Below are 144,179 nucleotides of genomic sequence, written 5' to 3' on the forward strand. Positions count from 1 at the left end.
TGAAGACATTATTTTTTCCCTTTCCAAAGCTGGAATAATTACTTTTTTTAGTAAAGTATCACATTGAGACACCCCTAGTATCCACTGGAGCACCTGTGTGGGACACCCTAAAAAGTTTTTTTCTGGTGACCTACACTAGTGCTCCTGCGTCCACATGTGTAAAAAGCTGCTGAGTGCCCTCTCCTTACACTGAATTAAGTTTGCATTTCATTCTAGTTACAAATCCATCTAGACAACTATGTACTAAACTTATTTTAATACAAATAGGCATGACCAAATGTAGCTAACCTGCATCTGCAAAAAAATTATATTAGTGGGCGAATGAACAATGTTTACTACGAACGATTGCTGTGCCCATGAACCTGAAACTTGCCATTTTAAACTGTACAACAGTAAAGAAAAGCACATGGAGTAGCACAAAAGTAATAATAATAATAGGAACACACGACAAAATACTTACTTTTTTTGAGCACTCTCTTGATTCTTCTGTACTGATCCTGCTCGCTCAAGTTGAGGTCTGACCAGCGATTCCTCAGTTGATCCTTCGATCACCACACACCAAAATTCTTCAGCAGACTTCTCGCAACTTTAGTCATGATCTTGGCCTTTCTCACATTTGGGTTTGGGTAAGGTCCATGCTAGCCGTCATAGTCGGCCCTCTGGAAGATGTCCACCATCTCCACCATCTCTACAAAGGCCATATTTGAGGACTTAAATCTTCTCTGGGCTTGGGACGTTCCTGGATCTGGGATTTTGTCGTTGCTGCTGCTGTCTTCATGCACTTGTTCTTTCTCCGCCACGTGCTCTCCTACTGCCCCGAAAGAGAAGGGGTGGGGAATATACTAGATAGAAAGTCAGGGGCGGGTGGAGTTTCACGCATGCGCAGTGTATATAAAGCGTAACACGCATGTGTCTTACGTACGATCTGTGAGTGGAGGAAGTAGTAGCGGAAGCGATAACAAAGGTGCAATTTTAACTTGGGCCTAAACTGCTTATAGATTGATGCCTATATTGGGACAAGATTAGGAGAGCTTAGCCCAGGGCTCGACAAACCCCGGTCGCCAGGTCGCATTTGCGCCTAGATTTCGTGTCCTGGCGACTGGGGCAACGCTGCTGGGGTATCCTGTCTCCATTTGGACCCCGAACTCCGCCGCGCAATTCCATCGGGCCGCGCCGGCCAGTAATTGAGGCCGCGGCTTTGCGGCCTTCTAAAATCTTTCGATAGTCTGGCGCCATCTTGTGGTGGATGTAGAAATTACACCCTATTCCAATAATGCTAATTCCTAATGGAGTGAAGCTCCCCTGCCTGTTTTTTGCCCAACAGTGAGTGTGGTGTATATTATTTATTTATTTATTTATTTATTTTTTTTGTAAAAAGTAAAAAAAAAAAATATTTTAATTAAGGAAAAAAAAAATATTATTTGTAATCCTCCCTGCTTGACCCCTTTCACAAGGGCTGTCTGATCAGGTTCACCTGTCAGTTTTTCAGGCGGACCTGATCGAACCCTTAGCAGGGAAATGGCAGTAAATGAGCGGGAATATGTCGGAAATAATAGTCACATTCTTTTGTTAACCACTTCGTGCCCGCGCTATAGACGAAGGATGTCTACAGCGCGGACACCAATTGCCGGGAGGGCGTCCCTAGACATCCTCCTGTTTACTTCCCCTCTGCATGCCGCCATGGGCGAGCATCGGGGAAGTTCTGTGTTGGCCGTGTCCCTTGGATACAGCCAATCACAGATCATGCTAAATGACCAATCACAGCGGCCATTTAGCACTCGAGCGGTGTGTCCAATGAGAGGTGATCTCATATGTGGGGGGCTGGGGGCTATCTTCCCCTCACTCGTCTCCATGTCAGGCCAGGGACAGGTCCAGATCGCCGTCACGGACCTGGCTCCTAACTTTTTTAGCTGGCTCCTAGATTCCAAGCAAATTTGTCAACCCCTGGCTTAGCCTGACATTAGGGTTTGTCTTGTGTTGTGCCTTGCAGAGAAAATGGATGTATTGAATGATCAGAACTTTATCTCCATATTCATTGATATGTATAGGGAGCTGTCCTTTCTGTGGCAGATAAACCACTTCTTTTATAAGATAAAAGAAAGAGGCAGGAAGTGCTGGATCAATTGTTGGAATTTTTGAAGCCACAGATCCCCACGGCAACCATCAACTAATTGGTGGCATGAGGAGCACATATAATAGGGAGCGCAAGAAGGTCCAGGATTCCCAGAGGTCCGGAGCTGCAGCAGATGACATTTATGTACCCAGGCTGTGGTACTATGACAGACTGTATTTTCTGGCAGACCAGAGGGAATCCAAGCCAGCACTCTCCGGTCTTCCTTCAATGCTTCCTTCCACCCCAGCTGTGGCTTCCGACATCCAATCTGGGCCTTCCAGCCAGGAAGATGTGGATGAGCCCAGCTTGAGCCAGGTATAGCATTTGTTCAACATATTTCTTGGCAAACAATTAATGATGTTAACTATATTTTATTATTGATCACTAATTTCTGATTTAACAAAGTGTTTTACATATAGACAGTAGTGGCCACAAATGTTTGGGACAAGAATGAAAAATGCTGGGGTCAGAATGATAGTCTTTTCCATTTGTTAACATTCAATTTGCAATAGTCATGAGCTGAAAATTGTGTGTGATTGATGAACCAGAAACTAAAACTATGTCCCCTTTTCATACACAGGAAAGCCTCAGCCAGGAGGAGGCTGTGGAAAGTGGCAGCCAGGAGGTGACGGGGGTAAGTGGCAGCCTGACCAAATCCCAGGTTCCCCCCCCCAGCCTTCAAAAAAAGGCCCAGGAAGGGCCTAGGAAGGGGAGTAATTTGGAGGAGGCAGCACTTGAGCTATTTCAAAAGGCTACTGCGTCCCTCAGACCCGCCCAATATTTAAGAGGACTATGCCTGCATGGCAGCCTGCAAAATGCAGGAAATGGAGGAGTGCCAATGCCTCTTCTGTGAGGAAGTTATCTTACAAGCCCTAAAAAAGGGGTTGAGGGGCAAACTGACAAGCCAAAGCTGGGTTTGTGAGTTCAACTGTCGTCCTCCTCCTCCTCCTGCACCACCTCCTGCCACAACTCCAACACCAGAGCCACAGCCTGGAAGCAAGTGTGTAAGGAAGACAAGAGAGTGATGACCTGGTTTCGGTCTGGTCTGACAAAAGAAACAGGCTGTTGTAAGACCACAGCCTGGGGACATATGTCATCTGCTGCTGTTCCTGATCTCCTGGAGTCCTGGACCGGTGTGCTCACTATTATATGGACTCCTCATGCTACCAATTCTGGCTGTAAAATAGTTGATATGTGCCCTGGGGTACAAAGGCTTCGTCAATTTCACCAATTTATCCAGCGTTGCCTTCCTCTTTATTTGGTTATGACCCATAATAAATGGCTATTTGTTGTTCACAAATACTTGCCTATGCCTATGGAGATCTGACAAAAAAAATTAAAAATGTTCACAAGAAATAAGAAAGAAATCAGTTTGTCAGAACTCTGTGTGAATATCAGCAGTAAAACAACGTCATAATTCTAATATTATAAAGAAGAAGAGAATGCACTGCATTAAAAGATTAAAAATGTGCAGCGTGACGAATGTGCTATCTCCATTATGAACGCTAGTACCCTGACACCCTTAGTCAAAAATAGTAACTTAGTAACGATCAGCAGACAGGCAGACTCCTTAGACAAAAAGGTCAGTGAAGGCAAACAGCAGTACAGGAAAAAAGGTGAAATAAGTTGTTATTTTCCGCACTATGGTAAAACAGATGTGGCTGCTCCCTCCCCACAAAGCTTCAAGCTACCCCCAAAGCTTGGTAAGAAAGATATGAGGAAAGGGGAGGTAAAATGGCGCTGCCTAAATCTAATAAGTGTCTGTTAAAAAAGTTGGAAAAATAAATTACACTGTCTAATAACGTGTCCTATCTCTTCAAATCACACAAACATTATTATTGTTAAAGTGGTTGTAAACCCTTACAAACCACTTTGACCTACAGGTAAGCCTAGATTAAGGCTTACCTGTAGGTCCAAACAATATCTCCTAAACCTATATGGTTTAGGAGATATTTGCCCGAAAATGGGCACCGCTGTCTACGGCGCATGCGCCGTAGACAGCGGCGCGCAGGCGCACTAAACGCGGCAAGTCCAAGAATGGAGCTGCCTAATTTGTCGACTCCCGTGCGCATGCGCGGGAGTGACGTCATCGCGGCTTCGCCGAATGACAGCGGCGAAGCTGCGAGACGCGACTCCCGTGCGCATGCGCGGGAGTGACGTCATCGCGGCTTCGCCGCTGTCATTCGGCGGAGCTGCGAGACGCCACCAGCATGATGGATGCGGCGGACTACAGGGGACAGCGGCGACTTCGCTGGCTCCTGTGTCAGGTAAGTGACACATAATGAGCTACTATGCGATGCATAGTAGTCCATTATGCTTTACCTTTGCAGGGAAAAAAAGAGGAAGTAAACCCATCAGGGTTTACTTCCTCTTTAAATCGTATGAGTGCTCAATATAACATTTGCAATCCTGGATGGCTAATAAAAAGTTCCATACACCAAAAAAATACACACATAAAGTACTCAGTGTGCTTATTGTTCAAAAAGTGTCCATACAAAATATTTGCCCAAAAAACTGGATTATACTCCGTATAAAAATATATATACAGTATCTCACAAAAAGGGAGTACACCCCTCACATTTTTGTCAATATTTTATTATATCTTTTCATATGACAACAGTAGTGAGTGTACAGCTTGCATAACAGTGTAAATTTGCTGTCCCCTCAAAATAACTCAACACACAGCCATTAATGTCTAAACTGCTGGCAACAAAAGTGAGTACACCCCTAAGTGAAACTGTCCAAATTGGGCCAAATTAGCCATTTTCAGTGTCATGTGACTCGTTAGTGTTACAAGGTCTCAGGTGTGAATGGGCAGCAGGTGTGTTACATTTGGTATTATCGCTCTCACTCTCTCATACTGGTCACTGGAAGTTCAACATGGAACCTCATGACAAAGAACTCTCTGAGGATCTAAAAAAAGAGAAATGTTGCTCTACATAAAGATGGCCTAGGCTATGAGAAGATTGCCAAGACCCTGAAACTGAGCTGCAGCATGGAGACCAAGCGGTGTCTACGGTGGCTGTCTTTTTGTAAATATCTCCTAAACCGTACAGGTTTAGGAGATATTTCTTGGACCTACAGGTAAGCCTTAATCTAGGCTTACCTGTAGGTCAAAGTGGTTTGTAAGGGTTTACAACCACTTTAACAGGACAGGTTCCACGCAGAACAGGCCTCACCATGGTAAAATATTTACAAAAATGTGAGGGGTGTACTCACTTTTGTGAGATACTGTATATATGTTTTTATATGGAGTATAATCCAGTTTTTATAGAAAAATATTTTGTATGGACACTTTTTGCACAATAAGCACACTAGCAAATATGTGTATTTTTGGTTTATGGAACTTTTTCTTAGCCATCCAGATTTGCAAATGTTATATTGAGCACTCATACAAGTTAAAACTAATAATATTTGTGTGACTTGAAGTGATAGGACACGTTATTAGACAGTTTATTTTATTTTTCCAACTCTTCTAACACAACCACTTATTAGATTTAGGCAGTACAGGAAAATAGCCTTTAAAGTGATCGTAAAGCTTGTTTTTTTTGTTTTTTTTAATATCAAACTTGTCATACTTACCTCCACTGTGCAGTTCAGAGTGGCCTCAATCAACCTCTTCTGGGGTCCCCCTGTGGTGCTGTTAGCTCCTCACCCTGTATTGTATAACCCCCTAAGAGAAGCGCTTTCCTAGGGGGGGTTACTTGCGGGCTCACTCCCGAGTCTAGCATTTGCGTCCATAATGGCAGACTTGCCCCCCTCCCCCCCCCCCCCCCCTGCTGAACTAAACTTTACTCACAGCGTCATACAGAATACTTTTGGATAATTCTCTCTTGAAGCTCTCCAAGCCACCTCATCGATCCTGATCCGTGAAGAGTCACCTCTGGTGCTTCTGTAGAACTCCATCCCTCTCAGAATTGTTTCCGGGTATTGAGCAGGCTTTTCTCAGCAGAATCTGGATAAGCCAGAAGCTGTTTAGCACACATCCACCCAAACCACAGCCTGTTCAGGGAAGACCCCGATCACCTGACTCCTTCCAAATAAATACCTCCTCACAGCATTAATAGCAGCAAATCTGATTGGCTGAGAAAGGTATGCTTAACCTGAACTCACTGTAGCTTATCACTCTGTCAAAGGAAACAGCACCACCTACTGACAAAAAGGAAGACCACAGCTAAAACAGGATTAGGAAGAAAGCCATTTAACCACTAAACACTACAAATTAGCCAGGCTAGCTACCACCCAGCACAACTATATGTACCTGTAGCCCTGCTTTGGGACAAGGGTGCTACATCAGTTTGATATAGAATGAGGACATTCTGTGAGTGTAAAGTGTCATGAACCAATCACCTGAACATAAAAAAATGACCCAGAGCTGAAGACATCTGTAAAGGTAAGTCAAAAATAAAAAAACACAGAATGTCCTTGAGGAGCAAGTCCTCTGGGAGGGAGCCCAAAGTCCAGACTTGGGTTTTATATTTCCTCTTAAGTATATTGCTTAAATATTCTCTTTTTATCTATAAGTTAGTAGAATCTGGCTTTATTGACTGAAATAGCAGTTGATTATAAGGTAAGATAAATTTCATGTACTGTCCTCACAGCAAAGAATCAGGAAGCACTATCTGTCACACATAATTGCAACCGTTCCACCAAACTAAAATGCTTCTAAAGCATAAATTGTAGCTCTTCTTAGAATCCCCTTAGAACAATACATCCACAGAATTGTCAAAATAGCACTCCTTCCGAACTTATGAGGCACAATTTATTATCATAATAAAACTTGTATTGCTGCAGGAATACTACATGAATATGTTTAAATATTTTACAATTTCGATGATACTGTTCTATGTACATATACGACAGGAGGGCCAACATTTCAGTATAGGGAATGGATGCCAACCTGTGAATATTGCCCAAACGTAGATTTTGTTCAAGATTCTATAATATAATTTCTAACAAGTCAAATCCACTTTTAACTCCTTTACACCCACAATCTATTGATTAATGTTCCCCAGCACAATGCCCCATATCACAGATACATTAATAAGCATCTTCCCTGTCAGAGCAACTGGCACATACATTGTGTGGATGGTGGCTCCTAATCCAGGCTGTTACTGACACCAATGGAAATCTTCTCAAGTGCTTGAAATAATGTCCACAAGAGTACAGGAGGTGTTTCAAAACTCCAGAGAAAGTACCCAGAAATCCAATAGAGATAGAAGTTTGGTTAGATGCCCACCAGAACCCAGTGGCTCTCAAACAAATGAGAAGCCAAAAGTGCTTCAGGAATAAACCCACGATATGCTTTCAGAAACCATGAAATCAGGCCGAGACAGAAGTACAGGTAAATCACACTTGTTTAATAATAAATAAAAAGAACAAACATAGTCAAAACATAGCCAAAGTTCAGTAACCAGAACGGATAGTCAGCCAAGCCAGAAGTCAGGGATCAATGTAGTGGAACAGCAAGCAGGATCTGGAGCCAGAAGGGATGTCAGCAAAGCAAGTCTTAAACAGGATCGCAGGAGATAGTTTCTTTGATGTTGACCAAGGCGAAGGCAGAGATCCTCTGGACTGGACAGCTTAAGTAGGCAGGATTGACAGGCAGGATATCAACAGCTGAGTAACTGTGGAGAGATAGGAGCTGGCAATTAGCTGACAGCTGAGCGGTCAGCTCAGAGAAGGAAGGGCTGAGCCCAGCCCTGACATATGACTGGTGATAGGTAAGGCAATCCCACTAATGCCTCCGGCTTCACTCTCATATATCAGGAACATGTAAGCTATAAACACTCATAGTGCAGTATATTTGAATCCTGTTGCCATTCCAATTCACTATGTGCTCAGACAGGCTCTGCTCTGGTAGTGTCTAGTGGTGTCTGGAGTTCTGCACTGATCGGAGAAAGTCACCTGTGATAACATGTATACACAATGCATAATTTATCCCTGAAGAGCTTTTGGCTTCTCATTTGTTTGAGAGCCATTGGGTTCCGGTAAGCATCCACCCTCACTCCTATCTCTGTTGGTTTTCAGGATGCTTCTTCTGGAGTTTTTAGACACCTCCAGCAATCCTGTGGACATTATTTAAAGCACTCGATGTCACTGGATTGACTGAACTTTGGTCATCTGTTATTTTATATGTATATTTTTCATTCAACATACTGTTTCACTTTGTTTATATAATAGCTCTGCATATTGTATACTGATGTTTGATAAAGATTGTGCATCTTTAACCACTTGACCACTGGGCACTTAAACACCCTTAATAACCAGACCAATTTTCAGCTTTTGGTGCTCTCACATTTTGAATGGCAATTACTCAGTCATGCAACACTGTACTCATATGACATTTTTGTCCTTTTTTTCACACAAATAGAGCTTTCTTTTGGTGGTATTTAATAATCACCGCTGGGTTTTTTATTTTTTGTGCTATAAAAGAAAAAAGACAGAAAAATTCTGTAAAAAAATGATTTTTTTCTTTGTTTCTGTTATAAAATTTAGCAGATTAGTAATTTTTCTTCATAAATTTTGGCCAAAATTTATACCACTACATATTTTTGGTAAAAATAAGTACAAATTGGTGGATATTATTTGGTCTTTGTGAAAGTTATAGAGTCCACAAGCTATGGTGCCAATATCTGAAAATGTATCACACCTGAAGTACTGACGGCCTATTTCAATTCTTGAGACCCTAACATGCCAGAAAAGTACAAATACCCCCCAAATTACCCCTTTTTGGAAAGAAGACATTCCATGTTATTTAGTAAGAGGCATGATGAGTTTTTTGAAGTTGTCATTTTTTCCCACAATTCTTTGCAAAATCAAGATTTGTTTTCCTTTTTTTTTTTTTTTTTTCACAAAATTGTCATATTATCAGGTTATTTCTCACACACAGCATATGCATACCACAAATTACACCCCAAAACACATTCTGCTATTACTCCCGAGTACGGCGATACCACATGTGTGAGATTTTTACACAGCGTGGCCACATACAGAGGCCCAACATGCAGGGAGCGCCATCAGGCGTTCTGGAGCACCCAGGACAATTCTGACATTTCTCTTCTACATGTAAAAATCATCATTTATTTGCTAGAAAATTACATAGAACCCCAAAACATTATATATATTTTTTTAGCAAAGACCCTAGAGAATACAATGGTGGTTGTTGCTAATTTTTATCTCGCATGGTATTTGCGCAGCAATTTTTCGAACGCGTTTTTTGGGGGAAAAAACAGTTTTGTGCTTAAAAAAAAACAGTAAAGTTAGCCCAATTTTTGCATAATGTGAAAGATGAAGTTATGCTGAGTAAATAGATACCTAACATGTCACTCTTCAAAATTGCACATGCCCGTGGAATGGCGCCAAACATCGCTACTTAAAAATCCCCATAGGCGACGCTTTAAATTTTTTTACTGGTTACATGTTTTGAGTTACAGAGGAGGTCTAGGGCTAGAATTATTGCTCTCGCTCTAACGTTCACGGCGATACCTCACATGTGTGGTTTGAACACCGTTTTCAAATGTGGGCGGGACTTACGTATGTGTTCGCTTCTGCATGCAAGCACATGGGGACAGGGGCCCTTTAATTTTTTTTTTTATTGTTCATTTTATTTATTTATTTTAGTTTGACATTTTTTTCCCCAAAAATTAATTTTGATCACTTTTATTCCTATTACAAAGAATGTAAACATCCCTTGTAATAGGAATATGGGATGACAGGTCCTTTTTACAGTGAGATATGGGGTCAATAAGACCCCGCATCTCACCTCTAGGCTGGGAAGCCTGAAATAAAAATAAAAAAATAAAAAAAATAAAAAGATTCTATCTTTGATCGCATTGGCGAGTTGGTAGAAGCACCAGAGGGCGGGGCGTCTATGGCTGGGTATTGCAGGGTATCACGAGTATGGCTGGGTATCTCCGAGTATGGCTGGGTATTGCAGGGTATCTCCAAGTATGGCTGGGTATGGCAATTTATGGCAGGGTATTGCAGAGTATTTCTCTCAGAAGGTGAAAAGAAAAAACTAACAATCACAGTGCAAAAATCACCTTGTGGCGCTACAAAGAATAAACACTGTTAAATAGCAGTGTACTACAATGCCCAAAACTGCGCTGCGTGAAAATTATAAACGCATGTGCATAAATGCATTACAATAAACAATGAAGTAAAATGTGATTAAATGGCAATCAAAAAATCGCAATCAAAAAATCGCATAAAGGTGATAAAGTGAATATGTGACAAAACATAAATAAAACAAATAAACACAATATTTTTCTGCTACAAATAGTGCTCTTAATGGAAATGTGCAGTTCCAAAGTATAATTAATCTTAAAGTTCGATCTTCAATCAGACACAATTGTTGAAGAGTAAAAACTGTGATGGTAGCATTAATTGAAAAACTCCTTTTCCAGTGAAAGTTTTATAACAAAGTGTCCATAAACCGCAAAGCCTCCACCGCACCCTTGGTGTTCGTGCCCCCCTTGTTTAGAACACTCACCAGCAGTATTGCCCAGCACTCTCGTGTCGGGCAAAAATCGCTTATAATGTATACAGATGATAACTGTTTCTCCAGCCAATTCTTGTGAAAAACTTCGCAGCAGAGGGTAATCAATTAATATCTCAGAGTTACCTCAGTATTGCAGAGTATTGCAGAGTATTGGCAGGGTATTGCAGAGTATTGGCGGGTATTGCAGAGTATTGGCGGGTATTGGCTGGTATTGCAGAGTATTGGCAGGGTATTGCAGAGTATTGGCAGGGTATTGCAGAGTATTGGTGGGTATTGCAAAGTATTGGCTGGTATTGGCTGGTATTGCAGAGTATTGGCGGGTATTGGCGGGTATTGCAGAGTATTGGCGGGTATTGCAGAGTATTGGCGGGGTATTGGAGAGTATTGGCTGGTATTGCAGGGTATTGGCAGGGTATTGGAGAGTATTGGTGAGTATTGACAGGTTATTGGAGAGTATTGGCAGGGTATTGGAGAGTATTGGAAGGGTATTGGAGAGTATTGGCAGGGTATTGGAGAGTATTGGCAGGGTATTGCAGAGTATTGGCTGGTATTGCAGAGTATTGTCAAGGTATTGAGGGGTTAATTGTCGGTGAGCAGCGATGTGGGCACTGCAGATGCATCGGTACAGAGAGGGGAGGGAGTAACCGGCGTCATAACATGACGCCGGTTTGTTTACAAGTGATCGCTCCGTCATTTGAAGGAGCGATCACGTGGTAAATGGCCGCGATGAGCGGCTGTTTACCGTGATCCGTGATGCACCGGGTCCTATGGACCCGGCGGTCAGGGATGCTCTTGTGTGCGTGCCCCAAGGGGCGCGCGAGAGCAGAATTCTGGGAGGCCGTTAATTAACAGCCTCTCAGAGTTAAACAACCGCCCTGGAGCCATTAATCGGCTATGGGCCGGTTGTTAAGTGGTTAAACCTGTGCTAACAGCTTTTTCAGTTCTTTATTTTCATTTTATTGCTTTATAAGAAAAACTGTCTGAGCGCAGAATTGCACAAGTATATATAGACCAATGGAAACCCATCAGGAACCCATAGAGCGGTTCCTGATCATTTCATCATTATGATATACAATGGCATTAGCAATCACATGCAGGCTAAAGGATTCATTGATGAAATAAGCCTTTAGCCTGAAGATAGCACTGCAAATGGGATTGCAGTCTGAAGGTGGCAGTGCTTATCTGCTTAATACTGTAATTGTTAGATACAATTACAGAATGAAAAATAAATAAAAACCTTAAAACAAAAAAACTATTTAGGTTTTATGTTTTCTACATTTGTCAGCCAATAATAAAACAAACAGAGCATTTTTTTTTTATTTAATTTAAACAGTTTGCCAAAATAAAACCTTATTTGTCAAAATATAAATAGGTATGCAAATTTGTCAGTTATTCAACACATATTTAGTCAAGTTAGGGCCGGTTCACACAGCGAGCCGCGGCGAGGCGTCTCCGACTTCCTCGCCGCGACTTGCAGGGGGGGTCAGCGGCGACTTGCAGAGGACTTCTGCATAGAAGTCAATGCAAGTCGCCCCCGAAGTCGCCCCGAAGTAGTACAGGAACCTTTTTTCTGAGTCGGAGCGACTCGAGTCGCTCCTCTCAGAACGGTTCCATAGTACTGAATGGGGGCGACTTGCGGGAGCGAGGCGAGGCGAGCCGTGTCGCCTCGCCTCGCCTCGCAGTGTGAACCGGCCCTTACTGTAATTAATGCTGCAGATGCTATGAGCTGGACTGTGAATAGTTTCTAAATAATAAATATTTGTGAACACCATGCAAACTCAGCTCAGAGTCGAATGGCACAAGCAGTGTCACAAGGGCTTGTGTTTCTATAACTGATGAGCTGTCATTTCGCATACTACTCTAGTGTGACTGCATTAATACAATAAGCATGCCTGTGCAGAGGAGGGACATTCCCATTGTGGAACTTGACTTAAAAGATGAAGCCAATGGCTTTCTGTGGAAGATAAGTAAGAACATCCAGTTCCTAGCAGCTTTATTAAAAATGTCAACGATTAATATATAAAGTTCATTCTTATACATATTCATCATCAAGTTAAAGAGGTTATAAACCTCTAGTAACCCCCCACCCCCACCCAAAAAAAAAAAAAACTGTAAGACTGTAAAACTGTAAAAGGCATAATGAGCTAGTATGCATCACATGCTAGCTCATTATGAAATACTTACCTTAGATTAAAGCCGCCACAGCGGCGCCCGCACACCACTGGGAAGGCTGACATCTTCTCCAGTGTTTCTCCCGGGGTTCACAGGCTCCGGCGCTGCGATTGGCTGGGGCCGCGATGAACTTACTCCCGCGCCTTATGCACAGGTGCAAACACATGTGCACAGTCTTATGCCCCATACACACTGTTGGACATTCCGACCACAAAATCCGTTGGATTTTTTCTGACGGATTTTGGCCCAAACTTGTCTTGCATACACACGGCTGCACAAAGTTGTCAGAATTTCCAATCGTTCTGAACGAGGTGACGTCACAAACGTCGGGACTATAAACTGGCCAGAAGCCTATAGCTTTCGTCTCTTAGCCCTTGTACACACGGTCGGACATTCCGACAGAAAATGTCCGATCGGACCGCGTTGTCGGATAATCTGACCGTGTGTGGGCTGCATCTGACTTTTTCCGTCGGAATGTCCAACCAACAAAGTTTGTAGCGAATTCCGATCGGACAAAGTGCCACGCATGCTCAGATCAAATTACCAGGCCAAAGCTATTGGCTATTAGCCAGAACGTAGTCCCGTCGTAATGAACGAACATCATAACGTTCTGAAAAATCGGATTTTCCGACAACTTTGTCCAACCGTGTGTATGCAACACCAGTTTCGGACAAAATCCGTTGGAAAAAAATCAGGCGGATTTTGTGGTCGGAATGTCCGACCGTGTGTACAAGGGCTTAGTTTATTCTGAGCATGTGTGGCACTTTGTCCGTCGGAATTGTCTACACACGATTGGAAACTTATGCAATCAGATTTTGTTGTCAGAAAATCCAACAGAAAAAGTCAGATGGAGCCCACACGAGTCAGATTTTCCGCCAACATGATCCGATCGCACATTTTCCGTCGGAAAATCCGACCATGTGTATGGGGCATTAGGGGTTGGAGCTTGGTTAAAAAAAGTGGAGTTCCAGCTGTTTTTTTGTTTTTTTGGGGGTTTTTTTAAACACCCATGTGATGGTTGCACCTACACATATATAAATCGGTATGAGTAATAAATGTATGTTTTAGTAGTCTTTTTCTGTTAAAAAAAAACCGTATTTTGGCCTTCCGAGGAACAGCGGAATTGGCACATTGCCTGGCAATATAAAGGTACATACATTGCTGGAAAAAATAAGTGCCCAATGATAAATCGTACAGTAGTAATGAACACAGGGGCGAAAAGTTTAAAATGTGGGTGGAACTCCGCTTTAAGGTTGACTTTCAGAAGCTGGAAATATGCAGTTGCCTTCAATAACCATATGTGATGGATCATTGATTCTGTTCTTAAAAATAAAAAAAATTGAGGTTCGAAACACAGATCAGTTCATTGCCACACTAAAGTAACATGTGCAAATTAAACTTAGGAGAGCAAAATGTATTAACCACTTATCTACCAGGCACTTTCAACCCCTTCCTGCCCAAGCCATTTTTCAGCTTTCAGCACTGTCACACTTTGAATGACAATTGCGTGGTCATACAAGACTGTAACCATGTGAAATTTTTATCATTTTCTTAACACAAATAGAACTTTCTTTTGGTGATATTTAATCACTGCTGGGATTTTTATTTTTTTCCTAAAAAAAGACTGAAAATGTTGATGAAAAAAAAAAGTTTTTCTTAGTTTCTGTCAGTCAATTTTGTAAGAAATTTTTCTTCTTCACTGATGTGCACTGATGAGGCTGCACTGATGGGAACTAATAGGCTGCACTGATGAGGCGGCACTTATGGCAACTTATCAGGTGGCACTGATGAGGAGGCATTAATATTCTGCATATATGGGCACTGATAGGTGGCACTGATGAGCACTAATAGGTGGCACTGATGAGCGGTACTGGTGGGCATTGATATGTGGCACTGGTGGGCACTGATAGGTGGCACTGACAAGCCCTGATAGCTGGCACTGGTGGGCACTGATAGACAACATAAATAAGTGGCACTGATGGGTGGCACTAATGGGCACTGATGGGCATTGATGGGTGGCACTGATAGGCAGCACTAACTGGCATCATTAATGGGCACTTATGTCTGGTTGTAGTGGGCACTGATTGTTGGCACTGGTGGGCATTGATTGCTGGCACTGGTTGGCACTGGTTTCTGGCATTGATTAGCATGGGTTGCTGGCACTGGTGACGCTCTAATGTAATCAAGACACTGATCATCAGTTCCTGATTACATCTCTCACTGTCCCCTGCGAGCAAATGCCATTGATCGGCTCTCCTCACCACACACTCTGTTAGTTTGAGGCGAGGAGAGCCGATTACTGGCACCTCCTTGTTTGCATGTGACTGGCTGCGATTGGACACAGCCGATCCCGTGATTAAAGAGCCGTGTCAGCAGCTCTTTACAGAGAGCGGGGTCACGCTGTGTCCTAGCAACACGGTGCGACTGCGATCGCCGCGCTGCAGGCCTCCACGAGCGCTCAAGAGCAGCCATTCGGGAGTGCTGTCATATGATGTCCACCCAGAACGAGAGCCGCACTGTCCCACCGTCATTTGATGGTGGACGGCCAGCAAGTGGTTAAACATATTACCTAAACTTAGATATGTCCTCAAAATATTTGGCTACTAATACTACGTAATACTATATACTGCATACTTACATTGGGCCCGCTTGGCCCAATGAAAGTATGCGTATGTGATGCCAGATCGGCCTCTGTAGAAGCTGTGATGTGATCTTCCAGGTGCTGGTCTGCATGGCTGTCCTTCTGCATAGTACCACAGGAGGTCTCTCACTGGGCATACCCGCTATTTAGGGAATACCTTGCATTTTACTTAATGACTGGAAAGCATTCTATGATTGGATTAGGTGGAAAGGAAGGGCTGTGACATCACAACGTGGAACCAACACTTAGGGGGTTATTTACGAAAGGCAAAACCACTTTGCACTGCAAGTGCACTTGAAAGTGCACTGAAATTGCACTTGGAAGTGCAGTCGCTCTAAATATGAAATGAAGGGAAGCTCTGCTGATTTTAACATCCAATCATGTGCAAGCTAAAATGCGTTTTTTTTATTTTCCTTGCTTGTCCCCCTCGGATCTACAGCGACTTTACATTCAAGTGCACTTGCAGTGCAAAGTTGATTTTCCTTTAGTAAATAACCCCCATTGCATTCATTGAGAAGAACACAGGGTGTGCAGAATGAGTCCCCTCTTTAGTTACTGCACAGAGCATTCAATCTTGATATAAATAAGTGACTCATTTTGTTTGAAAGCCCTTAATGGAAATCACATTCACAGTTAGAATTTTAATTGTTCATATACGAGATGAGAAACATTTTACATCTGGCTCCTTCCAATTTTCTAGTCATTATAGTTGAAAATGATCATTGATTTGACCTCACTAACCTTTAGAAAATTGAGTAAATGATTCAAAACTTGTCTTCTAGATGGACAAGATTCTTTCCTTTTCTCTCTCACTTTTTCTTTTTCCTCCCTCCCCTCTTCCTTTTTTATTTTTAATTTTATCCTTCTTCTAATTCTCTTGCCAGCCACACTGCAGATTGCATAGTGCTATTGATACACCTGTTTGATGGATGAATCTCCTCACTTTAGGCATATCTATTATCTGGGGCATGGTTTTTACCGTCAGTTGCTCCCATCAGATTACTTTCTTTTCTTAGCGTTTTTTATGTCCATTGTTTTCTTTTTGTATGTTGACCATTGTACTTGCCCCCCAAAAGATTTATCCCCTTCATGACCTGGATATTATTTTCTTTTTGGCACTTCATTACTTTAACTGACAATTGTGTGGTTGTGCAACGCTGTACACAAGTGACATTTTTTGCATTTTTTTTTACGCAGAGCTTTCTTTTGGTGGTATTTGATCACCACTGGGTTTTTATTTTTTGGGCTATAAATGAAAAAAAATGAAAATTAAAAAAAAATATATATATTTTTTTTTTACTTTCTGTTCTAAAACATATCCAATAAAAAATGTAAAAATCTAATTTCTTCATAAATTTAGGCCAATATGTATTCTGCTACATATTTTTGGTAAAAAAAGAAAAGAAAAGTGTATATTGATTGGTTTAAGCAAATGTTATAGAATTATAGCGGACAATTTGACACTAACTGACACTTTGTGGGAACCAGTAACACTAATACAGTGATCAGTGCTAAAATAATGCACTGTCATTGTACTAATGACACTGGCTGGAAAGGGGTTAACATCAGGGGCAATCAAAGGGTTGAATGTGTGCCTAACAGTGCTTGGTGTGTTTACTGCAGAGACATGCAGTCAGGTGAGGCAGACCCTCACCTGCCATGAACGTTAAAAAATAAAAAAAATTGAGCTTCAAGGGTCGTAGCTCTGCGACCTGAGGTCACAGAGACCCTAAATTTGGGGGGGTAGGTAGCCTAAGTGACCACTGGGGCTCCTACGACCAATGGTTCTGGAGATACGGGGCTCCTTAAGCAGCCTGTCAATTCTTGTCAGAGGCACTGAGCTCAATGGACAGCTCGGAGTCTTGGACCAATGGTAAAGTACCATTAGCCCCAGCTGTCCAATAAAAAAGCTGCAGTGGAGGCACACCTCTCACTGCAGTGTCATAGAAGAGGACATATGTCTACAAGACACATGCTCCCTTCCAGCTCAGCCCTCTTAACTACAAGGAAAAAACATGGGTTTATGGGTATAAGATTTACCCACAATCCCCTGCTTTTCTCACACAGTTAAGAGGGAGAATGAGAATGTGCTGCTGTTGAAAAGGTCCTGTTATAATCAAGCTAAAGCATATATTTATATGCTATATCTTATAAATAAGACCCCCCCTGGTTCAGTTCACACCAAAACATCCGAACATGCAAAGAAATTCAGAAGAACACGCGAACACCGTTAAAGTCTATGGGACGCGAACATGAAAAATCAAAAGTGCTAATTTTAAAGGCTTATATGCATGGTATTGTCATAAAAAAGTGTTTGGGGATCTGGGTCCTGCCCCAGGGGACATGTATCAATGCAACTTTTTTTTTTTTTAAATTACCATTTTTTCGGGAGCAGTGATTTTTTTTAATGCTTAAAGTGAAACAATAAAAATGAAATATTCCTTTAAATATCATGCCTGGGGGGTGTCTATAGTATGCCTGTAAAGTGGCACAGTTTTCCCGTGTTTAGAACAGTACCACAGCAAAATTACATTTCTAAAGGAAAAATTGTCATTTAAACCTGATCACAGCTGAAATGTATTGTCGAGCTTGGCAATATAGATAAAACTCATTGAAAAAAAGGGCATGGGTCCCCCCCAGTCCATTACCAGGCCCTTTGGGTCTGGTATGAATAGTAAGGGGAACCCCGAACCAATTTTTTTTTTTTAAGTTGTGTGGGGGTACCACCAAAACCCATACCAGGCCCTTTAGGTGTGGTATGGAAATTAAGGGGAACCCTGCACTAAATTTAAAAAAAACACTTAGGGGTCCCCCCCAAATCCATACCAGACCTTCAGGTCTGGTATGGATTTTACGGGGAACCCTGCACTAAAATAAAAAAAAAATGTCGTAGGGGTTGTCACGAATCACACCCACCCATGGCAACTAGCTAACCGTGACGTGTGTTCTGTGACTGGGGTATATGAGGAACTAAGGGAATAAGGCGGAACTTATACTGAGCATGTAAGACTGGCTGTGCTACTTTCACAGCCCGCACTACCTTTGGCCACCACTAGAGGGAGACTCCACTCCAATCCAGCTAGCTGACCACACACAGGCAGATACAAATCTTACATACATTCTGGTGCACTCTAAGCCCCTGTACACACGGACGGATTGTGTCCGAAACTGTTGCATACACACGGTCGGACCAAGTTGTCAGAAAATCCGATCATTCAGAACTTGATGACGTTATTTCGTTAGGACGGGACTACGTTCAGGCTAGTAGCCAATAGCTTTGGTGTAGGAATTTGATCTGAGCATGCGTGGCACTTTGTCCGATCGGAATTCTCTACACATGATCAGAGTATGTCCGATCAGACCAGTTTGTCGGAAAATATTTCCAACAAGTTGGAAAATTGGGTCCGACGGATATTCTGACGGAATCAGTCCGATGCATACCACACACAGTCGGATTATCTGACAACACAGTCCGATAGGACACATTCCGACGGATTCTCCGACCGTGTGTACAAGGGCTAAGGGTTGGGGAGCAGTCTACCAATTACTACACACTTCTAGGGTTCCTCCAGCTATCCTGCAAGCTTAAACCCTGGTGTTAATCACTCTTCCCACTGTCCCCACACCCACACACCAGACACACAATAAACGATAGCCTGCCACCAGCCAACAGTTTGTCCGCAGGCTGGTCTGCTGAGCCACCACACACACAGATCTCTGTCTAGAAGATCTGTTAGCTTACAATCTGCATGCAATCTGCCAACACACAGTGCAATTGCATACTGATTGGTGCGTAACTTAGACCGAGTACAATAAAATACAACAGCCTCTCCAGAGTTATGAGTCCTAGCTTAGTTAACTAACTTACAGAAGTCACTTATTAATTTTATCATTTAATATCCCAAAAGTGGGCAGCGCATAAATGATATACAAGGAAAAAACTAGTTACCAAAAAGATACAAAAAATACAGAAAGACACACAAATTGGCAATTTGCTACGAAAATAAAAGGGGATAAACTTTACCGAAATCTATTCGTTAGTAGAAGCATACTGGAACATGTGGGAACTCACCAGTTTTGAACTGGCTTTGTGGTAGAATAATGTCCATATCTCAGGCTACTCAATTTATTGAAATATGGATGTGGGCTGGACTTTAGCCCTTGGCCAATCAACCCTGCGGGTGTTCCTGTCTCAACCCGCAGGGCGTTTTGTGTTCTGAAATTACCAGAGTCTAATTGGCCCAGAACGGCGCTGATTGCTGGGTTATGGATTGGATTTCCGATACCAGCGCAGTCCAATCACAACAGTACCAATTACTGCCTGCCTGCCGCAATCAGTCGCCATATAATGGTTTTGTGTGGTTCTCTAGGATTCCACACATGCTAAAAATACAGAGTTACGTGTACACGTAACCCATCACGTGTGCGATCAAAAGGAATTATTTCCGTCTCTCTGCCACTAATATTTTAGCTTTTATAAGAGATAAAATAGGTTCTTTAGATCTGTTGATATTACTCAAAGTTTGCAGACCGGCCGGGGCCTTGCGAATGCCCCCCTGCGGATCCGTGTAGCCAAAATGACTAGCAGTTTTCTTTGAAGCCTCAGGAAGGTGGCAATCTATGTTTACTATAATGGGAACTTTTATTGGCATCTAGGTGTCACTTTAATCCTAGAAAACTGTCTCTGTCCTTTTCAAATGCTAATGAAAGAACATATGTGCATGACTGACATAGAATACTATATTTTTAAAAACCCAGAATTAAACTACATCTACAGTTATACTACTTCTACAGATCACATGACATTTCGCTAAGGCAAAACTATCCTATGCTTACATTTTCGTTACAGGGGTCCCCCCAAAATCCATGCCAGACCCGTATCTGGCAGGCTGCAGGAAAAGAGGGGGATGAGAGAGTGCCCCCCCGAGTCGTACCAGGTCACATGCCCTCAACATGGGAGGGTGCTTTGGGGTCTGACCCCAAAGCACCTTGTCCCCATGTTGATGAGGAGTGCCTTATCCCGACAACCCTTGCCTGGTGGTTGTGGGGGTATGCAGGCGGGGGGCTTAACGGAATCTGGAAGCCCCCTTTAACAAGAGGACCCCCGGATCCCGGCCCCCCCATGTGAATTGATAACGGAGTACCATTTCACAAAAAAGTGTGAAAAATTGTAAAAAAGACAAGAGACAGCTTGGGACAAGTCCTTTATTAACCACTTGCCGACCAGTTCACGCCAATATACGTCGTCAGAAGAGCACACACAGGCATATTAATGTACCTGTACATTGTCGTTTAAGAAGCGGTTTGCGGGCACGCGCGTGCCCGCCGCGAACTCCGTGAGTGTGTTTGCGGGTTCTGCGGACTCAATGTCTGCGGGTATACCCGCAATCGTCTCACGGAGAGGAAGAACGGGGAAATGCTGGTCCGAGTGTGGGGGCAGAAATGTACTGCCGAGAGGCCGCCAAGGTCCGCCCCAGAGTCTCTCAGCAAGATGACGCTTGGCACAAGTCCCCCGAGGGGCGGGGTCACGCTCCGTGCCATCATGCCACCAACGTGCATTCGGCAACCATCCGTTTTTTATTGATATAGTGATCCTGTCCCATTTCAAGCAGGAGCTGGATGCTCCACACCTTAGAGTCCTTGCAGTGAAACAGTGGGTGCACACAACTTCGGATCCTCTTGAGCCCCCAATTAGATTGTGCAAGCTTTCCATGTATGGGATTGACTATCAATTCACTAACACTAATATTGTCCTATTTGCATTTCTTTGCATTGTAGAAAATCTGTACCCATCTGGCTTAAATAACCTCTGAAGAAGGACTTTTTGTCCGCAGCATGTAAGGTGTCTACGTCTGTATGGATCATCAATAGTCTGACCAGTCTCAGGACAATGATTTCTTCATACTTTTGTACAATTAGGTACCACATACCTTGTTTTTAATTCAATGACCTTGTTTATGTTGTTATACTCATAATAAAATTATATATTTTTATACTTATCCATTTGGTCTGTCTATAATAGACCCATAGAGGTCCCAACCATTTGGCACTAGGTTTCTGTTTGTTCTTACTTTCTGATGTGTGCAAAACTTTTCTAATGTTTAGTTATATATTGGAAATAAAAACATAGTGAGAAAAAACATTCTGTACCAGTAGAATGATTTATAAATCATCTCAATTATTTTCTGGCCTCAATTCACCAGAGAAATACTCTGGAGAGTTTTAGGCTGATTAAAAACGATATATCTACAAACTTTATAGTGATCTACTTTACAAAAATAGGTCAAACAATACCAAAATGAGAACAGATACTTACTAAAAAGTTCATATTTAGGAGGAAACAAAGATTGGCACAGGGAGAAAAATGAGCCAATTCCTTCATACATGCTTATTTAATGTTGTATGTGCCAAATAAATTATAGTATGACAATTTGTTAATGTAATGCATTATAGTGGTGCGCTCTTCATCCATACACATCCATTTCTCCTCTCCGTTCGTGATGTTCCTCTCTACAGTATTTACGCCATCGTGGTAATGCTGAAATGTTTACAACAAATTTTAACTTAGAATACTGGTGCAAGATTATTTTGGCACAAGGTATTGGGCAGTAATAGAAGCTCTCACATATCACTTTTCAAGTGATCACACAGTGTATATACCAGGGATATGCAATCAGCGGACCTCCAGCTGTCTCAAAACTACAAGTCCCATCATGTTTCTGCCTCTGGGTGTCGTGCTTGTGGCTGTCAGAGTCTTGCTATGCCTCATGGGACTTGTAGTTCTGCAACAGCTGGAGGTCCGCTAATTGCATATCCCTGGTATATACAGTATATGAGGCATAACTAGAACCTTCAAGGCCCCAGTGCAAGAAACCATAAAGTGCCCCCCTGACCCTCAGCTAGGACCACCTCATGGGGATAGGGCCCAGTAGTTTTTTATTTTGTTAATTTATTTTTTAATTATTTTTTACCATTTTATTTTATATATTTATTTATTTTACAATTTTATTTTGTAAATTTTTTTTTTGCATTTTTTAAGGAGCCTCGTTGGGGGCTTTGGCGAAATATCAGAGGCCTAATCAGAACTTTGATGTTGCACCTTAGGAGATTGAGGACACAGCCCTCAAATTCCATCTCTGCAGCCTCAGCTGTACAAAATGAATGGACAGAAATAACTCGGTACAGAGCTTCCTGTTAATTTACAAACTGAAGCATAGTAAAAAAACAATTTACTACGCCTCAGTTATGAATGAACAGAGTCAGTGACAGAACGAATCACAAACTTTATTCATTAAAACAAGGAATTAGAAATTGACCATCTCTTTCCGTGCTCTCCATTCTGAAAGTTCCCCCTCAAAATAACTCAACACACAGCCATTAATGTCTAAACCGCTGGCAACAAAAGTGAGTATACCCCTAAGTGAAAATGCCCAAATTGGGCCCAAAGTGTCAATGTTTTGCGTGGCCACCATTATTTTCCAGCACAGACTTAAAGTGGTTGTAAACCCTTGCAACCTACTTTGACCTACAGGTAAGCCTAGATTTAGGCTTACCTGTAGGTCCAAGAAAGACAGCGGCGCGCAGGCGCATTGAGCGTGCCGCGGTCAACGGTGATATGCCGTTATACAAGCTGTACACTCAATATTTTATATTGTAGCAAAGTGTCATTTCCTCAGTGCTATCACATGAAAATATCTAATAAAAATATTTACAAAAATGTGAGGGGTGTACTCACTTTTGTAAGATACTGTATATATGTTGCGGTTTGCAAGTGGTTTACCAAGATTATGTAGATCCGCTTGCCCTTTTTTTTTGATCTTTTGCTTTTAAAGGTAAAGGAGCGATTTGGGGTCTTTTTAACCTCAGATATTTCCATAAATAGGACTTGTCATCCTTATTTCAAGGGTTGTTTAGATTCCTTGTAATAGGAATAAAAGTGATCAAAAAAAAATAAAAACCCCGAAAGGGACAGTGTAAAAATAAGAATTAAAATAAATAAGAAAAAAAATGAAAGGCCCCCCATCCCTGCATGCTCGTGCGCAGCAGCGAACGCATACGTAAGTCACGCTGGCATATGTAAACGGTGTTCACACCACACATATGAGGTATCGCGACGAACGTTAGACCTCCTCTGTAACTCTAAGCAGGTAACCTGTAAAGACGTCTAAAGCGTCGCCTATGGAGATTTTTAAGTACTGTAGTTTGTCGCCATTCCACGAATGTGCACAATTTTAACCACTTCACGCGAAACTACGTACCTGTACGTCGTTTTGAGGGAGTAGGTGTACCTGGGTAAAGCCCGCGGCTGCAGACTTCACCATGGTACTGTTTTTAGAGCTGGTGGTTGGCTTTCTAATGATAACAACCGATGCAGCTAAGTAGCCGTTGAGCCGTTATCACAAGGAGTGGGAGAGGATGTCCACAGAGACCAGAGTGAGCAGCCGACACGTCCACTGGCTGGCTGGAGTCCCAAACAAAGCTGGAATCTGCTTAGATCGGGTGTCCGATGTAGTAACTCAGAAGCGATGTCACTTCCAGTTTACTAGCTGCCAATGGTGCTGATTTTAAACAATTTCTAGTATTCCAAAACATATGTTTTGTGGTTTTGAATACTTTTAAGTGCAAAGGAGGGATTGGGGGTCTTTTAGACCCCAGATCCCTCCATAAAGAGTACCTATCACTGCCTATTACTGTACTACTAAATCTGACAGCAATAAAAGTGGTCAGATTTATTTTATTTTTTTAAAGAGACAGTGTAAAAAATCTATATATATATATATATTGTAAGGGATCTTCCCGGGGTAGGGTGTGTTTGGACACAGTTCACAGCAGACTTGGAATTTGATAAAGCAGATCTTGGCGTTTATTCGTGGTACAAACAGTCCAGCAAACAAAATATACAGCAACACCGTGCTTTCTAAGTACAACAAAAATAAAAGTCCTAGCCCGGCTGGGCGCTTACTAACAGGTTCTGCTCACCTATCTGACACTTACAAACACAGCGTCTTTCGCCTGGACATCGCAGGGTGAGTTTTAGCTCCAGCAGTGGCTGTGCTTGCAGCTTCCTTCAACACACAGATTGTTCATTCCCTGGCTGAGAAGCAATCACCTGCAGACCCTACAGAGCCTTTAGCTTCCCAGGCTAATTAGGATCCAAGCTCACCTGATCCCAAACCCAGAACTGGATCGGGGGATGTGGAATGACAGGTCCCTCTACCAAACCTACCTGCCATTCCATATAAACCCAGGCCCGGCAAAATTAAATAACAACTCAGCAGCATATCGCTGCTGAGAAACTGATCCATCCTGGATTTACCATCTCACACTGTGTAGCAACCTAGGTGAGATGTACACCCCCTCGATCACTTCTCCAGTGACATGTCTACATATCCCCCCCCTCTTTTTCAGACTGGAGGGCTGAGCCTTTTGTCCCCACAGACAACTTACCCTTGACAATGCGTCAGCATTTGCCTGTAATTTCCCTGGCCTGTGTTCCACAGTGAAATTAAAGTTTTGTAGGGAGAGAAACCATCTAGTCACTCTTGCATTTCTCTCCTTGTTTAACTTCATCCATGTTAGGGGGGCATGGTCTGTCACCAACTTGAATTTCCTGCCTAGCAAGTAATACTTTAAAGATTCTAGGGCCCACTTCACTGCCAAACATTCTCGCTCCACAATGGCATAATTTTTCTCGGCCGGGGTTAGTTTTCTACTCAAGTACGTCACCGGATGCTCCTCACCATTCACTACTTGTGAGAGTACTGCACCTAAGCCTGTGCTAGAGGCATCTGTCTGAACCAGAAATTCTCGCCTGAAATCGGGGGTGACTAACACAGGTGGTTGGCACAAGGCAGACTTAAGGCTTTGGAAAGCCTCCTCGGCCTCTGGGGTCCACGTGACCATTGCTGTCTTTCCGCCCTTTGTCAAGTCAGTTAGCGGAGCAGCAACTGAGGCAAAGTTCGGCACAAATCTACGGTAATAACCCGTAATACCCAGGAAAGCTCTAACCTGTTTCCTTGTCAGGGGTCTAGGCCAATTCTGTATTGCCTCAATTTTATTTAGCTGTGGCCTAACCAATCCTCTTCCAACAATGTAGCCCAGATATTTGGCCTCTTCTAGGGCTAGAGCACACTTCTCGGCATTTATGGTCAACCCTGCATCACTTATGGCATCCAACACGGCCTGTACCTTACAGAGGTGACTTTCCCAATCAGGGCTAAAAATGACCACATCATCGAGGTAGGCGGCTGAGTAATCACGATGTGGTCGCAGAATCAAGTCCATCAACCTCTGGAAAGTTGCAGGCGCTCCATGTAACCCGAACGGCATCACTACATACTGGAATAGCCCATCAGGGGTGGAGAAAGCAGTTTTCTCTTTAGCCTCGTCAGAAAGTGGAATCTGCCAATAGCCCTTTGTGAGATCGAGGGTGGTTATGTACCTGGCGTTACCCAACTTCTCAATCAACTCATCTACCCTGGGCATAGGATACGCATCGAACTTGGAGATCTCATTCAACTTTCTGAAATCGTTACAGAACCTCCAAGTTCCATTGGGCTTTGGGATTAGCACAATTGGGCTGGACCATTCACTCTGTGACACCTCAATTACCCCCAGAGCAAGCATACGTTTTACCTCGGCAGATACGGCTTCCCTACGTGCCTCGGGTATCCTATAGGGCTTAAGGTTTACTCTGCTTCTAGGCTCAGTTTCAATGTGATGATGGATGAGGTGTGTACGCCCTGGGAGGTCAGAGAACTTGTTTTTGTTTTTCTGTAAAAATTCCTGAGCCTCCTGTTTCTGTGACACTGATAGAGTATCACCTACCTTGACTGGAGGGATTGGTTGTGACAAATTATTAACAGTATTTGTCGCCCCCAAGGATTCCCTGTCTTTCCAGGGCTTGATCAAGTTTATGTGATAAACTTGGAAAGGCTTCCTTCTACCTGGTTGGTGCACCTTGTAGTTCACCTCACTGATCTTTTCAACAATTTCATAAGGACCTTGCCACTTCGCCAAGAATTTACTCTCAACAGTGGGGACTAGTATAAGGACCCTATCGCCTGGGTTGAATGTCCTGATTCTTGCGGACCGGTTGTAAATTCTACTTTGGGCCTCTTGAGCTCTCTGGAGGTGTTCCCTTACCAGGGGCATTACAGTGGCTATACGGTCCTGCATTTGTGCTACATGCTCAATAACACTCTTGTATGGGGTGGACTCATTCTCCCATGTCTCTTTTGCAATGTCTAGTAGACCCCTAGGGTGATGACCATAGACCAACTCGAATGGTGAGAACCCTGTGGACGCTTGGGGCACCTCCCTAATAGCAAACATGAGGTAGGGTAATAAATGATCCCAGTCACGACCATCTTTTGCCACCACTTTCTTCAACATATGTTTCAAAGTTTTATTAAATCTCTCCACCAATCCGTCCGTCTGGGGGTGGTACACAGAGGTACGGATGTGTGAGATTTTAAATAGTCTGCATAATTCCTTCATTACTTTCGACATAAATGGCGTACCTTGGTCAGTTAGGATTTCTTTGGGGATCCCAGTCCTAGAGAACATATAAAACAACTCACGTGCAATTGTTTTAGATGCAGTGTTTCTTAAGGGTACAGCCTCAGGATAGCGGGTCGCATAATCCAGGACTACCAAAATATACTGGTGTCCTCTAGCTGACTTTACAATGGGACCCACTAAATCCATGGCAATACGCTCAAAAGGCACCTCTATAATAGGGAGCGAAACCAAAGGACTGCGAAAATGTGACACTGGGGCACTAACCTGACATGTGGGGCACGACTCACAGTATTTTTTAATGTCATCATATATGGCCGGCCAAAAAAACCTCTGGAGAACCCTCTCTCGCGTTTTGTCAGTCCCCAAGTGTCCCCCCAAGAACATGGTTATGTGCCATGTCAAGCACCTGACGCCGGTACGGCTTAGGTACCAGAAGCTGTTCCACAATCTCATCCTTAACCTTAGTAACCCTATAGAAAAGATCATTAGTCACCGAAAAATGTGGAAATCTTTTTTCAGCATCTGGTTCCTGAGGTACCCCATTCATTACAGCAACCTGCTCTCTCGCATTTTTGAGAGTGGGGTCCTGTAATTGTGCAGCCCCAAAATTATCTCTAGACACCTCTAAGTCTAGTATATTTTGCTCAGTGGGAGGAGCCTCCTCCTCCCCAGCCAGGACCTGTAAAGGAAAACAATCATTTTCATCCTGTATACTTTTATCATTCACAGTGGACAAGGCAACCCCCTTAGAGGTATCCTCACTCCTTTTGGGGATTTTTCTTTTTTCCCAGAGAGCCCAGAATAATGGAAAATCGCGCCCCAATATTACATTATGCATGAGGTTTTTAACCACACCCACTTCATATTGTACGGTGCCTTGTTCAGTCCCGACTTTAGCCAGCACTATAGGGTACATTTTTGTATCACCATGTATGCACACAACACTCATATGCTTTTTAGACTCTAAGTCCCCAGTCACCAGGCTAGCATGCACCAAGGTTACAAGGCTTCCTGAGTCCATTAACGCTTTAACAGGAAAGTCATTGATTGTAATATCGCAGATTTGCGGTTCAGTCTCTAGTCCAGGAACTGCAGCACAAGATGGTTCCGCAAATAGCGACTGACGCCGGCTAGCGTCACATTCCATGGGTTCAGAGGTAAGAGGGCAATGGGCCGACACGTGTCCCGCCTCATGGCATCTCCAACACTGGATAGGGCCTGGTCTCTTTGGCAAGGAGTCCTTTTCAGAGCCCCTTAGCCACCCGGGACCATCACCAGTCTTTTGTCCCTGAGACACCACTTGAGCCCTTTTCCCCCCCCATCAGCACCCCTCCACACTCCCCCAATAGATGGAAGTCTCTTACCAGCTGACGGCACAGATCTGGCACTCCGGGGAGGTGAAGATGCTGCAGGAACATCACGGAGGTAGTCCTCAGTCGCCTGGAACCTCTCCACGAGGTTGACAAGTTCGTTTGCATTCTTAGGATCACCTTGTCCCACCCAGCGTTGCAAGTCAGTAGGAAGGGCTCGGAGGTAGCGATCCATCACGACCTTCTCTAGGATTTGTGCAGGAGTAGAAGTGTCTGGCTCCAACCACTTTCTTGCCAAATGGATTAGGTCATACATCTGGGACCTCGCTGATTTGTCCAGACTGTAGCTCCAGTTGCGTACCCTCCGGGCACGGACTGCAGTAGTAACTCCTAGTCGGGCAAGCATCTCCTCTTTTAGCCGAGTATAGTCCTTAACCTCTTGCTCACTGAGGTCATAGTAGGCCTTTTGAGGTTCACCTGTTAAATAGGGCGCAATTACCTCTGCCCACTCAGCGGCTGGTAACTTCTCTCGCTCAGCCACGCGCTCAAATACTGTTAGATAGGCCTCAACATCGTCCTCAGCAGTCATCTTTTGCAGCGCTTTCTGCACAGTCCTTCTCCCAGAAAAAATCTCTGGAGCGGCTCCCATCACCACAGGCGCCTCTCGATTTGCTATCAGGTGCTCAATAAGTTGTTGTTGTGCAGCCATGGACTGTTCATGTCGTCTATTGGCCTCTATCTGAGCCTGCTGTTGTGCAGCGATCATCTGCTGTTGTTCAGCCATGGACTGTTCATGTCGTCTATTGGCCTCTGTCTGAGCCTGCTGTTGTTGCAAACTCACTTGCATAAACTGCTTCAGCATCTCCTCCATGTTGCTGGACTGTTTTTGGAGTGTAGTTGCAGCTTTCACCCAGGACATCAGCAGCTGTAGCCAAGTCTGTCCACACCGTTGCCCCTAGCAACCGCGTTGCCCGCTACCTCCACCAATTGTAAGGGATCTTCCCGGGGTAGGGTGTGTTTGGACACAGTTCACAGCAGACTTGGAATTTGATAAAGCAGATCTTGGCGTTTATTCGTGGTACAAACAGTCCAGCAAACAAAATATACAGCAACACCGTGCTTTCTAAGTACAACAAAAATAAAAGTCCTAGCCCGGCTGGGCGCTTACTAACAGGTTCTGCTCACCTATCTGACACTTACAAACACAGCGTCTTTCGCCTGGATATCGCAGGGTGAGTTTTAGCTCCAGCAGTGGCTGTGCTTGCAGCTTCCTTCAACACACAGATTGTTCATTCCCTGGCTGAGAAGCAATCACCTGCAGACCCTACAGAGCCTTTAGCTTCCCAGGCTAATTAGGATCCAAGCTCACCTGATCCCAAACCCAGAACTGGATCGGGGGATGTGGAATGACAGGTCCCTCTACCAAACCTACCTGCCATTCCATATAAACCCAGGCCCGGCAAAATTAAATAACAACTCAGCAGCATATCGCTGCTGAGAAACTGATCCATCCTGGATTTACCATCTCACACTGTGTAGCAACCTAGGTGAGATGTACACCCCCTCGATCACTTCTCCAGTGACATGTCTACAATATATATATATATATATATATATATATATATATAAGAAATAAAAAATGTTACCCAAGAAAGCGCATATGTAGGTCGCACTTGCATATTTAAACAGTGTTCAAATCACACATGTGAGGTATGGCCCTGATTGTTAGAGCGGGAGAAATAATTGTAGCAACAAACTTCCTCTGTAACTCTAAACTGGTAACCGTTAAGAATTTTTGAAAGCATTGTATCTATTTACTCTGTGTAACATCATCTTTCACAATATACAAAAAACTGGGCCAACTTTACTGTTTAGTTTTATTTAATTCAGTAAGTGTATTTTTTCCCAAAAAATTGCATTTAAAAAACTGCTGCACAAATACAGTGTGACATAAAATATTGCATTTTATTCTCCAGCCTTTGCTAAATATATATATATATATATATATATATATATATATATATATATATATATATATGTTTGGGGGTTCTAAGTAATTTTATAGCAAAAAATACAGATTTTAACTTGTAAACAACAAAGGTCAGAAATAGGCTTGGTCCAGAAGTGGTTCAAGTGTGATATGTTAGGTATCTATTTCCTCAACGTAACATCATCTTTCACATTTTCAAAATAAATTGGGGTAAATATTGTGTTTTTTTTTTTTATTTATTAACCACTTTCCACCTGGCCTATAGCAGAGTGACATCCGGGAAGTGGTCCGGTTATCCTGACTGGGCCGTCTTATGACATCCAGCAGGATAACAAGCCAGCACACGCCCGTGGGGGCATGCAGTTCAGGCGATCAGTGATGTGGTGGTGTGTCAGTCTGACACACCACATCTCCGATCTTGGTTAAGAGCCTCTGACTTAGGTTCTTTACGACATGATTAGCTGTGTCCAATCACAGCTGATCATAGTGTAAATAGGAAGGGCCATTTATTGGCTTTTTCTCCACTTGCACTGACTGAGTGAGTAGAGGAGAGCAGATGGGCTGCTCTCCTGACAGTGGGGGGGTTCTGCACTGATTATCAGTGCAGCCCCCCGAAGATGCCCACCCAGGACCACCAGGTATGTCAATCAATGTCCATTAGGGATGGCACTCAGTGCCCATCAGTGATGCCTGCCAGTGCCTCCTGATCAGTCCTGCCTAACAGTGCCATCTATCAGTGCCGCCTATCAGTTCCCACCGGTGCCACTTATCAGTGCCTCCTATGAGCACCCATCAGTGCTGCCTATCAGTGCCACCTATTAGTGCCCATCAGTGCTGCTTATCAGTGCTGCATATAAGTGCCTCATCATCAGTGCCACCTTATCAGTGCCAATCACCACTGCCCATCATTGCTGCATATAAGTGCCTCATCATCAGTGAGCTTCAACAGTGCCCATCAGTGAAGGGGAAATTGTATTATTTACAAAGTTTTGCAACAGAAACAAAGAAAAACTTTTTTTTTTCTTTCAAATTTTTCAATCTTTTTTTATTTGTAGTGCAAAAAATAAAAACCCCAGAGGTGATCAAATATCACCAGAAGAAAGTTCAATTTGTGGGGGGAAAATTATAACAATGTCATATGGGCAGTGTTGCATGGCCACGTAATTGTCATTCAAAGTGCAACAGCGCTGAAAGCTGAGCAGGAAGGGATTATAAGTGCCCAGTACTGAAGTGGTTAAAATATATTTTTTCCTCAAAAAAATTGTGTCTGCAAAACCGCCACACAAATACCGTGTAAAATAAAAAATTGCAACAATCGCCATTTTATTCTCCAGGGTCTCTACTAAAAAAAATGTATAATGTTTGGGGGTTATAAGTAATTTTCTAGCAAACAATATGGATTTAACTTGTAAACAAAAAGTGTCAGAAAAGCCTGGCCTTACACACAGCCCTTGCATTGTTCTGCCATATACCATGCAGCCAGAATTAGACCTGCCCGCCCGCATTATATGAATCCAACAGAAAATCTGTGATACACAAAAAATAAGGCGGGCGGGCGCAGCATACTAGCTCAATACAGTCTAGTGAAGTCCACTGGGGAAAGAGAGGCGGGCCAGTGACGCTTCGCCTACCTCGTTCCCAAAAACCAATCCGCTTCGTGGGCGGGGCCACACGAGTTCTCTGTTTTCATTGTCCCTTTCCTCTCTGCCTCAGACCGTCTCTTTCTATGACGTAAAGAACAGCGTGTACTTTCCTTGGGAATATACCCGGGCGGACTGTACCATACCCCGAGAAGAGTACAGAGAGCCGGCGGAGGTAAAGTCCCACATCTGTCATATACTTTAGCACAGTTACATTCACTGTATTAACTTTATGTTTACATTATCCTGCTGTGTAACGAGGTCGGAGAAGACTTTTCTTCTTGCCCCCCTCCTTTTCCTGATATAATGGTTCGGTCTGGCACTGTATCAGTGGTGTATGATGTAGTTATTGGCTGGGGAAGGAACCATAGCTGGGGGGAGAGGTGAGTGACAAGTTTTGTATCAGGCTGTGTGCCAGCGCTCTGCCGCTACCATGTCAGAAGGAGGGGGGCGCTGCGCGTGTTTGTGTTTACTTTGTTGTAGTTTAGTTGGATTGTATGTTGTGCCCCCCGGGCAGTGCTGTGTTGGTATGATCCAGTTGAGTGAGTGAGTGGGAGATGATGATGTAGTAGGGGATGTCCATGCTGGTGTAGTAAGGAGGAGAGAGAAGAAGGGGAGCAGGAGACGTTCTCTACAGCACACAGGTCTATTCTCTGCTGTAGGTGAGTGGGCATGTATGGGATCACTTACAGTACATGGATACAATGTATGTGATGTGGAGGAGGAAGAAGTACATGTTGTTCTATGAGGTCACTTACAATAAGTAGATGATGGTATCTCCATCAGATGAATGCAGTGTGTGTGATCTGCAGGCTGATGACGATGAAGTACATGTTGTTCTATGAGATCACTTACAGTATAAGATGAGATGGATACAATGTAGGATGAGGGCAGGTTGTAGTAAGAGATCACTTACAGTAATCAGATAACTATACTGTGACTTAAAGGAGCAGGTCGGCTTTTTAGGGAAATTGAAAAAGTCAACTAAAGCGGAACTTCACCTAATAAGGAAAGATTCGCTGACCCTCCTCCCCCCCCCCCCCTATTTATGGCAGGTTACCACTTCCGCTGGGACCACCTAGGCCAGGGGTCTCCAAACTTTCTAAGGAAAGAACCAGTTTACTGTCCTTCAGGCTTTAGGGGGGCCAGTATTAGACGGAGAAATAGTTGCCATTCTTGGGAGGAATCGTCCTCCATTGTTGGTGTCAGTGGAAGGAATCGTGCCCCATTGTTGGTGTCAGTGGAAGGAATCGTGCCCCATTGTTGGTGTCAGTGGAAGGAATTGTGCCCCATTGTTGGTGTCAGTGGAAGGAACCGTGCCCCATTGTTGGTGTCAGTGGAAGGAATCGTGCCCCTGTGTCGGTGTCAGTGGAAGGAATCGTGCCCCTGTGTCGGTGTCAGTGGAAGGAATCGTGCCCCTGTGTTGGTGTCAGTGGAAGGAATCGTGCCCCTTTGTTGGTGTCAGTGGAAGGAATCGTGCCCCTGTGTCGGTGTCAGTGAAAGGAATCGTGCCCCTGTGTTGGTGTCAGTGGAAGGAGTAGTGCCCCTGTGTCGGTGTCAGTGGAAGGAGTAGTGCCCCTGTGTCGGTGTCAGTGGAAGGAGTAGTGCCCCTGTGTCGGTGTCAGTGGAAGGAATCGTGCCCCTGTGTCGGTGTCAGTGGAAGGAATCGTGCCCCTGTGTCGGTGTCAGTGGAAGGAATCGTGCCCCTGTGTCGGTGTCAGTGGAAGGAATCGTGCCCCTGTGTCGGTGTCAGTGGAAGGAATCGTGCCCCTGTGTCGGTGTCAGTGGAAGGAATCGTGCCCCTGTGTCAGTGGAAGGAATCGTGCCCCTGTGTCGGTGTCAGTGGAAGGAATCGTGCCCCTGTGTCGGTGTCAGTGGAAGGAATCGTGCCCCTGTGTCGGTGTCAGTGGAAGGGATAGTGCCCCTGTGTCGGTGTCAGTGGAAGGGATAGTGCCCCTGTGTCGGTGCCAGTGGAAGGGATAGTGCCCCTGTGTCGGTGCCAGTGGAAGGGATAGTGCCCCTTTGTCGGTGCCAGTGGAAGGGATAGTGCCCCTGTGTCGGTGCCAGTGGAAGGGATAGTGCCCCTGTGTCGGTGCCAGTGGAAGGGATAGTGCCCCTGTGTCGGTGCCAGTGGAAGGGATAGTGCCCCTGTGTCGGTGCCAGTGGAAGGGATAGTGCCCCTGTGTCGGTGCCAGTGGAAGGGATAGTGCCCCTGTGTCGGTGCCAGTGGAAGGGATAGTGCCCCTGTGTCGGTGCCAGTGGAAGGGATAGTGCCCCTGTGTCGGTGCCAGTGGAAGGGATAGTGCCCCTGTGTCGGTGCCAGTGGAAGGGATAGTGCCCCTGTGTCGGTGCCAGTGGAAGGGATAGTGCCCCAGTGTCGGTGCCAGTGGAAGGGATAGTGCCCCAGTGTCGGTGCCAGTGGAAGGGATAGTGCCCCAGTGTCGGTGCCAGTGGAAGGGTTAGTTCCCAAAATGTTAGTAATGAAAATTGGCCTGGGCAGGAAGGGGGTGAAAATGCCCTGTATTGAAGTGGTTAAATATTAAAATATTTGATTATTATTTTTTGTTAATCATTGATTTTTATCCACGCTGATTACAATACAGAAGGAATAGGAGGGGCCTGTGTTGGATACTCACTCTGGGGCCGTGTGTTGGTGTACATCAACATCATGGCTGCTATGTGCAGCGAGGTCCAGAGGGGTGGCCGGGATATTTGGGGTTAGTTCAGATTTTTATTTTTTTGTGAAAAGGTGAATATACATTTTAACCACTTCAGCCCGGAAGATTTGGCTGCTCAGTGACCGGGCCATTCTTTGCGATACGGCACTGCGTCACTTTAACTGACAATTGCGTGGACGTGCGAAGTTGTACCCAAACAAAATTGACGTTCGTTTTTTCCCAACATATTAAGCTTTCTTTTAGTATTATTTGATCACCTCTATGGTTTTTATTTTTTGTGCTATAAACAAAAGATGAGCGACAATTTTAAAAAAAACAAACACTATCTTTTACTTTTTTTGCTATAATAACTATCTCACATTTTTCTTCAAAAAAACGTTTTTGTTTCCCCTCAGTTTAGGCTGATACGTTTTCTTCTACATATTTTTGGTAAACAAAATCGCAATAAGCATTTATTGATTGATTTGCGCAAAAGTTAGTGCCGACAAAATAGGGAATAGATTTATGGCTACATTTTTAAAAATGTACTTATTTTTTTTACTAGTAGTGGCTGTGATCTGTGATTTTTATCGGGACTGCGATAATGCAGCGGACAAATTAGACACTTTTGACACATTTTTGGGACCATTGACAATTATACAGCAATCGGTGCTATAAAAATGCACTGATTACTGTATAAATGTCACTGGCAGGGAAGGGGTTAACTTTGTTCCCTATGTGTGATCTAACTGTAAGGGGGAGGGGACTGTCTAGGGGAGATGGCAGATTGCTGTTCGTACTTTGTACAAACACACGATCAGCCTATTCTCCCCTGAAAGATTCGGGATCTGTGATCTTACACACACAGGTCCCTGTTCTCGCTTTCACGAGTGAACGCAGGTGCCCAGCGTTCACCGGGCACTGGCATCTGGCCACAATGGGAAGCGACGTAAGGTAATGTCGATTTGCCCAGCCGAGCCAACCTGCCGCAGTAAAGCCCCATACACACTATCAGATTTTCTGCTGAGTTTTTCCTTCAGATTTACCAAAACCATATAATATGAGGGCAAACCTTAGGCCGCGTACACACGGGCGGACTGTTTGTCCAACTTAGTCCGCTGAAACGTGTTTCAGCGGACAATCCGCTCGTGTGTGGGCTTCAGCTGACTTTTTCAGCGGACAGTCTGGCGGACTAAGTCTTTCGGAATTTCCGTAATTTTGTCCGTCCAAACTTGGTTTCAGCGGACAGTCCGCTCGTGTGTAGGCAAGTTGGACGGACTAAGTATGGCGCATGCTCAGAAAGGATTTACACGCCGAAGGTTGCATTGCAGTGTATTGGACGTCGTATTTCTAGTCCCGTCGTACGTGCTGTACACGTCATCGCGCAAGCTTTCAGCGGACTGTCTGTTCATCGTGTGTGGTCAAGTCCGTTCATTCAAAGGTTGGACGGACTGTCTGTCGGATTGTCTGACGAACTTAGTTGGGCAGACAATCCGCCCGTGTGTACGCGGCCTTAGGCATTTTAATGTGTATGCAGTCAGGCAGGCCCTTACACTAGATGGTTTTGGTAAACCTGAAGACAAAAATCAGCAGAAAATCTGATGGTGTGTATGGGGCTTAAAACTGTGGCGGCTGTTTGGCAAGTGGTTAAAGCAGAGCTCAACCCAAAAAGGAACACCGCTGTTTTGCAAACCCCCAGGGTACCTGGTTATGGCCGGTTCTGTTTCCTCTTCCGGCTCAGATCGACAAGGTGAACTGAGCCGAAAAGTTTGGCCCTCTCCTTTCTCTGCAGTCTTCAGACACATCGCAGGTCTCAGAAGACTACGGGCCATTCACAAAGCACAGTGCGACTCGCGCATGCGCAGTAAGAAGCTGGCTGTGGAGCTGCAAGGCTTCATTTCCTGTTTCCCTTATTACAGGCGCTGGTGCCTGCACCCGAAGCCGATAGAAGAATCAGATCAGGTGAGGAGATGTGCGATCGCTGGACAGGTAAGTACAGTACTACTCGTAGCGGCTGACTTTAAATCCAGCACCCTGGAGCGCCTCTTTAAACCCATCACACACTTTACTATTGATTGGAAGTTGTGACTGTTCAGTTGTTTTGGAGATTTAGTCATTTGTATCAATCGCACACTGATTGGATAACAAAACTGAAGCGTGTGGCCGCCATGATGGAAATCACCTCCAGCAGTCGTATTCTGTACACATAATAGGGAAAAGTGTAGTAGTTGGTGAATTTTTTTTCCCCCGCGATGAGTTCTCACCAAAGTACAAAGCCACTTATTGAGCTGCTAAAGAAAAGTCAATTGAAAAAAAAAATCTTTCTATTTAGAGGAATGGTTGGTTTTGATTTGTTCTTTGTCTTGTTTTTGTTGTTTGTATTTCTTTTATATATTTTGTTTGTTTCGCTTCCTTCAGAGGTCAGTTCTGAATGTTTTCACATGAAGATCAGCACACTTCTATTTGGATTACTTTAGAAATGTGTAAATCCTGGGTGAAAGTTGTGTGTTATTAGGGTAGTTTAGTTTATACCATTGAGGGATCTATTTATAAATAGTTTCACATAACTTTGACTCAAGATTCTCATACTTTTCTGTTTCATAACATTTTTGTCAAGGCTTTTTTTTGTTTTTATTTTTTTATTTTTGTAAATATTCACCAGGTCATGTCTATTTACAAAGAATAGAACAACTCAATACATTTCAGACAATGTGGTCCCAGAAGGACCCAACCTCAGGAGAGCATCCTTATGGGTTCACACTCTCTTCTAATTGGATTCCATTTAAAGCCCTGTAAACCCCGGGGGAGGGGGAGGGGGTAAAGTTGTGTGCAAAAACAATTATAAATAGACCCCTGTGTGTTCTTAGTGTCCTTAGAGTGGTTTAGTTAACTTCGGAGTTGGGGGTAAATGTTTTTACTCGAGATTAACCAAACCAAAGCAAAATTTGATTGAATTTCATTTGTCCTTAGAAAGTGATTTGTGTTTTTAGTGCAGTTTACAAAGATTCACACGTTAACCTACTTTTATTTTATTTTTTTTATGGATTGAGTTAGAAAAATATGTGAATCTTGGGTGAAAGTTGTGTTAATCTTATGTGACCATTTTTTTATTTTTTTTAAATAGACCCCAGTTGTGTGTTTTTATTTTTTATCAAATTGCATTTTTTTTTATTCTTTTCACCTGCTGGCTATGTTCTTTACCTTTTTTTAATTTTGTTTTATTTAAATTTTTTTTCAAAAACTTTGTTTTAACGTCCTAAGTTTTTTATTTATTTTTTTTTTTTTTTTATATTAAAACGTAAAAAGAGTTGATGAGCATGGGTTGGCACAGGAGCAGCTCCCGGGTAGTTGATAGGAGCATGTGTAACCCTCAGGAGCTATTTATAGCACGGTACTCTCTAGGTATGCAGTGTACATTTTGACCCCCTAACCCCACACATACACAAATATATACACACACACATATACACACTGATTCAAATACTTTTATTTTTTTTTCCCAAATCGCCAAATTTTCCGTGAAATTTCAGTAAATGGAAACCCTCAATTACGCTCCTCCCTAATGATGAGGTACGATATGTACTGCAGTGTCGAATAACTAAGATCACTAGCAATTAAAGCAACTTTTTCTGCTTTCAGTATGGCCCGATGATCTGTAGATCTTGTAGGAGGTTTGTCTTCTAATATGTACTGTACATAGCCAATAAAGTATCACCAAAGACTACTGCTTTACTGTAATGGCTACAATTATGAGACTGATGATACATGTTGTAGATCAGATTTGACTGTTATTTTACCTCTAAAACACATTTATTTTAGTATTACTAATATATGGTTTCGTTGTTTTTGTTGTGTACATTTGTACTCAGGCATTCATCATGTGTGCTGCCAGAGTTATTGTGATGCTAATAATGTATGCATTGACACAGTGGAGGGAGGCAAGAAACATGGCCTGAGGGCATTTAAACTGGCCTCTGTATGGGATCAAAGCTTTCTTCACAGGTTACTTTAAAAAGGAGCTTCACTCCAACCTTAGGTTTTTGTTTTGTTTTTCCCTCCCCCCTCCCACTTTTTTTTTTTTTTTTTTTTTTTTATGAATTATCCACAAATAAACAATATCACGTTCTCGGCAAATCCAGCGGTGTTCTGTAGGGGATCCTCTGCTTCACTTCTGTATATTTGGTCCTACACTGCCATCTTTTTTTCTGATGCCATCGGGAGTTGGCTGTGCCTTCTGGGTTCCTGCAGCTCGTCCCCTGGTGACATGCATGGGCCATGGTGCGTCATGAAGGGGCCAGCTGCAAGTACCAGGCAGCCCCCCTGATGTCACGGCTTATATATTGTAGGGTGCTTCAAAGCCTCCTGAGATGTGTGATGAGTATCCGAGTACGTCATTCTCACCTAGGCATGAGGCTGTGGGGTGTGGGAAGTGTTCCCCAGAAAAGGTAATTAAAAAATAAAAATAAAATGTAATATCCATTGTGAGAGGATAGAGGGGAGTAGAAGAAAAATGATGGAGAGTGAAGATCTGCTTTAAGGTAATAATTCAGTGGTCCTGGTCCTTCTACACTACATCCTAATTAAAAAAGTATTTCCAAACTCTTGTTTAAAATAATTTTTAGTTGTAAAAGAGTAGGCCTCGTTCATACTGTTGCCTTGCTGTCCCGCAACACTCAGTAGCACAGAACTTGCAAAGCCTTATGTTAAAATTGGCATCCCAGTACATTGTTGGGATAATGGGCCATGCATGTACCCTGCAGAACTTTGCCACACACAAAGGGACATTATTTTGGGTGTTAACCAAGCAATGCTTTCTACAAGTCTTCTTACTGTTGTCAGCATCTTGGCTTTCTGTGGGCAGTCCCCAAACCTGTTCATACTTGTACTCTCTCTGTAACTTTTGGTTTCTTTGTTACTCATTATCACACCCTGCACAGCTGAGCGAGGAGCGTCTGGTACTTTTTTTTTTTTTTTTGGTTAAACTTTGACTGGTGTTGACACTGTGGCATTAAAGCATACGTTTAGTGATTTTTTTATTTTAAATAAGCACCAGGGATGGTATTTTATGTCTGAGCGGAACATAAAGTATCTCAACAGCCAATCAGCAATCTTCTTATGGAAGGTGGTATCTGGTTGCCGTGGTTTACCACTCATCAGTTGTCTTTGCTTTGTTTTGGTAAAGTTTAAAGGCAGAAGGTTTTTTTATTTGACTACATTCAGATAAAATACCTTCTGTGTGTAGCATCCCCCCCCCCCCCCCAATCACACCCCCCTAATTGCCTTCCTTAGCCCCTTCTCTATCCAGCGATGTCCACAGTCCCCTTAGTCATCCAGGACACTCCTCCTGGTTGGCTGAGACAGAGCAGTGGCGCCATTGGCTTCCACAGCTGTCAATAGAAGTCAGCCAGTCAGGGGAGAGGGGGCGGGACCAGGTCCTGTTCCCGTGTCTGAAAGGACACCTGGAGCTCTGACCCAGCTTCGGTGCCCCCTGTAGCAAGCTGCTGGCTGAGGGAAACTCAAAGGAGAGAGGGACTAGGAGCAGTGCAGAGGGACCCAAGAAGAGGAGGATCCAGGCTGCTCTGTGCAAAACCAACTGCACAGAGGAGGTAATGTAAGTATAACATATATGGGTTGTTGTTTTTTTTTTTTTTTTAATAACATAAACATGTTATACTTGTATCTGCTCCTGTACAATGGTTTTGCACAGAGCAGCCCCAATCCTCTTCTGCGGTCGCTCTGGCACTTCTGGCTCCTCCTGCCTTTCCAAATGTCCCCATAGCAAACTGTTTGCTATGGAGGCACTTGTGTGAGCTTGATCCCAAGCTGCACTGTGTGAATCTGTTAACATACACGGTGCAGCTTGGCCCTGCCCCTTCACTCCCTCATCACTGGATTTTATTGATGGTGGGAGCAGCAGGAGCCAATAGCTCCCAGTGCTGTCACTAAGTCCAGTGAGGAGAGAGCGAGGGCAGGCTTGTGGCCGTACAGGCCGTGCATTTTTACCACATGTAGACACACAAATGCAGGTAAATGCATTTACATGCAATGGACTAAACGCAACTGACATAAATGCATCTAAACTTGTCTAAATGGAATCTGGAACCTGCGTGCCCTTCTGAAAAATGTACATATCCATATGAACGAGGCCTAAGTGTTAAAAGTTCAGTCTCTCAAAAGCAATTCAGTGGATTGCTTTTCAAAGGTCGGCTAAATAGCCACTGTCAGTCAGGCCTTCAAGAGCTCCTCGGGTGGGGGGGGGGGGGGGGGGGGGGGGGAAATGGATCAGCGACCATCCATGTGAGAAAGAACTTGGAGGCACTGCAGTCTGTTCATATGATTTGTAATAAAAACTTCTTTGCCATTCTGAAGCTTCCCTCCAACTACTTTGCATATTTTATTTATACTGCGATTCTGTACTTGCCAAATACTGTATGCTGCAGAAATCTTCCTCCCACTAAGTCTGGCTGCATCCATTTTAACTGGGAAGCTGGAGCTGCTGCCTATTCACTTCCTGGATTTCTCTTTGGTCCTCTTATGACTCATCTCCCCTCCTTTCCTGGCAAACTCACAAGAGTGAGAGCTGTACATGTCATAAGCCTAGACTTTTTACCACACAAGAAAGAGGAAGTGGGCTGTATAAGGTGTTTACTGGCGGAAAAAAAATGTTTTAATATCCAAAGTTAAAACAATAAGAGCAGAAGATTTAATAGATGGAAAGATGAAACTATGACTGAAGGTTCGCTTTAAAGAGTAAGTAAACCCTGATGGTTTTGTTTACCCGCAAAGGTAAAGCATAATGGGCTACTATGCATCGCATAGTAGTCCATTATGTGTCACTTACCTGACACAGGAGCCAGCGATTTCACCGCTATCCCCCTTCCAGGAAGTGTCCATCTTCCTTCCGGGTATCGTGGCTCCGGCGCTGTGATTGGCTGGAGCCACGGTGATGTCACTCCTGTGCGTGCGCTGCCACTAACTGCACGCTCAGTGCACCTGCGCGCCGTAGACAGCAGTGCTGTGTAGGTTTAGGAGATATTTCTTGCACCTACAGGTAAGCCTTAATCTAGGCTTACTTGTAGGAAAAAGTGGTCTGTAAGGGTTTACAACCACTTTAAATGGGGGGGGGGGGGGGGGGGGGGGTACCTGGTTGTTTGGGTAAGGAGGAGCATGCAACTTGCATCATGTAACCCATATGAACCAATCAGCACTGGTGTGTAGGGAGTTCATAGCCCCCTGTACTACCGTTTCCTTGGTAGCCAAAGCCGAGGTTCACTTGGTGTTGTAGCAGTGAAAATAATTCTGGAGAATTGCTTTGGTAATCTAAAGCTCCTAAATGGGCACCAATTCTGTTTGAACTTTCCTTTTTCTGCAGTTAAAAAAAAATGAGTTTCACCCTGCGGGCAAATGTGTAGGTTTAGGTTAGCCTATAATATGCTGTAAAAAACAAAAAAAAACTCCAGTTTCCGCAGATCCTGTGCAAACGCAACCAAGGAAAGACCAATTCTATTTTCCATTTTTCAGGATGTTTTTTGTTCTAAGTTTCCAGAGCTCCATTCTTCCCCTGTACCCCCCAGGGCTGCCGCAATCTCCCTTCTCTAACAATGGACGAGTGTGCCTCTTCCTGGTGTTTGGGACCCAAAAGATTGCAGAAAGTGTACTGAATGCTTTCCAGACATACAGAGATTTATTACAGTTTATAAAATAAAGTTTACTTTTTAAAACAAAATGGTAAAACCCTGAGAAACTGGACAATTCCTTCTAGGCCAGTTCTGTTTCAAGAGACAAGACAATAAAAGCCCCCACTTCACACCACACATTGAGGTAACACGCCATGGGGGTTATTTACTAAAGGAAAATCCACTTTGCACTGCAAGTGCACTTGGAAGTAAAGTCGCTGTAGATCCGAGAGGGACATGCAAGGAAAATAATAAAAACAGCATTTTAACTTGCACATGATTGGTTGATGAAATCAGCAGAGCTTCCCCTCATTTCAGATCTAACCCTTAGATTTAGAGCGACTGCACTTCCAAGAGCACTTGCAGTGCAAAGTGGATTTGCCTTTCGTAAATAACCCACCATGTGTACAGTATGTTGGTGTGTTGTGGTTATATTCATTTTGAATGGCATCCCAACACCCACCTTAACCACTTGATCTCCGGAAGATTTACCCCCATCCTGCCTTATTTTACCTGACAATTGCACAGTCATGCAGCACTGTACCCAATAAAAATTGTTGTCCTGTCCCCCCACAAATAGAGCTTTCTTTTGGTGGTTGTTGATCACCTCCTCCTTTTTTTTTTTTTTTTGTGTGCTATAAACAAAAAAAGACTGACTGTTTTGGGAAAAAAATTAACAATTTTTTACATTCTGCTATAAAACATCCAATAGTTAGGTTGAAAAAAAGACACAAGTCTGTCTAGTTCAACCATAAAAATAATTAAAATTTAATAAAATAAAACCATTTAAAAGAAATTTAATCTCTTCATAAATATAGGCCGATTATGTATTCTTCATTTTTTTGGTTAAAAAAAAAATCCCAATAAGCGTATATAGATTTGTTTACGTGAAAGCTATAGTGCCTACAAACTATGTGATATTTTTATTATTATTTTTTTATTTTATTTTTTACTAATCATGACATCGATGGGTGACTTTTATATCGGGGCTGCAATATTGTGCTGGACTATCGGACACTGACACTTTTGACGCTAATACTGTGATCAGTGCTAAAAAAAATGCACTGTCACTGTATTAATGACACTGGGTAGGAAAGAGTTAAACATCTAGTGCGATCAAAAGGTTATTTGTGTACCTAGCCTGTGTTTTTGTGTACACTGTGTGCTGCTGTTACTAGGGGAAGAGATGGATTCTAGTTTTTGGTTTTCAGAGACACTGGATCAATCTCTCCCCCCTGTCAGAACTGAGACATGCCATAGGAATATCTGAGATCTCTGTGTTTTTACTGACGATCGGCGGGTGCTGGAGGACATTGAGGTTAGCAGGACAGCTTCATGTGCCCCTTGCAGGATTGTATATGTGTGTGTGTGTGTGTGTGTGTGTGTGTGTGTGTGTGTGTGTGTGTGTGTGTGTGTGTGTGTATGTATGTATATATATATATAATTATTAAAAAATAAAAATGATCCTGCCCACAGCTGCCACCCTGTAGCAGTAAAAGTGGTATAGGGCAGTTGTCAGCAAGTGGTTATTGTGCCTGCACTGCAACACACACCAGAAGGCATGAAAATCTGCTTTTATGTTTTTTCATGTGCGAGGTGTGTTGCTGCAAATTTATTGAGTGGGGTGCCTAACACAGTGGGGTAGTTTCAGTAAAACTGGAGCAAAATCTGGTGCAGCTCATATATAGAAACCAATTTGGCTTCCAAGTTATATTGTCAAAGCTTAATTGAACAAGCTACCGTTAGAAGCTGGTTGCTATGCACAGCTGCACAATATTCAGAATGTTTCAGTAAATGTATTGGAACACACTTCAACACACACAAATGTGGAAACTGTGGGCCGGTATTGCAATGTTCTCTACAGAACAAGCGCAGTAGTCTAGAGTAAGATTCAGATAAAAAAATAAAAAAATATAACATTTCTTTGGAATAACCTTTTTCTGCCTGTCGCTCATATTTACCAGTAAATTGTCATATTTGTGCGCTCCTTAGTCATTCCACTTTCTACTGAATCAGACAAAATTGAAGCTGTGGATGGCCCTGTTGTACCCCCTTAGCTCAACAAAAGTTGATTTTTAAATTTGACCTTTTGTCGAAAAACTGTTAATCTGAAAATTGCCGAACACTTGCGTCCAATCGGATGCAGGCACTGATCAGGTATTCAGAAATGATGTATATAATGGCCAGCAGCACACCTTCCTCTATCAATGCCTAGAATCCCTACTGCCGGCCCCCCCTCCCCTGACTTCCCCATCAAGATCAATATTCCAACGATCAGTCCTTCCCATCAGGCCAGACTACTAGGTGTAATCCTGGACTCTGACCTGTCCTTTCAGCCTCATATCCAATCGCTGTTCAAATCTTGCAGACTGCGCCTCCGTAACATTTCCATAATACACCCCTTCTTAACAATCGAAACCACTAAGCAATGTTCACTCCCTTGTTATCTCTCGCCTTGATTATTATAACCCCTGCCCCCCCCCCCCCTCCTCATAGGCCTCCCTTTTTGCAGGTTATTCCCACTCCAGTCCATCATGAATGTAGGGCTGAAACAACTAATCGATTTATGAAATGAATCGATTTACTATTTTCATAATCGATTAATCGGCCAGTAATATAATGGGGTTTAAAAAAACTAAAATGAGCCCTTTATAGTACAAAAAGAGCAAATCGCTACTGTAAATACTAGGTGTGCAACGAATCGTCACTGATCCGTACGGGTCACCCCATTCGGATTGGCACATGCCGCGATCTACGGAGCACTCCGCGCTCTTGGCCTTAGGAAAGGCCACAGCTTCTGCCTAGTTCCAAAGTGGCGGCCATCTTGGTGCACCCATCGGCGTTTACAATGTGATCGCTCCGTCAAATGATGGAGCGATCACTTGTAAACAAACCGGCGTCATGATGATGCCGGTTCCTCTCTCCCCTCTGTGTACTGATCTGTACAGTGGAGGGTAGAGATCGGATGGCAGCAGCGCTGTGGGCTGCATCTGTAGAGCCCACAGCACTGCTATGTGACAAGTGCAGTCACAGCCATCCCTCAGTACTCTGCCAGTGCTCTGCCAGTGCTCTGCCAGTACTCTGTAGATACCCAGCCATACCCTGCAATACTTGGTAGATACCCAGCCATACCCTGCAATACTCGGTAGATACCCAGCCATACCCTGCAATACTCGGTAATACTCGGTCAATATTACAGTGGGGACTATATGGTGGTGGAATTTTCACAGGTTTTCACAAATTCAATTATTTGCTGATCCGAAACATGATCCAATCCGTGACTCTGATCCGAGGAATGATCCGATCTGTGAGTTTTTTGATCCGTTGCACCCCTAGTAAATACTACTTTCACAGTTCTACAGTAAAATAAAAATGAACCCCTTAAAGTAGTGGTGATCAGCTTTTTTTTTTTTTTTTTTTTTTTTTAACTATAAAGGGCTTATTTTAGTATTTTTAACCCCATTATGTTACTAAATGTCTTAGGCCTGGTTCACATCTATATGTTTATTGGTGCTTTTTGCAGAACTGCACTACAGTTCATTTATATGGTTTCCTATAGGATACGTTCATATCTGTGCTTTTTTTCATCCGCTGCGTATTTGAGAAGGGTCAGTGCTTCTTTGGTTCAATGTACTTCAATGGAGAAGCTGCAGAAAAGCATGTAATGCGTTTTTGAAGCAATTTGTGTTTTTTAATCTGCCCAAAAAAAATGCAAACTGCTTAGGTGTGTACCGAGCCTTGTGCTGGCCACACAGATCAATTTTCAGATGAGAATATTCAGATGAAAAATCTTTGTACATTCGCTGAATGAAAGAATTTTGTTTGAAATTTTCACTTGTTTTTAACATTCTGTTTTTAAAATTATTATGTCTGAAAATTCCTTTGACCAAGCAGTTTTCTACTTCCAAATTTTCCCGTCACTGTGATTGAAAATGAACGTCAATTTGATCCACTTTTTTTTTTTTAAAGGTTATTAATCGAAACAATCGATTATGAAAATAATCGTTAGTTGCAGCCCTACATGAATGTTGCTGCCGGACTCCTCTACCTTGCCAACCTTGCAGTGTCTACCACACCTCTCTGCCAATCCCTCCACTGGCTTCCCATTGACCAACGAATACAATTCAAAACACTAACATTGCTATACAAACCTACTTGCAACTCTCTGCTCTGAGTGACATCGCCAATCTTGTCTCCAAATATCCAAACTGTCCGCTCTGATCCTCCCAAAAGTGACACTTGCGCTTTAGCTCCCTTGTCTCTTATGGTCGTATTCAGGACTTTTCCAAAGCCTCTCCCATCCTCTGGAACTCTCTACCTCAGTCTGTCCTGCTATCTCCACTTTTAGGTGATCCCTGAAAACTCATCTCTTCAGGAAAGCTTATCCTGCCATCAGGTCATCCCCCACAGTTATTACTCCCTATTAGATTGTAAGCTCCCAGGAACAGGGCCCTCCCAATCCTCTTTGATTGAATTGTGTTGTTGCTGTATTTATTGTCTCCCTTTTTATGTTGTAAAGTGCTTTGCATTTAGAGCTATATAAATCCTGTGTTATAATAATAGATGATGGATTTCTTTCATTCAGCCCGACAACGTTTGGCCCGCGAGTATGCCACCTGGTCAAAGAAGGTGGAAGAAGTTGGCCAAAGGGCCGGCTATTGTCGGATTAGCATGCTGGAAAACCAGCAACCGAATGACTCCTGATCTGCGCTGTCAGCCAAAGGCGGAGAGCGCTGATCGGAGTGTTTGTGTGTGTGTGTGTGTGTGTAGGGGGGGGGGGGGGGGGGGAACGACACAACAGCTCAGCAGAGGAGATTGCTGTACTAATGTCAGATGGTTAGTACAGCGGCTCCAACTAGCGCTGTCTGTTTTTTGAGTTTTTTTGTAGAAAGAAAAAAAAACCAGTATGTATCAGGCTTTAGACATGCTGCTTGGTATGGATTTGGCCTGGTGGGAGACAGGAGTCCCATACATGAGTGGCTGGTATTTGTTGTGGGGGGTCCTGGCAGTAGTTTCTGGTGGTAGGAGCACGATGGACGCCACCTATGACACCGTATGCGTCTCCTATACTGAGCCAGGCTTTGTTGTTGTGCCCCCCTCCTCAGATGGGATTCCTTTTACGCATGCTGCCCATTTGTTGTAGCAGTGTGGTGTAACATATCACAGAAAATACTTCAGTATGTGCTAATTACTTTCATAATGAGGAATTTTAATTAGACGACTCCCAAACAGCGTTTGTCATCTGCTCTGTACACTGTTACATCACGAGTCTGAGTCAGTGGTAAACACGCACCGAATATTCAAAACACAACGATTAGTTCTGAGCTGTAAGTGTGTTTGTCATGCATGGAGCATTAATGGGAGAATCACAATGTTCTGTGCTGACTTGTGTGTCCACACAGCCCACAACACACTGGATCTCTCTGTGTTCAGCCATTAATAATGCCCATGACCCCCGGCCTTTGGGACACGGTTCATTGCTATGAAAGTGTTGGAGGCTGTTCAGTACTGCTAGCATTTTCCGCTTGATTATTTCTACAACAAGACGTTTGAACTCTGGGCTGGCTTGCAAATTATATACCATGGCTTTGATCGCAGGCCCTTTCTTTACATGAACATTGGAATATGTGCAGCTGTTGCCTTCAGTTATCACTTCAGTACAACTGTGTGCATTAAAAAAGCTCAGTAAATTCTAGTGACCTACAGTTTTAAACAAGATAATATATATATATATACACACACACACACACACACACACACACACACACACACACACACACACACACACACACACACACACACACACCCCTGGTACCATTCCAGACACTGCAGAGCCGCCCCAACACATACGTTTCCTCCATGTTTCACAGTAGGTACATTGTTCTTTTCTTCCGAAGATTATTTTTTTTCATTTGTAAATGTGGAGTTGATTTGACTTGCTAAAGAGCTTCTGTTTTGTCTACCTCCATTGTCTTCTTTTTAGGCTCCATGCACACTAGCATTTTTTTTAACCTTCTAGAAGCTAAATACAGTAATACCTCAGTTTGCGAGTAACGTGGTTTAAAGTGGTGTTCCACACACCAAAAAAAAGAAAAAAGAAATGCTTAAAAAAATAAATAAATAAAAAAAAAGTAACTCACCTCTAAATGTCTATTGCTAGGGGGTCCCTTGTAGTCTGCTTCCTTCAGTGCCTGGGCTCCTGACGTCACTTCTCCTCGGCACAGGAAGGGCTCAGCTCCGTCCCCTCCCTCCTGTCAGTCATCTGGGACACGTGACAGGTCCCAGATGACTGCACGTCCAATCACGGCGCATGGCGCCGCTCGCACATGCGCAGTGGGTGCCTGACTGTGAAGCCACAGCCAGGTGCCCACAGTTGCAGTGCCGGCGCCCCCGAGAGGAGGGGGGGGACGAGCGGGGCTTCGTTCCCCCCGCATCGCTGGACCCTGGGACAGGTAAGTGTCCAATTATTAAAAGTCAGCAGTTGCAGTATTTGTAGCTGCTGACTTTAATATATATATTTTTTTTTTTTTCAGGGAAACTCCTCCTTTAACTAGCATTTCGTAATACGAGCTATTATTTTTATTTTTTTTTAAATCCTGACTCGGTTTGCGAGTGTTGTCTTGCAACACGAGCAGGATTCATGCCTCTGTGGTATGGATTTGGCCAGAGGTGCGGGTTGCCGGTGATCCTTGGAAACACTCAGAAATAATCTGTTTCTGAGTCTCTCTGGTGCACCCCCCCCCCCCCACCTCTGGCCACATGCTGTACTGCATACAACAGAAGTCAATGCGGAACGAATTATCTTAGTTTCCATTGACTTCTATTGGGAAACTCGCTTTGATCTGAAAGTGCTTTGGATTACAAGCATTCTCCTGGAATGGATTATACACATTGCACTGCATTACATGCTTTCCCGCCCTTGATGGCCAGGGAAACTATCAACAGGGACCGAGAAGTGACGTCATACACATAGCTTCCGTGGGGCAACGAGGGGGAGGATAGTGAATGTGTCTGCTCTCCTCCCCTCCGTTTATTTGGTGGCATCTGCTAAGCCGGTCCCCCGGCCCGCAGATGGGCAAGCTGAGGCCAGTATACATAACTGGGGGGCGCACGCAGGGTTTGTGGAATAATTTGGATGGCAGAGCTGCCACCCGAATGCTTCCATCCAACAAGTAAGCTGCCTACCACCCGGAACTACATGTCCCGGGCATCAGGCGGTTGAAATTGTGTATCCCTGGACCTGGTGCCAACAGTGAATAGGCTGACAAAAGCCCAGGCACCAGGGCCCACGTTTTAGTCGCCATTGCGACCTGGCGCCTGGGATTTGTTGAGCTCTGGGCTACAGCCCTATGGACCTTAAAGGGGTTGTAAACCTTCGTGTTTTAGGTGAAAAAACACCTGTCAGTGACTGACCCCCCCCCCCCCCCCTTTTTTACTTACCTGAACCCTTGAACTTGACCCACGGGGATGTGCTGTCTCTCTGCCTGGGGTTCTTGGGTCTTGATTTGGTAGATAGCAGCACAGCCATTGGCTTCTGCTGCTGTCAATCAAATCCATTGACTCAAGCTCTGGGGGGCAGGGCCGAGTCCTGCAATCAGCCGCTATGGACACTGAATGCTGGACTCAGGAATGCGCCGCAAGGTAACCCCCTTGGGGAAGCGTTTCTCCGAGGGGGTTATCAGATCTGGGGTCCCCCGGCGGCTCCTCCCCACAAGAGTAGGTTCAGGGCCACTGCACAGTGGAGGTAAGTATGATCTGTTTTGTTTATTTTTATTTTTACCTTTTACAATCACTTTAAACTGCTTAACACACCAAGCTGCTTGAAGACGGTCTTGTAGCCTTTTGATATGCTGGTTTAATATTCTTTCTGGATGCTGAAGCAGCCTCCCAAATCCTGCAGCTATGGCCTGAATTCACGGCTGTTCTGACAGGTAACCTGCAACACTTTTGATTAGTGTTGGCACTTGCTACCTCTTTCCGCCCCCACAATGATGGGTTACCTCACTGGCCAATCAAAATGAACAGGATCCAGGAAGCGGCAGACCAGCTTTGATAATACCATAAATGTTGGAGCTTTTCCTGTCAGAATGGTTCAGTTTTCAGCTGATACAGCAAGGTTTGGAAGGCTGCTGACCGCGTGTTCTGCTAGTTTCCTTTTGATGGGGTAACTTCCCCAAGTTTTAGGTTAAGCCTCAACCACTAGGGCTGTGTTTTTGTTCACTTGCTGCTTCCTTGCGCTAGATCAGGGGTCTCCAAACTTTCTAAACCATTGGCCAGTTTACTGTCTTTCAGGCTTTAGTGGGGCTGGACTGGTCAGTGGGAGCGAACCAAGCCTCAGGCTTGATGGTCAGTGGGAATAGCAATGGTGCCCCATGGTTGGTGCCCATGTGGGAGGAATAGGTTTTTATTTTATTTTATTATATATTTTTTTGTTTGTGTGGATCATTAAAGAGTTTTGAACACCTTTTTACCGTTGCGTCTGGTTCTTCTGTTTGGTGTTTGCCTTTAGCATTTAGTATCTGTTACGATTTTGGCCATCGTCATAGCTATCAAAATCTTCTGCAGATCAGACTGCCGTATAAAGTGAAAGTGACTGGCAGTGCACTGCACCCATGTAGGAGTATCTTGGTATAGCCTGAGAATTTGATCTTTCTGAGTTCTGTCCTTCTACATCTGCTAGGATGTCTAAACTTATTCTGAAAACTAGACAAAAGTTTTATATGAATTGAACTTTGTTGTGTGCATAGTTGTTGGTTGTTGTTGGGGCCCAAACAAACAGCTGTGTTTGCCTAGACCTTCATCCTTTCCCCTCAGAAGCTCTCTGCTAATAAACGTTCTCTTTTATCTCAGGGGCACCATGGCTGAAGAGGAGCAGTTTGTGAACATTGACTTGAATGACGACAATGTGTGCAGTATCTGCAAGCTGGGCACGGACATCGAGACCCTGTCATTTTGCCACATCTGCTTTGAGCTGAATATCGAGGGTAAGATTGACTTGTCAGGTTACGTTTATATGATGGGCATGGATGAGCGATGCCCCAGTCCATAATTGCTATTTTTGTCCAATTTATAGGATATGATTAGACATATCTCAGTCTTTAAAGCAAAAATGGGTTATTAATTGTAAAGATTCCGGTCTTTCCTGGAACTTGTGTTACAGTGAATAATTGATCTTATACATGTAATATTCTGTATATGGAAGATTTAGGTAATGGATGACCATGCCAGCCAATCAAAATATTACAATTTCAAATTTGCTTCAGAAAAGATTAGGCTGGTATCCTATTGGTTACGGACTTTTCTCCTTTTTTATACTCTACCTTTTGCTCTTTACAATGACCGATTCCCAGTTTAGGGCTCATTTTTACTAGGGGCAAAGACTGCTGCTCTTCTGGAAAGCAATCCTTTTCAGAGGCGTTTGACAGACAGGGAGAGGGTGATATGTTGCCTCCTCACTGCCTGTGTTGCAACAACATGCATTGCACATGGTTGCAGGGCAGTTGCACTGTGGCCCAAATCACTAGAATGGATCGTGTTTGGTGGGTGGTAGTACCCATCAAACACGACAGGGGGTATAATTCTTGCCATGTGTGTATACTCCTACCTGCTGCCTTTGCAGCTAAAAGGGAGGAGTTGGAGGGGCAGTAAAACATGGCTAAACCTTGTTGTTTTACTGCGTCCTGCAACTGCTAGTGCAAACAAGCCCTTACTGCTACATTACTCTTAGGTGTCAGAACTTGGGGCTCTGCATTTGGATGCAGGGGTTTTAGCATGGAGTTTGAACTTAAATTTCCCTGTTAACTTTAGTACTTTACCTAATGGCCTGTCCCTAACATTTATTGTCCCACAAAAACACTTAACCCTTAATTGTTAACATGTTTTTAATGGTGCAACTCAACTGGCTGTCACTGACCTACCAAATGTTTGCAGTTTGTGCTTCACTGGTTGGATGCTCATCTTGGCACAAAAAAAAAATTAAAAAAAATAAATTAGGTTGAGGTTGATGGCTCCTGTGCATGTACCTTTTTATAGACAAATCAGCAATAGCATTGACACTTGTAACCCTTAATGCAGACTTTCACTCCTTTTTTTTATATGAAGAAAATTGCTCCTCTTTCATGAAATTGCATATATAAATTATTTTTTCTTAAAACGCCATATAATGTCTCCAACTGCCCAGAGCCTTCTAGGATACTTATGTCACTCACCCAAGGAGACTTTGGGGCAATCTGTAGTTCACTGCGCATATACTATGGTGTATGAGGGAGGCAGCTGCAATAACCCGGCAGAGACAGTCAGCTCCTGATGACATAAGCAGAAAAAAAAAAAGATGGCAGTGCAAGACTCCGCAGCAGATTACAGCAACATGACAAGACTGGGTTTGCTTGACACGTGCGTACCTGGTTGGGGGTGTAATTTTTCCCTAATGCTGAACAAACCCTGAAAGATAACTCAACAATTAGGGGTCTGGTTATACATTTTTTTTTTTTTTCTGATTCACACATAAGATAAAAAATAGTCCCCTAATCTGCCTCAACACTCGGGGGCAAGTCCAAGGAAGGACACCACCTTTCTCCCCGCAATTTAATTCAATTAGAAAGTATAGCATTTGTGAAAACTGAATGAATGCTTTTTATTTAAAGTGTTTTTTTTTTAAAGGCTGAAGGTTTATTATTTTTTTTTTTTTTTTTTTTTTTTTTACCCTTTATGCATTCTCCCTTATACTTTCCTGAGTCCACTCTAGATCCAGGGATGTGCATGAGAGCAATGGCTGTCCTGGTTCTCTCACCTCTTATTAGCTCAGAGACATCAACAGGAGCCATTGGCTCCCACTGCTGTCGATCACAGCCAGTGAAAAGGGAGTGGAGGAGGGGGGCCGAGCCACACTGTGTGTGTCAATGGACAAGGTGGGGTTTGGGAGCAAGCCCGCACAAGTGCCCCCATAGCAAGTGACTTGCTATGGTGGGCACTTGGCATCTTGCTATGGTGGGCACTTGGCGGGGGTGGGGTTTTTAGCAGAGATCCTAGGGAATAAAATGGCGGTCGTTATATTTTTTATGTCACACAGCATTTAATTTTTTTTTTTTTTTTTTTACGTTAGCCCAATTTTTTTGTTGAGTGTGAAAGATGATTTTACGCTGAGAAAATGGATACCAAACATGTCACACTTTAAAATTGCACACGCTCGTGGAATGGCGCCAAACTTTGGTACTTAAAAATATCCATAGGCTGCTCTTTAAAATTTTTTGCAGGTTACCAGTTTAGAGTTACAGAGCAAGTCTTCCACTAGAATTATAGGTCTCGCTCTACCATTCGCGGCAATAACTCACATGTGTGTTTTGAACACCATTTACATATGTGGGCACGATCTACATGTGTGTTCTCTTCTGCATGCTAGCACGAGAGGATGGGGGCACTATCAATTTATTTTATGTTTTTTATTTTTTTAACTTTTTTTTTTTTTTCTTTTTATCCCTATTACAAGCAATGTAAACATCCCTTCTAATAGAAAAAGGGCATAGCAGGTCATGTTTATGGAGAGATCCAGGGTCTAAAAGTCCCCACATCACTCCTCCTATGCTGGAAAGCCTGAGATAAAAACAAAAAACTATCTTGAGCTTCCCAGCTAAAAACAAAGCCGCAGTGTTTACATCTGCCAGCACCAGAAGTGACATTGTGATGTCACTTCTGGAGGTCATAGAAATGGTCGGAGACCATCTGGTCCATGTTCAGCTCTATGGTAAACCAGCGGCGGATTCATTCTCTAGTTCGCTGGGAGAAGCTGGAGGGGAGGAACGTCCATAGACGCCAAATGCAGGACTCAGGCTCCGTGTCTTTGGATTTGATTGACAGCAGCGGGAGACAATGGCTCCGCCGCTGTCAGTCTATCCGACCAAGAGCCGAGAACCCCAGGCAGAGAGAGAGCGTGTCCCCGTGGGACAAGTTTGAGGGTTTTGGTAAGCTGGGAGGCTGGTCACTGTTTATTTATTTATTTATTTATTTTTTTTTCTCTCACCTTTAAACTCCCTGGCGATATTGGTTCTGATTTTAGGTGGAGAAGTGGTACAATTATTTTGCATGAAAATTTAGCGTTTATATTGTAGGCCTGCAATTCTTAGGAATAACTCTCCTAAATCTGTTCAAACCAGAGTCTAGCAGACATCCCGGGTATGATAAAGTTTATAATAAATAATGATAATAAATAATAAAAATGTATTCAATAATGTAATCAAATCCAAAAACACTGAAATTTGCTCATTTGCAGAATTGTCGCTGTCATTAGAGGTTTGATGACGAATTTCCCCACAAATCACTATCGCTCAATTCTGCAAGTGATTATAATTTATTATCGCTGTTTTCTAGTTGGTTTAAAATTACTTTTGACATAAAGGGACACTTTTTGGTTGCTATGGACAATCTCCAAATTCCAGGCAGAAAAAAGTATTTATAATATAAAAGTGCATGCAGGGCACTGCACAGACCACTAGGGACAAAGGGGGTGTGTAATTTTTTTTTTATACAGTACTGTAATCTGTAAGATTACAGTGCTGTGTGTGTTTTTACTTTTTTGAATTTGGCGCCGATCTCCGCTCCCGTGCACCGTAACGCCGCAGGGAATGGAGCTCGGCGGCACTCGGGCACTGTGTCAATCGAGCGGAGGACAGCTCGATCACACAGCGTGGAGGACATCGCTGGATCCAGGGGACAAGGTAAGTAAGTCTCCCTGTATCCAGCGATGCGATCCCGAGTCTGGCTCAGGGTTACCGCTTATGGTACTGAAATCCCAGCCCGAGCCAGACTCAGAATTACCGCTAGGGAGGTTAATGCATAGGATGCATTAAGGTGAAAAAACATGAACCTTTACAACCCCTTTAATAGCCATTCAAACTCCGTTGTGTCAACTTGTGTGCATGCTATCAGGCCAAAATCACCAGGGTATGTAAACTTTTGATCAGGGTCATTTGGGTAGCTTCTGTTGCCATAATGATTTAAAGCGTAAACACTAGTTGATTAATAATAAATGGCTTCAGCCAAACACCAACCATGAGTGAAAGAAAAGTTTTTGTGTTATCATTCATATTCTCTGAGAAATGGCCAAGAAATGATAAATTCTGCCAGGGTATGTAAACTTATGAGCACAACTGTAAGTTAGGATAATGATAAAAATGGATACCATAAAAACCTGACATATGATGACCCTTCCCTTTCTACCTCCCAAAAAAAAGTTTTAGGTTTAAAAACAGGCTTTGACTAGATTTCTAGTTTCCTACTTAGAAATTCAAAGTGCTGTCATTCCACAATATGGTGGATTTCTCAAAGCTGAGCTTGTATAAAATAATGAGTTGCCTGCAGTAACTGATTACACTCCTAGCTGTCAGATTTGTAGCGTAGGTTGGAAAATAAGGGCAAACATCCTGTGTAAACTTGCAGTGACAGGCGTATGACGTGCATGTCAGATAGATCTTTCCCATTGCTTGAACATCGATAAGCCATCACAGATCGGTGGGCAGATGAGGCCGGAGATGTCACATCAGGAAAAGGCCAGCCACTTCCAAGTCTTCTGCTGGCCACAGAACCTTCTGCCAAACTGCTAATTAGCAAGGATCCAAGATGGAAGACTTCCAGTTCTGATGAGAATTTTACAATCTATTGTCCTCTTGTCCTGCGTTCAACCCTGAAATTGTAGAGTGATGGTGAGGGTGCTGAGGTGTAGGTTGTGATTCTGTAAATAAAGGGGCTGCATAAAAAAGTTTTATTTCAAGTTGTTGCTAGCATATCCGCACTTGCACAGCCTTTTCTTTTTATTTAATTTCAGTGCCGGTTACGGTTTCACGAGACTTGGTGCAACTTGGCTGTAAGTATAACAAAGGCTCATTGCAGGGGATTGTGTTATTCTTTTTAGGCTTCTTTAAGTTTTGCTCCTTCCTTGCACTATAGGATTGTGTGACTGCTTGGTGACCGGACCTGGAACAAAAAATGAAGCCTGTCTGCAGCATTATGCTTCTTTTGTGTTGTTAGGATCTCATATAGCCATTATACGCCATGCAGTTTGATTATTCTGTAATATCCTCTCCCCGTCCTTTCATCTACAAACCTCTGTTATCACATCAGCCTTTATTTAAAGTAACATTTAAAGGCTCCTTTTTTTATTTCTTCCTTTAACCACTTAAGCCCCGGACCAATTTGCAGCCAAAGGACCAGGCCCCTTTTTGCTATTCGGCACTGCGTCACTTTAACTGAAAATTGCGCGGTCATGCGACGTGGCTCCCAAACAAAATTGGCGTCTTTTTTTTTGCCACAAATAGAGCTTTCTTTTGGTGGCATTTGATCACCTCTACGGCTTTTATTTTTTGCGCTATAAACAAAAATAGAGCGTCAATTTTGAAAAAAATTCAATATTTTTTACTTTTTGCTATAATAAATATCCCCAAAAAATATATAAAAAAAGATTTTTTTTTTCCTCAGTTTAGGCCAATACGTATTCTACATATTTTTGGTAAAAAAAAATCACAATTATCGATTGGTTTGCGCAAAAGTTATAGCATTTACAAAATAGGGGATAGTTTTATGGCATTTTTTTTTTTTTTTTACTAATGGCGGCGATTTGCAATTTTTATCGTGACTGTGACCTTATGGTGGACACATCAGACATTTTTGGCACATTTTTGGGACCGTTGTCATTTATATAGCAATCAGTGCTATTTAAATGCACTGATTCCTGTGTAAAGGACACTGGCAGTGAAGGAATTAACCACTAGGGGGCAGTGTATGTGTTATGTATGACGTTATGAGTTTTTTTAATTGTAGAGGCCGTGGCCTGGCATGTTACGTCGCTGATCATCTTTCCCTATAAAAGGGAAGAGACGATCGGTGACGGCCACAGTAGGAAGCACGGGAGAGGTTTGATTGCACAGACCTCTCCTCATTCTTCAGCTCTGTGACCTGATCGCGGGACACCACCGGCGATCGGGTCCCGCGGCCAAAGTCACGGAGCTCAGGACCGGGTCGGGTCGCTCCCGAACCACGGCTGGGCACTTAAAGAGCAACAAAGCGGTACGTGATTGTGCCCAGCCGTGCCATTCTGCTGACGTATATATGTGCAGGAGGCGGTCCTTAAGTGGTTAAAATAAACATATTATACTTTCCTGCTCTGTGCAATGGTTTTGCACAGAGCAGCCCTAATCCCCCTCTTCTTCTGGGGTACCCCACTGGCGCTCCTGGCTCCCTTTCTTTGGTGACATGCCCCCATAGCAAGCAGCTTCCTATGGGAGCACTCGTGTAGGATCGCTTCCAAGCCATAAATTGACGCAGGGTAGCTCGACCCCGTCCCCCGCTCCCTTGTGACAAAATTAGTTTGACAGCAGCAGGAGCCAGTGGCTACGGCCACTATCAACCTACAATGAGGATGGACAAAGCTGGGAGAGCCACTGCCCTCATGCACATTGGTGGATCTGAATTGGACTTGGGTATGTAAGGCGGGTGAGGGGGGACACATGTAGCGCAGAATGTTTTTTACCTTAATGCATAGAATGCATTAAGGTAAAAAAAAAACTTAGTGGTTCTAAAGTCAGAAGTCATTCTATGCATCAAGATAAAAAGCCTTCTGTGTGCAGCAGCCGCCCCCCCCAGCACCCCCTAATACTCACCTAAGGTCCCTCTAGCTCCAGTGATGTTGTTGGAATGTCCCGGCCATCCGGGACTCACCTCCTCATTGGCTGAAACAGTGGTGCAGTGCCATTAGCTCCCGCTCCTGTCAGCCAATGAGAATAGAAAGGGGGCGGGCCAAGCTTCATCTCCGTGTCTGAATGGACACAGGAAAAAAGGAATAGCCTCGGGACTATAAACGAGGTGGGAGAGATTTGGCACACGTTCACAGAAAATTGTAATAAAATCTATTTATTAATAACAAAATGCTGTATAACCAAGTGGGAACAGCAATAATTGTGCATTGCCCGGCATAGTGGCCAAGTCAACAGCATAGGTAAAAACAAATGTCAATTCATTACAGTTGATATTCATCCATTAAACAGTAACAATGTTCGTTGTAAATTGCTAAACCAGTGAATATATACACATCATACAGAGTGGAGAAATTTGACATACATGCGTAGCAACAATGCGTAAACAATGATAAACCCAACAGAAATAATGGGGGCAAAAAGTGGTGTCCATTCATAGGGAGTTCTGGCTCATCACGAGTGGTGGGCACCCAACAGGAGGGAGGGGCCAGGAGAGGATCCGAGATGCTCTATGCAAATCCACTGCACAGAGCAGGTAAGGTTAACATGTTTGTAAAGTCAAATTTTTTTTAAAATTAAAAATAACAAACAGTTTAATGCGTTATATGTATTAAGATAAAAAAAATCTTTATGCAGCAGCCCCCCTCATACTTACCTGAGCCCCATCTTGATCCAGCAATGCTGCACGAGCGTCTCTCTGCAGAGGGACCATCTCCTGATGCTTCAGCTCTCCGTAAAAGAAAGAAACACCAAGCATGCATTGCAATAATTTTTAAGGATTTTTTTTTTTTTTTCGTGGCTGCTATAATGTAAGGGAAAACGAAATCGGATTGCTGTGGGTAGCTTTATTTCCCACATTAGTCTAGCTCTAGTCTAGGCACCTTATTCAGTAAAGGCCGCTTGTGTCTGATTTGTTTACAGAAGGCGGCTGGAAGTTTTCCGTCTTCTATTTTCACCGCGGTCTCTGTGGAATTTTTCTGTCTCGGTCCAACATCCTGTTTTCCGAACCTTCTAACAAGAACGCGCTACATATGTATTGTACTTGCCATACTGCCAATGTCCCTGCTGACACTGATTATACATTATCCCTGCAGCTTGTCTCAGTTTATTTTCACTACAAAGCCAGATAACTTTGTTTATATTGATTTTATATAGTGCTGGTTCAAGTGTTTATTGCCAAAACTGCAGTGCTGACATGGTTGAGGAATGCTTGTTTGCATTATATAGATTTTAATGTGTTGCGCTTAAAGAGAACCTGTCAAGTTTTAGCTTGCCTAAGAGTGCCCAATGTCTGGTGCAGCACCATCTCCCTTCATGCAGTTTTTAAAACAGAACATTATCCATTGCATTTTGATAATGAATGTTCTTTAACAAAAGATCATACATTGAATATTAATTATGCTGCCAAACTAGTGTGTGCGCTGTAAATTGTCTCCAGCATTGCTCGTTTCCGGTTGCTCGAGGCTGCCATTTTGTTGAAGCCCAGAGCAGTCCTTTCCTTATTGGAAATTCCCCCCATCTCCTTAGTCTTAAAAAATCTTCAATTAAAACGTGTACATTTCCAGCCCTGATTGTATGTCTCGGCAAAGTTAGAGACAAAGGCTGACAGAAGCTGTATGCCTAGTGCACACTATGAGAATATCAGACGAATGATCCTCTGTGGTGTGTTTTTTATTTTTTACATGCTAGACTCCTATCAAAAACAAGAAGTTTACTTAAAGTGGTTGAAACCCCCCCCCCCCCCAAAAAAAACCCTGCAAGACAAAGACATAATGAGCTAGCATGCATAGCATACTAGCTCATTATGAAATACCTTAGATCAAAGCCCCTGCAGCGGTCCCGACATACTGCTCTGCCCGGTGACATGTCTCCCGGAGTTATTCCCGGGTATTGCCGGCTCCGGCGCTGTGATTGGCCAGAGCCATGATGGCGTCATTCCTGCACGGGAGCCTCCGATAACTGCACATTAACTGAAGCAACAGCACGAACGTGCCGCTCGCCATGCTTCAGGCACAGTCTCGCTTCGTTCGGCTACTTTTTATTCTAACTCTATGTCCACTTGGATGGTGGGGCTTGAACCTGGACTCAGTGCGCAGGCGCCGTTCATCTTCGGAGACTTTTGGCATCTCCTTGTCTTCCATACTGCGCAAGCACAGTACAGGGCGGACACTATCCGACGGGGGACAGTATTCGACACAACACCAGCAAAGCACTTTTAATCCCTTTTCAGCCACTAGCGGGGGCCGAAAAAAGTGCAGCTAAAACGAAGGTATAGCGGTGCTTTACCGCTGACGCCCCAGCGCCTCAGTGGGAAAGTGCCCTAAGTGACAAAAATTCTTGTAAGACAGAATACAACTGGTGTGATATGTAATGCGTTGTATTTGTAATGCATTTCATTTTCAAACATGCGTGGTCTTGGTCATATTTTTTCCTACAAATACTATATGACACGATAATTGTTCATTCTTTTATAAGAAGAATTTTCATGCTTGTTTCCTTGGATATTTGTGCATTAACTGTTGTGATTGGCTCTCAAACTGTGAACTAAAGAAGCTCCGAATGCGTTTTTCATCCAATATTCTCATTGTGTGTACCAGGCATTACAGTGCAAGAAAGGAGAGAATATCAGGGAGAAGAGACAACGTGCTGTCCTTGTATGTTTAACTCTTTTGTGTCTCCCTGGCAACAGGGTTTGTCCTGTCGCCTCTCCTGCTTTTCTTTTTCCCTCTTCCTAATCCTCAACACAGTCTGTGTCATTCCTCTTGCTTTCTTCCCCCTTCAGCAACAGTAAATCTTTAGGCTGTGAGCTGATCGGCCTCCATCTAGTGTCTGATTTTAGGCCGAGAGAGAGCAACTGAGCATGTGCAGTGCAGGATGAGGCAATGCATTACTGGGTTCTTATTCTTCTCCCTTCCTCCCTCCCTTCCTTCCTTCCTTCCTTCCTTCCTTCCTTCCTTCCTTCCTTCCTTCCTTCCTTCCTTCCTTCCTTCCTTCCTTCCTTCCTTCCTTCCTTCCTTCCTTCCTTTTCTCCTTCCTTTTCTCCTTCTTCTGAAAAAGGGAACAGGATGACGTGATCAGGACTACATTTTCTGTGATATGTCACTTTGAGACTTTGGTTGCATTCTGAATGTGGTTTGCACATTCTATGGGGCCAAATCGCATTATTTGCTGCAAAGTAGCACAGGACCCTTTCCAAAATCGCATCACAGCTGCACTGCATTGGTGCGAACAGTTACCATTGGAAGCGGTGTTATTTCCATTCGTGTTGCAATTCATTAGCCAAGTCTCATCTGAAATCGTGTCTGCGTGAACCAGGCCTGGGAGGTTGCCTGATTGGCCCTATGAAATCACTCTTTGACTGAGCCAGCAAGATGTTGCTCCCATCAGAGACTTGGCAGTGTTTGGACCAACACGTCTCTGTATTTGGTTATAGAGGGAGCATTTTTTTTTTTTTTCAATCTGTCTCTAAAGGCAGAATAGCCAGTGTGACCTCAGCCCTGTGCTTCTGGCCAAGCAAAGGTATAAAAAATACTTTTGTTCCGTTCCTAATAATATAGTATATGATATATTGTTTTACTTTAGTTTGTTTAGACAGCGATATCCATCTTAATGTTGTGTTGTCGCCCACCAGTGGTAAGTAGGATTGTAGTGGGAGCGTCTACTCTGTCCTCCTAAGGGAGGGTGAGATTACCAGAAGGACCAGTGGGAGATCTGGGGGGACATACTTTTGTTTAAGGTTTTCTTCAATAATCTTATCAGGGCTTATCCAAGTTTGATAATCAGTGTGGGAATGGGTCAAGCTAGCCTTTCTCTAAATGTTGTCTTTTCTTTTTTTTCTCAAGGATATGAAGATGCTGTAAATTCCAGGGGATATTTACACTAAGATAGCACATTCCCCTTCTAAGCTTAAAGTGTCGTCCTGAGCAGCTTTTGGATCCAGAGTGATAATAAAACATTACTTATTTTTTTTATTAAAGCGGAGCTCCAACCAAAAGGGGAGGCTTTAAGGCCCACCCCCACCCCCCAAGCTGCTGACTTTTAAAAACACAAAAATCGCCTGGAGCTCCGCTTTAAGTAGCATGATTCTGTTTGCAGCTGATTCTCGAAAAAAGTATTTTTTCCCCTGCTCCTTCTATCACTCAACTGGCGATGAAAGGTGTTTTGACGCATAGGAGAAATGCAAAGCTTGCATTTGCGGGCGATGGATGTTTCAGCACTTCCGAATGTATTCCATATCAGGAAGGTGCCGAGGATGGTGGCTACTAGGGATGAGCTCAGACGTGTTCGCATGGTCCACCTACTGAGCCCGCCAGGAAGTAGGCACAGCTCTCTGCTAATCACAGGCAATGAGATATTGCCCTATCTCTGCAGCTATGCGTCAGGGCAATGTCTCACTGCCTGTGATTAGCGCAGCACTGTGCCGACTTCCTGGCGGGTTCTGCACGTGGACCATGCGAACACGCCTGAGCTCATCCTTAGTGGCTATATATCGCATACAGTGGGACCATGTAAAGTGGCGGTCTCCAAACTTTTGAAGAATCACTTGATTGATTTGGTAACCGGATGCAAGTCACAATGAACTTTTCTTTACTATGCTTCAGTTATGTATGAGCACAGCGAGTGTATTCACTGTGTTAATATAGAAAAGGAAGGGGTCTGTAAATTGCATTGACTGCAGGAGGGTACAACACAGGGGGGTGCCTGGTCAGTAGGGCGACTTGGTACCACTGAGTGATTAGAGTGTGCCCATTCACACCCCATGCGCATGCCTATGAGAGTTTACTTGGCTTCGTGTTTGGGATCATTGTCTTGCTGAAATGTGCACCCTCGTTTCATCTTCACCATCCTGGTAGAAGGCAGCAGGTTTTTATCAGGAATGTCTTGGGAAATTTTTCCATTCATCCTTCCTTCAATGATGAGACATCTGGCAGTACTTCTGCTAGAAAACAGCCCCACGTCATGATGTTCCCACCTCCAAACTTCACTGTTGGTATGGGGGTGTTTTTGGGGTGATGTGCAGTGCCATTTGACCTCCAAACATGATGTGAATTATGACATCCAAAGAGTTCAATTGTGGTCTCATCTGACCAGATTATATTCTCCCAGTATTTCACAGACTTGTCTAAATGTTGTGCAGCCAACTTTAAATGAGTTTCAACATGGTTTTTTCTTCAGCGATGGAGTCTTGCTTGGTGAGCGTACATACAGGCCATGGCGGTTGAGTGCATTACTTATTGAACTAAGTGCTAGGAGTACTACTTATCCCCTTGACATCAGGAACAGCCCAATTAAAGTAAATTGGGTGCAATTTCTGCTATTACCGGGGCCAATGCGTGTCCAGCGTTTTGCCGCGCGTAGTTCTCTTAGGCTGTCCTTGTTTGCAGATCTCTTCCCCGTGTTTCCGTTCCATTTGAGCGCGGAGCGAGCTATTCTATTTTGTGCACTGTAATGTGTAGAATGGGAACTTGTAATGTGGAATGCTCACTGTCCTCTGCAGCGTGATCTCCAAAATCTGCCTAATCAAGCTATATAATGTGAAATTAACAGCGCAGGGTACATTACACAGAACAGACCTAATGAGCTGGGAGAAGCTCACCCTGTGGAAATGGAAGCGCCATTATCTGTGGAATATATAGTGCCGTTGTTTTTCTATTTCGGAGATAACATTTAGCATAGGACATTAACCGCTCTAATGTTTCCACACTCAGGGCTTCTGTTTCACTTGGCAAATGTTTGTTTTGTTGTGAGGTTTTTTTTATTTTTATTTTTTGCCAATGTTTTTCAGCATCACCCAGGAGATATCCTCTTTCTAATACAAGAATGCAGGCTTTGCTCTAGGACAGAAAATACTTTATATCTTAAAGGAAACAAACAATGGCAGCTGCATTCTGGCAATCTGCTTTTGCAGAGTGACCGTGGTGGACTAATCAATATGACGTTTATAGGCCTGCACGCTCTAGGACTCCGACATCTTGTAGTTTGCACCGGCTTTGATTCTTTCCTGGAGGCCAAATCAAGTTCCAGAAGGGAAAATAATGAAATATTCTGTTACGGGGGTCTGCATTAAAGAGGACCTGTCTCTCACTCTGTAGGTCAGAGAGCCTACCTGCTGATTGAAGAAGTGTGAAAAGTCTGTTCATTTGGGATGAAATCTACTCTATTTCAAACTCGGGGGGGTAAATGAATTGCCTTTTTTTTTTTTTTTGGCCTTAGGACTTATGTCAATAGGGGTATGCTTTCAGGAGCATTCTATTTGCATATGAAATGCTTCTGTTCTCAGAGTGCCGTCCAGAAGTGCTTTTGACCTCTTTTCTGACTTGCGTTTGATCACCTACTAAACTGCTTTTCCATTTACTTGCATGGGAAGAGAATCAGTTCTTACACAAACGAATACTGGTGTACAGTGCTAAGGATGAGCTCCGGCGTGTTCGCACACCCCATGTGCACAGCCCGCCAGGAAGTCGGCGATGCGCTAATCACAGGTAGTGAGACATTTCCAGATCTCTGCAGCCGCACATCGGGACAATGTCTCACTGCCTGTGAATAGTACAGCGCAGTGTCGACTTCCTGGCAGGCTCTGCATGTGGGCTGTGCGAACACACCGGAGCTCATCCTTAGCGCTATACACAGGCCACTTTAGTCCTGGTTCACACTGCTGCGACTTGTCATACGACTTGCAACACACAAAGTTGCATGACACGTCAAAACACATTTGTTTGAATAGCAGTCATTTTCATCAATGTGACTCAAGTCGCTGCATTATCAAGAGGTTTCTGCACTTTGATGCAACTTAAGAGTCCCATTGATGCTAATGTCATATAAAAGTCGCACTGAAAAGTTGCACTGGAATTCGCATAACAATTGGGTTGCAGCAATGTGAACCGAGCCTCATTGTTCACCACCTTCTTCTTTCTTCACTTCTGATACAAGGTTGGTCTTTAATTTCTTACAGGATCTGCTGGTAAAATGGCATTTGTGTTTTTTCTTTTGGCTACAGTATGAGGTTGTAGCACTGTGACGTTTCCCTGGTGACTTTCTTTGCTATATGTGCTGCTTGTGTAGGTATAAGGTTGGCGTAAGTGGTGTCAATGCCAAATTCCAGGAGGCAGAAGAAGAGAGAGTGGGGAAAATGAGTTTTGTAAGGGCTCTGACTTGACATTTGACTCTCTTGTAGTAACTTGTTTTACTTTCTTGGAAATAGTCTTGTTGTGCTTTAGGCTTTCACCTTGACGCAGTTGCCTGTGCTCAGACTTTGGCGCTGCGGGGAGCCATGTTCATCCACATTTGCAAGACCGTTTTTTTGGAATATAAAAAATTGTTTATAGAGCTGGTGATGGGCAATGGGTTAAGGTACACAAGGGCCCATCCTTATAGCTCGTCTTTTATTGTTGACTGCTTTCAACAAAATGGACCAGGCAGCATTTTTTGGTACAGTGCATGAAGTACATTTACCATCATCTCTTAGCCCCCCTGCAACGTCCCACAGATACCTGTTCTCCTGCCACTGAAGTGAAGCTTCTTGTGATCGGGTGGCAACAATGCTGCACTGTTCGTGAATGCAGAGCAGAGTTACCATTCATGTAGGCTGTACCCGCTCGCCCTACCATCTGATAAATAAATGTTTTTGGGGGGAGGGGGGGCGGCAGCGCTATCTGCATTGTCACTGCTGATTCAGGTCTGTAGCTTGTCAACGAGGAGCTGCCCACACCTAATTCTGCCCACTGCTTTCTGGATTGGCAGCACTGCTTCTGTTGAAAACCTTTCTACTGTGAGCTGCAGTGTCTGGGAGCGGGTGAGACACAAACCTCAGCAGATTTGGCTCAGTCAGGGGATGCAAAGGAAGCTTTTTGTTCATTACATAGTAACAGCATTTAGTACTGGTTTAAACCTGACTTTAGTTGTACCATAAAGTGATATTAAAGCATTGTTATTTTAAAATTGAAAATGACAAACATGTCGTCATACTTATCTGCTCTGTGCAATGGCACAGGACAGCCCCAATCCTCCGCTTCTGGGATCCCCCACTGGTGCTCCTGCCCCCCCCCCCCCCCCCCGCTCCCATGTCATAGGTTTTGATTGACAGCAGAGAGAGCCAATGGCTATCAATTTATCCAATGAGAAGGAAGATAGTGGAGGGAGCCACTGCACTTGTTCACTTCGCTGGATCAGATCGAGCTGCGCCACACAAAAGGCTTTTCACCTTAATGCATACAATGCATTAGGGTGAAAAACCTTAAGGCTTTAGAACCACTTTAAAAGGTGTAGTCGCCTTTCTGTAAGGATTCCTGTTACACTTTAATGAAGATTGCAGACAGTACAGGATTCATGCTTATCCACCCATTCATGATCTTATATGTACTGGGATTGTTGGATGCATGCTGAATCCTGAAATACTTGTTTTGTTTTAAAGTAAATCTATTTTGAAACCCGTATTTATAATGCAACTTGCCTATACAAGCACAGACATAATAAAGTTACAGTACACACCCTTACTTCCTATGTCAGTCTGCACTTCCAGCCAGCCCACGAATCCCTGCACTTACTATGGGGGTTCTTCAGTCTGCCCACTTAGTCACACCTCCTGTATCACACAGTGCAATAGGAACAATCGTATATAAAGTCTGGATGGCTGCACATTAACGATCTATATTATTGAAGATAAAAGGCCAAAATGGTGGTACAAACCCAGCAGGTGAAGAGGGTAAAAACCTTTCGCACTGTTACCAGCGCTTATTTATTACACGGTAATGAATAAGCACTGGTAATAGCGCAAAATGCATTTACTTTTTCCCCTTCTCTGTTTGTACCACTTGTCATTTTGGTCTTTTTATCGTCAATAAAGTGGATCGTTGGTGTGCGGCCATCAAGTCTTTCTTTACCCTGCACTGTGCAGACATGAGCTGGGCTTGCACCCGATGTGCAGAGGATGTGTATGGGGATGAGATTGGAGTGAACTTGCATGGAGCAGCGGTGCATTGATTATAGCAATCATAAATACCCTGAACCTGAAGTACAGCCTTTTTTCCTGTTTCACTGACGTTCAAGGCAGAACTATCACCATTTTTTTTTTAAATAAATCTACATGGTATCCATCCCACAGCGAACAAGTAAAAGAACTTCTGCTCGCATTTGGATTCATTACTGGATCTTTTTTTCTGTTTATGCTGGCTGTAGCTCCACCCAGGGCTTAACCCAATTTATGGGCATGCCCTCAAGGATTTATAGTACAGCACTAGCTGTGCTTCCTATAGTGGGGGGCCCCCCAAGGCAAGGGGGCAGACTTTTACATTGGGCTGTCTCTGCCTTTTAAGAACTAGAGCAAATCTGTAACCATCATATCACATTGACAGCTTCAAACTAAAAGGTTTTAAGTTCTAGATCAAACCCACTTTAAAGGTTTGATGTTTTACTGCATCATAAATGTTCTCTGGCAGTTTTTATGCTGACACTATTTTAGAAGCTGGACTGCACTGCTCACACAGATGCTCATTCCTCAGCTGAGCACTCACGCATGTCCCTGATGCTGGCTGAGCTCAGGAAGCACATTTACTGCAAAGGACATGGGACATATAAAGATATCTGTTCTGTTAAGTAGCACTTACTGCCTTTTTTTGCGCTGGATTGTAAAAAACTAAATCTAATTCAGTAGTGACATCACTTGGCTCTCCATTTAAAGTCAGCCTGTCCTGTAAAAGATAATGTACCCAGCTATCTCACCCTATGAGATTGTAAGCTCTTCTTAGCAGGGCCCTCTTATAATTCTCTTGCATTGTATTGTAACTGTATTGTCTCCATTTATATATTGTAAATCGCTGCGTAAACTATTGGCAATATAAAAATCCTGAATAATAATCACTTAGTTCAGGCACCACCATTGCAGCTATTTGTGGTGCCTGCCATTGGGGACTTTTGCTTTTCTCATAGCAAAAAGGATCATTTTTAATTTGTGTTTTTTTTTTTTTTTTCTTTCTTCTTTTTACTTTATTTTTTGTATGTGGCGCTTGATAGAGCTGCACAATTAATCGTCAAGAATCGCTAATGCAATTTTGTTTTTCTTATAGCAAAAAGGATAATTTTTTCATTTGTGTGTTTTTTTTGTTTTTTTTTTACTTTTTTTTTGTGGCGCCTGATAGAGCTGCACAATTAATCGTCAAGAATCATTAACGCGATTTGGACTAAAGTGTTTCACAATTCTTTCTATGCAAAGAATTCTCTGCTCCTCTGAAGCCACAGCCATCAAAAGAAAGGAAGAGAAAAACTGGGCAATCCGCCAAGAACCAAAACATTCTTTATCAGTTGAACTTGAGCATAAACATTGTAACAATTTGTCAATGGAATAGACTTTGTGTGTTAGGCTCAGTTCACACAGGGGCGGCACGACTTGCAGCGCCGCGACCTGCACACGATCAGCGGCCACTTGCAAAACGACTTCTGTATAGAAGTCAATGCAAGTCGCCTGAAGTCGCCCCAAAGTAGTACAGGAACCTTTTTTCTAAGTGGGAGGGACTTGAGTCGCTCCTATTAGAACGGTTCCATAGTACAGTACAGAACGGAGTGCGACTTGTCAGGCGGCGAAGTCGTCTGGACAAGTCGCCCCTGTGTGAACCGAGCCTAAGTGAAAACCACTTAAACACTAAACCTTTTTATGACATTTGCTGGTTTCAAGTTAGTTATATATATATAAAGTATTTTAGTATGGACAGCTAAAAGTGGGATCTTAGCAGTGTCCCTAGAGAATAAAAATGGTGGTTGTTGCAATATTTTATGTTACACTGTATTTGCACAGCGGTCTTTCAAATGCAATTTTTTTTTAATTACTTTAATGAATTTAAAAAACGAAAAAAACCTAACAGTAAAGTTAGCCCCTTCGTGAGAGAATTGTGATCTTTTTATTCTAAGCAAAAAAAAAAAATCATGATTCTCATTTTTGGCCAGAATCGTGCAGCTCTAGCGCCTGGTCATGGTTTGTCCTAAACAATTGTAGTTAAAACGAGTTCACGTACCTTGGCAAATGGAGCCTTTTCTATAGAAATGTTAGGGCACATTTCTGTTGCTAGTCTAGGCAATCGGCAAATGTTCTTATGGGCAGTTAAAGAGGAAGTAAACCCTTCCAAACAACTTGGACCTATAGGTAAGCCTAGATTAAGGCTTACCTGTAGGTCCAAGCAATATCTCCTAAACCTATATGGTTTAGGAGATATTTGCCCGAAAATGGGCACCGCTGTCTACGGCGCATGCGCCGTAGACAGCGGCGCGCATGCGCACTAAATGCGGCAAATCCAAGAATGGATTTGCCAAATTTGTCGACTCCCGTGCGCATGCGCGGGAGTGACGTCATCGCGGCTTCGCCGAGTGGCAGCGGCGGAGCTGCGAGACGCGACTCCCGTGCGCATGCGCGGGAGTGACGTCATCGCGGCTTCGCCGCTGTCATTGGTCGGAGCTGCGAGACGCCACCAGCAAGATGGACGCGGCGGACTACAGGGATCAGCGGCGACTTCGCTGGCTCCTGTGTCAGGTAAGTGACACATAATGAGCTACTATGCGATGCATAGTAGTCCATTATGCTTTACCTTTGCAGGGAAAAAAAGAGGAAGTAAACCCATCAGGGTTTACTTCCTCTTTAAAGAAATGTGGGCCATGAAGCAATGTACCTGTGTGAGAATCCTCTAGTGGAAGCTGCCTTTCTGTGACTTATCACTATTTTGCAGTTTGGGAATCACAGGCTGCTTGTATCGAAAGCTTCCAACTGTGGTATTTTGTTATGTGACATATTGTGTGATGTGTTCTCCATGTTGTGATGGTTTGTACCACTCAGATTGAAAGCACTTGTAAGGCTTTTCTGGGAGCCTTCAGCACCCTAAAGACTAACAATGACATACTCATAGGCATGTGCCAGGTGTGCCAAGGCACACCCTAATCACCCTGTGCAGCACAGATTCCTCCTACTGCCTAGGTTCCCACCTTCTTCCCCTCCAAGCACTGACGGCTTCCCTACTCTCCTCTCCCTCTTGCTGTTTCTACAGGATGAGTGGGGGAAGGGGCTGTTAAATATGTAACTTATCAGCCCCTTCCCTTTCATGGTGAGGGATCGGTAGTATGAGTTTGAGCTTTGGGATGCAAACCCTAATGCACACCTATGGACATACTGTTGTAGAAAAAAAAAATGAAATATATACATTGGATCCTAGCTCTGGCCACGCAAAAGCCCTGGTGGATTCACTATGTTTCACTGATGCCTGCTGAGAGAGTTGAGTGCCCAAATTCCTGCTAGAATACGTCCTTCCTTCACTGTCATATGAATGAATGGACGCACACAGGCGCAAAAAATCAAGCTTCTCTTCTTGGCCATACAGGCAGATGTGCAGACACATTTCAACAAAATATTTAGTAATTTTCCTAACATTTTATAATCCAGTTAGGTTATCATGGCTGTTCTGAAGGTGATGTTCTTCCTTGACCTTACTAAGTGTTTCACTAATTTGGTTTATTGTTCCTGTGTTTTAGTTTTCTGTGCCTTGCACTTGACTTCAGTGGCTCAGTTCTAAATTTATTATTGTTTTTAGAATTGAAAAATGATTGTATAGCCATCCTAGTTGAACGGCTGTGGGAACTGTGATTCGGGGCAGTGGAAGGCACCCAGTCTCCGCTGGATTAATGTCACTTGATGGAGCGGAAAGACTAAAGTCATGCTTAGCAGCTTACAACACAAAATGCACAAACATAATGGAGGTTAAGCGAGCAGGCGATTGCTGACCGGTTCCTTCTCAATAAAGTGACATTTGTTGGTATAAATGTCAGTCTTCATGCTTCAAAGCTCCCCTCTAAGACTTTTTTTTTTTTTTTTTTTTTTTTTTCCGTTTTTATTTTTTTGTGTGTTTGTTTTACTTTTACTTTTATTTTTAGCTCTCCTTAGTATATTATTAACCTGCTTGTTAAATGATCGCCTTGTAAAACAACCCATTTAGCTTAAAATAGGCATGAAATGCAAAGTGTTTGTGCTTGTGTGTGTGTGTGTGTGTGTGTGTGTGTTTGTTTTATTTTTTATTATATATATATATAGATAGATAGATAGATAGATAATAATCGCGTTAGAAATTGGACATGATGGTTGTATCTAAGTCAATCGATGGATGGTCAGTCCCTGCTAAACGGGCCAAGATTTGGATAATCTCTGGCTGGCTTAACTTTGTTACTCAAAATACATTGCAGCAGAAACCAAAAGGCAGCTAGGTCAGCAGTGGTGGCCTACATAATTTTTATTTCTCTCTCTGCTACATGCTTTAAGACATGTAGTAAATCTTATTTGTGCCTTCTAGAAAAGTTCAACATGTCCTGATAGTCGTTTAAGTCATGGCACATAATACTGGGATCTAGGACACCATTTTGACCTCTGAGGCCAGGCCTTTGAAAATGCGGGGTGTTATTTTAAAAAAAATTTTTCTCTTTTGTGTTGGATTCACCAATATTGTGCCACACCGCCTTTTTTTGCTTTTTATTAATTGTTCTAATATCCGTTTTCAGCCCATGTTATAGCCGAAAGATTGCTACAGTGGGGCTTCCAGTGCTAGGAGGGCATCAATAGACTTTCTCCCGTGATCGTGCTGCTCGCACACCCTGCTCTATGATCATCCGGTCCTTCGGACTCAGCGTAAAGTACCAATCACTGTGCCCCTTTACCACTTGATCAGCTGTCAGCCAATGACCGCTGATTGCGGAGGTAAACAGAAGCTGGTTATCAGCTTATTTTCTTCCCCCGCGTGAGGAAAAAGGAAGAAAGCCAGTAACCGGCTTCTGTTACAGGGACATTGGTCCCACACAGTGCCCATCTAGTGCCACTTATCGATGCCGACCAGTGCTGCCCATCAGGGTCACCTATCAGTGCTATCCTTGGTGCCTGCCAGTACCGCCTCATCAGTGCTGTCAGGGCAGCCTCATCTGCGCACATCGGTGAAGGAGGAGAAAAATTACCTGTTTGCAAAATTGTATAACAAAATATGAAAAATGTATTTTTTTTTTTTTTTGTTTCTTTATCAAGAAATTAAAAAACCCAGCGGTGATTAAATACTACCAAAAGAAAGCTCTATTTGTGTGGCAAAAATGATAAAAATTTTGTTTGGGTGCAGTGTAGCATGATAGCGCAATTGTCATTCAAAGTGCGGCAGCACTAAAAACTGAAAATTGACCTGGGCAGAAAGGGGGTATAAGTACCCAGTAAGCAAGTGGATATACTGCATTCCCATGTTGAAGAGGGAGGCCTGACCTGAATTGTGATACAGGGTGGTATGACTGTATTGGAGTTCTGTATTGTTCTGTATGTGTCATAGTTGGGAATCCGTTGTATGTGTGTTGGAGGGGATGAGGAGGAGGAAGGGGAGGGGGGGGGGGGCTGTTACCCAGCTGCCAACTGCTGAGCTACATTTGTCCGCTATCCACAGAAGGATAACTCGAGCCTCCAGCCTTGTATTTTAGCAATATGCTTTGAGCCGGAGATGCACATTCCATGCCTGGGGCTTGAATTTGAGCTCAGAAGAGACTCTGCCTTTTATTATCCTCTCTCTTTCCAATTTAGCACATAAGTCTGAATCCCAGCTGACCGATTTCAGCAGGAATATGCTAACTGCTTGTCTATTTACAGCAAGGCTGCACAGCTCTGTTCCTGGAGGACGACATTAGGAGCAATTCTAGGGCAGGCATGGTCATTTTGCTTAGTGAACTACAAATTCATATAATTCATTGTCTTTTTAACTGAATTAGATCTTCAAAAATTGTGAGTGTTCTAGCCTTTGAGATCTTACCCAATGGCTGCTCACGCTGTGTATTTGAGACTGGTACTATTTAAATGTTTTACAATAAAGCACATAGGCAAGATCAGATAACCTTGGAAAATCATCATATTGTAAAAATAGATCTATTTTGTTATAGAGAATGTGCAGAATTGCTAACCTCCTAGGGCCAGGTTCACACTGCTTCAGTGCGATTATGTGGCGCAACTTGGATGCTACCTTGACATGGTTTGATTGTTCTATGGCAGCCCTTCTCAAATTTTTCAACATTTTTGTTTTTCAACATAGAAGAACCCTTGAGATAACTTCCTGGTTTTCAGGGAACCCCTGCTAAAAATACTAGCTCTACAAATCATGACAGATTGTGATTATCATTGGGAAGAATTCTCCCCTTTGATATATTATAAAAATCCCTTACAATCACTTTAGAGATTAGGATGCTAAAGGCTCAGCATATCATACCTGGGCGCATACCGCCCTGAGCATGCTTATCAATAGGTGCACTGTTCAACTTCAACAGCTCCCGGTCCCTCATAGTCTTACAGGTTGCCTGCACGTCTGTGCCCTCCACTGGTAACTAAGCACCATAACTTGGTATACCAGGGCTGAACACCCAATGTCCATGGGGCCTAAAGCAAAGCCAGACAAATCCTGGTGAACAGGTCACCATGATGACAAATTGACAAAAGGCTCACATGGTCTATGGCTCCTCATTTTATCCATTTTTTTTTTTTCTTCGTTCTTTGCAAGATTGGGTGTACTTATAATCCCTTTCATTCTGCTCCCACTACCACAGGAACACTTCTCCATCCTTGCTCTGAGCCAAGCCCTGCATAGCCATTCTAGCGATAGAACCTCAGAGGTCAAAGCCTATTGCATGCTAGCAGGTTTTTTTTTTCACCCAGCGAAGAGCTGCTATACTAACAATTCGATGTTAGTACAACGATCTTTCCTGCTGAGCTATTGTGTTCTGCCCTGGCAAGAGCACACCAGTCAGGGTTTTCAGCCATTGGCTTAGCGCTCTGATCAGAGTGCCTATCAGCAGACCTTTTTCAGTCATGCCCTTTCAATAGAAGGCCAGCTTCTGTTGGACCAACTGCCATACACACCGGCCAAATGTTGGCTGGTTTCTTTTGAACCAGCCGATGCTGCCCGATTTAATTTATTATTATTTTTATTTGCCCGTGTGTAGGGCCCTTAACCAAGGCTATGGAATTGCCTTGTTGAACAGTAGGGTCAGGACATAGCTCTGAGATTGGATAGAAGTCGAGGTCCTTTTGCCCTCAGCTACTCAGAAAGCATTATGGAGCTCTGGCCTTGAAAACACCCAGATTTCAGTGGGGTTCCGAGTGGCAGGAGTATGCGATCTGAGAGGTTTTAGTAAGTTCTCCCCTGTGTTTGGTGATCAGCCATTATTGATGTGCCATATTTCTGCTTGTGTTGAGTGGTTTGAAAACCAATAATTGTAGAGTTCTAACTAGGGCTGCAACTAACGATTATTTTCAGAATCGACTAGTTGGCCGATTATTGTTTCAATTAATCGGTTAATAACCTTTAAAAAAAAAAAAGCTGGTCAAATTGTTGTTCATTTTCAACCACAGTGATGGGAAAATTTGGAAATAATATAAAACTTCTTAATCAAAGGACTTTTCAGACAGTGTATGTGGTTTTTGTTCAGATATTACATTTTTTTTAAAAACAAGTGAACATTTCAAACAAAATTCTTTCATTCAGCGAATGTACAAAGATTTTTCGTCAGAATATTCTCACCTGAAAATTGATCGGTGAGGTCAGCATAAAGCTCGGTATACACCTATGCAGTTTGCTTTTGATCTGTTTCTGCCATGCTTTTTGCTGTGCGTTTTTTGATTTTTGCGCACATAATTTTACTGAAATTTGCATTTTTGCTTTTTTTTTTTGGGCGGATTAAAAAACACAAATTGCTCCAAAAACGCATTACATGCTTTTCTGCAGCTTCTCCATTGAAGTATATTGAACCAATAAAGCACCATTTTGCGTTTAAAAGTCCCTGACCCCTTTCAGATGTGAACGTGTCCCATAGGAAACCATGTAAATGAACTGTAGTGCATTTCTGCAAAAAGCACCAATAAACACATAGATGTGAACCAGGTCTAAGACGTTTAGTAACATATTGGGGTTAAAAAAACTAAAACGAGCCCTTTATAGTAGAAAAAAAAAAGCAGATAATCCGACTGTAAGGGGTTCTTTTTTTTTTTTTTTTTACTGTAGAATTGTGAAAGTAATATTTACAGTAGCGATTTGCTCTTTTTTGTACTATAAAGGGCTCATTTTAGTTTTTTTAACCCTATAATGCTACTGGCCAATTTAATCGATTATGAAAATAGTAATCGATTAATTTCATTATCGATTAATTGTCGATTAATCGATTAGTTGTTTCAGCCCTAGTTCTAACCATAATACGTGGGCAGTAACACGTTCCTTTTTTAAAGTTGGAAAAAGTCTCATGCAGTATTAAGACTACAAGTGACCTAATTTTACATTACATTCCCTGTCGTCAAACGTTTCATGTCCACCAGCCCTGTCAAGAATTTCACATCCCTTTGTGAAATCAGCTAATAAGCGTGAAATTAAAACATTCTCAATCCTATCTCTGCTCCACAGTCCTACCTGCTTTCAGGACAAGCCGCCTGTTCACAGGGAAATTCTTTCAATGTTTTCAGTCTCTTTTTAAGCCCTGGGTACTAAGCTTTTCATTTGCAAACAGGCGATTCCAGTAAAAACCTCCAGTGCTGTTTGTATAAGTACTTTCAACCATAATTCTTTGGAAGAATAGTTTTCAGTGTTTGCCTTGAAGTGCGACCTTAAAAGAAAGTTCAGCGCACAGGACCCTTGTTCATAAACAATGTAAGATATTGGTATCCTCAATAGTCACCTCAATAAAGCCCCATGTGCTTGCAAAATGAAATAACTAGGCAAATATAACTTATCTAATGTATGAGAGAAGGGGCGAGGATCCAGATTCAAATCTGTATTTATTTTCTGGGTATTTTAAAGCACCATTACACCCGGATTCCTCTTGCTGTACTCCAGCATAGCAGTTTGATTTCCTGCTGCTTTGTCTTTATGGTAACTATTTAAAATCCAACAAGAAGACCTGGAACTTCCTTCTTTATGACAAGTAGGTGAAGGTGGGAACTAGGGCACAGATATTTTTCTTTTGGAGTAATGGGAAGATTTAGAGTTCCTTGGTATGTGAGAAGTTGCACATGCGGACGCTAAAGCCGGCCATAGAGGGTTCGAATCTTGGCCCGACCAAGATTCAAAGCATGTATGGGCAGGCTAAATGTACCCAAGATGATCAATTGATCAACTTGGGTACAACCAGCTTGTCCGATTTTCTATGAGATTATTTCTAGCAGCTATTCAGCTGTATTAGCAGTAATCGCTGTGTTCTCCCGGTGGGGGCAGCTTCTCCTGCCAGGAGAACACAATGGTTCCATGGGAGGGATTTCCCCATCAATACGGACTGTGTTGAGAGAACAGAGCAATATGGCCAGCTTAAAAATTGGTTGAGTCTTTCAACAACTCTTCTTTGTTGCCTACAGGACTCTAGAGCAACATTTAGCCTTAGTGAATCCTCGTGACCAATATGCCATGTTCTACCCACATATAGGTTGTAACATGGCCACATTTCCAAGTTGGAGAGAAGAGTCAAAAATGTTGGTTGTCACTGCTGAGAAATAGGAGATTTTCCATTAGGGATACTAGTTCCACTGACCACTCTAAATTAACTTCTTCTCCTTTCCGGTCATGCTTTATTAAAATATGTAAAGGCATGTTTATGGGGAGATGCACAGCAGCAAAAGCCTGGCAGAGGTTTGAACCTTTTTTGGCTGAAGCACTACAATAAAGAGTACCTGATAATACCTGAGAACAAAAATGTAATCTGTTTCAGCTTTCCAGTACTTGGGTTTGGCAGCAGTATTTTTTCTTCTTACCATACCTCTGCCCTAGGGTGACAATGCTGTACTGAATCTAAGGAGGAACAGCGTTGTCACCCTAGGACAAGGACAAGAGGAGAGTTGTGACTAAAGAAGAGAGCCTCAGCAAGTTCTCAGCTCACAAGGCTTTTGACAGTATCATCTGAATTGAGATATATCCCCTTCCCGCCCAGAGTGCCTTTACTAGAGTCTGTACCCCCAGGGGTGCAGGAAGGATTACCGATCATGAGACCTGTATGGCTTGGCTTTAACAAGGGTCACGTGATCCGGAGCTGGTCCCACTGGCTACTGATAGTGGGGACAAGAGCTGTCTTTGACAGCTCAGTCTCTGTGCTGGGAGTGCACTCTCAGCACAGAAACCTCATCCATCCAGTGATGTAGATTTGTGCCCTGTGGGAATGAATATACTTTAAAGATGTAGTAAACTCCCTATCTTAACTTGTACCTACAGGTAAGCTTAGAATCAGGCTTTCCTGTAGGCACAATGAATATTGTGCACGTTCAGGAGATGTACACATCTGCAATAGCTGATGATGTTACCCACGCAGTGAAGCTCTGCATTCAGGGCACCCAGTATGCTGTGGAAATCAGAGCGCCATGGCTGCAGCTCCCACTCGCAGGAATGATGTCATTGTGGCCCCGGCCATTCATATGGCCAGAGCCCACAAACCCGGGAGGAAGACCTGGTAAAGGTGGGTCCCTGGGAGCAGAGAAAGCGCACCGCTGGAGGTCCTGCAAGGCACCCAATTTTTTTTATTTTTTTCCCCCGGTTTGCTACTACTTTAAGAAGCGGGTTGATGATCCACCCCCTAGCTTGTACCAAAGGCTAAAATAATATCTTTTGGTGGATTCATCTTTTAATCATTGTCTGCACATCTAACAAGCTGTAATGTATCTGCCATGGCATTAGATTTGGGGCATTACATGTATGTTTATATAATGAAAACACATGGCTGATAGCATTTGCCGGTGATTTTTATCTGTTTTTTGATGTTTGAACAGTTGCTCTATTTTGAAAGCTCTTACTCATCAGTGATAACATATCCAGCATTCTGTTTGTTCTGACGGCTGTTTTTCCTTTTCATCATCGGACCTCTGTATGGAAAAGAAAATGATTTTGGTTATCACACAGCGATATATTTACATTGTTTTTTTGTTTTCCAGGGATCCCTAGATCTGATCTTCTGCACACCAAGTCTGTACGGGGGCACAAGGACTGTTTTGAGAAATATCATAAGATTGCAAACCAAGACTGTTCCCGTTCCAAACTCGCCAAAAGTCCCTATGAGGAGGTCAAGACCATCTTGAGCAAAAAGATTGGCTGGATTGTCCAGTACGCACAGAATAAAGATTTGTATGCAGATACAGAGTGTTCTAAACCGACCCAGCAAAAGCTTTATAAGTTCAGGCAGCTGAATGAGCGGTCCCTCCTTCCCCAGTATGATTCGCAGGTACCCCGCTACTCTGAGAAATGGCTGGACGCGGGCTCACGCAGCCTGTCTAGCTGTAGGCAGGGAGTACTGGAACAAAGCAACTCCCTTCAGAATCCTAGGACTGCTTTCTGCCATGGCCAGCTGTGGCCAAGTACCAGCCAATCACAATCAAGTGAGAACTCCGCCCTGGAATCTAGACCCGCTGCGCAACGAAGATATCAGCATTACAGCAAAGAACAATGTAAGTCTTTTATACTTCACCCTCAAACTTTTTACTAAAAACATATTACAGTACTTGACTGTACTGTTCAGTCTCGTGCGCATGCTCTCTCTTTTTGACTCCTGCTGCTTTAAATCACAGCCAGTGAAAGCAGGGGGGCGAGGCTGAGTCATGCTGTGTGTCAATGGAGACACACAGACGGCTTGGGAGCGAACCCCTACAAGTGCCCCCATGGCAAGCCGCTTGCTATGGGGGCACTCTGCAGAGAGGAGGAGCCAGAAGCACTGGCAGGGAACCCAAGAAGATGAGGCTCTGGGCTGCTCTGTGAAAAAACGTTGCACAAAGCAGCAAGTCTAACATGTTTAAAAAAAAAAATTCAAAGTATATTTACAATCCCCTTTAAAGCAGAGTTCCACCCACTTTTACAAGGTGGTCTTAAACGAAAGACCACCTCTCCTTTTTGGATATCTATTATTTTTTATCTTGCCTACCCTTTTAGAAAGAATTAAATTTACTTCCGTGCTAGCCTGGCTGTGGCGCGGTATGTTACGCCTTCTTCTAAGGCGAGCCCCCTCCTCCTCCTCACCCGCTGTCTTCTGGGACCTGTGTGTGTCAGGCTGGCCATTCACAAAGCGACTCACGCATGCGCAGTAGGAAACCGGTTGTCAAGACTCCACTGCAGGTTTCCCTTAGTAGGAAAGGCGGTGCCTGCACCCAAGCCGTTGGACAAATTGGCCTGGGGGGGGGGGGGGGGCGACATTGCGGGCTCCCTGGACAGGTAGGTGTCCTCATTAAGAGTCAGCAGCTACAGTACTTGTAGCTGCTGACTTTTTTTTTTTTTTTTAAATGTTTGTGGCTGGAACTCCGCTTTAAGCCTGTTCAACGAACATGGTGTGATTTCTGTAATCTGGGGTTAGCTAGCTGAACATTGTTATTTGGGTGTTTGCTCTTTGCCCTACTTTATTGAGAGAGCTCAGTAGTGTTTACAAAGAAGTCAGTTTAGTCTCCTCCCACTCTGCGTCTTGGCAAAGCGACTCCAAAGAACAGAGGTCAGTCTTGCTCTGCCTTGCAACCTTATTACTGCCTTAGGAATGGTGCATTCCTTTAAAATATTGTCCCTCTTGATTGACAGTAAGACAAATGTGCTGTGATTGCTTCTGTTTGTATAAGATTTTATTTAAAGTTACGTACACTATACACTACACTATAGATGTTTTGAATATGTTCTTTTTAATACATTTTTTTGTGAACCAAGAGCACTGTACAGAGTGTGCAACAATATATCTGTATATATCCTTTCTAATACCATTTTTAGAAATATGGTATTTCCGTTATCTTAATAAACTGTCTGCTGGTCACCTGGTGTAGATCCTGCTTACCACATTATATCGGACTTTTTAGGGCCCATTCACACTAGGAACAGTACATGAATCGCACAGTGCTGTGGGATTCACATGCATTTCTGTGCAGTGCGATTCCAGCCCATTCATTTTGAATGAGCTGAAATCGCGCTGCACCAAAAATAGTGCATGCACTACGTTTAGAAATGCACTGCAGCCAGATCACGCGATACCGTTGTATGCACTGCATTTGCAACCTGTGTTTTGGGGTGTCTTTTAACCACTTGTCGACCAGCCGCTGCAGAATGGCATTGCTGGGCAAAACTACGTTGTGTAACGCCACTTTTCCCTGTGGCCACTAGGGGCGTGCGCTGCTTGCCCCGCCCGGAGCCGATGTAAGGGCCCGGCGGTTGTGATCACCTGGTTACACACGGAGAATCTGTGTTTGTAAACAAACCGTTTTTCTGTTTCTCTGAGGGGAGGAGAGACAGATTGTCTGTTCATAAAGAGTATGAACCGCAATCTGTCATCTCCCCTACACAGTCCCACCCCCCCCCCCTTCAGTTAGAACATGGAGAGGGAACACATTTAACCCCTTGATCGCCCCCTAGTGGTTAACCCCTTCCCTGCCAGTGACATTTTTACATTAATCGGTGCATTTTTACAGCACTGATCACTGTAGAAATGCCAATGGTCCCAAAAATGTGTCAAGTGTCCAATGTGTCCGCCATAATGTCGCAGTCCCGATAAAAATCGCAGATCGCCGCCATTACTAGTAAAAAATAAAATAAATTAATACTAAAAATGCCATAAAACTATCCCCTAATTTATAGTCGCTATAACATTTGCGCAAACAAACCAATATACGCTTATTGCAATTTTTTTTACCAAAAATATGTAGAATAATACATATCGGCCTAAACTGAGGGAAAAATTGTTTTTAATATATTTTTGGGGCCATTTATTATAGCAAAAAGTAAAAAATATTGCTTTTTTTTTTCAAAATTTGCGCTCTTTTTTTGTTTAGTGCAAAAATGTAAAAACCACAGAGATGATCAAATACCACCAAAAGAAATCTCCATTTGTGGGGGGAAAAAAAGGACATACATTTTCTTTGGGTGCAACACCGCACGACCGCGCAATTGTCAGTTAAAGCGACGCAGTGCTGTATCGTACAAAGTGCTGTGGTCAGGAAAGGAGTAAAATCTTCCGGGGCTGGAGCGATTAACGTTATGCCGCGTACACACGGTCGGAGAATCCGTCGGAATGAGTCTTATCGGACCGTGTCGTCGGATAATCTGACTGTGTGTGGTATGCATCGGACTGATTCCGTCCGAATCTCCGTCGGACGCAATTTCCCAACGTGTTGGAAATATTTCCCGACCAACTGGGCCGGTCGGACGTAATCTGATCATGTGTAGAGAATTTTGATCGGACCAAGTGCCACGCATGCTCAGATCAAATTCCTACATCAAAGCTATTGGCTACTAGCCTGAATCTAGTCCCATCGTAACAAAATTACGTCATCACGTTCTGAATGATCGGATTTTTCAACAATTTAGTCGGACCGTGTGTATGCAACAGTTTCGGACAAGATCCGACAGAGAAAATCCGACGGATTTGGTTGTCGAAATCTCCGACCGTGTGTACAGGGGCTTAGACTTACACCTGCTGCAGATCACAAGGGCAGAGTAATAGGAATGCAGCGCTGGAAACTGGGTCTCCCACACCATGTTTTCTAGTATGAACGACGGGCTCCTAAAGCCCTGCTCCGGGAAAAGACCCCCCCACTAGTTTTAAGGAAGAATTTAAATTTTAGACAAAATAACTTTTTCATGCTTGGGCACAATTAACATTTCTAAATGGTGGCAAATTTTGACTTTTTCAGTGCAGGCTCACTTTAAATTTAAACAGGAGGAAAAGTTTGCGTTCATTAACATGAAGTTAACTTATTTTAACGAGTCTGCAGTTTTCCAGCACACCTCACGCGGTTTGCATTATGTGTCACCTGTCTGATTTGAGAGATGATCCTGCCCTCTAACAAAGTGATGCTGGCAGACGTTTGTCATTATGATCTATGGCATGGCCGTTGCTGCTTGATTGCACAGACCTGAGTTATTAGCGGAGCCTTTATGGGTCAATAGTGCTCTGACTCTCCCGCTGTGGAGATCAGTCCAGCTCTGTCTTGTGCTGTTACAGTCTCTTAGCAAAGAGGAAATTCAAACTAATAGCAAGTTCTAACTGGATTGCTGCCAACCAAAAGTTTGCCATTTTTTTTATATAGGAATGTTGTAAACAGGATGAATAGTGATAAAATGTAACCAGGTACTCAAAATAAATTACACATATCAAACCGGATATTCAAAAGATCAGAAACAAAAGTCCATATTGGTCTAAAAAACGTTAAATTTGTAAAGAATAAAAAAAGTCATTTTGCTTAAATGGGAGTAGTAAAGATTCAGTTCCACTACTACAGGCTGCTCAACTAAAAACATAGGACAGCAGGGGGCGCCAACTAAGTGTAGAAAATCAGTACTTTTATTTAAAATGGACAAATGGCAACTCATTTTAAAACCTAAAGAATCTCTCAGCTCGTGTGTTGCTGATCAACCTCGTGGGAAGAAATGACTGGGCAGAATGCTTGTGCAGCTGCCAGATGGATTACAGAATGTTGGGGAGATGAAGAGCCAGACCCAGAAGTCACAAAACCATGCTGGAGCACGCGCAGAGCAAAGTGACATTTTCATCTGGGAAGACCAACGGCAAAAGGAAGTGGTTATGAGTTCGAAGGATTAAAGCTCTTTTCTCTAGCGATGGCTTTGACGCTCCAAAATGCGTAACCACGCTCCTTTGCAGTTGGTCCTCTCAGCCATCGCCACTTCCCAGGCTTGCGCTCTGCATGCGTTCCAGGGCGTTTTTTTTTTTTGTTTGTTTTTTGACTATTGAGTCCTGCCCTGCAAGTTCTCCCCATGAGGCCAATCTACAACATGGGCGAATTCTATGAGATGAGCAATTGCAATCTATTACACTTAGTTTGTGCACCCCCTGTCCTTTTTCTATAGGAATGTTGTGTTTGTTTTGGGTGAACCTCAGTTGTGCTCACGTATATTTATTTTATTTTTTTTATTTTTTTTTTGGATACACCATTTAGAGAAATATGGGAATATGCTGACCTCCTTTTAATGATGTTAGTTGCCTGGCTATTATGCTGACCCCAGTGGCTCCAGTACCTTATAGGCACAGACCCAGAACACATACACAGCATGCAGAGAAAAGTCTTCTTCTGCATGCCATTTCCAGGTCAGAAGCCAACCAGGCAACTAGTGATCCTAAGAGGAGAGGTCAGCGGTGACAACAAAGGGCAGGCATTTAGTCTAGTAGGAATGCAGATGAAAGATAAAAACTTTGACCGACCATAGACAGTTCAACTCTTGACCAGTTCAGTAGGAACTGACCAAGATTCGAACCATGTGTGGGTAGGCTGAATGTACCAAGTTGATGGATCGATCAACTTTGTTACAACCAGTCTGCTGGATTGACTTGTATTTATTGCTGGCAGCTGCTATAGCCGCTAGCAATAATCAATGTCTTCTCCCGCCTGGGACCACCTTCCCCAGGCCATTGGTTGCAGGAAAGAAATTTGCACCATCTATAGCCTGCCTTAGCTTGTAGGCTGTGTCTTGAATTGGGTATTTCTCCAACAACTTTTGGAAGATACGCTATATTACCAAAAGTATTGGGACACTTTTACACCCACATGTGACCTTTAATGGCATCCCAGCCTTAGTCTGTAGGGTTCAATATTGAGTTGGCCCACCCTTTAAAGCTATAATAAACTTCAACTCTTCTCGGAAGGCTGTCCACAAGGTTAAGTGTGTTTATGGGAAATGTTTGACCATTCTTTTAGAAGCGCATTTGTGAGGTTAGACACTGATGTGGACAAGCAGGCCTGGCTCGCAGTCTCCGCTCTAATTCATCCCACAAGTGTTCTATTGGGTTGGAATCAGGACTCTGTGCAAGCCAGTCAAGTTCCTCCACTCCAAACCTCGCTCATCCATGTCTTTATGGACCTTGCTTTGTGCACTGGTGAGCAGTCATGTTGGAAGGAGCCAACCCCAAACTGTTCCCGCAAAGTTGGGAGCATAAAATTGTCTAAAATGGCTTGGTATACTGATACCTTAAGTGTTGCCTTCACTGGAACTAAGGGGCCAAACCCAACCCCTGAAAAACGACCCCACACCACAATCACCCATCCACCAAATGATTTGGACCAGTGCACAAAGCAAGGTCCATAAAGACATGGATGAGCGAGTTTGGGGTGGAGGAACTTGACTGGCCTACACAGAGTCCTGACCTCAACCCAATAGAACACCTTTGGGATGAATTGGAGGGGAGCCTGGAAGCAAGGCCTTCTTGTCCACATCAGTGCCTGACCTCACAAATGTGCTTCTGGAAGAATGGTCAATCCTTTCCATAGAAACACTCCTAAGCCTTGTGGACAGCCTTCCCAGAAGAGTCGAAGCTGTTATAGCTGCAAAGGATAGGCCAAATCAATATTTAACCCTACGGACTAATGCCCTGTACACACGGTCTGACTTTACGATAGAAAATGTGCGATCGGATCGTGTTGTCGGAAAATCCAATCGTGTGTGTGTGGGCTCTTTTCCGTCAGCATTTCCGACACACAAAGTTTGAGATCTGGATCTAAATTTTTCCGACAACAAATTCCGATCGTGTGTAGACAATTCCGACGGACAAAGTGGCACGCATGCTCAGAATAAATTAGATGAAGCTATTTGAAAGCTATTGGCTACTGGCCCGTTTATAGTCCCATCGTACGTGTTCTATGTCACCGCGTTCAGAACGATCGGATTTTCCGGCGACTGTGTGTTTGCTAAACAAGTTTGGGCCAAAATCCGTCTGAAAATATCCGATGGATTTTGTAGTCGGAAAGTCCAACCGTGTGTAGAGGGCATAAGACTGGGATATCATTAACATTTATGTGCTTTTAAAGGCAGGTGTCCCGATACTTTTGGTAATATAGTGTAATTTCCTGCTAAAATAAGATCTGGCCTCTAACTATAGCAAGTCCGACAAGCACTCCTCACGCCAGGAGGAAGGGGGTCCCACTGTTGTTGACATAGGGGTATAGGAGGCGAGAATCATTTCCTCTGTAATTTTATCATGGCATTCTTTCCTGCTCTGAATAATTCTAGGTTTGCTTTACCCATTATCTCTACATTACCCTCGGCACTGAGGGTCTATAGTTAATGAAAGCTCCTCAGGAACCGCACAATGGGAATAAAGCAATTACTGTACTATGGCATTGCCAAATGTGCTGTCAGCCAGGAGGGAATATTGCTGGAGATAATGGGAAACACCCAGCTAACATGCTGTATGATATGAAGAATCTGCCAAAGGCGATTTCTAATTGGCAAGCTGGGCTGCCCCCTGGATGCCAATTAGGAGACTGGTGAGGATAGGCCGGACATTTTCTTTATTTATATTTATTTTAATTATTGATCACAACTAGATTCATCATGCAAAGTGTCGGTAATAAGAGCTGTTCTTGTTTTACCATTGCAACCAATTGCGTTCACCATGTTGTATCCACTGCACTGCATTTATGGTTTTCTCTGGGCAGCGTTTGTCATGAGATCAACTGCCAACAAATTTCAATGCATTCCAAATTCACAAACCTGTGTTTTCCTTGTAAATAGTCTCATCCATTACATCAGTCAGTGGTCTCCAAACTGCAGCGCGGGGGCCAGATGCAAACTTTGCTTGCCTTTATCCGCCCTTGGGGCACCATTTCTCCCACTGACCCCAACAATGGGGCACTAGTCCTCCCACTGATGCCAAAGGTGGTGGCTTACTCCCATTGATGCCCAAAAAAATTCCACTTCTGCTGGCCATAGTTCGGCTCCCCTAAGGTCTTAAAGTGGGGTACCCCCTAAAAAAAAATGAAAGTCAGCAGCTACAAATACTGCAGCTGTTGACTTTTAATAATCGGACACTTACCTGTCCCAGGGTCCAGCGATGTGGGGGAACGAAGCCCCCCCTCGTTCCCCGCTCTGCTCGCAGTACCGTCATGCATACTGTGGGCACCCGGCTGTGTCTTCACAGCCGGGCACCCACTGCGCATGCGCGAGCAATGCAGGGCGCCATGATACGCCGTACAGTCACCTGGGACACGTGACAGGTCCCAGGTGAATGTGCGGTGCGAGAGGAAGTGATGTCACCAGCCCGGGCAAGGAAGAAGGCAGACTACGAGGGACCCCCTAGCAACAAGTATTTAGAGGTTAGTAAAAAAAATTTTTTTTTTTTTTTTTTTTTTTGCCAATTTTTTTTTTTTTTTAAGAATTTTAAGCAACTTCTTTTTATTTTTTGGTGGCACCACCACTTTAAAGACAATAAACTGACCATTTTGTTTTTTGGTGTTTTTTTTTTTTTTTTAAGAAAAAGTTTAGAAAGTTTGGAGACCCTTGCATTTCATATTGGACAATGACTTGTTCTGTGTTCATAGCTTTTCTTTACTGAAGACAAGTCTTATTGCTGACTCCATTATTCTTTGAGCCATGAAGGGTCAGTTTGTGTATCCAGTAGTGAGATTTCCCTTTTTATTTCATGCCCAAGTGATGGGGTAAGCATAAGAGTAAATAGGAATCTTCTTGGCAGGGACATAGGAACCCTGACAAGGTGGTTCCTCCCCCTTGTCAAATATAAATACGTGTCTGAAATCCATTTTTGATGTCTAGTTGATAAATAAATAAAGCTTTAATTTTGTGAGAAAGTCACCAGTACATTATCCACTTGCTGACCAGTCGCATACCAGGTACGGCATTGTACTTCAACTGGTTGTACTAGGATGATGCCTGCAGCCGGCATCACCTCGAGACTGTCATTTAGAACCAACAGTCCCACACCCACCTAACTGTCCCCGAGCCACCCCCATCAAATCATTCTTTGCAGCTATTACCTTTTGTACCACCACCCCCTCCCTTTAGAATGTAAGCTCTACGAGCAGGGCCCTCCTGTACCTTTTGTATTGTACTGTAATTGTGTTGTCCCCCCTTATACATTGTAAAGCGCTGCGTAAACTGTTGGCGTTATATAAATCGTGAATAATAATATTATTAGCAATCGTAGCAGCTAACTAGCCGCTCGATTGCTATTACAAGCAGCGGGAGGGTAAAGCACTGTGTAAACTGTTGGCGTTATATAAATCGTGAATAATAATAATATTAGCAATCGTAGCAGCTAACTAGCCGCTCGATTGCTATTACAAGCAGCGGGAGGGGACCGTTTGACACCACCTGTGATTTGCTCAGGCTCTCCCATTTCATCAGGAGACCCGAGTAACTAGCCGCGGCATCCACCGGCTAGTCAGACAGCTGAAAAAAGCCTTAATTGGCTTTGATCAGCTCTCTGCTATGATAACCCGGAAGCAATGACCTGACATCACTATTGGTTTACCTGGATGTAAACAATGACATTTTTTGAAAGCTCAAAAGCATTCAAAAACACAGATCTTGGTGTTTTGAATGTGTTTTTAAGGGTGGAGGAGGAATTTGGGGCCTTCAGACCCCTCCATAAAGAGTACCTGACACATGTCTATTGCTGTCACAATGATGTTTACATTCCTTTGACAGCAATAAAATTGACGAAGAAGAAAAAAATTAAACCAACAGTGTAAAAAGAGAAACAAAATGAATGAATTAATGAAGAAAGAAAATGCCCCTATGCTCAAAAGGTGAACGCACACATGTAAGGTATAATGATGAATGTCAGAGCATGGGCAGTAGTTCTAGAACCAGACCTCCTTTGTAAGTCTAAAGTAGTAACCTGTTAGGCCTCTTTCACACGGGGCGGATCAGTAATCCGCTCGCTCAGCGGGGATCGCTCCGTTGTCCCCGCTGAGCCGGCGGCGGACAGGGCGGTCTCCGCACACTGTGCAGGGACCGCCCTGTCAGCTCTCCGCTTTCCTCTATGGGGATCGGATGAGCACGGACCGTCTGCCCGTGTTCATCCGATCTGCTCTGCAGACGGACAGAAAAATAGGATTTTTCTCCGTCTGCAGAATCGGACAGTTGAGGAGGCGGACAATAGCGGGTGTCTGCGGATGCTCATCCGCAGACACCCGCTATCCCATAGGGATGAATGTATGCCCGTATTTCCTCCGCAAACGGATGGATGAAATACGGACATATCATCCGCATGTGTGAAAGGGGCCTAAAGGCTTTTTAAGCATCACCTATGGATAGTAAAATGTACGTTGTTTGTCACCAATGTGCGGGCATGCTCAATTTAGAAGCTTGACATGTTTGGTATCTGTTTACTCAGCATAAAATCTTTTTATGTTTTACAAAAAAATTGGGTTACATATATTATTTTTTTTTTTTTTAATTTGATTACTTTTTTTTTTTTGCATTAATATTTAAAAAGGTGTATTTTTCCCAAAAACTTGGTTTGAAAAACCACTGCATAAATACCACGTGACATAAGAAATTGCAAAACCCACCAATTTCCTCTCTAGGGCCTCAATTTAAAAAAAATATTAGTGGTAAGAGCCCAACTTTCCTTGCTCTTCCCTCACAGCAGTAAGAAGAGACTTGATGGACCAGCAGCATTCTCTGTAGTGGAAACGTAAAGCCATCCCCTGTGCAGAGATCTTGTTGCTGACAAATCTAAGAAGCCAGTCAATAATAAGACCCAAAAGGGGCCTGAAGCAGTTTAGAGGAAATCTCAAAATACTTTGTGGTCACCATTACTGAGCGCTCAACGTTTTTAAGGGCAGCCTTGTTTACTGTGATATTTTTTATTTTTTTTTACAAATAATTGACTATGTTCTTCTCCTCCCTTCTAGTGAGTTTGATGAGCGCAGAAGAACTGGGACGATTAAAGGAACATTTCCTCCGGCAAATTGAAGGTACGTCTGAAAATCAAATGACTGGGTCTCTGGAGATCGGGGGGCTTCGGCTTTGTATTCTCTAACTGTCTGTGTCTTGCCAGGTTATTGTGTGCTTCAGGCAGAGATCTGAACCTGACTGCAAACCACACATCTTTGTGTGCATCATTACCTGTAATCCTCTCTAATGTTAAAGCTGAATTCCAGGCAGATAGAAAAGATACAAATGAATGCAGCTCTCATTTTAAATGTATTTATTTTAGGTATTTAATAGCACCAACAATTGTACACAGCACTTTACATATAAAAGTTTTAGGCAGGTGTGCGTAAACATATGCTGTAAATTTAAGAATGCTTTCAGAAATAGTGTTTAATAGTTTATTTTATTAATTAACAAAATTTAAATAAATAGAAGAGAAATCCAAATCAAATCGATATTTGGCGTGACCACCCTCTGCCTTCAAAACTGCATCAATTCTCCTAGGTACACTTGCACATAGTTTTTGAAGGAACTTGGAAGGTAGGTTGTTCCAAACATCTTGGAGAACTCACCAGAGATCTTCTTCTGTAGATGTAGGCTGCCTGAAATCCTTCTCTCTTCTCATGTAATCTCGGACAGAATGGATGTTGAGATCACGGCTCAGTGGGGGCCATACCATCACTTCCAGGACTCCTCGTTCTTTGCACTGAAGATGGATCTTACAGCGGAGTTCCACCCTAAAGTGGAACTTCCGCTCATCGGAACCCTTTCCCCCCCCCCCTCCGGTGTCACATTTGCCACCTTTTTGGGGGGTGGGGTGGTGCAGATACCTGTCTAAGACAGGTATTTTGCAGCCACTTCCGGGCATAGACTCCCACGGGAGTCTATGCCTCTTCCTGTCCCAGCGCGCTGTCTGCTGGGACACACACAGGTGTACCCGAATGTAAACAATGACATTTTTGAAAGCTCAAAAGCATTCAAAAACACAGATCTTGGTGTTTTCCTGTCCCGGCGCGCTGTCTGCTGGGACCCACACTGGTCCCTGAGACAGCACGGACCATTCCGATTGCGCTGCGCGACTCGCGCGTGTGTAGTAGGGAACCGGGAAGTGAAGCCGCAGTGCTTCACTTCCTGATCCCCTTACCGAGAATGGCGGCAGCAGCTGAGAGCCGAGCAATCGATCGGCCTTGGCTGTCGACATCACTGGACTCCAGGAAAGGTAAGTGTCCATTTATTAAAAGTCAGCAGCTGTAGTATTTATAGCTGCTGGCTTTTAATCATTTTTTTTTCCGGCTGTATGTTTGGGGTGGTTCTCCTGTTAAATGCATGTGGGGCCAATCACACGCCTCCCTGATGGTATGATAAATATCTGCCTGTATTTCTTAGCATTGAGGACACCATTGATCCTGACCAAATCTCCAACTCTATTTTCAGAAATGCAGCCCCAAACTTACAAGGAACCTCCACCATGCTTCACTGTTGCCTGCAAACGCTCCTCATTATTGTACCGTTTTTCAGCCCTTCCGTGAAAAAACTGCCTTGTGCTAAAGCCAAATATTTCACATTTTGATTTGTTGGGCCAGAGAACCTGCTGCTTGTGTCCATGCCCTATGCACAGAAACCTAGGAACTGGGGGTGCAGAAAATGGCAATAAGTGCTCTGGACTGATGAGTCAAAATTTTGCTTTGAATTTCCAGAACCCACTAGCTGACATTCTTGGTATCTTTTTGCACAGAACTTTCTCTGTACACAGAACTTTCAGTCCCTGGCTCGGAGCAAAATGGTATCCCCAACACAGACAATAGGTGTACTAACTCATACAGCATGGTGTGCTTTTGGGAGTAAGCATCTATTCAAAACTTCTGTCTTCCGGTTGTGGAAGAACCATGTCCTCCATCCGACCTGATCATTATGGCCTCAGAAGGCATTGTCTGCACATTTTTGGCAGGGAAGATTGAAAAAAAATAATAATAATCTGCTCATAAAATACAAGTAAATTCAGTAGCCATTATATCTGGTGAAAAAAAAACTTTTTAGAGCTTAGTCACTGTTTAGAAAAACGAATTGTTTTGTTTTAATGAGCTTTTACAAGAGAGCGCATCCTCTTCATTGTCAGGAAATCGGCAAAACACCACCGCGGCAGCTGCAGATGTGCAGTAATCTCAGCCGCAAGCTAAGTATAGGTTACAGTAAAGCTTATCAGTGCTTGATGGCATTAAAGCTTTTATTTTTAGCCTGTGCTTTACTAGACAGAAAAGCTTTAACGGCATTAAGTGGCATATTTTACTGAGTGCAGGCATTTTTGTAGCACAGCCAATGAATTGCATATTAAAACCTTCCCATTGTGTATTACAACTGCACATTACACATTTTTATCAGTGATGTGAATGAGAGGGCATGTATAGGGAAAGACTGAACTCTGAAATGTATTTATGAAGGAAAAAGGCCTATCTCCTCCCTGGTAATCTTTTGTAGAATGAACACTTATTACATTTTATTGATGCAGATTTATTTAGAGTTTTTATTCTTGTGTTGTGTTATTATTGTGTTGTGTGAACACCAAGGTGCTCGGAACATAAAGCAAAAAATGCAGAACGGTGCAGTGTGCACACATGCACAAATCTGAGCAGAAATGGGAAATAAGGAGACCAGTATGCATGTTCTAATGGTAGAGAAAAGTGGATTCATATGTGAAATGCACTCTTATGACCGAAGGTTGTGGACCACTGATAATTACACCTACTTTATGGCCAAATGCAGACAAACCTCCAGATTGTTGAGTTTGGGTGTTTCCTGTGAACGGTACTGCTAATGCTACAACATGCAAAAACATTTTAGGCAGGCCACAGATGATATGATTTTCTTTCCTGCAGTCCTTTTCAGGAAAGAAAATCACTTGATTTCCCCCATCAACACAGTTCAGGTTGATGGGGGAATCCTTCCCGCAGAGCTATTGTGTTCTCCTGGTGGGGAGGTGGTAGTAAAGTGTTTTTTTTTTTGTTTTGTTTTTTAAGCTTGTACCTAAGATACAGTGAATGTCCCCTAAACTTATGGTGTTTAGGAGATATTCACACTGGATGCAGCCGGTGACATCACCTGCGCATGTGATCTGAAGGTCCCGTATACCGTGCAGGCCCTTTAGAGCTCCATGCGGCAGCCGAGGGCTCTCGCACACATGCACAGGAGTGACATCATTGTGGCCCCAGCCACTCATACAGCCAGAGCCTGCGAACCTGTAAGGAAGTCCAGGAGAAGATGGAATTTTATATCTTTATGTTTGAAGCCTGAAATGTGGCAAAAGGTTGAAAAGTTCAAGGGGGCTGAATACTTTCGCAAGGCACTGTATGCATACCTCACTTTGTTTGTGCTCAGAGTGAACCGCACAGCGCACTTCCAGCACAGAGAGGGTCTTGTTGAGAGCCCCGTTCTAACGATCGGGACCCGGAATGGCCAGGTCACCTGATCACAGCGATCAGTCACTGTGAAGTATGCCCCTGAGTTTTCTGTCTCTGTGAATGGACGAGACATTGGGGTTTATTTACTAAAGGAAAATCCACTTTGCACCGCAAGTGCACTTGGAAGTAAAGTCGGTGTAAATCCGAGGGGGACATGCAAGTAAAATAAAAAAACGCTTTTTAGCTTGCACATGATTGGATGATAAAATCAGCAGAGCTTCCCCTCATTTTAGATCTACCCCTTAGATTTAGAACAACTGCACTTCCAAGTGCACTTTGAGTGCAATGTGGATTTTCCTTTCGTAAATAACCCCCATTGCATCACTCTGTCCTTGCAGAGATGGGAGAAAAAAAGTGTCAAGAAGAAAAAATACCTAGATCAAGGTTTGATCTAGGTCAGTGCCGGGGTTAGTGTTTGGTCAAAGATTTTTATTTTTTTAATTTGTATTAGCGTCAGTGTGTTTTAGGTAGGATTTAAAAAATAAAATCAAAATGCGCACTGTTGATTCTGGGCTATACCACAGGTACAAACCACAATTAACATACATATATGTGGTATCGCTGCAATCGTCAGGAGCAGGAGAATATATTTTGGGTTGTTCTTTGGTGGTAGGTTATGGTAGTAGCAAGAAATATTTTTTTTTTTTTTTTTTTTTTTTTTTTTTACAATTTTGGACCGGTTTTTCTTTTGATAATAAAACAAATCAGGAGACCTCCATTACAATTTTCCACCAAATGAAAGTTCCATTTGTCCTGAAAAACAAAGCATAATCCACTTGGATGCACAAAGTAGTTGTGATATGTACGGTTTTACGAACGCATGCCAAAAGGACAAAATTGGGCTTAGGCATTTAGATTTGTTTTACTCTTGGGCGTGAAGGGGTTAAATCCTATTGCAGGAAAGACATTCCATATAATATTCCAGAACAACCAAAGAGACAATTTGCCCATGGGAACATATTCATGTGTGTTTTTTTTGTTTTGTTTTTTTAGATGAATTGAAATAAGTTTTGTATTTTTATACATTTATTATACCATTTTACTTGGCACCATTCCCATAAGTCCCATGGGCAAATTGTCTCTCTGAGTAGGGGGGGGGGGCCGTTTTACTTGCATATAGTATGTACAATATGGGAGTTGGGGGAGAGCTATCTTTTTATCCATTACTTGTGTATGTGTGTAAAATATATAATATAGCCTAAAATTGATAATTGGAATTTCATATGTTTATTTTTAATTTTTTTATTTAGATGTGTTTGAAGACCTTAGCTCCGTTGTTCAAGAGAAGGATACTTTGTCAGCGGAACTCCATGGGCGTCACATTGCCATAGAGCAACTTGTGAAGAACTGTTCAAAGCTACCTGGTCTCCAGATGGGTCGGGCAGGAATGAAAGGAATGAATTAATATGACAATCAATAACTAGTACAAGCAAAGTTTGGTTGCACAGCGATAAGTCAACCAGTCAACCTCCAGCAAACAACCATTGACTTGACTATTTAGAGTCTTACTACACCTCCTGTTTTCCTTGTAAGGAAGAGAGAAGCTATATACAAAGAAACTGTGGTTGGCATTTCACTTCTTTTTACATGATGGATATGCTAAAGCCATTCCGTGTTTGTGGAATGGAATTTTTACCAACTTCGTACAGAAAATATTTTTCTAAAGATATTTAACTTGTGATTTGAGAAGACGATTGGCGGCTCTTAAGTCCCTTGGGCATTACATGGAGGATGTAGCTATGAGGACAGAGACAAAGTTAGTGGGGGCTGTGCTTGGCCTTCTATCAGCAGGCTGTTTTTGTTAAAAATATCTTCCTTGGCTCCATCTGGTTAACAAGAAACAGTCTTTCAAACTTTGAGCGTCTCTGCCTTTTGCTCCTTGAGCGCATTTCAGATGTCGCCTTTAAAACTGGCAAGTATTGCGACAGACCATGCAGCCTCAGTGCCTATTCGAAAACATTGAGATGTCGTGGGTTACATTTTTAAAGTTTCATCTTGTTCTTCCAAAAAGCAGCGCTGGTCTGTATTGACATTTTAAAGAAAATGCATATTGTCAACTAGGGCTCATATGTGGGTGCTTTTGGTGTACCCTTGGGTGCTTATCCTGTGATCATGATCCGTTTGCGTATTGTTGCTCTTTCTGGTAGCCGAGACCTTGGACGCTACAAGTAGAGTTCATTAAGCCCTACGTATGCATACAGCAATAAACGTGAGAATGCTTAGTGAAGCAGGACAACAGTCTGAAGAACTAGTATCTGTGGGTATTTCCACTATTGATTGCTAATCTGCAGAAGTTGGAGAGCTGAGTTATGTGATCTAAGAACTGACTCTTGGAATTGGTCATTGAAATTTGGGTTTTCCCTTTGAGACTGCCAATAATGCTAAGGGCCTTTGTTGGGCTTTGGGCTTGTGTCAATGACGTGAGTTTAACTTAAAGGAGAAGCATGGCCGAAAGCTTTTTTGGCTATACTTCTCCTGTGGGTCACAAGAGTGCAGTTCATTTTGCACTCCTGTTGGCTGTTGTTGGCTGAGGTCACAGAGTCGGCCCAGGCTTTGAAAGGGTCCCCACCATATGGCCAGGACCCGCCCAGAACCCTGGACCGGCAGTTGGCTTAGCGAGCAGCTTCTTTCCCCTCCACAGCCCAGTGTTCCTGTGAGTGCTGGAGGGGTAGAGCAGAGAGCCGGTGACTGACATCTCCCACCTCTCTGCAGGCTGAGGACCGAAAGCTGAACCAATCGGCTGTCTTTGATTGCTCAGTTTTCAGTCTTGAATGCAGCAGGGGGACAGCTGCTGCTGATCGGTGCTGCAGCCAGTAGAGGAGTGTGATTTTTATTTTGGCATTCTCATAGACTTGTATGGGAAAGCAAAACGCATTTTAAGCAAGCAAAGCCTTTCAACACAGGTCCTCAACAGGAACTTCCCACAATGTAAAAGACATATAGGGGATTTCCAAATGAAATGGGGAATCTTAGCTTGGCCTCTTTATTACTATACATCTCTTCTTTTGCAAGTCCCAGACCTTGACCGGGAGCTGTGATCAGAGATTTGGGGCCAGTTCACACCAGATGCAGTTTCCTGCATTTACATTTTTTCTGCACCAATACAGTCAGTTCTGGTCAGTTTCTGCACCAGAAACTGACTGCATGGTGTGAACTAGAGCCATTGGAATGCATGGAAAACACTGTTCATGCATTTTTAGTGCTAGTTCACACCAGATGCAGTTCTGTTCAGTTCCGTATGCTTTTATTTTTTTTTTCTGCACTAAAAATAGCACGTTTTTTTTTCCATGTATTCCAATGGCTCTAGTACACACCATGCAGTCAGTTTCTGGTCAGTTTCCGGTGCAGAAACTGACTGCATGGTGTGAACTAGAGCCATTGGAAAACACTGTGTCTGGTGTGAACTAGCACTAAAAAAGCAAAGTGCACGGAACTGCGTCTGGTGTGATCTGACCCTTAGTGTTGTACTTGTCTCAAAAGCACAACGTGTCATTTCTGTCTGCTACGTCGTTCCTCTGCTATTGGATATCATGAGTCACTTCTGACAAGCTATCCTGACACCAAGACAACAATGGAGATGGGAGGGTTTCCCAGTTGATTGAAAGCCTCAGCTCTGTTCATGTGAGCTGTGTGAAGGGGTGTGTCCCTTCCCTCCAATAAGCTCTCAGAGCTCTCCTCACTGAGCTCTGCGGAGTGTAACTTCACCTCTCCTCCTGGGCTTCGAATGTCTGTGGAGAAAAGAAGACTGCAGATACAGGTACAACTTATCTAGGGGGATTTGTTTTCACCTCCTGTGTATTGCCTGAGGCCAGTCACTTCACTGAGTATATGTAAGGGTTTACAATCACTTTCAGGTTTTCTGAGCTGGAATTACAAGGTGGCAACAAGTAACTTTATAGCAGATTTGTTCTTTTGCAGCAGTGAAACCCCCTTCCCCAATCACAGTTGTACACTGTATAGATGTCTTGGCTTTAGCCCTGCCTTGGAGCTCTGACGCCACCAACATTCCACTATTCAATAAGAGCACCACAATGGGCAATAACTTTGCCTACATTTTATTAGAAGATAATCAGCAGGAATGAGGCCTCTGTAAAGCATGCATCAGGGGTCAGAGGGCTTCCCTGGTTCAGAGAGGAGTATTTTCTATATAACGGTGCTTTAAAATGCCTTGTGGTCCCTTCTTTTAGACTGCAGTTTAGGTTTTACATAAAGAATGCAAGCTAATAGACCGCGAAATAGGGAAAAGGGGCGTTCTACACTGTTTGCTATTGTTGTTTTTCAGTAAAGCATTCTCAAGCATATTGCTGTATATTGTACTTGCTGGCCAAAATGGTGCAATAGAAAATGCATGCATGGCTCCCGGACGTCATCTATGGACTTTTTTTGTTTTGTTTTTTAACCTTCGAAGGTCTGAAAAAATGCAAAAAAGGGTCACTGTTGAAATGCTTAAAGTCCTATTGCTTAGACCCTTTTCCATGTTTACACTGAGACTTTTACTATCTACTGTTTTTTTTACAAAGAAAAGATATTTTGGTACTTTTTTGTAATAATTCTATATAAAAACTTTGCTTCATATAGTATTCTGCTTTGCACATATTATTACAATTGTAAGCAGAGGGTTTATTTATTCTTCTCCAACTTGTGTTTTCCATTACATTGCTATTTTAGGGGTTTGAATGCAGAAAGCTAAAAGCTGGCATATACAGATTTCTAGCACTAAGCTCTCATTACTTTTTGTATTTTTCCATTATCCTCATCCATGCTAGTGTGCAGTACACTTTATTCCAAAGCTACATTTTGTACTCGAACAAAAATTAGAATTCTGTCCTTGTGGACTCTCTTGAATCCTAGGCACAAGGTGAACCCAGCTTCTCACCTGGAGCCAAACCCTGTTTGATTTGATAATTGAATGGCAGTGAGTGGGGCCTACACTGGGATGGAATGGCTTAATGGCAACTTTGGAGAGACATCAAGCCCTTTTCAGCAGGTGCTTTACTTCAGCGCTATTGTTACCTTAAGCGCTACTCAGGTTAGGTGAGGTTGACCCCTTTCACGTTATTTTCTACAGCTCCATAGAAACAGAGGACATATTGGGCCTTAACATTGTGAAAATTACAGCGTAGGAGGGAAGGCTATTATTCTATTTTTTAACTATATATTGCTATGCAATAATTGCAAAATTGAGTTGGATCAGGGTTTGTGATTTGCAGTTCTTGCTGTTGAAGATCTACATTACCCATCATGCCTGGAAGGGCAAACTGCAATATGCACTTCTCCAAGAACTGGATCTAAAGGTTGGCCTTAGACGATCATATACCATATCCATGCACAAATCTTCCGTTTGGACAATTTCTATGCTACAAGGTAAAGTGCTGAGCTTATTCACTCTGTACACCTATTGCCTGTTTTGTTCTCTTGTACAAGCAAGGACGCTGCCATTTAAAAAAAAAAAAAAAAAGTATATATGTTTGTTCAAGCATATAAAATACAAGAAAAACTGAGGACAGACTGGCAGCATGGTATGGCAACCAAAAGGTATAAAAGTACAATCTGAATGCAAAGCTGCCATTTTGACAATCCAGAAATAATATTTTCCTATGGTGCCATGGAGGGAGCTGCCAGCCTATAGAATGCTGTGTTTGCATTAACATTCTGTAGCGTGTAGACAGTGCTGTCTACAGTTTCAAGCAGCAAGCAAACTTGGAACATTTCCTATTTGACAGATTGGATCATTAAAGAGCCTGTCAAAGTATAAAGGGACAGGATGGGCAATAAATTCTTCTTACAAAGCTTAGGCCCCTTTCACACTGGGGCGGGAGTGCCGTCGGCGGTAAAATTATGCTATTTTTAGAGCTGCTTTTCTGTCGTTTTAGCGGTGTATTCGGCTATTAGCTGGGTGTTTTAACCCCTTGCTAGTGGCCGTGAAAGGGTTAAAACGACCGCAAAGCACTGCTGCAGCAGCGCTTTGCCGACAGTATAGCTGTGCTGCCCCATTGATTTCAATGGGCAGGAGCGGTGTTTTTACCGTCCTGCTAGCGCACTGCTCCTTCGGGGCTTTCACGTTGCAGCGGCCGTTTCAGGTCTGTTTGCAAAATAACCCAGTGTGAAAGAGGTCTTATGTTTTTTTTGTTCTGCCCTTAAATACTAAATTTGTCGTAAAGGTGGAGCTGTGTTTTTGATATGGCTTACACATAAGTGATTTATTTACTTTTTTTATTTTAACACCCAATTATTACATTTGTACATTTGCGTTTTTGTAGAAAAGAGATTTTAGAGTTTTAGACGTTTGTTTGAACCAGGTAGGAAGGTTCACCCAACAGATTTAACAGGAATTGCCGAAATTTAGTCCATGTATGGCCAGTTTTACACTCATTGCATATAAATGTTAAAGGAGAGTGCATAGCGGAATTGGGCTGTGTAGAAACTCATCTGTTGGGTGTATTAAGCAGGTCCCCAAGGTGTCTGGTTGGCAAGACTTGAAGCCACAGTGGCTGTTTTCTGGGTTGTTGCTTTCAGAAGAATCTTCGGTCAAACTGACATCTGTGCCTACAATGCAGAGTTGCTGTGGTTCACATGACCTAATGCAGGGCGTGTGCCCTTGGATCAAAGCGCCAAGGCATATCTGCTTAATTGCAGAAAGGGAAGTGAAAGCACATTCTGGCCTCTGCTCTAATGCCCCATGTGGCTTCTTTAATTAGGAAACAGAATTCGTAAATCTGCTGTTTGTTTGTTTTTTTTGTTTTTTACAGTAGCATTTTGAATGGCAACATTTTGACATTTTATTAGAAAAAAAAAATCACCCTTGCCCCAAAGTTTGATGAAACTTGTGTCTTCTACCCCTTATTTATGTCCCAAACCTTTCAATTAAAGTTCTGAGTACACATTTGGATTGTCTTCTTCGTTTCCAAAGGCCGATATGACAAATGCGTTTGGAAATACTTAGTCTTCAAGTGTATAAAGTGCGCCTAGGGTCCAGTTTACAAATATAGCTACTTCCGGAGCACTGAAAAGAAATTAGGTTTGCTTTGTTTCATTTGCCCTTCCTGGTACCGACTTACTTCCAGCTCTCACCAAAAGTTGCCCCAGTTGTATCGGCATAAAGTCCTGGATACACAAATTAATTTAAAAAGAAAAAGCTTTCCTTTTAACATCTTTCACCCAAATGCTTTGGAGGATATATAGTATGCCTTTTATATTTAAGAAATGTATTTTGTTTTGTGCTTTAATTTTGTAGCAAGCCCGATGTTTTTTGGTTATACCACTTCCTTTCAGACTGGTTCTGTTGTACTTCATTTACTGCCAAAGCAAGACACAATTTCATTTTGAGTTTGTGTTTTTTTTTTTTTTCTTAGTTTTTTTTTTTTTTTTTATAGTCTTAAGTATTGTTTTTGCTTTAGGATTTAGCATCTTTATTTAAGTTATAGAAATAAGAGTGCATAGGTTAATTAAGCAAGTGTTACCTGACCATGTCTTTTATGACTGTGTGCTTGAGAACTATGTCTTACAATAGATATTTTGTCTTTGTAAGATCTTTACACTGGTAAAAAGCTGTGCTTTTTAGAAAGCATTTTATAAAAATAAAAAAATAGAAAGTTTTTCACTTTTTTCTTTTTTTAACTAGAAAGTTTTGCTTTTAAGCTGTTCATCTTTGTTGATTACCTTTTGTGTTGCACTGTGTGCTGTTTATACATTTGTTTTGGAATAAAATGATCTTAATAATGTCTGTGTATTTAGATTTATTTATTTAATTTTTTTAATTATTCTGGTATCACTGTAATTTCACTAATAGATCTTTGGTAGACCTGCCTTAGAGAAAAATAAGCATGTAATAGCGCAGATGCTAATAGGTGTCATGGCATTCTTTGTAGTTTCCTTTTAAAGTGACAATAAACCTTATTCCAAAATGGATTAAATGCATTATTTTCCTAAACCTTCTACAAACAATACCCCATAATGACAACGTGAAAGACGTTTGTTTGAAATCTTTGTGAATTTATTAAAAATAAACAAAAATCACATGTACATAAGTATTCACAGCCTTTGCCAAGAATTTAGCTCAGGTACATCCAGTTTCCACTGATCATCCTTGCCAACCGGCCCATAGCCGAATGATGGCTACGGGGCGGTTGCATAACTCCGGGAGGGCGTACAATGACGTCCTCCCAGAATCCCACTCTTGCGCGCCCCCTGGGGCTCGCACCTGAAAGCATTAGTGACCGAATCGCGGATCCCAGTAAATGCCCGGTGATAGTGCCAGTTTACCACGTGATCGCTCCGTCATCACTTGTAAACAAACATCATGTCATGATGCTGGTTTCTCTCTCCCCTCTGTGTATGGATCGGTACAGTGGAGGGGGAGAGATCAGATGGCAGCAGCGCTATGGTCTGGATCTGTAGTGCCCACAGCGCTGCTCAGTGACAATTGCAGTCACATCCAGCCATGCTCAGCCATACTCTGCAATACCCAGCCATACTCTGCAATACCCAGCCATGCTCCTCCATACTCTGCATTGCTTAGCCATACTTGGCTGTACTCAGCCTCTGTATGTGGCCAGGCTGTGGAAGTCTCGCACATGGGGTATCGCCATACTCGGGAGGAGAATCTATTTTGGAGTGTAATTTCTGCTATGTACATGCTATGTGTTAGAAATATTGTATAAATGGACAGCTTTGTGTTTAAAAAATAAGCGTTTTAACCATTTCCCGCCGGCCGTCATATGACGTCCTTGACTTTGTGTGGGGATAGCTGAATGATGCCTGCAGCTACAGGCATCATTCAGATATCAGCTTTTTCAGCCGGTGTTTCCCTACACCATAAGAACAATCCTAGCGCTGTTCCGCTGCTTGATCGTTCTTACGGGAGGCGAAAGAGGGCACGTCCTCCCGCGGCCCTCCAGTGCTTCTACCAACTCGCCACTACAATCAAAGCCAGGATCTTTTTATTTATTTATTTTTTTCAGGCTTCCCAGCCTAGAGGTGTGAGATGTGGGGTCTTATTGACCCCACATCTCACTGTAAAGAAGACCTGTCATGCCATATTCCTATTACAAGGGATGTTTACATTCCTTGTAATAGGAATAAAAGTGATCAAAAAATGTATTTCTTGGAAAAGTGTCAAACTAAAATAAATTAAAATGAACAATAAAAAAAATAAAAGTTAAAGCACCACTGTCCCCATGTGCTCGCATGCAGAAGCAAACGCATACGTAAGTCCCGCCCACATATGAAAACTGTGTTCAAACCACACATGTGAGGTATCGCTGCGAACCTTAGAGCAATAACTTTGGCCCTAGACCTCCTCTGTAACTCAAAACGTAACCAGTAAAAAGTTTTATAGCGTCGCCTATGGGGATTTTTAAGTAGCTACGTTTGGTGCCATTCCACGAGTGTGTGCAATTTTGAAGGGTGACATGTTGGGTATATATTTATTTATTTATTTTTAAGCACAACTTAAAATTTGCTGCTCAAATACCGTGCGAGATAAAAAGTTGCAATGACCACCACATATATAATGTTTTGGGGTTCTATGTAATTTTCTAGAAAATACATTATGATTTTTTACATAAGTAGGAGATAAATGTCCGTATTGGCCTGGGTGCTCCCTGCATGTTGGGCCTCTGTATGTGGCCAGGCTGTGTAAAAGTTTCACACATGTGAAATCGCCATACTCTGGAGTAATGGCAGAATGTGTTTTGGGATGTAATTTGTGGTATGCATATGCTGTGTGTGAGAAATAACCTGCTAATATGACAATTATGTGGGAAAAAAAAATCTTGATTTTTGCAAAGAATTGTGGGAAAAAATGACAACTTCAAAAAACTCACCATGCTTCTTTCTAAGATTGGAATGTCTTCTTTCCAAAAAGGGGTCATTTGGGGGGTATTTGTACTTTTCTGGCATGTCTCAAGAGATTAGATAGGCCGTCAGTACTTCAGGCGTGATCAATTTTCAGAGATTGGCACCATAGCTTGTGGACTCTAACTTTCACAAAGACCAAATATACACCAATTTGTACTTATTTTTACCAAAGATATGTAGCGGTACAAATTTTGGACAAAATTTATGAAGAAAAATTACAAATTTGCTAAATTTTAAAACGGAATTAAGAAAAATTCTTTTTTTTTTTTTTTTTTTAATTTTTTTTTTTTTTTACAGAATTTTCAGTCTTTTTTATATATATATATATATATATATATATATATATATATATATATATATATATATATATATATATATATATATATATATATATATATATATATATATATATATATATAAACCCAACGGTGATTAAATGCCAACAAAAGAAATCTCTATTTGTGTGAAAGGAGAAAAATTTCATATGGGTACAGTGTTGTATGACTGAGTAATTTTCATTCAAAATGTGAGCGCATTGAAGGCTGAAAATTGGTCTGGTTAGGAAGGGGGTTTAAGTGTCCAGTGGTCAAGTGGTTAAGCTATTTCTACAACTTGATTGGAGTCCACCTGTGGTAAATTCAGTTGATTGGACATGATTTGGAAAGGCACACCTGTCTATATAAGGTCCAACAGTTACCAGTGCATGTCAGAGCACAAACCAAGCCACTGTAGTTCTTTGGGCGTGCTGACTGAGCTCACATCTACCAAAAGCCCTTTCCTTTCACACCGTGTGTGAGCAAGCTCCCGGTAATCAAGGCAGCAGCATAGTTTTGCTGGTAAGGAAGTTAATTACTATATTTATTGGCGTATAACACGCACCCTAACTTTAAGGTTTCAGGAAAAAACTTTACATGGACCCCCGGCATAGTACACAGCCCCCTTTCATTATGAAGGCCCCCTGCACTCCCAGCGCTGGGACAGGGATAACGCTGCCAGCATACTCTAGAGTTGAGAAAACGTCACACTGTCAGCCCCTTCTCATACACTTCTCCTGTGTCACTCCAGTAAATCAAAGCTTCTAAATACCTCCATTAATGCCGCTCTCTCTTGTAGACCCGGTCATGTGCCTGCTCTCCTCTTTCATTGATGGTCATGTGGCTGCTCTCCTCCTCCTCCAATCAAAGCCTACACATAAGGAGGAGGGCAGCCACAACGAGTGGTGTTAATTAAGGGATTCAGAGGCTAAGATTTACATTGAGAATTACACAGGAGGAGCGGTATATGACAAAGGGCTGGCTGTTTTCTGAACTTTAAAGTTTACTGGCAGCGCTGTCCCACAGCCAGGAGGGGCAGCTGGCCTGACACCCTCCCAATGGGTAGCACCCGGGGCGGACCACCCAATCCCCGCCCCCTGTTGGTCAAAAAAAAAAAAAAGATATCGGCGCATAACAGGCATGGTTTACCCTCTATTTTCGTGGTAATAAAAGTGCATGTTATGCGCCGATAAATACGGTGCTTATTGTTGGAGTGGAACAGAGCAGCGAAGATGGGCAGTTACACAATATCTCACATCCCTCGATCATCTCGGACGCTAACCACACCACCTTAGAGCCACGCCCACTATTTCGCTCAAACAAGCCCGCTTTCACCAAGTGGGAGGAGTCAAAAATGAAGGGTGGGTTCTGTCGCCCCCCATCCTAAAACTTCAGCAGCTGCCACTGGACTCCACATAGTGTAAATCCAGTTTTCTGTCTCTATATTTAAAAGTTTTCTCCATACAGCTTCAATTAATAACATCAGGCATTCCTTGGTGTATGAGCAACACTAGGAAGACATTCAATCACACTGAGATTGAAGCAGTGTTCACCACTCGCTTTCTGGTGTGTCTTCCTGTCTATCGTGGAATCCACGCGTCATTTCCGGTCCTTAAACCACACCCTGATTAGTTTAGTTGTTGCAACTTCCTCTGAGGGCATGGCCTAACGACTTTATAGTCCGTTTTTTACACCAGGAAGCACACAAGTGGCAGACGGCACTGCACATGCGTACCTGGTATCAACACCTACAGCTAGCCGCCTCAGTGCAATTAACCTTTCACAGTGTCGGGACATGCTAGACTAATACGGTTGCCTGAAACAATGCTGTCAAGATCAGCACCAAGTATACTTAAAATATTTCAAATAATATAGCATAATGCACTAAAATAGCGGCATTACCCGCCCATTAAGATATTTATGCATCGGTATAGCTAGACGGCTATAAGCACCATTCTAAAAGTGACTACATCCAATATATAAAAAAAAGACATGCTCCAGGAGGATGCCCAGCGTTTTAAAGGCTTTGATGATGATACCCAGCTAGAGGAAGGCAGTAACGTGAGCCCAGAGAGATTGGGTGTCCAAGGACAGCAATCTGGCAGTCATGCAGCATACTGCCATGTTTGCTCCAGTGATGAGGAGAGAAGGGATGATGAGGTCACTGACTCTACGTGGGTGCCTGATAGGAGAGAGGAGGAGGAGGCACATCTCCAATGAGGCAGGATGCCCTCCAGGGGCCAGCTTAAGGGCAGCACACCGACTGAATCACACTGAGCAGATGACACAGTACACCGACTGTAATTACTGCAGCTGCCTGTGGCATAGGACCAGAAGAACACCAGCAATTGCGGTAGCTTTAGATGCAAACTGTACAGATGACACAGTACACTGACTGTAATTGCTACAGCTGCCTGCGGATAGAATCAGCAGAACACCAGCAATTGGGGTAGCTTCAGGTGTACACTGTGCAGGTGGCACAATACACCAACTGTAACTGCTACAGCTGCCTGCTTGCGGTATAGGATCAGAAAAACACCAGCAATTGGGGTAGCTTCAGGTGTACACTGCACAGGTGGCATAATACACCAACTGTAACTGCTACAGCTGCCTGTGGTATAGGACCAGAAGAACACCAGCAATTGGGGTAGCTTCAGGTGTACACTGCGCAGGTGGCACAATACACCGACTGTAACTGCTACAGCTGCCTGTGGTATGGGACCAGAAGAACACCAGCAATTGGGGTAGCTTCAGGTGCACACTGTGCAGGTGGCACAATACACTGACTGTAACTGCTACAGCTGCCTGTGGCATAGGACCAGAAGAACACCAGCAATTGGGGTAGTTTCAGGTGTACACTGTGCAGGTGGCACAATACACCGTCTGTAACTGCTACAGCTGCCTGTGGTATAGGACAAGAAGAACACCAACAATTGGGGTAGCTTCAGGCGTACACTGTGCAGGTGGCACAATATACCAACTGTAACTGCTACAGCTGACTGTGGTATATGACCAGAAGAACACCAGCAATTGAGGTAGCTTCAGGTGTACACTGTGCAGGTGGCACAATACACCAACTGTAACTGCTACAGCTGACTGTGGTATAGGACCAGAAGAACACCAGCAATTGGGGTAGCTTCAGGTGTACACTGCGCAGGTGGCACAATACACCAACTGTAACTGCTACAGCTGACAGTGGTATAGGACCAGAAGAACACCAGCAATTGAGGTAGCTTCAGGTGCACGCTGCGCAGGTGGCACAATACACTGACACTAACTGCTACAGCTGCCTGTGGTATGGGACCAGAAGAACACCAGCAATTGGGGTAGCTTCAGGTACACACTGTGCAGGTGGCACAATACATTGACTGTAACTGCTACAGCTGCCTGTGGTATAGGATCAGAAGAACACCAGCAATTGGGGTAGCTTTGGGTGTACACTGTGCAGGTGGCACAATACACTGACTGTAATTGCAATAGCTTAAAAGGAAATTCAGACACTGTCTCAGTCTATCTCTCTCTCTCTTAGCGATGCAACACACTACGCAAGGCCGTCGCGCAGGTGCCCTTATATAGTGTGGGGCATGTACTAAACCCCCTGAGCCATAATTGGCTCACTTCGCTGACGGCATGTGATTGGCCAAGCATGCGGGTCATAGTGCATGCTTGGCCAATTATCAGCCAGCAATCCACTGTGATGCCGCAGTGAATTATGGGCCCTGAGTGCCACTCGAATTTGGCGCGAACGGCCCATAATGTTCGGATTTCGCCGAACAGGCGAACAGCCGGTGTTCAAGTCCAACGTGGGTTCGACTCGAACACTCAGCTTATCCCTACACATGATATAGAAATAGCACAGTGACAATAAGAACTACATATGAGAAGGGTGGAAAACCCACATACATTAAGGGATAATCTAAAAAACCAAGGATCCTGCCCATTTATTTATATATATATATATATATATATATATATATATATATATATATATATATAATATACACATACTGAAGGAAGGCTTCATAGAAAAAGGGTACGATATTCAGAAGCTTGATGCGGTTATCAATGAGATAAAGGATATACCACGAGAGGATTGCTTGAGGAATTTAGCAGTGGCCAGGACCCATACAGATCTTGAATGGAGCTTTATCTCTTCTTTCCGTTCTCAATACAAAGAAGTAGAGTATATCTTTAAAGCCCACTGGCACATTTTAAGCTTAGATAAGACCCTAATCCTGTATTACCAGTGGTCCCTAAATTTATATACAGAAAAGCTCCTAATGCGGGAGACAGAGTGGTAAAGGGAATTTTTGATTCCCCCCTCTAGATTGCTGAGCTTTTGGGATAAAGATGACGTTTTTCTGCCTGTCATAAGTGTAAAGCCTGTAGAGAGGTTGCCACCACATACGAGGATTAGTAAACTTCACCTGCACAGTGAATCATATAGTATTTTAAATAAAGGAGTTTATATCGTGCAACGTCACGCATGTGGTATATGTATTGACGTGTCCATGCGGCTTAATGTATGTGGGACGCACAAAAAGACCATTGAAGGTCCACGTTGCGGAACATATACCTAATATAAAACTTGGGTTTAAAGACCACAATGTCTCATTACATTTTAAACTATACCACAACCAAGACCCTGTAGGATTAAAATTCTGGGGAGTTGACCATGTAAAAGTAGCTTGGAGAGGGTCTAACGGAGTGAGAGAACTTTTCTGTTAGCCCCTGTACACACGGTCGGAGATTTTGCCAACCAAATCCGTCGGATTTAGTCCGACGGATTGTGTCCAAAACTTGCATACACACGGTCGGGCCAAGTTGGCGAAAAATCAGATCTTTCAGAACGTGATGACGTAATTTCGTTACGATGGGACTACATTCAGGCTAGTAGCCAATAGCTTTGATGTAGGAATTTGATCTGAGCATGCGTGGCACTTGGTCCAGGAAAATGCTCTACACATGATCGGATTAGGTCCGTCCGGCCCAGTTGGTCGGGAAATATTTCCAACATGTTGGAAAATTGGGTCGGACGGAGATTCGGACGGAATCAGTCCGATGCATACCACACACAGTCGGATTATCTGACGACGCGGTCCGATAAGACTCATTCCGACAGATTCTCCGACCGTGTGTACAAGGGCTTAGACACACTCTCCCCTTGAGGATTAAACATTGAATTGGATATAAATTGCTTTATCAGCAACTACTGAGGTCACACGCTAGTATATCCCTTTTAATTTCCTTGTTTTTTTTTTTAGATTATCCCTTAATGTATGTGGGTTTCCCACCCTTCTCATATGTAGTTCTTATTGTCACTGTGCTATTTCTATATCATGTGTGACAATGGATTTATATTTTTGGTATAGTTATCTGCTTATGTAGCACTTACCCCCAAAGTCTGCTGGTAAATAATTGGGCCTGTACTCTGCTTCTCCACCCCTAAAGAATTGGCTCAACCCACTTGACACAGCTGTGTAATAGTGTTGGTGTGAAACACAATAGCAAGGAACAACCCAACAATAATATTACAGTGGGGATGGAAAGTATTCAGACCCCCTTACATTTTTCACTCTTTGTTATATTGTAGCCATTTGCTAAAATCATTTAAGTTAATTTTTTTCCCTCATTAATGTACACACAGCACCCCTTATTGACAGAAAAACACATAATTGTTGACATTTTTGTAGATTTATTAAAAAAGAACTATCACACAGTCCTAAGTATTCAGACCCTTTACTGTGACACTCATATATTTAACTCAGGTGCTGTCTATTTCTTGTGATCATCCTTGAGATGGTTCTACACTGTCATTTGAGTCCAGCTGTGTTTGATTATACTAATTGGACTTGATTAGGAACGTTACACACCTGTTTATATAACACCTTACAGCTCACAGTGCATGTCAGAGCAAATGAGAATCATGAGGTCAAAGGAACTGCCTGAAGAGCTCAGAGACAGAATTGTGACTAGGCACAGATCTGGCCAAGGTTACAAAAAAAAACGTCTGCTGCACTTAAGGTTCCTAAGAGCACAGTGGCCTCCATAATCCATAAATGGAAGACATTTGAGACGACCAGAACCCTTCCTAGAGCTGGCCATTTGGCCAAACTGAGCTATCGGGGTAGAAGAGCCTTGGTGAGAGAGGTAAAGAAGAACCCAAAGATCACTGTGGCTGAGCTTCAGAGATGCAGTCGGGAGATGGGAGAAAGTTGTCGAAAGTCAACCATCACTGCAGGCTTCCCCGAGTCGGGGATTTATGGCAGAGTGGCCCGAAGGAAGCCTCTCAGTGCAAGACATATAAAAGCCTGCATGGAGTTTGCTAAAAAAAGAAAACACCCAAAGGACTCCAAGATGGTGAGAAATAAGATTCTTTGGTCTGATGAGACCAAGATATAACTTTTTGGCCTTAATTCTAAGCGGTATGTGTGGAGAAAACCAGGCACTGCTCATCACCTGTCCAATACAGTCCCAACAGTGAAGCATGGTGGTGGCAGTAACATGCTTCACGGGGCGGCACAGTGGTGTAGTGGTTAGCACTCTCACCTAGCAGTAAATAGGGTCACTGGTTCAAATCCCAACCACGACACTACCTGCCTGGAGTTTGCATGTTCTCCCTGTGCCTGCGTGGGTTTCCTCCGGGTACTCCGGTTTCCTCCCACACTCCAAAGGCATGCAGGTAGGTTAATTGGCTTCTGACCAAAATTGGCCTTAGTATATGAATGGGGACCTTAGATTGTGGGCTCCTTGAGGGTAGGGACCAATGTGAGTGTGCAGTGTACAGGGATAGGGGTAGACACTCACTCGGGTTGAACTGGATGGACTGGTGTCTTTATTCAACCTTACTAACTATGAAACTATGAAACTATGCTGTGGGGGTGTTTTTCAGCTGCAGGGACAGAACGACTGGTTGCAATCGAGGGAAAGATGAACGCAGCCAAGTACAGGGATATCCTGGACGAAAACCTTCACCAGAGTGCTCAGGACCTCAGACAATGACTCTAAGCACACAGCTAAAATAACAAAGGAGTGGCTTCACAACAACTCTGTGACCGTTCTTGAATGGCCCAGCCAGAGCCCTGACTTGACCAAATTGAGCATCTCTGGAGAGACCTACAAATGTCTGTCCACCAACGTTTACCATCCAACCTGACAGAACTGGAGAGGATCTGCAAGGAGGAATGGCAGAGGATCCCCAAATCCAAGTGTGAAAAACCCATTGCATCTTTCCCAAAAAGACTCATGGCTGTATTAGATATAAAGGGTGCTTCTACTAAATACTGAGCAAAGGATCTGAATACTTAGGAGCATGTGATATTTCAGTTTTTCCTTTTTAATAAATCTGCAAAAATGTCAACAATTGTGTGTTAATGAGAAACAAAATGGGCTTAAATGATTTTAGCAAATAGCTGCAATATAACAAAGAGTGAAAAATTTAAGGGGGCCTGAATACTTTCTGTCCCCACTGTATATATTGTACCTTTACCTGGGTATCCATCGCTCCACCTACTATAGAAATAGACAACGTCTCACACCATTTGTACTTTAACCTCACAGTAGGTGTGACTAAGAGACTCTTAGTCAGAACACATGAGGGGAGCATAACACTTCGATTTACAGTTTGATGGAGCTTGATATAAGTTCATCTTGTGGAGTTTGACCTGTTCTGTGATCGGTGGATACTGGCTTCGTGTGTAATTTTTGTTTTGGAAGAGATTTCCATTATCGAGTCCCAGGTTCCAGTGCTTGTTGGCTTGAGAGATCTACAGTCGCCTTAGACTAAAGCGCGATTGACCCTTGGAGCATATGTTCGCTTGGGTCAGAGATATTCGGTAAGCCTACATCTGTTTAAGGTGGTGGTATCGGCACAAGGGTGTTTGCACTCTACAACCCTGAGTATTGGAGGACGTACATACCTCTTTATTGCACCAAGGGGGATTTTTATTGTTCTTTGGGAAAACTGTGTGGAGTTCACTAATGCCGCGTACACACGTGGCAGACTTAGTATGGCGGACTTTCCGCCGGACCTTCCGAACGAGCTACCTGCCCACACACAGCACTTTTTCGGCAGACTAATGCGGCGTACTAAGTCCGCCGGACTATCCGCCGTACTTTTGAAATTAACGGACTCGCCCACACACGCGGAGGAAAGTCCGCTCATTTTGAGCGCATCTCCAGGTAGCCGGGGCCAGCAAAGGAGGCGTCGCTGGCCCCGTCACCTGGTATGGACTTAAAGGGGAATACCTATGCCGAAAAATCGGCGTGGGGGTCCCCCCCCTAGGTCCATATCAGACCCTTATCCGAGCGCGCTATCCGGCCGGCCAGGAAAGGGGGTGGGGATGAGCGAGCGCCCCCCCCAGCCATACTAGGCCGCGTGCCCTCAACATGGGGGGTGCCTTGGCGAGGGGGGGGCACGCGGCCCCCCCACCCCAAAGCACCTTGTCCCCATGTTGATGAGGACAAGGGCCTCTTCCCGACAACCCTGTCCTTTGGTTGTCGGGGTCTGCGGGCAGGGGGCTTATCGGAATCCGGGAGCCCCCTTTAATAAGGGGGCTCCCAGATCCCGACCCCCCACCCTATGTGAATGAGTATGGGGTACAATGTACCCCTACCCATTCACCTGTGGAAAAAAAATAAAAAAAAACACATAAGGGTTAAAATAGTTTATTGCACAGCTCCGGGCGTTTTCTTTCGTCTTCGGGGGTCTTCTCGCCGGACTCCTCCGCTATCTTCTGCTCTTTTGCTAGCTGAGGAGCCCGGCTTTCTTCTTCGCCGCCGCCTTCTTCTTCCGACTTTGCGCCTTCTTCTAGCTCTTTAACAAGCGGTGGCCTGGTCCAGCATCCTCTGGGACTGTGACATCATAATGGGCGGGGACATCATCCGGCGATGTCCCTATATAAGTCACCGCGCGCCGCGTCCCTGCCATTGTGACCGGAGACAGCGACGAGGCAACATCTCTAGAAGAGAAGAACAGAAGACGGCGACAGCGGCGACAGAAGACCGGGCCACCGCTTGTAAAAGAGCTAGAAGAAGGCACGGTGGCCCGGCAAGAAGAACCAAAGAGGGGGACAAGACCCCCAAAGTCGGAAGAAGAGGGTGGCGGCGAAGAAGAAAGCCGGGCTCCTCCGCTAGTGAAAGAGCTAGCAAAAGAGCAGAAGATAGCGGAGGAGTCTGGCGAGAAGACCCCCGAAGACGGAAGAAGAGCCCCCGGAGCTGTGCAATAAACTATTTTAACCCTTGTCTGTTGTTTTTTTTTAACTTTTTTTCACAGGTGAATGGGTAGGGGTATATTGTACCCCATACTCATTCACATAGGGTGGGGGGCCAGGATCCGGGGGCCCCCTTATTAAAGGGGCTCCCGGATTCCGATAAGCCCCCCCGCCTGCAGACCCCAACAACCAACGCCCATGGTTGTGGGGAAGAGGCCCTTGTCCTCATCAACATGGGGACAAGGTGCTTTGGGGTGGGGGTGCGGCCTGGTATGGCTCAGGAGGGAGGGGGGGGCGCTCGCTCGTGCCCACCCCCTTTCCTGGCCGGCCGGGTAATGTGCTCAGATAAGGGTCTTATATGGACCTAGGGGGGACCCCCACGACGATTTTTCGGCGTAGGTATTCCCTTTTAAGTCCATACCAGGTGATTAGGCCAGCGACGCCTCCTTCGCTGGCCCCGGCTACCTGGAGACGCGCTCAAAATGAGCAGACTTTTCTGCGGGTGGGAAAAGTCAGTTCATTTCAAAAGTACGGCGAACTGGCACACACACACGGCCGCACTGTCCGCTCGAAATGCGAGTCCGGCGGACAGATTGGAGTGCAAAAATGCTTTCTTAGTCCGCTGGACTTTTGGGTAAAAAAAGTCCGCCGGAGCCCACACACGGGCGGATTGTCTGACTTTTCCACCGGATTGTTTGATCGTGTGTATGAGGCATAAGGGACACTTATTTTCATTTTTGTTTTTCCTTTCTTCATATATATGTTCACATTGAAATTGTCTAATTACTATTTGTGTTATTTGTTAATAACTGTGATAATTTATATCAGGTAAATTATACGGGACATACATGTGATAGACACATTTGACCTGTACACATATGTTTTTCATTTTAGCGCAACACTTTTTCTTTTTATGGTAGGTATTTCCTTGACTGGTCGTTTCCATATGAGTCACTTCCTCATATACTATATACCCCACAATGCACTGGAGCTGGCTATTGTAAAAGCCAAACAAAAGTCCTGACTACAATAATTCCTGAAAATTCCTGAAAACACTAGAGACAGCTATTCTCTAACTTATAAACATCACACTATTCATATGGTAATTTAAGTGGCAAAAACACCTGCACTACACTTATTTAATTGAAAGAGTGACGGTTATATGGGGTCAATTGATTAAGGTGATATTGGTGGGATTAATAACCTCACTAGATATGTACTACATAGGGTTATGCCACTATGAATGTTGAATTCTGCCTTTTAACATTCATATATTTTAATATTGAATAGTTGCTTTTAATTGCCGTCTCTGTAATGTAATTTTTTATATATTAGATGTAGCCACATTTAGAATGGTGCTATAGCCGTCTAGCTATACTGATGCATAAATATCTTAATGGGCGGTAATGCCGCTATTTTAGTGCATTATGCTATATTATTTCAAATAGTTTAAGTATACTTGGTGCTGATCTTGACAGTGTTGTTTCAGGCGACCGTATTGGTCTAGCATGTCCTAACACTGTGATAGGTTAACTGCACTGAGTCGGCTAGCTGTAGGTGTTGATACCAGGTACGCATGTGCAGCGCCGTCTGTCACTTGTGTGCTTGCTGGTATAAAAGCCGGTGTTCTGCCAGATAGTGTCCTGCCATCATATAGTGTCCGCCCCGTACTGCGCATGCGCAGTACGGGGCAGAAGAAGCTTCGGAAAATCTCCGAAGATGAACGGCGTCTGCGCCGTGAGTGGAGGTGGTAGCCCCACCATCCAAGCGGACATAGGGCTGGGAAAATTAGAGGGCCCCTCGTGGGCGAGCTTTGCTCGCCACGCTTCGGGCTCGGCCACGCTGCGCTCGGCTCTTTTATATTCCTACTCTATGTCCACTTGGATGGTGGGGATAGAACCTGGACTCACGGCGCAGGCGCCGTTCATCCTCTGCTATTTTCGGAATCTGTGTGTGCTGTGTACTGCGCATGCGCAGTACACAGCGGACACTATCCGTTGGGGGACCATATATGATAGGACATCGGGCCACAATCTTGGAGGAAGTCGCATCACCAAAACTAGTCAGGGCATGGCTTAACGACCGGAAATGACGCATGCGTTCCACGATAGACAGAAACTCCAGGAAGCAGGTGGTGAATGCTGCTTCCATCTCAGTGTGATTGACTGTCTTCCGGGCGTTACGGGGAACAAACGCTTATACACCAAGGAAGGCCTGATGTTATTAATTGAAGCTCTATGGAGAAATCTTTTAAATAAAGAGACAGAAAAACTCATTTAGAATATGTGGAGTCTCTTCTTTTGTCCTGAGAACCGGTGGATCTTGCTGTGACACCTGCTGCTCGGTTAAGGAGATTTGTGGTTTATCTATTCATGCTTGACCCTGTCATCCTTCTGGTGAGTTTGAACCCCGAAGGGGAGTCTGACACACAGACTGCAGTGGGGTGTTTAAAAAATACAACAGAGCAATACCTCTTTTCCTTCCACCTGAGGTTTCTGGGACTGTCCTTACATCACTCGATTACTATTACTTCTCATGTGCATTTTATTTCACATTAAAGCTGTTCATGAACTCTGTGACAGTAGCGCTGCTATATTAATGATTTAAGGCACTGTATTTGGACTTGTGCGATTTTATTATTAATAATTGTTTTATGTGTTTTGCATGCGTTTGCAATTTAAGCGGCAGCTTATTTCATTAATATTAATATCACTGTGTTTTTATTGATGGTATATAGTTCTAACATTTAGTGTTATAACTGTTATAGATTTAAGATTGTCTGAAGCCTGATATATATCCTAGCGCTGAGAAAGTGGAAGGAGGCCAAGGAATTCACTGAATAATATATACATCAGACACAGCCAATAATGTCTAAACCGCTGGCAACAAAAGTGAGTACACCCCTAAGTGAAAATGTCCAAATTGGGCCCAATCAGCCATTTTCCCTCCCCGGTGTAATGTGACTCGTTGGTGTTACAAGTTCTCAGGTGTGAATGGGGAGCAGGTGTGTTAAATTTGGTGTTATCTCTCTCTCTCTCTCTCTCTCATACTAGTCACTGGAAGTTCAACATGGCACCTCATGGCAAAAAAACTCTGAGGATCTGAAAAAAAGAATTGTTGCTCTATATAACGATGGCCTAAGCTATAAGAAGATTGCCAAGACCCCGAAACTGAGCTGCAGCATGGTGGTCAAGACCATACAGTGGTTTAACAGGACAGGTTTTACTCAGAACAGGCCTCACCATGGTCGACCAATGAATTTGAGTGCATGTTCTCAGCGTCATATCCAGAGGTTGTCTTTGGGAAATAGACATATGAGTGTTGCCACCATTGCAGCAGAGACTGAAGGGGTGGGGGGGTCAGCCTGTCAGTGCTAAGACCATACGCCGCACATTGCATCAAATTGGTGTGCATGGCTGTCGTTCCAGAAGGTAGCCTCTTCTAAAGATGATGCACAAGAAAGCCCACAAACAGGCAAACTAAGTACATGGATTACTGGATGTCCTGTGGTCTACTGAGACCAAAATTAACTTATTTAATTCAGATGGTGTCAAGCATGTGTGGTGGCAACCAGGTGAGAAGTACAAAGAGAAGTGTGTCTTGATCCCCTCTCCCTCTGGAAACTGGGCTGCCGGTCGGTATTCCAACATAACGACCCCAAACACAACTCCAAGATGACCACTGCCTTACTAAAGAAGCTGAGGGTAAAGGTGATGGACTGACCAAGCATGTCTCCAGACCTAAACCCTATGTGGGGCATCCTCAAATGGAAGGTGGAGAAGCACAAGGTCTCTAACTTCCATCAGCTCTGTGATGTCGTCATGGAGGAGTGGAAGAGGACTCCAGTGGCAACCTGTGAAGCTCTGGTGAACTCCATGCCCAAGAGGGTTAAGGCAGTGCTGGAAAATAATGGTGGCCACACAAAATATTGACACTTTGGGCCCAATATGGACATTTTCACTTAGGGGTGTACTCACTTTTGTTGCCAGCGGTTTAGACATTAATAGCTGTGTGTTGAGTTATTTTGAGGGGACAGAAAATTTACACTGTTATACAAGCTCTATACTCACTAATTTACATTGTAGCAAAGTGTAATTTCTTCAGTGTTGTCACATGAAAAGATATAATAAAATATTTACAAAAATGTGAGGGGTGTACTCACTCTACAGAAATTGCAGCCCAAAAAATTTATTAGAATCGCACCGGATTTATGGTAAATGAACAGGTGTTTTTTTTGCCTTGACACTTTAACACCCTCAGTACCATACCACAGCCGAATACAGCTATAGCGCGGCTATCTTGTTCTGGGAGGTTGTCTATAGATGTCCTCCCAGAACATGCGTCCTGTTGATCGTAGAGCAAGGTAAAGGGCCAATTGCAGTTTACCATGTAATGAGCTGTGTCCAATCACAGCTGATCACATGTAAGCCTGCCGTTTATTGGCATTGCTTTCTTCCAGCGATGTCACTGTGTGAGGAAAGGAGAGCCGATAACTGGCAAGGCTGTCAGGGCACATTTAGGGTCCTTTCACACGGGGCGGATCAGTTCTGATCCGCCCCGTGGATATCCGTTTGCTCAGCGGGGATCACTCCGCCGATCCCCGCTGAGCAGGGAGATGACAGCTCCGTCTCTGCACACTGCGCAGGGACGGACCTGTCACAGCGCCGCTCTCCCCTATGGGGGATCGGATGACGACGGACCGCAGTGCCCGTCGTCATCCGATCCGATCCGCAGACGGATGGAAAAATAGCTTTTTCCTCCGTTACACTTTTTCGGATCGGAGCGGGTCGGATGTCAGCGGACATGTCACCGCTGACATCCGACGCTCCATAGACCTCTATGGAGCACCCGTTCAGGTCCGCCTGAAAAACTGACAGGCGGGCCTGAACGGGACATCAGTGTGAAAGAGGCCTTACACTGAAAATCAGAGCACATCAGTGAAGAAGAAAAATTACTTATTTGCAAAATTTTATAACAAACGAAAACTTTTTCTTCAAAATTTTTGTTAGTTTTTCCTTTGTTTAGAAAAAAATAAGCCCAGTTATGATTTAAATACCACCAAAAGAAAGCTCTGTCTCGAAAAAATAAGTGTCATATAGATACAGTATTGCATGACGACGCAATTGTTGTTCAAAGTTGACAGCCCTGAAAGCTGTAAATTGGGCAGGAAGGGGGTGAAAGTGCCCAGTATTGAAGTGGATAAAGTGTAATTTAAAAAATAATTATGTATATATTTTTGCGTGTGGAGTGCATTTGTATTCACCCCCCCCCCCCCCCCCCCCCGAGCCAATACTTTGTAGAACCAGCTTTTGCTGAAATTACAGCTGAAAGTCTTTTTGGGTATGTCTCTACCAACTTTACTAGGATGCATTAAGGTGAAAAAAGCCCTTTAATTTCCAATTAAAGGCCTATTCTTATTAATCTGAGCAATCTCAAAGTTTGTAAACCTTGTGAAGATCTCCAAACTTTTACTTCCTGTAATTGTGTGACACTTATTCACTATGCACTGTGAGGCCGCGTACACACGGGCGGATTGTCTGCCCAACTAAGTTCGGCAGACAATCCGACAGACAGTCCGTTCAAAATTAGCATGACCACACGCGATGAGCAGACAGTCCACTGAAAGCGTGCGTGATGACGTGTACAGCACGTACGACGGGACTAGAAAAACAACGTCCTATACACTGCAATGCAACCTTCGGCCGTGTAAACCCTTTCTGAGCATGCGCCATACTTAGTCCGTCCAACTTGCCTACACACGAGCGGACTGTCCGCTGAAACCAAGTTTGGACGGACAAAACCAAGTTTGAACGGACTGTCTTACGGAAATTCCGTAAGACTTTGTTCGTCAGACTGTCCGCTGAAAAAGTCCGCTGAAGCCCACACACGAGCGGATTGTCCGCTGAAACACTGTTCAGCGGACTAAGTTGGGCAGACAGTCCGCCCGTGTGTACGCGGCCTAAGTGAGCACTGATCTGTCGCCTATTTCACAGAACCTGCCTTGTGAACTACAGAGTTGCCGAGAGGAGGAGTTTCAGGAGCCGACGTCAGTATAGGAATCACTGTAGGTAGCAATGCATCGTGGCATATGTAGTCCTAAGGCCGCGTACACACGGGCGGACTGTTCGCCCAACTTTGTTTGTCAAACAGTTTCGGCAAACAGTCCGCTCAAAATTAGCATGGACGGACATGGCCACACACGGCACTTTTTGAGCGGACTGTTTCAGCGAACTGTTTGCCAAACAGTTCGCTCAACTTTTGAAATGAACGGACTCGCCCACGTAAGGCGGAGGCAAATCCGCCCATTTCGAGCGCGTGTACAGGTAGGCGGGGCCCGCGAAGGAGACGTCGCGGGCTCCGCCGCCTGGAATGGACTTAAAGGGGAACCCCAACGCCTAAAAAAATCGGCGTGGGGGTTCCCCCAAAGTCCACAACAGACCCTTGTCCGAGCACGCTACCCGGCCGGCCAGGAAAGGGGGGCGAGCGAGCGCGCCCCCCCTCCTGAGCCGTACCAGGCCGCGTGCCCTCAACATGGGGGGGTGCCTTGGGGAAGGGGGGGCCGCGCGGCCCCCCCACCCCAAAGCACCTTGTCCCCATGTTGATGAGGACAAGGGCCTCTTCCCGACAACCCTGGCCGTTGGTTGTCGGGGTCTGCAGGCGGGGGGCTTATCGGAATCCGGGAGCCCCCTTTAAGAAGGGGGCCCCCGGATACCGGCCCCCCACCCTATGTGAATGAGTATGGGGTACAATGTACCCCTACCCATTCACCTGTGAAATAAAGTACAAAAAAAAACACAACACAGAGAAAAAATATTTTATTGCACAGCTCCGGGGGTCTTCCGTCTTCGGGGGTCTTCTCGCCGGACTCCTCCGCTATCTTCGTGTAGCTCTTTTACTAGCGGGGGAGCCCGGCTTTCTTCCTCCCCGCCGCCGGCCTCTTCTCCCGACTTCGGGGGTCTTGTCCCCCTCTTCGGTTCTTCTGCCGGGCCACCGCGCCTTCTTGTAGCTCTTTTGCAGGCGGTGGCCCGGTCTTCTGTCGCCGCTGCCTTCCGTTCTTCTGTCGCCGCCTTCGGTTCTTCTGCCGGGCCACCGCGCCTTCTTGTAGCTCTTTTACAGGCGGTGGCCCGGTCTTCTGTCGCCGCTGTCGCTGTCGCCGTCGCCGCCTTCCGTTCTTCTTCTTCTTCTTGTTCTTCTTCTTCTTCCCCAGGAGATGTTGACACGTCGCTCTCTCCGGCCGGAATGCCAGAGCCGCGCTGTGCGGTCACTTATATAGTGACAATGGGGCGGTGTCACATGGTATATGTCACATGGGTTGGTCACATGGGTTGATGTCACATGGGGACTATGACATCGTAAGGGGGCGGGGTCACCATGTGACCAACCCATGTGACATATACCATGTGACACCGCCCCATTGTCACTATATAAGTGACCGCACAGCGCGGCTCTGGCATTCCGGCCGGAGAGAGCGACGTGTCAACATCTCCTGGGGAAGAAGAAGAAGAACAAGAAGAAGAAGAAGAACGGAAGGCGGCGACGGCGACAGCGACAGCGGCGACAGAAGACCGGGCCACCGCCTGTAAAAGAGCTACAAGAAGGCGCGGTGGCCCGGCAGAAGAAACGAAGAGGGGGACAAGACCCCCGAAGTCGGGAGAAGAGGCCGGCGGCGGGGAGGAAGAAAGCCGGGCTCCTCCGCTAGTAAAAGAGCTACACGAAGATAGCGGAGGAGTCCGGCGAGAAGACCCCCGAAGACGGAAGACCCCCGGAGCTGTGCAATAAAATATTTTTTCTCTGTGTTGTGTTTTTTTTTGTACTTTATTTCACAGGTGAATGGGTAGGGGTACATTGTACCCCATACTCATTCACATAGGGTGGGGGGCCAGTATCCGGGGGCCCCCTTCTTAAAGGGGGCTCCCGGATTCCGATAAGCCCCCCGCCCGCAGACCCCGACAACCAACGGCCAGGGTTGTCGGGAAGAGGCCCTTGTCCTCATCAACATGGGGACAAGGTGCTTTGGGGTGGGGGGGCCGCGCGGCCCCCCCCTTCCCCAAGGCACCCCCCCATGTTGAGGGCACGCGGCCTGGTACGGCTCAGGAGGGGGGGGCGCGCTCGCTCGCCCCCCTTTCCTGGCCGGCCGGGTAGCGTGCTCGGACAAGGGTCTGTTGTGGACTTTGGGGGAACCCCCACGCCGATTTTTTTCGGCGTTGGGGTTCCCCTTTAAGCCCATTCCAGGCGGCGGAGCCCGCGACGTCTTCGTCGCGGGCCCCGCCTACCTTCACACGCGCTCGAAATTAGCAGACTTTCCTCCGAGCGGGAACAGTTTGCTCATTTCGAAAGTAGCCTACACACGGGCGGACTGTTCGCTCAAACACAGTTTCAGCGGACAGTTTTTCGGAATTTCCGAAAGACTTTGTCCGTCAAACTGTCCGCTGAAACTGTCCGCTGAAAGCCCACACACGAGCGGACTGTCCGCCCAAACACTGTTCAGCGGACAAGGTTGGGCGAACAGTCCGCCCGTGTGTACGCGGCCTTAGAAATTGAAAGTGAACAGTAAAGGAAAATGTGCAAGACATGAAGGGAATCCAGGAAGCTGTGAAAAGTGATGGCCAGCAGACAGGCAGCGCTCAGAACATGAAAGGAGATTGCCAAGTAAGCTCACAGTATATTGGTTTGTCAAAAATTACAATAATAATGTTATTACAATGCTTATGTTATTAAAATGAAATTTTAATTTGAGCTATTGAGGGCTGTGAATGAAACAGAATGATGGAGCAACTGGTAAAACTAGAAAAGGAGTCTGAAGTGCCACCTGCTGACAGCTTGTAAACATTTTAACACACATAATGCAGAAACAACTGTATTATCACCTTTTAATATCAGAATATACTGCCACAATAAAATAAGGATTATATCGGCCACACTGTGGATTATGGTGGATTATTCCCACAATGACGTGGTTAACATGGTGGACTCTATTCGAATAGCAGTGTCTGTCTGATGATGGGTGAGCTTGTGGTCCAACCACTCTGTGTGGCCGATATACTCTTTATCTTAGATGGCACATACACATACAGCACCTATTTGCATTACATCTGTAAAATACTGGGTTTTGCTAAAGCCTTATTTGATGTGGGCTCTTCCCATGGGCCAGTAGGCATAATCTTGGAAACCCCCCCTTTTCTGTCTTTACAGTTGATATCTCACACATATATCCTTTTTTGGAATAAGCCTCGAGCTATGTATAGTGAATGATTTAAATGATATATATGGTCCCGATAAAGCAGGAGTTCCCACAAAATACGTAGATCAATGATTCATTGAATCACAGACCAACGGAATGTAACCTTATAAAGTGAGGGAAAAAAGTATTTTATCCCCTGCTGATACATTACGTTTGTCCACTGACAAAGAAATGATCAGTCTACAATTTTAATGGTAGGTTTATTTTAACAGTGAGAGACAGAATAACAACAAAAATATCCAGAAAAACCGATTTCAGAAAATTTATAAATTGATTTGTATTTTAATAAGTGAAATAAGTATTTGAGCCCTTTGGAAAACATGACTTATTACTTGGTGGCAAAACCCTTGTTGGCAATCACAGAGATCAGACATTTCTTGTAGTTGGCCACCAGGTTTGCATACATCTCAGGAGGGACTTTTTCCCACTCCTCTTTGCAGATCCTCTCCAAGTCATTATGGTTTCAAGGCTGACATTTGCTAACTCAAAACTTCAGCTCCCCCCACATATTTTCTATAGGATTAAGGTCTGGAGACTGGCTAGGCCACTCCAGGACCTTAATGTGCTTCTTTTCGAGCGACTCCTTTGTTGCCTTGGGTGTGTGTTTTGGCTCACTGTCATACTGGAATACCCATCCATGACCCGCTTTCAGTGCCCTAGCTAAGGGAAGGATGTTCTCACCCAAGATTTGACAATATATGGCCCGCCAACGTCCATTTGATGTCGTGAAGTTGTACTAGCAGAACCCCCCAAAGCATAATGTTTCCACCTCCATGTTTGACGGTGGGGATGGTGTTCTTGGAGTCATAGGCAGCATTCCTCCTCCTCCTCCTCCTCCAAACACCGCAAGTTGAGTTGATACCAAAGACCTTGATGTTGGTCTCATCTGACCACAACACTTTCACCCAGTTCTCCTCTGAACCATTCAGTTGTTCATTAACAAACATCAGATGGGCCTGTACATGTGCTTTCTTGAGCAGGGGGACCTTGACGGCGCTGCAGGATTTCAGTCCTTTGTGACATAGTGTGTCACCAATTGTTTTCTTGGTGACTATGGCCCCAACTGACTTGAGATCATTGACCAGATTCTCCTGTGTAGATTTGGGCTGATTCCTCACCGTTCTCATGATCATTGAAACTCTACGAGGGGAGATCGTGCATGGAGCCCTAGACCAAGGGAGATTGACAGTTATTTTGTGTTTCTTCCATTTGCAGTTAATTGCTCCAACTGTTGTCACCCTCTCACCAAGCTGCTTGTCGATAGTCTTAAGCCCATTGCAGCCTTGTGTAGGTGTACAATCTTGTCCCTGACATCCTTGGACAGCTCTTTGGTCTTGGCCATGGTGGAGAGATTAGAATCTGATTGATTGCTTCTGTGGACAGGTGTCTTTTTTACAGGTAACAAGCTGAGATTAGGAGCACTCCCTTTAGGAGAGTGATCCTAATCTCAGTTTGTTACCTGTATAGAAGACACCCGACAGACAGAAATCTTGCTAATTGATAGGGGAACAAATATATATTTCATTCATTAAAATGCAAATAAATTTATAACTTTTTTGAAATGCGTTTTTCAGGATATCGTTTTGTTATTCTGTCCCTCACTGTTAAAATAAACCTATGGGATGAAACATGTCCAGCTGGCCGATGCAAGCAAGCTGTGAGCTGTGGATTTCTTTCCATACATCATGATACCCGTTATTTTCGACTACCTGTAAGTGGACTACAATAAATTGTTGTTTTTTAGCTCTTACAGGCTTCACTATTGTATAGCTCCCAACTGTCCCTGATTTCGAGGGACTGTCCCTGATTTCGAGCAATGTCCCTCTGTCCCTCCCCCCCCCCCCCCTCATTTGTCCCTCATTTTGGTCTTATCCATATAGGTGTATATAAAATGTAGTTTTTATCTTTCAAAAAGTGTTTCCTAGTGCTAAACCTTTCATCCAATTTCTAAATTGCTGCATTTGTACATTTTAAAAGCCAATATAAAGGAATGGTAGTGGTTAAAAAAGTCCTTATGGATTTAATTAACCTTTTTTTTGGTTAATTTGCTTTTAAGGGGGTGTGGCATGGGCATGTCCTATGCCTATATACATTTGTTAGTAGGTGTCCCTCATTCCCATCTCAAAATGTTGGGAGGTATGCTATTGCTGCCTTCCTTACTTTCCATTTGGATAGCTTCAGGTTCTCATTGGTGAGCGTATATATCATATGCATCCCTGTTTTGGAGTTTGATGAGTTGGTGGCTATATGAGGTCTGGATAATGGATTCCCTGTGATCGATCTGCAGTTTTTGGAGTGTGACACCCTGATCCTCTGAGACATATGATTACATGCCTTTTATCATTACCTTCTGGTAAGCAGATTGGATTTACTTGGGTGTGGTGTGCTTTTGTAATGCACACTGAAGCTGGTCCTTCATATTCCCTATCCCTTCAATGACAGAACTGTTATATGATTAACGACAATTCGAAGCGCTGCATCTTGGAGTTTTTATATTTTTGTTTGATGATCAACAAACTGTGCTGGCTGCTTTTTCAATCACTTTAGATTGAACGATACCCACCTACCTTTTTTAAAATAAACTTACCATTAAAATTGTAGACTGATCATTTGTTTGTCAGTGGGCAAACGTACAAAATCAGCAGGGGATCAAATACTTTTTTTCCCTCACTGTATCTACAACATTTTTAAAGAGGGATTCCGCCCAAAAAAAAATATTAAAAGCCAGCAGCTATAAATACTACAGCTGCTGACTTTTAATAAATGGACACTCACCTGTCCCGGGTTCCAGTGATGCCGGCAGCCGAGGCCGATCGACCGCTCGGGCCTCGGCTGCTGCCGCCGCCATTCGAGGTGAGGGAATCAGGAAGTAAAGCGAATCGGCTTCACTTCCCGGTTCCCTACTGCGCATGCGCGAGCTGCGCCGCGCAATAGGAAATCTCCGCGCTGTCACTGGGACCCGTGTGTGTCCCAGCAGACAGCGCGGCAGGGCAGGAAATGGCGTAGACTCCCGTGGGAGTCTATGCCCGGAAGTGGGTGAAAATACCTGTCTTTGACAGGTATCTCCACCCCCCTCCCCCCTGTAAGGTGCCAATTGTGACACCGGAGGGGGGGGGGGGGTTCCGATCAGCGGAGGTTCCACTTTAGGGTGGAATCCCGCTTTAAGTTCTGTACCTGGTGCTAAACATAATACTTTTAAAAGTTTGTTTTTACTATGGGGTAATATAAATATTGATATTTTTATACAAGCCAGTTCTTAGGCGCATATATAAAGTACCCTTTTTTCTACGCTTGAGTACTTCATTTGCAAGGCGGAAGTGGAACATGACTCTCCTCCTTTGCCGACGCCAACATCTTCACCCCAGCCTTCAGGATTCAGGATCTTAGGCCATCTTGATTGGCCATTTATGAGCGATGCAACTCGTCTTGGTGCATGCACAACTTGGTGTACATTCTACAGAGGATTGTGAACAGGCTACATTTTATTGCAGAAGAGTCAAAGCATGTCTCCTCTGCAATAAAGAGCCTGTCTACCTTCCAATTCTTTTGGCATTTTGGCTGTAATTTTCAAATGTAACTTTTTGGGGGGAAAATATTGTTCCAGTGTGTTAGCTTTGATGACTGAGCAAATAATTTTTGTTTGTACAGTACCCGTCTTAGTATTTACAACCATCATGTGATTGAGCACTGACACAAAAAGCTGCTGGGACATTCCCTATATAACTCCTTCCATTCCCATTTCTTTGCTAATGTCGTTAGGTGATGGACCTCTTTCCTCTGCTGAGAGAAGCTTGCCTTCTCTTAAAGGGGTTGTAAAGGTTCGTTTTTTATTTTCTACATAGGTTCCTCTAAGCTAGTGCATTGTTGGTTCACTTACCTTTTCCTTCGATTTCCCTTCTAAATGTTTTTTTTCTTTGTCTGAATATCTCACTTCCTGTTTCTCCTCAGTAAACTTCTCACCATCATCCGAGCCGTGGTTAGTCAGCCAGAACAGCTTACTGAACAGCTTACTGAGGAGGAACAGGAAGTGAGAAATTCAGACAAAGAAAACAAAGGAAAAAAACATTTATAAGGGAAATCGAAGGAAAAGGTAAGTGAATCAACAATGCACTAGCTTAAAGGAACCTATTTAGAAAATAAAAAACAAACCTTTACAACCTCTTTAAGGCCCATACACACGATCTGACTTTTGAACAACAAACATGCAAATTAGTTGTTTTAAGGCAATATCCAACCGTGTGTACGTTCCATTCGGACAAACTTTTTTTGGTTTTCATCAGAATTTTGTTGGCTGTGCGAACTGACAAACTTTCCGGCAACAAAAGTCAGATGGAGCAAAGTCCGATCGTGTGCACAGAAAATCATAGGACTTTTGTACAAAGTACAAACATGCATGCTTAGAACTAATGCAAAAGATCAGACAACAATACAGAAGTTGACCAAAGGTGGTGGTAAAGAGCAGAAAAAACACGTGATTTGGTGAATGTTGGCTTAAAAAGTCCTGCTGTGTGTATGCAATACAAGTTCACGGCCGATGCCCTTTGTACAAAAATTCACAGGAAAGTTTGTACAAAGTCCGATCGTGTGTATGAGGCTTTATGGAGATCTTTTTCCTAGATTTTTCTTGGCTGAGTCTACCAAATTGCATCCATAGACACTGTGGCTGTTTACTGCAACTTTCAAGTTTCAGGTTGAGGTCAACTCCCAGACAGCACCACGGAAGACAGCGTTCAGACCCCACTACAATGAAGATGTGGGTCTGGCCTGTAATTTTGCTATATGTACTGTATTTTGCTGTGGACACACCCCTTGGCAAGTAGTGCAACACTTGGAGTTTGCTACAGGATGCTCTACAAGTCCAGAACCATGGTCTACCTGGTGCAGAGCCAAGACTCTGAAGACCTCTGTGGCACTATGCCTATCCAGGAGGGTAAAGCTAGGAAGTGGTTGGCCTCCCTGTATTCCTGCACCTGACCAGGACGAAGTTCAGCGCCAAAATTGTATAAGAAGACATGGACTTTCAAACTCAACAAAGTGGGTGCAAAGATCTCTTTCCAGTGACAGGACGCCTCCATTTTTTGGAGTGTGAGGACATTTGTCAGCCTTCTTTGCTTTCTGGTCCCAAAACATTTCAGAACTTTGGCTTGAGAGCGATTTTTTTTTTCTTCAGGGTTGTAAGCTGAAATTTTGCACCCTCGTTGCTTTAGGCTCTCAAGCTATTTCCATCTTGACAGGTGGATTGAATGGCTGCTGTGCAACAACTTTTATCTCAGGGGATAGTTGCCCCAGTTCTGACAGTAGAACACTTTCAAGGGTTTTATTTGAACCTCTTTACAGTCTTGAAGCCCAATGGGAAGTTTCATCCATCTCTGGACCTAAACGTTATCAACTTGTTCCTGCAAGTAGCAATATTTCACACAGAAAATTCTTTTTTGGCCGCCATAGACTACCTGAACATCCCCTTTTTTCACACTGCACCAACAATATCTGCATTTTGCAGTGAGTGACCTACACTACCAATTTCTATTCCTTCCTTTTGTACACCCCCTCAAGTTGCTTGCTTCAGTATTGGCTCTGCTCCACTCATGAGGGGTCCAGGTTGTGGGGTACCTGGTGATCTTTTGCTGAAGGATCAGTCTCATCTGTCCCTGAGAGAACTAGACTATGCAAATGCTTCACAATTTCAGTGGGATCCTCAACCTGAGGAAATCATCATTGGAACTTTCTCCCAGGCTGGAATATCTGGGTTCTATCTAGGTCCTTCCTTGCCCAGGACAAACTTCTATCCCTCTGCACCTATGCCCAGAACCTCAGAGCTCAAAGGGCACCCTTGGTTTGTGCCTGAGTGTGCTGGATATACCTTCTTTGAGGTGGTACTGTACGCCCAGATTCATTCAATTCAATGTTCTGGTAGCATGGGAAAAGCAGACTTTTTACACGACAGATGCCAGCCTGACCTCTCTGGGAGCAGTTCTGGTCTCCCTTGCTTTAGAGGAATGTGATCATTAAAGGAGGCTCATCTTCCATCTACATTCTAGAACTCAGGGCAATTCAGTTGTCCCTTCATCATTAGACTCCCCTTCTTTGAGGTCACTCGACAAGTCCAAGTCAGACAATGCCACTGTTACATCAAACTTCAAGAGGGTACAGGGAGCCTGACCTGTCTGGGAGCAGTTCTGGTCTCCCTCGCTTTGCAGGAATGTGATCTTCAAAAGAGGCTCATCTTCCATCTACATTCTAAAACTCAGGGTGATTCTGCTGTCCCTTCGTCATTAGTCTCCCCTTCTTTGAGGTCACTCGACAAATCCAGGTCAGACAATGTCACTGTTACATACAACTTCAAGAGGGTACAGGGAGCGTCGCCACCCAAGAGGAAGCAGATCTAATCCTGTTTCACTTCTGGCCCTGCCATCCATAAGACGTGAAAAATTGGCAGGCAGATTTTCTCAGTTGTAATGCCGCGTACACGCGATCAGACTTTGGCCAGCAAAAGACCAATGAGAGCTTTTGGGCGGAAAATGCGATTGTGTGTATGCTCCATCAGACTTTTGCTGGCCGAATTGGGAGCATGCTCTCAATTTTTCGGTCGGTAAAATTTCCTATTCGAAAATGCGTTCGTGTGTATGCAATTCCGACACGCATGCTCGGATTCAACTACAACACAGAAGCTATTGGCTACTGGTTATTGAACTTTCTTTTTCTAGTCCCATTGTACATGTTGTACGTCACCACGTTCTTGACGGTTGGAATTTGGTGTGACCGTGTTTATGCAAGACAGCTTGAGCAAAATCCTGTCGGAATTCCATCAGAAAAACCATCAAAGCTTTTTCCAACCAAAATTTCGATCATGTGTACGTGGCATAAGGGTCTGGTTCTGGGGAATAGCACCTCCATTCAGAGGTATTTCAAGCCCTGTGCCAGTGGGGGCATGCTGGGCATAGGTTTCCTGGCATCCAGGTTTAACAACAAACTAGACAGGTTTGTCACCAGGTCCAGGGGCCCTTTGACATTCACAGTATAAGCTCTGGTGACTCTGTGGAATCAATTCAGTCTGCTCTATCCTTTCCAACCCTCCAGATTTTTCCTTGCATGCTTCGCAGGATCGAGAGGACTTTTGGCAGGCACTTAGTTGGAACTTTTGGACCATCCAGATCTCCTGTCCCAAGAACCTGTGTCTCCTCCTGCTAATGGTTTGCTGGCTTTTACAGCATGGCTGTTGAAGTCAACGGTCTTGAGGGTTGGGGGGCTCACAGATTATGTCATGCCTCATCTCTTTGAAAGCTAGGAATTCCACCTCTCAGAAGGTTTTCCATTGCACCTGGAAGTCCAATTGTGATTTAGATTCAGAATACTTTTTTAATCCTAAAGGGAAATTACTAAAATGTGAGGCAAGGAATTTTCATCTTAAGAAATACTCTGAAAGTCATATTCTGTCCACGAGTGAGTCATATAACTGTTCCTCCAGTTGGGTCTAGACCAACACCTGGCCTTAAGACAATGTGGATGCCGTGCTGCTCTAATTGTGTACTCATAACAAACACTGGTGCAATAATTTAAACACTTATGTATAAGTCTCCAATACATGTATACAATTAAGTTTACGATGATAAATCCTTATCCAACCTAATAGTTAAAACATTCAAAATAAGCATACATTAAAGTAAAATTCACCTGAAACGGTATTGCATGAAACTTTAAGTCCAATACTTGTGATACAATATGTTGAGTTACGATAATAAAGTGAAAAAAATTAAAAAATAGTCCCATAGGTTAATTTATATTGCATTTGTCTCAGTGGGGTGCCTGAACTTTTCATATAGTTTGTGCTACCCTGGTGCTCTGTGCTCTCAAAACTTTCATGTCATACAGCATGTATAGGATTATCTTCCCAGATTGTGATGGTATTCACCTCTTCCTCCTCCTCTCCACCTCTGAAGGGGCCTTCATTAATACCTCTTACTAGCTCCACTACTCAGGGGTATTGTGTCTTTAATGCCCCATCCGACTCATGCTGCCCAGAAGTCTCGCTAATATATGGGGAGATGGAAAACAGCCTCTCATGGTTCAGTATTTTGATTTAAAAAATTGTTTATTTAAAATAAATCCAATGCAATTACATTTGAAAACTTTCAAGCAAGCATCAGTGTTGAAATTCCCAGGTTTACTTTCGCATGCGACGTCACTTCCAGTCTGCTCACCCTACCTGTTACGTCACAGGTCACATTCTGTAACTGAGTGTTGATTACTGAGTGAAGTAGGTCTAACTCTGGTTCCTATTGAACTGCACACTCCCCTTTATATACCCCGCACAACTGCAATGGATACACAGAGCTCTGACTCGGCTTGGGTGCCCCCATAGAAATCTGCTGGCTGAGGGGGGCACTCAATGGAGGGAGGGGCCAGGAACAGTAAAGAGGGACCCAAGAAGAGGAGGATCTGGGCTGCTCTGTGCAAAACCAACTGCACAGAGGAGGTAAGTATAACATGTTTGTTGTTTTTTTTTTAAAACAAGACTTTACAATCACTTTTAATACAAAAAGTTAATAGATTTCCTTTTTTTTTTTATTAATGTGGGTGCATTCATTACATTTTTGAATGTGTTTGCCTTTACTGCCACACGAAGCTGAACATACGTTTAAAGAAAGTTAAATATACCAAGTGTAAAAAGTTTAGCAAGATCCATTAGTTGGGAGTAGTACTTGCGGTGAATGTGATGAAATGTCTTCATCTCTCAGGTGGAAGTAATGTCTGACCTTTCTTCTCTAATAAACTATTCATTCTCCCTAAATTATAGTACTTGGCAACTGAACTGGAGCGGTCATATGACTGTAAGGAAAGTTCAGAGCTGCCTGTGGCTAACCAATGGACTGTGCAATTGTCGCACCCCCTGGTGATCCGTCCTACAGCTACTGTGGGTTCCAAATTAAGAGTAATGTGATGTATTCTATATGGCTTGCAGCACTCTGTATCTTTGCACAATATAGAGCATGACGGCTCTGATTAGAATACCGATCTTAGACAGCATCAGTCTTAGTATCAGCAACGTTCTCTCTGCAGTTGGAAAAAAACTGTGAACCCCCTAGTATTTTTGGGGATATCTGCATAAATGTTTCCTAAATGGGACAACAATTGTCCAATTTAACAAATAACACAGCCCAATTTTTATTTGTATTGAACAGATTGTTTAACCCCAACCGTACGCAAATTTGCATCCATGGCTTGAAGGGGTTATATCGGGATGATGCCTGCAGCAGCAGGCATAACTCCAGTACCATTTTTTTTTTTGAGCGGGCGGTTGGCTCTTTATTGATAGCAACCTATGTGGCTAACAGCCTTTGGCTGTAATCCTAAAGGAGCGGGAGTGGACGTCCCCACCCCTTCCTCCACTTTTCCCAGGCTTCCCGTCCCACCAGGAGACCCAAACAACCAGTCGGCACGTCCGCCGGCTAGGCTGTGACCTGTACGAAGCTGGATTCGGCTCTGATCGAGTCTCCGATGTAAAATCCCAGAAGCAGGATTTACTTGGCTGCCAATGGCACAGATTAAAAAAAAATGAGAGTATTCAGAATAGCCAATTTTGAACTTTTAACTGCAAAAGAGGGATTTGGGGTCTTTTAGACTCCTGATCCCTCCATAAAGAGTACCCGTCACCACCTATAACTGTCACAAGGGATGTTTACGTTCCTTGTGACAGCAATAAAAGTGATCAGATTTTTTTTAAAGGGACAATGTAAAAAAAATAATATAAAATGTTTTTAAAGCATCCCTAGTCCCCGTGTACTCACGCAACAAAGAAAACGTATACATAACTTCCGCCCCCAAATGTAAATGGTGTTCAAATCACACATGTGAGGTATTGTTGCGATCTCAAATATCTAAATCAGTAAAAATACTGCATAATGGCCACCAGATGGACCTGACAATCATAGGAAATCTTTGTATTAAAGCAGGCATGTCCAAAGTCCGGCCCGTGGGCCAATCGCAGCCCGCGGTCCGGTTTTGAACGGCCCGCCTGGTGTGCTGCGGGATCAGGGCTGTCACTGTGAGAAGCTTGTCGGCTTCAAAAGTGAAAGTAAAATGCAGGGAAGTGTGCTGTGCTCTCTGCTTCCCCCTACAGTGCAGTACCCGGCTGAATGAGGAAGCAGGAAAGGTAGAGTACTGTGCTAGAAGCTACATTCATTTTAAAAAGGCTTTATTTATGTGTTTGTATGTGTGTGTGCATGTGTGTCTGTATGTACGTATGTGTGTGCATGTGTGTCTGTATGTATGTGTGTGTGTGTCTGTATGTATGTGTGCATGTGTGTCTGTATGTACGTATGTGTGTGCATGTGTGTCTGTATGTATGTGTGTGTGTGTCTGTATGTATGTGTGCATGTGTGTCTGTATGTACGTATGTGTGTGCATGTGTGTCTGTATGTGTGTGTGTGTGTCTGTCTGTATGTGTGTGTGTGTCTGTATGTATGTGTGCATGTGTGTCTATATGTGTGAGTGTGTGCACGTGTGTCTGTATGTATTTATGTGTGTGTCTATATGTGTGAGTGTGTGCACGTGTGTCTGTATGTATGTATGTATGTGTGTGTCTGCATGTGTGTCTGTATGTATGTGTGTGCATGTCTGTATGTGTGTGCGCGCATGTATGTCTGTATTTGTGTGTGTGCGCATGTATGTCTGTTTCTGTGTGTGTGTGTGTGTGTGTGTGTGCATGTATGTCTGTATGTGTGTGTGCATGTGTGTATGTATGTGTGTGTGTGCATGTGTGTCTGTATGTATGTGTGTGCATGTGTGTCTGTATGTGTGTGCATGTATGTGTGTATGTATGTGTGTGTGCATGTATGTCTGTATGTGTGTGTGCGTGTATGTCTGTATGTATGTGCGTGTATGTCTGTATGTATGTGTATGCATGTGTCTGTATGTATGTGTATGCATGTGTCTGTATGTATGTGTGTGCACGCATGTGTCTGTATGTATGCCTGTATGTATGTGTATGCATGTGTCTGTATGTATGTCTGTATGTGTATGCATGTGTGTGTATGTATATGTATGCATGTGTCTGTATGTGTATGCATGTGTCTGTATGTGTGTGTGTATGCATGTGTCTGTGTGTGTGTGTATTTGTCTGTATGTGTGTGCATGTGTGTATGTGTCTGTGTGTTACTTTTAATCCAGACCCCTCCCCCCCATTCTTGTACCATCAGAACTGCTTTTGTGGGGCTTGTGTGTGTGATAGCAGCCAGGACTGCTGCTCCTCTGAAAAGCAATCCACACACAGATTGCTTTTCAGAGGCATTTGAAAGGAGGTTGTAAAAAAGGAAAAAACTGCGCTATGATAAAAATATTATACTAATCGTCCACAATGGAACTTTGATCAGCTGCGGCTTGACTGTATTACATAATTACAGAAAAAAACACATGAAAAATTGAGTAAGCTGCACTAAATCATAAACCCACATAAAATTCAATGAAGGTAAAAAACATTAGACAAAATGTCAATAATAATGTGCAAAATTAGGCCTATTACCCCCAGTCCTAAAGAATAAGGGTTATAGGGTAATTGATCGCAGTGAACAACGGAAAAAGAAAAAAACAAAAACAAAAAATATAAAACAAAATAGTGAACACCCAATGTGTAATTATATAGACATTTAAATTCCAAGAGAGTCCAATATAGATGAAATCGTCAAATCTTCTACTGTGTAGCAAGTGCTTGATCCACCACCATACAGCCAAAATTACTCCTTACCAGAATTTCATGACCCCCCACTACAGAGGGTCACCAACAGCATATAACAATAGATATCTCCCACTTCAGAAGGGTCTCAGCTGTTCTCCCTCCACGAATATCATGACCAGGTTGTCAAACAAGTATCTTTAGTTATCTCCCATATATTAGGTCATATGTGCCAATTCCATGCAAAGACAAAGTTGAAGCTCCAATAGTGTAAAACCTTTTACTATAACTCAAATATAAAAACAAAAATGCACTTACAAAGCACAAAGGAAAGATCAGCCTTAAGTCTGATGCGCCGGCCGGACGCAAACAGACAAACTCGTCGTTCCTGGGTACAATTCCTTCGTAAGGGGTGACGTCAGCGCATCGCTCATCCCTACGCGTTTCACAAAAAATTGCATCATCCAGGGGCTTTGGTGTGCGAAACTACTTTCTAAGGCCGCGTACACACGGGCGGACTGTATGGCGTACTTAGTCCGTCATACAATCCGACGGACAGTCCGTCATACTTTCGACTGAACGGACTTGACCACACACAGATGCACAGTCCGTCGAAAGCTTGCGCGATGACGTGTACAGCACGTACGACGGGACTAGAAATAGGAAGTCGAATACACAGCAAAGCACCCTTCCGCCGTTTAAATCCTTTCTGGGCATGCGCCATTCTTAGTCCGTCGAACTAGCCTACTGACGAGCGGATTGTCCGCTGAAACCAAAGTACGACGGACAGAATTTCGAAAAATCCGAAATACTTAGTACGCCAGACTGCACGCTGAAAAAGTCAGCTGAAGCCCACACACGAGCGGACTGTCTGCTGAAATGTGTTTCGACGGACTAAGTAGGCCATACAGTCCGCCCGTGTGTATGCGGCCTTAGTCTGCTGGAGCCTACACACGGGCGGACTTTTTCACTGGTTTGTTTGATCTTGTGTACGAGGCATTAAACATTTTTTAAATTTCTTCCTGGCTTCTAACCTAGATGAAAATGATGTCATACATCCCATGAATCTTCATAGGCATTTTTTTTCATCTGGAGGAGGAGGGGTGTCTGTTTTAAGAAAAGTGGCCCGAACAACCTGTTGGCTAGTGCAGATGTCTCATTGAAAGACACAGAAACTGCTTGTTTGCAGTGATAGCCTCTAAAAGTTGTGCAACAAAGTATTAGGTTGAAGTTTTTTAATAAAAATAACAAACATGTTATACTTACCTGCTCTGTGCAAGGATTTTGCACAGAGCAGCCCCGATCCTCTTCTTCTGGGGTGCCCCTCCAGCGCTCCTGGCTCCTCCTATTCAAGTGCCCCCATGGAGAGCCGCTTTCCCTGGGGGCACATGTGCAGGCATGCTCCCGAGTCCCGCTGCTGCCTCCATTGACACAGACAGCGGGTGTTGGCCCCGCCTCCCATGTCACTGGATTTGATTGAGAGCAGCGGGAGGCAAATGGCTCCTGCCGCTATCAATCTGTCCAATGATGAGAGAGGCAAGGGCTGAAGTCGCTGGGCTCGTGCCCATCGCTGGATCAGATCGGGCACAGGTAAGTGAAAGGGGGGGTCTTGGAGGGGGGTGCTGCAGCAAAGAAGGTTTTTCACCTTAATACATAGAATGCATTAAAGAGAAAAACTGTGAGACTTTACAACCACTTTAGGGCCAGTTCACACCATAGAAATGCAGTCCGGATGCGCTCCAGATGCTTTTTTGCATGCGCGTTTTTGATGCATTCCAGTGCGTTTTTGATGCAGTCCAGTGCGTTTTCCCCCTTTCTTTACCTTAACCTTAAATAAGAACCTTTTTTTCTGCACTAAAAATGCATGCACAGTGTTTTCCCATGTATTCCAATGGCTCTAGTTCGCACCATGCAGTCAATTTCTGGTCAGTTTCCGGTCAGTTTCTGGTGCAGAAACTGACCGGAACTGACTGTATTGGTGCAGAAAAAAACAGAACTGCATGGAACTGCATCTGGTGTGAACTGGCCCTAAGAGCCTTAAGGGCCAGTTCACACCAGACACAGTTCCATGCAGTTCCGTGCGCTTTTCTTCTGCACTAAAAATGCATGCACAGTGTTTTCCATGTATTTCAATGGCTCTAGTTCACACCATACAGTTAGTTTGCGGTCAGTGTCCGGTGCAGAAACTGACTGGAAGCTGACTGCATGCTGTGAACTAGAGCCATTGGAATACATGGAAAACACTGTGCATGCATTTTGTGCAGAAAAAAAGTGCATAGAACTGAACGGAACTGCGTCTGATGTCAACTAGCACTAAATAAGAACATGGGTGTCCCAATGCGTTTTTGGTGCGTTCCTGTGAGTTTTTGATGCTTTTTACAGCATTCCAGTACAGTCTGGTGCAGGAAAAATGCAGCATGTTCTGCTGTTTTTACTGGAACTGTAATGCACTAGAACTCCAAGCACTGGTGTGAACTATGCCATTGAAAACCATATAACCTAGTTTATATGCGTTTCTGATGCAAAAAAAACGCACTGGACTGCATGTGGTGTGAACTGACCCTAATGCCCTGTACACACGGTCGGACATTCCGACAACAAAATCCCTCGGATTTTTTCAGATGGATTTTGGCCCAAACTTGTCTTGCATACACACGGTCGCACAAAGTTGTCGGAAAATGCGACCGTTCAGAAAGCGGTGATGTAGAACACGTACGACGGGACTATAAATGGGCCAATAGCCAATAGCTTTTGTCTCGTAATTTAATCTGAGTATGCATGGCACTTTGTCCATCGGAATTGTCTACACATGATCAGAATTAAAATGATCGGATTTTGTGATCCTGCTCTTAAACTTTGTGTGCAGTGGCGGAACTACCGCCATAGCAACACATGCGGGCGCTATGGGGCCCGCAGTCAAGTGGGGCCCGGTGAGGACAGGCGCCACGGCTCCGCGGGAGATAGCCGGCGGCTCCGCGGGAGGTCCGCGGGTAGTCCGCGGCTCCGCGGGAGGTCCGCGGGTAGTCCGCGGCTCCGCGGGTGGTCCGCGGGCGGCTCCGCGGGTGGTCCGCGGGTAGTCCGCGGGCGGCTCCGCGGGTAGTCCGCGGCTCCGCGGGTGGTCCGCGGGCGGCTCCGCGGGTAGTCCGCGGCTCCGCGGGTGGTCCACAGGCGGCTCAGTGAGTGAGAGCGGGCGGTCAGAGGATCCGTGGGAGGCGGATGAGAGTGGCCAGTTCGCTGGTGAGAGAGTGGGCTGGCCAATCAGGGAGCTGACAGGCGGGGAGCATAGAGATGACATCATCTCTGGCCGCCCTGCATCCCTGCAGTGCAGTTCCCCCCTGACTGGGCAGGCAGCCAGGAAGCAGAGAGCTGACATTATCTCTCTGCTGTCTGACTGATAATCTGCTGCCTGACTCAGTGACACAGCAGGAAAGTGGCAGAGCAAGTGACAATCCATAATGTGTGGCAGGCGACGTGGCAAGTGACAATACGTAACGTGTGGCAGGTGACGTGGCAAGTGAAAATCCATGACGTGGCAAATGACAATCCATAATGTGTGGCAGGCGACGTGGCAAGTGACAACCCGGGACGTGGCAAGTGACAATCCATAACGTGTGGCAGGTGACATGGCAAGTGACAACCTGGATGTGGCAAGTGACAATCCATAACGTGGCAGGTGACGTGGCAAGTGAAAATCCGTGACGTGACAAGTGTCAATCCGTAATGTGTGGCAGGTGACGTGGCAAGTGACAACCCGGGACGTGCAAGTGACAATCCATAATGTATGGCAAGTGACAATCTAGGATGTGGCAAGTGACAATCTGTAATGACGTGGCAAGTGACAATCCGTAATGTGTGGCAGGTGACGTGGCAAGTGACAACCTGGATGTGGCAAGTGACAATCCGTAACATGTGGCAGGGGACGTAGCAAGTGAAAATCCGTGACGTGGCAAGTGACATTCCGTAATGTGTGGCAGGTGATGTGGCAAGTGACAATCCGTAATGTGTGGCAGGCGACGTGGCAAGTGACAACCCGGGACGTGGCAAGTGACAATCCATAACGTGTGGCAGGTGACATGGCAAGTGACAACCTGGATGTGGCAAGTGACAATCCATAACATGTGGCAGGTGACGTGGCAAGTGAAAATCCGTGACGTGACAAGTGTCAATCCGTAATGTGTGGCAGGTGACGTGGCAAGTGACAACCCGGGACGTGCAAGTGTCAATCCATAATGTATGGCAAGTGACAATCTAGGATGTGGCAAGTGACAATCTGTAATGACGTGGCAAGTGACAATCCGTAATGTGTGGCAGGTGACGTGGCAAGTGACAACCTGGATGTGGCAAGTGACAATCCGTAACATGTGGCAGGGGACGTAGCAAGTGAAAATCCGTGACGTGGCAAGTGACATTCCGTAATGTGTGGCAGGTGATGTGGCAAGTGACAATCCGTAATGTGTGGCAGGTGACGTGGCAAGTGACAACCCGGGACGTGGCAAGTGACAATCTAGGACGTGGCAAGTGACAATCCGCAATGTGTGGCAGGTAACGTGGCAAGTGACAATCCGGGATGTGGCAAGTGGACAATCCACAACATGTGGCAGGTGACATTCTGCAACGTGTGACAAGTGACAATCTGCATCTGGTGGCAGGCGATGTGGCAAGTGGACAATCCGCAACATGTAGCAGGTGATGTGACAAGTGACAATCCTTAATGTGTGGCAAGTGACAATCCAGGAAGTGGCAAGTGACAATCCATAATGTGTGGCAAGTGATGTGGCAAGTGACAATCCAGGACGTGGCAAGTGACAATCCATAATGTTTAGCAAGTGACGTGGCAAGTGACAATCCAGGACGTGGCAAGTGACAATCCATAATGTGTGGCATAATGTGTGACTTATCTATCTTGGCAAGTGACAATCTGCAACATGTGGTAGGTGACATTCCGCAACCTGTGACAAGTTACAATCTGCATCTGGTGGCAGGCGATGATGGCAAGTGACACGCTCAGGGATCCCACTGATTTTGCATTATGGTGAGTTGAACTATTTCATTTTATATAACAGAACAGAAATTGGTTAGAAGGCCTGGAGGTCTGCAATGTGTTCCCTTCAGGGGCTGCATACAGTATAGTGCATACTTTGTTGTTCAAAATTAATATAAGCTGTTGCCTGGGTACTGTGCCACATGGGTGTGGTAGTCTGTTGTTCAATGGCATTAGTTCATTTTTTTTTTTTTTTGATGGGGGGGGGGGGGGCCCATACAACATTTTGCTATGGGGCCCTGTGATTTCTAGTTACGCCCCTGTTTGTGTGTCGGAAATTCCGACGGAAAAAGTCCGATGGAGCCCACACACGCTCGGATTTTCGACAACAAGATCCGATCGCACATTTTCTGTCAAAAAGTCCGACTGTGTGTACAGGGCATAAGAGTCCCATCATTTTTGGCAATTTCATTTGTTTTCATATTTAAAATATTCAGTTGAATTGAAAATCTGAAGCCAAGTCAGATTTTTTTTTTTAAAGTGGTTTTAAACATTTTTTATACTTAATGCATTCCCTGCATTTAGGTAAAAAAAAAAATTCAGGGTATCTATTGCCCCCTCACCGCCCCTATACTTATCCGAGTCTAGTACTGTTCCCACTGGGAGGCGGTCTCCTCACAGCTCTCACAGGCTTTGCTGAGGCAGTGGGAGCCATTGGCTTCCACTGCTGTCAGTCAAATCCCGTGATGAGGGAGGGACAGGGCTAAGCTGCACTGTGTCTACAGACGCAGACAATTTAAAGCCTTCCAGCTCACTCTTTCCTTTGCCTTCGCGTTGGTCACATCACAAGGAACCATCTCCTGCTGTTTGTTTCAAGACTGGCTTGCTGACATCCCTCCTGGCTTCATATCCTGCTTGCAGTTGCTCTCCTTGGATCCCTGCCTTCTGGCCTGGCTGATTACCCGATCTGGTTAATGAACTTTGGACTGGCTGACTACCCGATCTGGCTACTGGACTCTGGCTATGCTTGACTACGCTTTTTTCTATTTACCTTTTTATTTTTATTAATACAAGTGTGATTTGATTGTACTTCTGCCTCAGTCTGTTTCATGGTTTCTGACATTTACATGTATTCCAATGGCTCTAGTTCACACCATGCAGTCAGTTTCTGGTCAGTTTCTGGTGCAGAAACTGACCCAAAACTGACTGGAACTGGCTGTATTGGTGCAGAAAAAATGGAACTGCATGGAACTGCATCTGGTGTGAACTGGCCCTTACAAACACTTTAACTGCTTCAATACTGGGCACTTTTACCCCCTTTCTGCCCAGGCTAATTTTTAGTTTTCAATGCAAATTGCACTGTCATGCAAAACTGTACCCAAATTAAATTTTTATAATTTTCTTTCCACACAAATAGAGCTTTCTTTTTCTGGTATTTAATCACCACTGATTTTTTTATTTTTTGCTTCATAAAAAAGAAAAAAAATCAGTTTCTGTTATAAAATTATACAAATACATAATTTTTCTTATCGTACATCACGGGACACAGAGCCATAGTAGTTACTATGTGGGTTATAGGCCACCTTCAGTTGGACACTGGCACACCCTAAGACAAGAAGTGCACTCCCTATATAACCCCTCCCACTACGGGGGGTACCTCAATTTTTTTGCCAGTGTCTAAGGTGTTGGTCACAAGTAAAGATGTGCTGTGCTGAGCTCCCCTGGAGCAATCCTTGCTGGGGCTAGCTATGCAGCCGGATCGATTCAAAGGGTATTTTTGGCCAAATTGAATGGTACCCAGGCCTCGTATCCAAAGAAACGAGGTCTTGCTTGTAACCCTTCTCTTTTTAGAGAGCTGGACCCTGGGATCCAGTACCTTTTGGTAATAAGGCCATAACGTTTTTACTGGCGGTGGTGCTATTACAGGTCCAGGATTGTGGGTTTGCTCAAGGATTCCCAGCTCCTGAAGGTTTAACGGAACCCACCATGAAGGGTGAAGATTGGGTCTGTTGGTTAACCACAGAAAACCCTGCGGCGGGAAAGGTAAGTGGAGTTTTCTAAGACATTTTCAAAATTTTCTTATGATTGTCTCCTTTAAATTTAGTAAGTGTTGTCATGCCTATGTGTCACCACTGGGGGCTGTATTGAGCACTTACCATTACAAGCTTGTCAGAAAGCCCACATTTTGTCTAGGAAGCAGCAGTTTCTTCTTCCTCCGGCCAAGCAGCAGACAACACAATAAATAAAAACAAAACAAAACAAAACAGTGCAAACGGCACGCCGCTAGGTGGCTTCCAGACCCCCCCTCGCCATTCCTTCTTCCTCCCTGTGGATCCCGTAGGGTCAGGAGCCCGCGCTCGCTCGGGAAAGAGCTCTTTTTAAAAAGAAGAGGGGAAGGGCCGTAGGCAACGGGGGGCGGGACTTAGCGCTGCATTGGCATCCTCCAATGTCCAGTGCAGGAAGGTATGTTTTAAAAAGCACCATTTGTGCTGTTACATGCTGCAAGAGGGGCACAAGAGCAAAGGTGGCATATAAGAGGTTTGCTGACACAGGCATTCCTTTTGACACATTTACTACTGCATCAGGCTGAGCATTAATAACAGCGACAGGGCTGGGCTACTGCTCAAGCAGTGGATGCATTCCTCCTGGTAGTACCTCTGCTTTGTGCATCAGGCTATGAGCAGAAGGGGGGTAAAACACCTAAAAAAAAGGACTATAGAAAGACTTCTACAGTCAAACGGGAGTCTAGAACCATCTCAAAAAAGATGCCATCCTCCCCTGAAAGTAATATGGCTGGTCAGAGTGAGCCATCAGAAGGGACAAGTGTTGCAGCTGCACTTAACACTGCAGCCCCTGTGTATATCACTAAGGAGGTTTTTTCTTTAATCACTTTAAGCTTGGAGCAAAAAATGTATGCTTTAATTGCATCCCAGAGTGGGACTAAGCGCAGCAGGTCCCTGTCCATCACTCAGGACCCTCTTGCTGAGAAACAAGGAGTGGGAAATGAGGAATTTCTCTCTAAGGACCAGGAAGAGGCTGAAGTCTCCTCTTCCGAAGAACCTGATATGGAAATGTCAGGTTCACAGGAAAGATTGTTGGTACAATCTCTCACTAAATTGGTCCGCTCCACATTTTTACTGCCAATAACGCAGTCAGTCAATGAGCCCACTTCTGGTTTGGGTTCACTAAAGCCTCCCCAATCTATTCATTCTTTTCCTATCCATTCATGAATAAGGAAGCTAATGTATTCTGAGTGGGAGCACCCAGATAAACAGTTTTTTCCTCTGAAAAAGTTTTCAATACTTTATCCTATGGAGGAAGAATTTTATAAGAAATGGGGAATTCCAGCAATTGACGCTGCTATATCCTCTGTTAATGCTAAAGGATCCAACGGATAAGAAGTTGGAGTTCCTTTTGAAAAACTATATTTCACTCGCAGGTCCAGTCGTTCAACCTGCGCTGGCAGTGATCGGAGTATCATAGTCCTTAACCACTTGCCGACCGCCACACGCCGATGTACGTCGGCAGAATGGCACGGGCAGGCATAAGGGCTTACATGTACGTCCTTGCCTGCCCGCCGGTCGGGGGCCCGATCGGGCCGGCGCCCGGTGCCTGCGGCGGTCGGTATTCGTTCGGGAGCGATCCCGGACGAGGGGACGGCCATTCATTCATGGCCACCCCCTCGCGATCGCTCCCGGCGAATGAAAATGTCCGGTGACATCACTTCCTCTCCTGTAATGTAAACACAGGAGAGGAAGTGATGTATTCTCTCCTCCGTGTCGGTAGTTTTCGTTCCGGCACCGAGGAGAGAGGTTCGGTGAGTTGCACCAACACACCCCACATACAGTAGAACATGCCAGGCACACTCACACCCCCCCTTTACCCCCCGATCACCCCCCAATTACCCCTGCCCCCCCAGTCACAGTGACACCAATTGCTTTTTTTTTTTTTTGCATTGGTGTCATTTGTGACTGTAATAACTGTTAGGGCAGTTAGGGTTAGCCCCCTTTAGTTCTAATGTGCCCCCCTAACCCCCCCAATAAAGGTTTAACCCCGTGATCACCCCCCGTCGCCAGTGTCACTAAGGCTGGGTTCACATTGCAGCGGTTTATGAGAACGAATGTGATTCGCACCGCACTGCAGTGCAAATCACATCCGATCTCTGTGCGATTCGAGTTCAGCCATACAGATAGTATGGCTGAATTCGTGTCGCACCCGCCGCAAATTCGCACGGGACCCTTTTTTTGGCCCGCAGCAGAATCGGATCGCATGGGTGTGTTTACACCATGCGATCCGAGTTTGCAGATCGCACTGCGATATGCGAACTGATCTGGGGGTGTTATTAACATTTCACTGACACTCCCAGCAGTTCGCATAGGGCAGTGTGAACTGCCGCCGGGAGGCATGCGATGCGGGAACCCGCCGCGGATTCATGGCGTTCCCGCATCGCTCCAGTGTGAACCCAGCCTAATAAGCGATAGTTTTTCTGATCGCTGTATTAGTGTCACAGGTGACGCTAGTTAGGCAGGTAGGTATTTAGGTTCGCCGCAGCTTTTTATAGCGCCAGGGACCCCCATATACTACCGCATAAAGCCCCCTGATTGCCCCCTAGTTAACCCTTTCACCAGTGATCACCATATAACTGTTACAGGTGACGCTGGTTGGTTAGTTATTTTTTTTATAGTTTCAGGGCACCCGCCATTTATTACCTAATAAAGGTTTAACCCCCTGATCACCCGGCGGGTATCATTTGTGACTGTAATAACTGTTAGGGCAGTTAGGGTTAGCCCCCTTTAGTTCTAAGGTACCCCCCTAACCCCCCCAATAAAGGTTTAACCCCGTGATCACCCCCGTCGCCAGTGTCACTAAGGCTGGGTTCACATTGCAGCGGTTTATGAGAACGGATGTGATTCGCACCGCACTGCAGTGCAAATCACATCCGATCTCTGTGCGATTCAAGTTCAGCCATACAGATAGTATGGCTGAATTCGTGTCGCACCCGCCGCACCCGCCGCAAACTCGCACGGGACCCTTTTTTTGGTCCGCAGCAGAATCGGATCGCATGGGTGTTCACACCATGCGATCCGAGTTTGCAGATCGCACTGCGATATGCGAACTGATCTGGGGGTGTCATTAACATTTCACTGACACTCCCAGCAGTTCGCATAGGGCAGTGTGAACTGCCGCCGGGAGGCATGTGATGCGGGAACCCGCCGCGGATTCGTGGCGTTCCCGCATCGCTCCAGTGTGAACCCAGCCTAATAAGCGATCGTTTTTCTGATCACTGTATTAGTGTCACAGGTGACGCTAGTTAGGCAGGTAGGTATTTAGGTTCGCCGCAGCTTTTTATAGCGCCAGGGACCCCCATATACTACCGCATAAAGCCCCCTGATTGCCCCCTAGTTAACCCTTTCACCAGTGATCACCATATAACTGTTACAGGTGACGCTGGTTGGTTAGTTATTTTTTTTATAGTTTCAGGGCACCCGCCATTTATTACCTAGTCTCACTAGTGTACCCCTAAATTTAGGGGTGTCTACTTTCCAAAATGGGGTCATTTGGGGGGGGTTTGTGCCATCTTGGCATTTTATGGCCTTCAAAACTGTAACGCCCTTAGAAAGCCTGAAGGCGGTGCTTGGTTTTCGGGGCCCCGTACGCGGCTAGGCTCCCAAAAAGTCCCACATATGTGCTATCCCCGTACTCAGGAGAAGCAGCAGAATTTATTTTGGGGTGTCATTTCACATATGCCCATGGCATGCGTGAGCAATATATCATTTAGTGACAACTTTGTGAAAAAAAAAAAAAAAAAGTTTGTAATTTTCCCGCAACTTGTGGCAAAATATAAAATATTCCATGGACTCAAAATGCCTCTCAGCAAATAGCTTGGGGTGTCTACTTTCTAAAATGGGGTCATTTGTGGGGGTTTTGTGCCATCTTGGCATTTTATGGCCTTCAAAACTGTAATAGGTAGTGAGGAGTGAAGTCAAATATTTACGCCCTTAGAAAACCTGAAGGCGGTTCTTGGCTTTCGGGGCCCCGTACGCGGCTAGGCTCCCAAAAAGTCCCACATATGTGGTATCCCCGTACTCAGGAGAAGCAGCAGAATTTATTTTGGGGTGTCATTTCACATATGCCCATGGCATGCGTGAGCAATATATCATTTAGTGACAACTTTGTGAAAAAAAAAAAAAAAAAGTTTGTAATTTTCCCGCAACTTGTGGCAAAATATAAAATATTCCATGGACTCAAAATGCCTCTCAGCAAATAGCTTGGGGTGTCTACTTTCTAAAATGGGGTCATTTGTGGGGGTTTTGTGCCATCTTGGCATTTTATGGCCTTCAAAACTGTAATAGGTAGTGAGGAGTGAAGTCAAATATTTACGCCCTTAGAAAACCTGAAGGCGGTTCTTGGCTTTCGGGGCCCTGTACGCGGCTAGGCTCCCAAAAAGTCCCACATATGTGGTATCCCCGTACTCAGGAGAAGCAGCAGAATTTATTTTGGGGTGTCATTTCACATATGCCCATGGCATGCGTGAGCAATATATCATTTAGTGACAACTTTGTGAAAAAAAAAAAAAAAAAGTTTGTAATTTTCCCGCAACTTGTGGCAAAATATAAAATATTCCATGGACTCAAAATGCCTCTCAGCAAATAGCTTGGGGTGTCTACTTTCTAAAATGGGGTCATTTGTGGGGGTTTTGTGCCATCTTGGCATTTTATGGCCTTCAAAACTGTAATAGGTAGTGAGGAGTGAAGTCAAATATTTACGCCCTTAAAAAACCTGAAGGCGGTTCTTGGCTTTCGGGGCCCCGTACGCGGCTAGGCTCCCAAAAAGTCCC

At 44.0% G+C, this 144,179-nt stretch overlaps 1 protein-coding gene across 3 annotated transcripts; it reads left to right on the plus strand.

Moving 5' to 3' along the window:
* Positions 1–31,929: 31,929 nt before the first annotated feature.
* On the plus strand, positions 31,930–99,788 carry CUNH21orf91 (chromosome unknown C21orf91 homolog). Of its 3 annotated transcripts, none has more exons than XM_077480053.1 (6): positions 31,930–32,067; positions 51,076–51,209; positions 56,042–56,080; positions 77,896–78,405; positions 88,591–88,653; positions 93,318–99,788. In XM_077480053.1, exons 2-6 carry the CDS (start codon positions 51,083–51,085, stop codon positions 93,470–93,472), a joined length of 894 nt encoding a protein of 297 aa, XP_077336179.1. In that variant the 5' UTR covers positions 31,930–32,067; positions 51,076–51,082; the 3' UTR covers positions 93,473–99,788. The 3 variants fall into 3 exon arrangements, with proteins under 3 accessions (XP_077336179.1, XP_077336181.1, XP_077336180.1); XM_077480054.1 differs by lacking the exon at positions 31,930–32,067 and adding an exon at positions 32,293–32,554; XM_077480055.1 differs by lacking the exon at positions 56,042–56,080.
* The last annotated feature ends 44,391 nt before the right edge of the window (positions 99,789–144,179 follow it).

This window comes from Lithobates pipiens, unplaced genomic scaffold, assembly GCF_037356315.1.
Source record: "Lithobates pipiens isolate NorthernLeopardFrog02 unplaced genomic scaffold, aLitPip1_a1.2 Scaffold_16, whole genome shotgun sequence".
Classification (NCBI taxonomy): domain Eukaryota; kingdom Metazoa; phylum Chordata; class Amphibia; order Anura; family Ranidae; genus Lithobates; species Lithobates pipiens.

Coding starts and splice junctions, on each gene's coding strand:
- CUNH21orf91 (XM_077480053.1), top strand. CDS start 51,083: ATGGCTGAAGAGGAGCAGTTTGTGAACATTGACTTGAATGACGACAAT. Junction 51,210..56,041: donor CTTTGAGCTGAATATCGAGG/GTAAGATTGACT, acceptor ATTTAATTTCAG/TGCCGGTTACGGTTTCACGA. Junction 78,406..88,590: donor GCATTACAGCAAAGAACAAT/GTAAGTCTTTTA, acceptor CCTCCCTTCTAG/TGAGTTTGATGAGCGCAGAA.